Source organism: Rattus norvegicus, chromosome 16 (assembly GCF_021556685.1).
Source record: "Rattus norvegicus strain SHRSP/BbbUtx chromosome 16, alternate assembly SHRSP_T2T, whole genome shotgun sequence".
NCBI lineage: Eukaryota > Metazoa > Chordata > Mammalia > Rodentia > Muridae > Rattus > Rattus norvegicus.
Genome location: NC_141549.1, coordinates 21,116,658 through 21,234,653, shown reverse-complemented (window position 1 = coordinate 21,234,653; position 117,996 = coordinate 21,116,658). Strand labels below are relative to the sequence as shown.

General features: G+C 40.6%; 1 long non-coding RNA gene and 1 pseudogene across 1 annotated transcript; both read left to right on the top strand.

The window, feature by feature from the left end:
* Positions 1-1,770: 1,770 nt before the first annotated feature.
* Positions 1,771-105,133, top strand: LOC148000447 (uncharacterized). Its single transcript, XR_015639721.1, has 4 exons — positions 1,771-2,023; positions 61,464-61,561; positions 103,192-103,343; positions 104,893-105,133. It is a non-coding gene; the product is annotated as an uncharacterized LOC148000447 (long non-coding RNA).
* LOC148000448 (elongin-C pseudogene) lies at positions 17,141-17,509 on the top strand (annotated as a pseudogene).
* Positions 105,134-117,996: the final 12,863 nt, after the last annotated feature.

Sequence of the window (117,996 nt, the reverse complement as noted above, 5' to 3'; positions counted from 1 at the left end):
TTGAGAAAACTCTGTGGCCATTAGAAGGTACTCTTTATTCCTCCAGATCCTACCCCCTATCAACTTGTTAGGCACCAGCTCAGCCTATCCCTCTTTAATGACAGAAGTGTTACTTTAAGTATAGGAACTTAAGATCAGGATGTGTAGAGCACACCATAGCCCATGATGTGCCTGGGTTTCATGGATGCTTTGAGTTAAGGAGTAAACTGGCTGCAATCCAATCTAACATTTGGTCTCATTCGGTTGGTTTTTGGTGTAGATGTTGTCGTCGTTGTTGTTGTCGTTGTTGTTGTTGCTGCTGCTGCTGCTGCTGCTGTTGCTTCTGACATTGTTTGATAGATTGATTGGTTTTTTGGTGTCTGGTTTTTTGAGGTTTTTGTTTGTTTAAGTGATTCCTTGTGTGAGTGATTGGTTGATTTTCAAGAAAGTTTGTCTCTGCCCACCCCCTTTCTCTCTCTCTCTCTCTCTCCCTCTCTCTCTCCCTCTCTCTCTCTCTCTCTCTCTGTCTCTGTGTGTGTGTGTGTGTGTGTGTGTGTTTGAGTGTGTGTAGCTCTGGCTCTCCTGAATCTACCTCTGTAGACTAGGCTGGCCCCAAACTCGTGAAAATCTACATGCCTCTGCTTCCTGAGTGCTGGGATAAATTTCTATGCCCCCACCAACCAGGTCATTTTGCGTATTTAACAAAAATGAAGTCATCTAATATAGAAATATCCCCTTTCTTGGTCATTAAATAATAGCTTCTTTTATCATAAGATACTGTCAATGCCTCTGTCCATCTCTAGAGACTAGTCCATTGTATCAATATGATAAACTCTGTTTACCCATTCATCATGCTGGACCATTTGGGGTTCTCTCTTTTGACTTTTACACTTAGCAGGGCAATTATACATCAATCACAAAAAAATGAGCTTCAGACTTGCCCTCAGGACAATGTGATGGAGAAGATACCTCTACTGTGATTCACTTTTCCCAGATTATATCCACATTTTGTAGAGTTGCTTAAAATCAACCAGCATCCTAGCCTCCAAGGCTCCAGTGCTGCTGTTGAGCAGAGTCAGAGAGGATGGAAGAGTGAATTTTGGGGGCATTCCTGTAAAACTAGGTCTTCCGGATGGAACAAATGCTAGCAGTCATGAGTCCAATACAGGGGCCTTTGCTGAAAACACCCCACACAGAATGGGGCATCCTAATTCCATCAGGTACTGGAAGGAGCTCCTGAAGTTTTAAAGGGTACCAGTTGAAGACTGGTTTTCACTTGAAAAATACACTAAAAAGCTACTGATGTAATAAAGAGTATAGAAACTTGTGGCTTTCACTTAGAACATTTTAATGGGAAACTTTTTTTTAATTAACTTGAGTATTTCTTATATACATTTCGAATGTTATTCCCTTTCCTGGTTTCCAGGAAAACATCCCCCTAATCCCTGCCCCTCCCCTTCTTTATGGGTGTTCCCCTCCCCATCCTCCCCCCATTGCCGCCCTCCCCCCAACAATCTAGTTCACTGGGGGTTCAGTCTTAGCAGGATCCAGGGCTTCCCCTTCCACTGGTGCTCTTACAAGGATATTCTTAATGGGAAACTCTTAATTAAAAGGCAAACAGTTTAGGTCAACACTCATAGGATGAGTCACTAGGACTAGCAGCAGAGTCCTTGACAAGAGGGAGTCCTACTTAGCAATGTCATGATAAACCCTCACAAATCAGAGGCCCACTGCTCTCCTTGGACTGTTTTACTAACAGTGCTGTGCTGGCTTTCTTTTACAACTTTACAGCGTACGCAGACCAGACTCCATAAATTGTCATGTCTGCAAACGTCATCTGCTGTTCGTGACGTCACTTTATCTCTGAAAAAAACTGAGCTTCACTAAGGATCACCTTGGACATGGATACATCTACTGTCATGGTATTGGCCTGCTGCCTGCCCGATGGCAAAGAAGGACAAATGAGTCACCTCCAGGACACTGCAGTCACAGAGACATGGATTCTCCTTGATCAAGGTTCCAATCTCCTGGATTGCATCATCTGGTAAATGCGTGAGAAGTATTTGTTCTTATCACACATAAAATCCTGTTCACCAAAATCAGTGAGTGCACAGTGCACCCTTCAGGTGCAGACCTGACCTATTAGACTGAGAATAAATTTTAACAAACATCCATGCTCAGTGGAATCCAAACATCACATCTGTCTTCCCAAGTGGAGGATATTTATACTCATTAAATTGCAGAAATTACTAAAATACCTAAATACTGAAGGGAAACCCAGGGTGGCTGGTGCCATTGTGCTGTCTTTAGGTGATGCTCCCACAGGTCCTCTGAATGCACGAAAGGGAAAGTACTGACCTCTACCTTCATCCACTCAGCAATTCCTTGTTTGAATCCTATTGACTTCTTAGTATTACTTCTCAGATTCCATGTTGTTTTTTCTTCTCTTTTACTAGTTACTTGGTATTATGTCGGTAAGTCACTCACTACAGTAATCTATCACCCCAATCTCTTAGAATCTCTACGTTTATTTGCTATAGAGATAATGAAGTCTTGAGGGAGAGATGTAAAGGAGTCATCCCATTTAAAATGGAGTTACCACCTTCTCTGTACACTTTCCAGGTTGGGGTCTCTGTGTTAGTGTCTATAGCCTACAAGAAGATGATGCTTTTCTAATGAGGGTTCCAAACACAGATCTATAGCTATGACAGTCATTTCATTGATACGGATAAGAGTACTGAGTTTTCCTCTTGGCTCAGGACATATCTACTCTTAGGGTTTTGGCTGCTTTAGCAGTTTCAGGCCTGGCTTCCATCACATAGAGTGTGTCTGAAATAGAATCAGAAAGAGAATTATTTCCATAATATGTGTTCCACTACTGTACCAGAACATCTTACGAGCCAGTAACTGGTTTACTTTGCAGTATTTGTAGCTTTGGAATAACCACGCTTGCATTTCTGTTCTGAAATCATGCAGACTACTTTACGTATCATGAATGCTACTTGGTAGGTGTGAAGCTTAATAGATAAGGTTTTTCTTGTGTTTATAGAGTAAATATACTTATTTTTATAGGAATCTATTAAGATTTTTACGAATGGTAGAGGCATCATTTTCAGCTAAATGATGATGATCATTGATTTATGCCATGTTTTAAATTTCAGGAGGTATGATTTATGAATGGATGTTTTTATTCTCTGTGCTATAGGAGTAATGTTCAGGAAGTACCATTCTGTACAGTAAAGTCAAATATATTTCCTATTTTCTCATCTCCCACATCTGTGGTATGAAGTCTTATGTTTTGTTCCATGATGCATGTGGCATTGACTTTTGTGCTTGTTCTGTGTAATGGACCAAGTTTCTGTCTTCTCCATGAAGCTGTCTCTATTCATCAGTATAATTTGTTAACGTGCTGTCAATTCCCCATATACCATGGATTTATTTTTAATTTTTATTTTTTAATAAATTAGTTAATTAATATATACTTTCCTTCAATCTCTTCTCCAAATTTTGGCTTCATATTTCCTGCTATAAATATTTTTGTTCCCCCTTCTAAGAAATACTGACACAAACACATTTTGGTTGTCCTTCTTCTTGAGCTTTTTGTGATCTGTGGATTGCACCTTGGCTCATCTGAGCTTCAGGGCTACTATTCACTTATCAGTGAGTGCACACCATCTGTGTTATTTTCTGGGGTCACCTCACTCAAGATGATATTTTCTAGTTCCATCCTTTTGCCTATGAATTTCATGAAGTCATTGCTTTTTAATAGCTGAGTAGTACTGCGTTTGTGTAATTGTACCACATTCTCTGTATCCATTCTTTTGTTGATGGACTTCTGGGTTCTTTCCAGCTTCTAGCTATTAAAAATAAGGCTGCCATGGACTTACTGGAGCATGTTTGTCTGTTATATGTTGGAGCATCTATTGGCTCTATGCCCAGAAATGGGTATACCTGGGTCCTCAGGTAGTACTATGTCCAATTTTCTGAGGAAACCCCCAGCTGATTACCAGAGCAGTTGTACCAGCTCGCTATCCAAGTAACAGTGGAGGAGTGTTCTGCTTTCTCCACATTCTTGTCAGAATCTGTGGTCACCTGAGTTTTGTTCCTAGCCACTCTGAGGGGTGTGAAGTAGAATCTCAGCATTGTTTTGATTTGCATTCCCCTAATGACTAAGATTGTTGAAGAACATTTCTACAGGTACTTTTCAGTTGTTCGATATTCCTCAGCTGAGATTTCTCTGTTTAGTTCTATATCCATTTCTCTAATAGGATTATTTGGCTCTCTGGAGTCTAAGTTCTTGAGTTCTTAGTACATATTGGATATTAGACCTCTATTGAATGTAGGATTGGTAAAGACCTTTTCCCAATCTCTTGGTTGCCGTGTTGTCCTAAAGACAGTATCCTTTGCCTTAGAGAAGCTTTGCAATATTATGAGGTCCCATTTGAAAGTCCTTGAGCAGAAGCCATTGGTGTTTCTTTTCAGGAAAATTTCCGCAGAGTCCCTACGTTCGAGGCTTTTCTCCACAGTTTCCCCTCTGGCTTTGAGTGTTTTCTTTTTATGTGGATGTCCTTGATCCACTTGCCCTTGAGCTTTGCACTAGGGAAGAAGATCAATATGCATTCTTCTGGGTGCGAACTTCCAGTTGATCCAGCAACAATTATTGAAAAAGCTATCTTTTTTCTACTGTATGGTTATATTTCCTTTGTCAAACATCAAGGGACCATAGGAGTATTTGTTCATTTCGGTGTCTTCAATTCTATTACATTGATCTACCTGCTTGTCTCTGTTTTTAATACCATACAGTTTTTAAAACTATTGCTCTGTAATACAGCTTGAGGTCAAGGACGGTGATTCTATCTTTTATTGTTATTATTTCTTTATGTTGAGGATAGTTTTCTCTATCCTTGTTTTTTTTTGTTGTTATTCCAAGTGAATTTCCAAATTCATCTTTCTGACTCTATGAAGGATTGAATTGGAATTTTGATAGATTGTATTGAATCAGTAGATTGCTATCAGCAAGATAGCCATTTTTTATTTATTTACTTTTACACTTCAGATTTCATTCCCCTCCCAATCCACCCCCTGACAGTTCCACATCTAAATATTGCATACCTCCTCCCCCTACCCCTTGTCTCCTCCACAAGGATATCCCCAGCCCAGCAACTCCACCATATGTATAAGCTTCCTGGAGCCTCTAGTCTCTTGAAGGGTAGACATCTGCTTTACCTGAACCCAGACAGGGGTGTTCAATGACTCATGGCTGTCTGTGTACAAAATTATGGACAGATGCTTAATTACGTTTCCCAACCTATGAGCCTTTGAATACTGTTGCAGATTTCATTATTGCTTTACCTCTATGGTGTATTAACTCCAAATCTGTGTCGGTGAGGGCTCAAGCTGCGCTAATGTTGATGACTGTGCTGACCTACATGGCTCCTTTATATTGACCTATTAAATTAATGATGGATTTCTAAATGTCATTAAAGAATCGTGTTGGTATTCTTAGGGGATTGCACAGACTATCTAGATGAATTTTTGTGTTATGGCCACTGTCTTACGTAGGACTTTAGTTGTGTGAACAGACACCATGGCCAATGCAACTCTTAAAAGGAAACCATTTCATTAGGGCTGGTTTACAGCCTCAGAGGTTCAGACCTGTTATCATCACAGCAGGATCACTGCAGCCACCAATCAGACATGGTGAAGGAGGATCTGAGAGCTGTAGATCTTCATCTGGATGGTCCTGCAGAATACGGCCTTCTAGGCAGCTAGGATGAGTGTGTTAAACCCCTTACACACAGTCGCACACCTACTCCAACAGGGCCACTCCTACTCCAACAGGACCACGCTTCTAATAGTGCCACCCCTGAGCCAAGGAAATATAAACCATCACATCCAACTCCACCATATTAATCCTTCTGACCTAGGAGCGTGGGGCCTTTCCATATTACTGTATCTTCTTCTGTTAATTTACATTAAGTTTAGAGTTTTTACTGTACAAGTCATTCAATTCCTTGGTTATATTTAATCTATAATGTCTGTGAGAATCTGTTAGTTTGCTTATTTGCAGAGTGTGCTGGGTATTTGGATTTAGGAAACTAACTTGGTTTTATGCATTGCTTTTCCTCTAATACAATGCTGAATAATTGAATAGCTGCAGGGGAATTTTGGTGGAGGCTTTAGAGTCTTTTGTGTATATCAACCACCCAGGCCTAAATAAAGTGACATTGGCTTCATTCTTTCAAGGGTGTACATCTATCTCATTCACTTGTGCTGTTATTCTAGCTAAGACTTCAATGATTTTATTGAACAGGGGAAGATCAAATATACTTTTCACATTTCTGATTTCTGATTTAGTGTGAATGCTTGGCATAAATATTTTAGAATGATATTTGCTGTGTACCATTCTTATCTTGTCTTTATTATATTGAACTGTATCCTGGGTCTGATGGTTTGTATGTGTGAAGCCGAGGAAGTAGCAGTATTAGAAGTTGTGACCCTGTTGGAATAGGCATGTCACTGTGGGTGTGGGCTTTAAGACCCTGATCTTAGCTGCATGGCTGTCAGTCTTAAACTAACAGCCTTCACGTAAACATGTAGACTACTCAGCTATCAAAAAACAATGACTTTATGAAATTCAAAGGCAAGTGGATGGAACTGGAAAATATCCTGAGTGAGGTAACCCAATCACAGAAAAACACACATGGTATGTATGCACTCATTGATAAGTAGATATTAGCCCAAATGCTCGAATTACCCTAGATGCATAGAACACATGAAATTCAAGAGGGATGACCAAAATGTGAATGCTTCACTCCTTCTTTAAAAGGGGAACAAGAATACCCTTGGGAGGGAATAGGGATGCAAAGTTTAGAACAGAGGCTGAAGGAACACCCATTCAGAGCCTGCCCCACATGTGGCCCATAAATATACAGCCACCAAACTAGATAAGATGGATGAAGCAAAGAAGTGCAGGCTGACAGGAACCAGATATAGATCTTTCCTGAGAGACACAGCCAGAATAAGGCAAAAACATTGGCGAACGCGAACAGCAAACCACTGAACTGAGAACAGGACCCCCGTTGAAGGAATCAGAGAAAGGACTGAAAGAGATTGAAGGGGATGAGACGCCATATGAACAACAATGCCAACCAACCAGAGCTTCCAGGGACTAAGCCACTACCCAAAGACTATACATGGACTGATTCTGGGCTCCAACTGCATAGGTAGCAATGAATAGCCTAGTAAGAGCACCAGTGGAAGGGGAAGCCCTTGGTCCTGAAATGACTGAACCCACAGTGAACGTGATTATTGGGGGGAGGGCAGTAACAGGGGAAGATGGGGAGGGTAACACCCATATAGTAGGGGAAGGGGAGTGGTTGGGGGATTTGGCCCAGAAACCGGCAAAGGGAATAACAGTTGAAATTTAAATAAGAAATACCCAAGTTAATAAAGATGGAGGAAAAAATACTGAATAAAAGAAAGGAATGTAAACCATTGAGGCACGTTGTAAACCTGTCACTAGAATTCATTAATTAAATATTAATTCTATGTGCATATTGTTTAAATATCTGTGTTTCTTTCTTTTTTTTTTTTTGAAATTTCAAAGTAGTTTTTATTTGCATTTCCTTGATGCTAAGGATATTGAATGTTTTTTCTTTCTTTTTTATTTTTTTCTTTTTTTTTTAATTTTTCTTTTTTTTTTTATTAACTTGAGTATTTCTTATATACATTTCAAGTGTTATTCCCTTTCCCGGTTTCCGGACAAACATCACCCTCCCCCATCCCCTTCCTTATGGGTGTTCCCCTCCCAAACCTCCCCCCATTGCCACCCTCCCCGCATAGTCTAGTTCACTGGGGGTTCAGTCTTAGCAGGACCCAGGGCTTCCCCTTCCACTGGTGCTCTTACTAGGATATTCATTGCTACCTATGGGGACAGAGTCCAGGGTCAGTCCATGTATAGTCTTTAGGTAGTGGCTTAGTCCCTGGAAGCTCTGGTTCCTTGACATTGTTGTACTTTTGGGATCTCGAGCACCTTCAAGCTCTTCCAGTTCTTTCTCTGATTCCTTCAACGGGGGACCTATTCTCAGTTCAGTGGTTTGCTGCTGGCATTCGCCTCTGTATTTGCTGTATTCTGGCTGTGTCTCTCAGGAGAGATCTACATCCGGCTCCTGTCAGTCTGCACTTCTTTGCTTCATCCATCTTGTCTAATTGGGTGGCTGTATATGTATGGGCCACCTGTGGGGCAGGCTCTGAATGGGTGTTCCTTCAGTCTCTGTTTTAATCTTTGCCTCTCCCTTCCCTGCCAAGGGTATTCCTTTTCCTCATTTAAAGAAGGAGTGAAGCATTCACATTTTGATCATCCGTCTTGAGTTTCCTTTGTTCTAGGGATCTAGGGTAATTCAAGCATTTGGGCTAATAGCCACTTAACAATGAGTGCATACCATGTATGTCTTTCTGTGAGTGGGTTAGCTCACTCAGGATGATATTTTCCAGTTTCCATTTGCCTACGAATTTCATAAACTCGTTGTTTTTGATAGGTGAGTAATATTCCATTGTGTAGATGTACCACATTTTCTGTATCCATTCCTCTGTTGAAGGGCATCTGGGTTCTTTCCAGTTTCTGGCTATTATAAATAAGGCTGCGATGAACATAGTGGAGCACGTGTCTCTTTTATATGTTGAGGCATCTTTTGGGTATATGCCCAAGAGAGGTATGGCTGGATCCTCAGGCAGTTCAATGTCCAATTTTCTGAGGAACCTCCACACTGATTTCCAGAATGGTTTTACCAGTCTGCAATCCCACCAACAATGGAGGAGTATTCCTCTTTCTCCACATCCTCGCCAGCATCTGATGTCACCTGAGTTTTTGATCTTAGCCAATCGCACTGGTGTGAGGTGAAATCTCAGGGTTGTTTTGATTTGCATTTCCCTTATGACTAAAGATGTTGAACATTTCTTTAGGTGTTTCTCAGCCATTCGGCATTCCTCAGCTGTGAATTCTTTGTTTAGCTCTGAACCCCATTTTTTAATAGGGTTATTTGTTTCCCTGCGGTCTAACTTCTTGAGTTCTTTGTATATTTTGGATATAAGGCCTCTATCTGTTGTAGGATTGGTAAAGATCTTTTCCCAATCTGTTGGTTGCCGTTTTGTCCTAACCACAGTGTCCTTTGCCTTACAGAAGCTTTGCAGTTTTATGAGATCCCATTTGTCGATTCTTGATCTTAGAGCATAAACCATTGGTGTTTTGTTCAGGAAATTTTTTCCAGTGCCCATGTGTTCCAGATGCTTCCCTAGTTTTTCTTCTATTAGTTTGAGTGTGTCTGGTTTGATGTGGAGGTCCTTGATCCACTTGGACTTAAGCTTTGTACAGGGTGATAAGCATGGATCGATCTGCATTCTTCTACATGTTGACCTCCAGTTGAACCAGCACCATTTGCTGAAAATGCTATCTTTTTTCCATTGGATGTTTTTGGCTCCTTTGTCAAAAATCAAGTGACCATAGGTGTGTGGGTTCATTTCTGGGTCTTCAATTCTATTCCATTGCTCTATCTGTCTGTCTCTGTACCAATACCATGCAGTTTTTATCACTATTGCTCTGTAATACTGCTTGAGTTCAGGGATAGTGATTCCCCCTGAAGTCCTCTTATTGTTGAGGATAGCTTTAGCTATCCTGGGTTTTTTGTTATTCCAGATGAATTTGCAAATTGTTCTGTCTAACTCTTTGAAGAATTGGATTGGTATTTTGATGGGGATTGCATTGAATCTGTAGATTGCTTTTGGTAAAATGGCCATTTTTACTATATTAATCCTGCCAATCCATGAGCATGGGAGATCTTTCCATCTTCTGAGGTCTTCTTCAATTTCTTTCCTCAGTGTCTTGAAGTTCTTATTGTACAGATCTTTTACTTGCTTGGTTAAAGTCACACCGAGGTACTTTATATTATTTGGGTCTATTATGAAGGGTGTCGTTTCCCTAATTTCTTTCTCGGCTTGTTTCTCTTTTGTATAGAGGAAGGCAACTGATTTATTTGAGTTAATTTTATACCCAGCCACTTTGCTGAAGTTGTTTATCTGCTTTAGTAGTTCTCTGGTGGAACTTTTGGGATCACTTAAATATACTATCATGTCGTCTGCAAATAGTGATATTTTGACCTCTTCTTTTCCGATCTGTATCCCCTTGATCTCCTTTTGTTGTCTGATTGCTCTGGCTAGAACTTCAAGAACTATATTGAATAAGTAGGGAGAGAGTGGGCAGCCTTGTCTAGTCCCTGATTTTAGTGGGATTGCTTCAAGTTTCTCTCCATTTAGTTTAATGTTAGCAACTGGTTTGCTGTATATGGCTTTTACTATGTTTAGGTATGGGCCTTGAATACCTATTCTTTCCAGGACTTTTATCATGAAGGGGTGTTGAATTTTGTCAAATGCTTTCTCAGCATCTAATGAAATGATCATGTGGTTCTGTTCTTTCAGTTTGTTTATATGGTGGATCACGTTGATGGTTTTCCTTATATTAAACCATCCCTGCATGCCTGGGATGAAGCCTACTTGATCATGGTGGATGATTGTTTTGATGTGCTCTTGAATTCGGTTTGCCAGAATTTTATTGAGTATTTTTGCGTCGATATTCATAAGGGAAATTGGTCTGAAGTTCTCTTTCTTTGTTGGGTCTTTGTGTGGTTTAGGTATAAGAGTAATTGTGGCTTCATAGAAGGAATTCGGTAGGGCTCCATCTGTTTCAATTTTGTGGAATAATTTGGATAATATTGGTATAAGGTCTTCTATGAAGGTTTGATAGAATTCTGCACTAAACCCGTCTGGACCTGGGCTCTTTTTGGTTGGGAAACCTTTAATGACTGCTTCTATTTCCTTAGGAGTTATGGGGTTGTTTAACTGGTTTATCTGTTCCTGATTTAACTTCGATACCTGGTATCTGTCTAGGAAATTGTCCATTTCCTGAAGATTTTCAAATTTTGTTGAATATAGGTTTTTATAGTAAGATCTGATGATTTTTTGAATTTCCTCTGAATCTGTAGTTATGTCTCCCTTTTCATTTCTGATTTTGTTAATTTGGACGCACTCTCTGTGTCCTCTCGTTAGTCTGGCTAAGGGTTTATCTATCTTGTTGATTTTCTCAAAGAACCAACTTTTGGTTCTGTTGATTCTTTCTCTGGTCCTTTTTGTTTCTACTTGGTTGATTTCAGCTCTGAGTTTGATTATTTCCTGCCTTCTACTCCTCCTGGGTGTATTTGCTTCTTTTTGTTCTAGAGCTTTTAGGTGTGCTGTCAAGCTGCTGACATATGCTCTTTCCTGTTTCTTTCTGCAGGCACTCAGCGCTATGAGTTTTCCTCTTAGCACAGCTTTCATTGTGTCCCATAAGTTTGGGTATGTTGTACCTTCATTTTCATTAAATTCTAAAAAGTTTTTAATTTCTTTCTTTATTTCTTCCTTGACCAGGTTATCATTGAGTAGAGCATTGTTCAATTTCCACGTATATGTGGGCATTCTTCCCTTATTGTTATTGAAGACCAGTTTTAGGCCGTGGTGGTCTGATAGCACGCATGGGATTATTTCTATCTTTCTGTACCTGTTGAGGCCCGTTTTTTGACCAATTATATGGTCAATTTTGGAGAAAGTACCATGAGGAGCTGAGAAGAAGGTATATCCTTTTGCTTTAGGATAGAATGTTCTATAAATATCCGTTAAGTCCATTTGGCTGATGACTTCTCTTAGTCTGTCTATATCTCTGTTTAATTTCTGTTTCCATGATCTGTCCATTGATGAGAGTGGGGTGTTGAAATCTCCCACTATTATTGTGTGAGGTGCAATGTGTGTTTTGAGCTTTAGTAAGGTTTCTTTTACATATGTAGGTGCCCTTTTATTTGGGGCATAGATATTTAGGATTGAGACTTCATCTTGGTGGATTTTTCCTTTGATGAATATGAAGTGTCCTTCCTTATCTTTTTTGATGACTTTTAGTTGGAAATTGATTTTATTTGATATTAGAATGGCTACTCCAGCTTACTTCTTCTGACCATTTGCTTGGAAAATTGTTTTCCAGCCTTTCACTCTGAGGTAATGTCTCTCTTTGTCTCTGAGGTGTGTTTCCTGTAGGCAGCAGAATGCAGGGTCCTCGTTGCGTATCCAGTTTGTTAATCTATGTCTTTTTATTGGGGAGTTGAGGCCATTGATATTGAGAGATATTAAGGAATAGTGATTATTGCTTCCCGTTATATTCATATTTGGAAGTGAGGTTATGATTGTGTGCTTTCATTCTCTTTGTTTTGTTGCCAAGATGATTAGTTTCTTGCTTCTAGGGTATAGCTTGCCTCCTTATGTTGGGCTTTACCCTTTATTATCCTTTGTAGTGCTGGATTTGTAGAAAGATATTGTGTAAATTTGGTTTTGTCACGGAATATCTTGGTTTCTCCATCTATGTTAATTGAGAGTTTTGCAGGATACAGTAACCTGGGCTGGCATTTGTGTTCTCTTAGGGTCTGTATGACATCTGTCCAGGATCTTCTGGCCTTCATAGTTTCTGGCGAAAAGTCTGGTGTGATTCTGATAGGTCTGCCTTTATATGTTACTTGACCTTTTTCCCTTACTGCTTTTAATATTCTTTCTTTATTTTGTGCGTTTGGTGTTTTGACAATTATGTGACGGGAGGTGTTTCTTTTCTGGTCCAATCTATTTGGAGTTCTGTAGGCTTCTTGTATGCCTATGGGTATCTCTTTTTTTAGGTTAGGGAAGTTTTCTTCTATGATTTTGTTGAAGATATTTACTGGTCCTTTGAGCTGGGAGTCTTCACTCTCTTCTATACCTATTATCCTTAGGTTTGATCTTCTCATTGAGTCCTGGATTTCCTGTATGTTATGGACCAGTAGCTTTTTCCGCTTTACATTATCTTTGACAGTTGAGTCAATGATTTCTATGGAATCTTCTGCTCCCGAGATTCTCTCTTCCATCTCTTGAATTCTGTTGGTGAAGCTTGTATCTACAGCTCCTTGTCTTTTCTTTTGATTTTCTATGTCCAGGGTTGTTTCCATGTGTTCTTTCTTGATTGCTTCTATTTCCATTTTTAATTCCTTCAACTGTTTGATTGTGTTTTCCTGGAATTCTTTCAGGGATTTTTGCGATTCCTCTCTGTGGGCTTCTACTTGTTCTCTAAGGGAGTTCTTTATGTCTTTCTTGAAGTCCTCCAGCATCATGATCAAATATGATTTTGAAACTAGGTCTTGCTTTTCTGGTGTGTTTGGATATTCCGTGTTTGCTTTGGTGGGAGAATTGGGCTCCGATGATGCCATGTAGTCTTGGTTTCTGTTGCTTGGGTTCCTGTGCTTGCCTCTCGCCATCAGATTATCTCTAGTGTTACTTTGTTCTGCTATTTCTGACAGTGGCTAGACTGTCCTATAACCTGTGTGTCAGGAGTGCTGTAGACCTGTTTTCCTGTTTTCTTTCAGCCAGTTATGGGGACAGAGTGTTCTGTTTTCGGGCGTGTAGTTTTTCCTCTCTACAGGTCCTCAGCTGTTCCTGTGGGCCTGTGTCTTGAGTTCACCAGGCAGGTTTCTTGCAGGGGAAAAATTGGTCCTACCTGTGGTTCCAAGCCTCAAGTTTGCTCGTGGGGTACTGCCTAAGTCCTCTCCGCTGTGGCAGCAACCGGGAAAATCTGTGCCGCTCCTTCCGGGAGCCTCCGTGCACCAGGGTTTCAGATGACGTTTGGTGTTTTCCTCTGGCGCCTGGATGTGCACAGAGTGCAGTCTCTTCTGGTTTACCAGGCGTGTCCGCCTCTCTGAAGGTTCAGCTCTCCCTCCCACGGGATTTGGGTGCAGAGAACTGTTTATCCCTTCTGTTTCCTTCAGGTTCCGGCAGTGTCTCAGGCGCAGGGGTCCTGCCACTCCCGGGCCCTCCCCTACGGGAACCCAGAGGCCTTATACAGTTGCCTCTTGGGCCAGGGATGTGGGCAGGGGTGGGCAGTGTTGGTGGTCTCCTCCGCTCTGCAGCCTCAGGAGTGCCCACCTGATCAGGCGGTGAGGTCTCTCTCCCACGGGGTTTCCTGTGTTTCTTTCAATGGTAAAATGTGATCATATTCACAATGAGGCATTTCCTTTCATTTTACTGACGTTTCTTGTTGCTATTGTCAATATAATTGAAATAAGGTGAGGTTGGACTCTTGAATGGACACACAAGGCAGGGCCTTGTTTTCGCATTACACACTCTTCTGCTTTATCAGGAGCTCTGAAGAATTAGCTACCGTATGCAGAAAAACCGTGGACTAAACCCTTCTGAAAATGTGCTGTCAACAGAAACAAAATCCTGCGCTTCCTTCACTACATGATTTTTATAAAGCTATTAGAATAAATTGATGAAGTTCCTCATCACAAACATCTCCCCATTTGATTTCAAGCAGGCATGGTAACAGGATCGGCTCTGCATGGCAAACCTGAGGTCTGAATGATGTAGGAGGAGGAGCCTGAGGCAGAGATGGATCTTTGCTCTCGGCATGATTTATTGTGTGCTGTCTCCAGGTTTATCATGTCCCTATTTATGATATCAGTGTGTGAGGGTTGTGGATTTTGGAAATTTTTCTGTTTAATCTTAATTGAATACTGTTGGATAATTGAAAGACTGTGTGAATTTTCTCTTGATAACTGACACACTGTTGAAGATTCCTATGCATGATTTACTGGTTGTGTTCATTTCCTTTGTATGCATGACAGGCACTTAGCTTTTCCTATGGATGACTCTCACGCAATGTATGTGATCTGTGGATGACTGACAGACTGTGCGTGTTTCTAATAGATGACTGAGAGGCTGTTGACTTTACTGTGGCTGTTTGAAAGGATATTGAAATTTCTTATAAATGGTTCTAAGGCTATGGGCAATTCCTATGGGTTATTGATAGGATGTAGATTTTTCCCCCAGATGACTACCAAGTTGGGGGTGTGCCATGTAGCTGACAAACAGGCAACTCTTTCCTACACATGACTGACAGGTTGTTGGTTTTTCCTATGAATGCCTTACAGGTTGTGGGTACTTTCTATGGATGATTTCATGTAGCAGTCATTTACCATGGAGGACTGACTGAAAGTCTGTGCATATTTGTTATGCATACTGAACAATGGTAGATACATACTATGTATGGTTGACAGGCTTTGGCTATTTCTTATCAATGATGGACAGGGTGTAGGTATTTCCTATGAATGACAGATAGAGTGTGGGCTTGTCCTTTGGACAAGTGACAAAGTTGGTATATGTTTCCTGGGGCTGAGTGATAGGCTGTGATAGACACTACCTATGAATAATCCACAGGCTTTGAGATATGTTGTGAAAGACTGACAGGCTGTGGGTCTCTCCATTGAATGACTGGCTATGGGAGTTTCTAATGTATGACTGACCGGCTCTGAGAGGTTTGTATATAAGTTAGTCGCCATGTCCTGTGGGTGATTAACAGACTATGGCCATTTGTTATGTCTGATTGACAGACTGTGATAATTTCTTCTGGATGACTGACAGGTTTTGTGAGTTGCTGGTAGATGATTGACAGGGTGAGGGGATTTCCAGTGAATGACTGACAGGACATGGGCAATTCTTATGGATGGTAGCCAGGCTGTGGGCTTTTACTTTGGATGATGTAGGTGTTGGGGACAGATTTTTGATAAGCTGTATGACTTGTGGGTGACTGACATGTTGTGCTTCTTAAGCTAGATGATTGATACATCATAGGCATGACCTACAGATGCAGATCTGCAGACCAATTGTTTCACTGTAAATTTTATAAACAAATGAAAATTGAAATCCCCAGTCACCAATACTTTGACTTTTTCAATCCAAATTTCATTTTTTATGCCCATGATTAAGCTTTCTATATTTGCTACCATTAGGATCACAACATATTGCTTAGGTAATAAATAAAGTATCCATGTTAACCCGGGAGCAAAAATGTAGCAAAGCAGGACCTTGCATTTTGTTTTAAAATGGTCAATGTATCCCTGGACTTACACTAAATTTGGTAAATATAAGTAGAAGGAGATAAACTATGGCATCCAATCTCCTAAATATGAGATTCAAAAAGGTTTCAGCAAAATGAAATGAGAGTTCCAAAAAGCAAGGGTCATTTCATGCTATATTTACATTTATATGATGTAAGGAAGCTTGACTGGGCAGAGAAACATAAAGGTTTAAGAATGGGAAGACCTTGAGTTATATTTTTTTTTCGGAGCTGGGGACCGAACCCAGGACCTTGTGCTTGCTAGGCAAGGGCTCTACCACTGAGCCAAATCCCCAACCTGACCTTGAGATATATTAAAATGTGTATTATACACAATAGACATTTAATTACATGTGAGGAATAAATGGACTGACAGAATGAAAAACTATAGTTGGACAAATCAGAGTTTGAAGAAAATATTCAATAAGCATAAGAATATTTTCAAACTATAATTCATTCTTGGATTATTTATATGAAGCTCTACCTTAACAACTAATAAACACCTTAAAATAACAAAATGATTATGAAGCATGTGGACTTCGGAAAATATGCTGGTGTGCTATCAATTCCCCTTCAAGCAAAAAAATATGAAATATGAATGAGGGCCTAGCCCATCACACTGCTCCCTGATCTCAAATCCCATGGAGAAGAGAGCTAAACACCAAGAAGTATGGAACATCCTGAGACCACAGGACAGACAGACACATCTGTCCACTTTCAACACCACATTCTCATCAATGGACAGATAAGAGAAACAGAAATTAAACAGCGACATAGAGAAACTAACAGAAGTTATATACTAAATGGATTTAACAAATATTTATAGAACATTAAATAATAAAACAAAAGGATTTACATTCTTCTCAGTACCTCATAGTACCTCCTCGAAAATTGACCATATAATTTGTCAAAAAAATAGGCATCAATAGATACAGGAAGATAGAAATAATTCTATTTGTCCTATCAGATCACCATGGACAAAGGCTGGTCTTCAATAAAAACAATAATGGCAGAATGCCCTCAGATACATTGAAGTTTAACAACACACTACTCAATGAAAACTTGGTCAAGGAAGAATTAATGATAGAAATTAAAGATTTCTTAGCACTTCCTTCGGATGCAAGTTACTAGATGACTGCTTCTCGGCCTCGCCAGGAAACTATTTATTTCCTCTGGGATCAAATAGAATTTTATAAGAACATAATGGATGGAGAGGAGAAAACCTATGGTGGCTGTGAAGGCCCTGATGCCATGTATGTGAAATTAATATCTTCTGATGGTCATGAATTTATTGTAAAAAGAGAACATGCATTAACATCAGGAACAATAAAGGCCATGTTGAGTGGTCCAGGTCAGTTTGCGGAGAATGAAACCAATGAGGTCAACTTTAGAGAGATCCCTTCACATGTGCTATCGAAAGTGTGCATGTATTTTACCTACAAGGTCCGCTATACTAACAGCTCCACTGAAATTCCTGAATTCCCAACTGCACCTGAAATTGCACTGGAACTGCTGATGGCCGTGAACTTCTTAGATTGTTAAATAAGATAAATTATAATAAACTGCTAATTTTTTTCAGTATTTAATACCTGTAGTTCAGTTAGTAATTTTTTCACATATAGCATGTTGCCTTTATGAAATTGAACGCTAAAGTTAATTGCTGAGCAGATTTCTTCTGTCATTTGCATAGCAGAGTTGAAATTTGTTTGCTACATCAACAAACAAAGGAAGTTTCACAAGCCAAAAAATAAATAAATAATGCCAGTTTAAAAAAAAGATTTCTTAGAATTTAATGAAAATGAAGATACAACACACCCAAACATTTAGGACACAGTGAGAGCAGTACTAAAAGGAAAACTCATAGCTCTGAGTGCCGCCAAAAGAAACAGGAGAGAGCATACTCAGCAGCTTGCCAGCACATCTAAAAAGTCTAGAGCCAAAAGAAGTAAATACACACAAGAGGAATAGAAGGGAAGAAATAATAAAACTAAGAGCTAAAATCATCCAAGTTTAAAAAAAAAAGAGTACACAAAGAATCAACAAAAGCAGGAGCTGGTTCTTCGACAAAATCAACAAGATAGATAAACCCTTAGCAAGAATACCCAGAGTGTATCCAAATTAACAAAACCAGAAGGGAAAAGGGAGACATAACAAAAAAAATCTGAGGAAATTAAAAATATCAACAAATCCTACTACAAAAGCATATATTCAACAAAACTGGAAAATCTGGAGGAAATAGACAATTTTCTAGACAAATACAAGGTACTAAAGTTAAATCAGAAACAGATAAACATCTAAACAACACCATAATTCCTAAAGAAGTAGAAGCAGTTATTAAGAGTCTCCCAATCAAAGAGAACCCAGGACTCCATGAATTTACTGCAGAATTCTATCAGGCCTTCATAGAAGACCTCATATCAATACTGTCCAGATTAGTTCCCAAAACAGAAATAGGCAGAGCACTACCAAATTCCTTCTTTGAAACGACAGTTACTCTTATAACTAAACCACACAAAAATCCAACAAAGAAAGAGAACTTGAGACCATTTACCCTTATGATTATTGATGTAAAAATACTCAATAAAAATCTTGCAAAGTGAATGCAAGAACACATCAAAATAATCACACATCATGATCAGTTAGGCTTCAGCCCAAGGATGAAAGGATGGTCCAATATACTAAATGATAACCTGGGCAAGGAAGAAATAAAGAAAGAAATTAAAGACTTCTTAGAATTTAATGAAAATGAAGGTACGACATACCCACACGTATGGGACACAATTAAAGCTGTGCTAAGAGGAAAACTCATAGTTCTTAGTGCCTGCAGAAAGAAACAGGAGAGAGCCTATATCAGCAGCTTGACAGCACACCTAAAAGCTCTAGAACAAAAAGAAGCAAATACACCCAGGAGGAGTAGAAGGCAGGAAATAATCAAACTCAGAGCTGAAATCAACCAAGTAGAAGAAAAGAGGACCATAGAAAGAAACAACAGAACCAAAAGTTGGTTCTTTTAGAAAATCAACGGGACAGATAAACCCTTAGCCAGACTAACGAGAGGACACAGAGAGTGTGTCCAAATTAACAAAATCAGAAATGAAAAGGGAGACACAACTACAGATTCAGAGGAAATTAAAAAAATCATCAGATCTTATTATAAAAGCCTATATTCAACAAAACTTGAAAATCGGCAGGAAATGGACAATTTCCTAGACAGATACCAGGTACCGAAGTTAAATCAGGAACAGATAAACCAGTTAAACAACCCCATAACTCCTAAGGAAATAGAAGCAGTCATTAAAGGTCTCCCAACCCACTCCTGAGGCTGCAGAGCGGAAGAGACCACCAACACTGCTCACCCCTGCCCACATCCCTGGCCCAAGAGGAAACTGTATAAGGCCTCTGGGCTCCCGTGGGGGAGGGCCCAGGAGCGGCAGGACCCCTGCCAGAGACACCGCCGGACCCTGAAGGAAACAGACCGGATAAACAGTTCTCTGCACCCAAATCCCGTGGGAGGGAGAACTAAACCTTCAGAGAGGCAGACAAGCCTGGGAAACCAGAAGAGACTGCTCCCTGCACACACATCTCGGACGCCAGAGGAAAAAGCCAAAGACCATCTGTAACCCTGGTGCACTGAAGCTCCCGGAAGGGGCTGCACAGGTCTTCCTGGTTGCTGCCGCTGCAGAGAGCCCCTGGACAGCACCCCACGAGCAAACCTGAGCCTCGGGACCACAGGTAAGACCAAATTTTCTGCTGCAAGAAAGCTGCCTGGTGAACTCAAGACACAGGCCCACAGGAACAGCTGAAGACCTGTAGAGAGGAAAAAGTACACGCCCGAAAGCAGAACACTCTGTCCCCATAACTGACTGAAAGAGAGGAAAACAGGTCTACAGCACTCCTGACACACAGGCTTATAGGACAGTCTAGGCACTGTCAGAAATAGCAGAACAAAGTAACACTAGAGATAATCTGATGGCGAGAGGCAAGCGCAGGAACCCAAGCAACAGAAACCAAGACTACATGCCATCATCGGAGCCCAATTCTCCCACCAAAACAAACATGGAATATCCAAACACACCAGAAAAGCAAGATCTAGTTTCAAAATCATATTTGATCATGATGCTGGAGGACTTCAAGAAAGACCTGAACACACTTAGGGAAGCACAGGAAAACATTAATAAACAAGTAAAAGCCTACAGAGAGGAATCGCAAAAATCCCTGAAAGAATTCCAGGAAAACACAATCAAACAGTTGAAGGAATTAAAAATGGAAATAGAAGCAATCAAGAAAGAACACATGGAAACAACCCTGGATATAGAAAACCAAAAAAGAGACAAGGAGCTGTAGATACAAGCTTCACCAACAGAATACAAGAGATGGAAGAGAGAATCTCAGGAGCAGAAGATTCCATAGAAATCATTGACTCAACTGTCAAAGATAATGTAAAGCGGAAAAAGCTACTGGTCCAAAACATACAGGAAATCCAGGACTCAATGAGAAGATCAAACCTAAGGATAATAGGTATAGAAGAGAGTGAAGACTCCCAGCTCAAAGGACCAGTAAATATCTTCAACAAAATCATAGAAGAAAACTTCCCTAACCTAAAAAAAAGAGATACCCATAGACATACAAGAAGCCTACAGAACTCCAAATAGATTGGACCAGAAAAGAAACACCTCCCGTCACATAATTGTCAAAACACCAAACGCACAAAATAAAGAAAGAATATTAAAAGCAGTAAGGGAAAAAGGTCAAGTAACATATAAAGGGAGACCTATCAGAATCACACCAGACTTCTCGCCAGAAACTATGAAGGCCAGAAGATCCTGGACTGATGTTATACAGACCCTAAGAGAACACAAATGCCAGCCCAGATTACTGTATCCAGCAAAACTCTCAATTAACATTGATGGAGAAAACAAGATATTCCATGACAAAACCAAATTTACACAATATCTTTCTACAAATCCAGCACTACAAAGGATAATAAATGGGAAAGCCCAACATAAGGAGGCAAGCTATACCCTAGAAGAAGCAAGAAACTAATCGTCTTGGCAACAAAACAAAGAGAATGAAAGCACACAAACATAACCTCACATCCAAATATGAATATAACAGGAAGCAATAATCACTATTCCTTAATATCTCTCAATATCAATGGCCTCAACTCCCCAATAAAAAGACATAGATTAACAAACTGCATACGCAACGAGGACCCTGCATTCTGCTGCCTACAGGAAACACACCTCAGAGACAAAGACAGACACTACCTCAGAGTGAAAGGCTGGAAAACAACTTTCCAAGCAAATGGTCAGAAGAAGCAAGCTGGAGTAGCCATTCTAATATCAAATAAAATCAATTTCCAACTAAAAGTCATCAAAAAAGATAAGGAAGGACACTTCATATTCATCAAAGAAAAATCAACCAAGATGAACTCTCAATCCTAAATATCTATGCCCCAAATACAAGGGCACCTACATACGTAAAAGAAACCTGACTAAAGCTCAAAACACACATTGTACCTCACACAATAATAGTGGGAGATTTCAACACCCCACTCTCATCAATGGACAGATCATGGAAACAGAAATTAAACAGTGATGTAGACAGACTAAGAGAAGTCATCAGCCAAATGGACTTAACGGATATTTATAGAACATTCTATCCTAAAGCAAAAGGATATACCTTCTTCTCAGCTCCTCATGGTACTTTCTCCAAAATTGACCATATAATTGGTCAAAAAACGGGCCTCAACAGGTACAGAAAGATAGAAATAATCCCATGCGTGCTATCGGACCACCACGGCCTAAAACTGGTCTTCAATAACAATAAGGGAAGAATGCCCACATATACGTGGAAATTGAACAATGCTCTACTCAATGATAACCTGGTCAAGGAAGAAATAAAGAAAGAAATTAAAAACTTTTTAGAATTTAATGAAAATGAAGATACAACATACTCAAACTTATGGGACACAATGAAAGCTGTGCTAAGAGGAAAACTCATAGCACTGAGTGCCTGCAGAAAGAAACAGGAAAGAGCATATGTCAGCAGCTTGACAGCACACCTAAAAGCTCTAGAACAAAAAGAAGCAAATACACCCAGGAGGAGTAGAAGGCAGGAAATAATCAAACTCAGAGCTGAAATCAACCAAGTAGAAACAAAAAGGACCAGAGAAAGAATCAACAGAACCAAAAGTTGGTTCTTTGAGAAAATCAACAAGATAGATAAACCCTTAGCCAGACTAACGAGAGGACACAGAGAGTGTTTCCAAATTAACAAAATCAGAAATGAAAAGGGAGACATAACTACAGATTCAGAGGAAATTCAAAAAATCATCAGATCTTACTATAAAAACCTATATTCAACAAAATTTGAAAATCTTCAGGAAATGGACAATTTCCTAGACAGATACCAGGTATCGAAGTTAAATCAGGAACAGATAAACCAGTTAAACAACCCCATAACTCCTAAGGAAATAGAAGCAGTCATTAAAGGTCTCCCAACCAAAAAGAGCCCAGGTCCAGACGGGTTTAGTGCAGAATTCTATCAAACCTTCATAGAAGACCTCATACCAATATTATCCAAACTATTCCACAAAATTGAAACAGATGGAGCCCTACCGAATTCCTTCTACGAAGCCACAATTACTCTTATACCTAAACCACACAAAGACACAACAAAGAAAGAGAACTTCAGACCAATTTCCCTTATGAATATCGACGCAAAAATACTCAATAAAATTCTGGCAAACCGAATTCAAGAGCACATCAAAACAATCATCCACCATGATCAAGTAGGCTTCATCCCAGGCATGCAGGGATTGTTTAATATACGGAAAACCATCAACGTGATCCATTATATAAACAAACTGAAAGAAGAGAACCACATGATCATTTCATTAGATGCTGTGAAAGCATTTGACAAAATTCAACACCCCTTCATGATAAAAGTCCTGGAAAGAATAGGAATTCAAGGCCCATACCTAAACATAGTAAAAGCCATATACAGCAAACCAGTTGCTAAAATTAAACTAAATGGAGAGAAACTTGAAGCAATCCCACTACAATCAGGGACTAGACAAGGCTGCCCACTCTCTCCCTACTTATTCAATATAGTTCTTGAAGTTCTAGCCAGAGCAATCAGACAACAAAAGGAGATCAAAGGGATACAGATCGGAAAAGAAGAGGTCAAAATATCACTATTTGCAGATGACATGATAGTATATTTAAGTGATCCCAAAAGTTCCACCAGAGAACTACTAAAGCTGATAAACAACTTCAGCAAAGTGGCTGGGTATAAAATTAACTCAAATAAATCAGTTGCCTTCCTCTATACAAAAGAGAAACAAGCCGAGAGAGAAACTAGGGAAACGACACCCTTCATAATAGACCCAAATAATATAAAGTACCTCGGTGTGACTTTAACCAAGCAAGTAAAAGATCTGTACAATAAGAACTTCAAGACACTGAGGAAAGAAATTGAAGAAGACCTCAGAAGATGGAAAGATCTCCCATGCTCATGGATTGGCAGGATTAATATACTAAAAATGGCCATTTTACCAAAAGCAATCTACAGATTCAATGCAATCCCCATCAAAATACAAATCCATTTCTTCAAAGAGTTAGACAGAACAATTTGCAAATTCATCTGGAATAACAAAAAACCCAGGATAGCTAAAGCTATCCTCAACAATAAAAGGACTTCAGGGAGAATCACTATCCCTGAACTCAAGCAGTATTACAGAGCAATAGTGATAAAAACTGCATGGTATTGGTACAGAGACAGACAGATAGACCAATGGAATAGAATTGAAGACCCAGAAATGAACCCACACACCTATGGTCACTTGATTTTTGACAAAGGAGCCAAAACCATCCAATGGAAAAAAGATAGCATTTTCAGCAAATGGTGCTGGTTCAACTGGATGGCAACATGTAGAAGAATGCAGATCGATCCATGCTTATCACCCTGTACAAAGCTTAAGTCCAAGTGGATCAAGGACCTCCACATCAAACCAGACACACTCAAACTAATAGAAGAAAAATTAGGGAAGCATCTGGAACACATGGGCACTGGAAAAAATTTCCTGAACAAAACACCAATGGCTTATGCTCTAAGATCAAGAATCGGCAAATGGGATCTCATAAAACTGCAAAGCTTCTGTAAGGAAAAGGACACTGTGGTTAGGACAAAACGGCAACCAACAGATTGGGAAAAGATCTTTACCAATCCTACAACAGATAGAGGCCTTATATCCAAAATATACAAAGAACTCAAGAAGTTAGACCGCAGGGAAACAAATAACCCTATTAAAAAATGGGGTTCAGAGCTAAACAAAGAATTCACAGCTGAGGAATGCCGAATGGCTGAGAAACACCTAAAGAAATGTTCAACATCTTTAGTCATAAGGGAAATGCAAATCAAAACAACCCTGAGATTTCACCTCACACCAGTGCGATTGGCTAAGATCAAAAACTCAGGTGACAGCAGATGCTGGCGAGGATGTGGAGAAAGAGGAACACTCCTCCATTGTTGGTGGGATTCCAGACTGTTAAAACCATTCTGGAAATCAGTGTGGAGGTTCCTCAGAAAATTGGACATTGAACTGCCTGAGGATCCAGCTATACCTCTCTTGGGCATATACCCAAAAGATGCCTCAACATATAAAAGAGACACGTGCTCCACTATGTTCATCGCAGCCTTATTTATAATAGCCAGAAAATGGAAATAACCCAGATGCCCTTCAACAGAGGAATGGATACAGAAAATGTGGTACATCTACACAATGGAATATTACTCACCTATCAAAAACAACGAGTTTATGAAATTCGTAGGCAAATGGTTGGAACTGGAAAATATCATCCTGAGTGAGGTAACCCAATCACAGAAAGACATACATGGTATGCACTCATTGATAAGTGGCTATTAGCCCAAATGCTTGAATTACCCTAGATCCCTAGAACAAACGAAACTCAAGACGGATGATCAAAATGTGAATGCTTCACTCCTTCTTTAAATGAGGAAAAAGAATACCCTTGGCAGGGAAGGGAGAGGCAAAGATTAAAACAGAGACTGAAGGAACACCCATTCAGAGCCTGCCCCACATGTGGCCCATACATATACAGCCACCCAATTAGACAAGACGGATGAAGCAAAGAAGTGCAGACCGACAGGAGCCGGATGTAGATCGCTCCTGAGAGACACAGCCAGAATACAGCAAATATAGAGGCGAATGCCAGGAGCAAACCACTGAACTGAGAATAGGTCCCCTATTGAAGGAATCAGAGAAAGAACTGGAAGAGCTTGAAGGGGCTCGAGACCCCAAAAGTACAACAATGCCAAGCAACCAGAGCTTCCAGGGACTAATCCACTACCTAAAGACTATACATGGACTGACCCTGGACTCTGACCCCATAGGTAGCAATGAATATCCTAGTAAGAGCACCAGTGGAAGGGGAAGCCCTGGGTCCTGCTAAGACTGAACCCCCAGTGAACTAGTCTATGGGGGGAGGGCGGCAATGGGGGGAGGGTTGGGAGGGGAACACCCATAAGGAAGGGGAGGGGGAAGGGGGATGCTTGCCCGGAAACCGGGAAAGGGAATAACACTCGAAATGTATATAAGAAATACTCAAGTTAATAAAAAAAAAATCAAAAAAAAAAAAAAAAAAGGTCTCCCAACCAAAAAGGGCCCAGGTCCGGACGGGTTTAGTGCAGAATTCTATCAGACCTTCATAGAAGACCTCATACCAATACTATCCAAACTATTCCAGAAAATTGAAACAGATGGAGCACTACCAAATTCCTTCTATGAAGCCACAATTACTCTTATTCCTAAACCACACAAAGACCGAACAAAGAAAGAGAACTTCAGATCAATTTCCCTTATTAATATAGATGCAAAATTACTCAATAAAATTCTGGCAAACCGAATCCAAGAGCACATCAAAACAATCATCCACCATGATCAGGTAGGCTTCATCCCAGGCATGCAGGGATGGTTTAATATACGGAAAACCATCAACGTGATCCATTATATAAACAAACTGAAAGAACAAAACTACATGATCATTTCATTAGACGCTGAGAAAGCATTTGACAAAATTCAACACCCCTTCATGATAAAAGTCCTGGAAAGAATAGGAATTCAAGGCCCATAACTAAACATAGTAAAAGCCATATACAGCAAACCAGTTGCTAACATTAAATTAAATGGAGAGAAACTTGAAGCAATCCCACTAAAATCAGGGACTAGACAAGGCTGCCCACTCTCTCCCTACTTATTCAACACAGTTCTTGAAGTTCTAGCCAGAGCAATCAGACAACAAAAGGAGGTCAAGGGGATACAGATTGGAATAGAAGAAGTCAAAATATCACTATTTGCAGATGATATGATAGTACATTTAAGTGATCCCAAAAGTTCCACCAGAGAACTACTATAGCTAATAAACAACTTCAGTAAAGTGGCTGGATATAAAATTAACTCAAATAAATCAGTAGCCTTCCTCTACACAAAAGAGAAACAACCAAGAAAGAAATTAGGGAAACGACACCCTTCATAATAGACCCAAATAATATAAAGTACCTCGGCGTGACTTTAACCAAGCAAGTAAAAGATTTGTACAATAAGAACTTCAAGACACTGAAGAAAGTAATTGAAGAAGACCTCAGAAGATGGAAAGATCTCCCATGTTCATGGATTGGCAGGATTAACATAGCAAAAATGGCCATTTTACCAAAAGCGATCCACAGATTCAATGCAATCCCCATCAAAATACCAATCCAATTCTTCAAAGAGTTAGACAGAACAATTTTCAAATTCATCTGGAATAACAAAAAACCCAGGATAGCTAAATTTATCCTCAACAATAAAAGGACTTCAGGGGGAATCACTATCCCTGAACTCAAGCAGTATTACAGAGCAATACTGATAAAAACTGCATGGTATTGGTACACAGACAGACAGATAGACCAAAGGAATAGAATTGAAGACCCAGAAATGAACCCACACACCTATGGGCACTTGATTTTTGACAAAGGAGCCAAAACCATCCATGGAAAAAAGATAGCATTTTCAGCAAATGGTGCTGGTTCAACTGGAGGTAAACATGTAGAAGAATGCAGATCGATCCATGCTTATCACCCTGTACAAAGCTTAAGTCCAAATGGATCAAGGACCTCCACATCAAACCAGATACACTCAAACTAATAGAAAAAAAACTAGGGGAGCATCTGGGACACATGGGCACTGGAAAAAATTTCCAGAACAAAACACCAATGGCTTATGCTCTAAGATCAAGAATCGACAAATGGGATCTCATAAAACTGCAAAGCTTCTGTAAGGCAATGGACACTGTGGTTAGGATAAAACGGCAACCAACAGATTGGGAAAAGATCTTTACCAATCCTACAACAGATAGAGGCCTTATATCCAAAATATACACAGAACTCAAGAAGTTAGACCACAGGAAGACAAATAACCCTATTAAACAATGGGGTTCAGTGCTAAACAAAGACTTCACAGCTGAGGAATGCCGAATAGCTGAGAAACACCTAAAGAAATGTTCAACATCTTTAGTCATAAGGGAAATGCAAATCAAAACAACCCTGAGATTTCACCTCACACCAGTGAGAATGGCTAAGATCAAAGATCAAAAACTCAGGTTACAGCAGATGCTGGAGAGGATGTGGAGAAAGAGGAACACTCCTCCATTGTTGGTGGGGTTGCAGACTGGTACAACCATTCTGGATATCAGTCTGGAGGTTCCTCAGAAAATTGGACATTGAACTGCCTGAGGATCCAGCCATACCTCTCTTGGGCATATACCCATAAGATGCCCCAACATATAAAAAAGACACGTGCTCCACTATGTTCATAGCAGCCTTATTTATAACAGCCAGAAGCTGGAAAGAACCCAGATGCCCTTCAACAGAGGAATGGATACAGAAAATGTGGTACATCTACACAATGGAATATTATTACTCAGCTATCAAAAACAATGACTTTATGAAATTCGTAGGCAAATGGTTGGAACTGGAAAATATCATCCTGAGTGAGGTAACCCAATCACAGAAAAACACACATGGTATGCACTCATTGACAAGTGGCTATTAGCCCAAATGCTTGAATTACCCTAGATGCCTAGAACACATGAAACTCAAGACGGATGATCAAAACGTGAATGCTTCACTCCTTCTTTAAATGTGGAACGAGAATACCCTTGGCAGGGAATAGAGAGGCAAAGATTAAAACAGACACAGAAGGAACACCCATTCAGAGCCTGCCCCACATGTGGCCCATACATATACAGCCACCCAATTAGACAAGATGGATGAAGCAATGAAGGGCAGGCTGACAGGTGCGGGATGTAGATCTCTCCTGAGAGACACAGCCAGAGTACAGCAAATACATAGGCGAATGCCAGCAGCAAACCACTGAACTGAGAATAGGACCCCATTGAAGGAATCAGAGAAAGAACTGGAAGAGCTCGAAGGGGCTCAAGACCCCTTATGAACAACATTGCCAAGCAACCAGAGCTTCCAGGGTCTAAGCTACTACCTAAAGACTATACATGGACTGACCCTGGACTCTGACCTCATAGGAAGCAATGAATATCCTAGTAAGAGCACCAGTGTAAGGGGAAGCCCTGGGTCCTGCTAAGACTGAACCCCCAGTGAACGTGATTGTTGGGAGGAGGGCAGCAATGGGGGAAGGATGGGGAGGGGGAACACCCATAGCGAAGGGGAGGGGGAGGGATTAGGGGGATGTTTGCCCGGAAACCGGGGAAGGAAATAACACTCAAAATGTAAATAAGAAATACTCAAATTAATAAAAAAAAATTGACTTCAACAAGTTTCTAACCCCAGGACCATTTCTAAAATTCAAAGATTGTTTTCTCTACTATAAAGTATATGTGTATTTAATGGTTTTATCTTATAATTATTATATAACTTCTATCCATTATATGATAATGAACTCATCTTTTTCAGTAGCACATACATTTTATACTTTATTATGTAAAAGGTATGGCTCAGGTACAATATTTCATTGCATAAATGTTATATTTTGTAATAAAGAGAAAACAACAACAAAAAAGTCCTGGAAAGATCAGGAAATCAAAACCCATAACTAAACATAGTAAAAACAATATACAGTGAACCAGTAACTAACATCAAACTAAATGGAGAGGAACTTGATGAAATCCCACTAAAATCAGGGACTAGATAAGGCTGCCTGCACTGTAACTACTTATTCAATACAGCCCTGGAATTCCGAGCCAGAGCAGTCAGACAACAAAAGGAGGTCAAGGGATACAAAGTGGGAGGGAAGATGTCACAATATGGCTATTTGCCAACGATAGTATATTTAAGTGACGCCAAAAGGTCCACCAGAGAATTACAAAACCTGATATTAACTTCAGCAAATTTTTGGGTACAAAATGACTCAAAAAAATTAGTAGCCTTCCTCCACTCAAAGGAAAAACAGGCTGAGTAAAATTAGGGAAATGACACCCTTCACAATAGTCGCAATAATATAAAATACCTCAGTGTGACTTTAACGAAATAAGTGAAAGATCTGTATAACAAGAACTTCAAGTCTCTGAAAAGACATTGAAGAAGATATCAGAAGATGGAACGGCCTCACATTCTCATGGATTAGCAGGATTAATATAGTAAAAGTGGCCATTTTGTCAAAAGCAATCTACAAATTCACTGCAATCCCCATCAAAAATCCAACTCAATTCTTCAGACATAGAAAGAGCAATTTACTAATTCATTTGGAATAAAAAAAAACCCAGGATAGCAAAACCTATACTCAATGATAAAAGAACTTCTGGGGAAATCATCATTCCTGACCTCAAGCAGTATTACAGAGCAATAGTGGAAAAAAAGCTGTATGGTTTAGTAACATAGACAGCTAGACAGATCAGTGAAATATAATTGAAGACCCAGACCTGAACCCACCCACCTTTCGTCAATTGATCTTTGACAAAGAGCAAAAACCATCCATTTGTAAAAAGATAGCATTTTCAATAAATGGTGCTCATTCAATAGGTTAGCATGTAAAAGATACAAATCAAACAATTCTTATCTCCCTGTACAAAGCTTAAGTCCAAGTGGATCAAGAACATCAACATTAAAACATATACACTGGAACTAATAGAAGAAAAACTGGAGAATAGACTCACACACATGGGCACTGGGGAAATTTTCCTAAACAAAACAACAATGGCTTATGTGCTAAGGTCAAAAATTGACAAATGGAACCTCATAAAACTGCAAAGCTTCTGTAATGCAATGGATACTTTTCAATAGAACAGAACAGCAACCAACAGATTTGGAAAAGATCTTTACCAATATTACATCTGATGCAGGGCTAATATCGAAAATATACAAAAAAAAAAACCAAAAAACAAAAACAAGAACTTAGAGTCCAGAGAGCCAAATAACCCTATTAAAATTTGGGTTCAGAGCTAAACAAAGAATTCTCAGCTGAGGAATATCAAATGGCTGAGAAGCACCTATAGAAATGTTTAGCATACTTAGTCATCAGGGGTGTACAAATCAAAAAACCCTGAGATTCCACTCACACCAGTAAGAATGGCTACGATAAAAAAACTCAGGTGACAGCAGATGCTGGCCAGGATGTGGATAAAGAGGAAAACTCTTCCATTGTTGGTAGGATTGCAGACTGGTACAACCACTCTGGAAATCAGCCAGGAGGTTCCTGAGAAAATTCCACTACCTGAGGACCCAGCCACACCTCTCCTGGGCATATACCCAATAGATGCCCCAACAAACAACCAGGAAACACGCTCCACTATGTTCATAGCAGCCTTATTTATAATAGCCAGAAGCTGGAAAGAACCCAGATGCCCTTCAACAGGGGAGTGGATTCAGAAAATAAGGTACATCTACACAATGGAGTACTACTCAGCAATCAAAAACAATGACTTCATGAAATTCATAGGCAAATGGAATGAACTAGAAAATATCATCCTGAGTGAAGTAACCCAATCACAGAAAAACACACATGGTATGCACTCATTCATAAGTGGATATTAGCCGAAAACCTCGAATTACTCTAGATGCAATCCACAGACCACATGAAGCTCATGACAAAGGATGAATAAAATACAGATGCTTCCACTCCTTCTGAAATGGGATAACAAAAATATCCATAGGAGGGAAATAGAGGCAAAGTTTAGAGCAGAGCCTGAAGGAACAGCCATTCAGAGCCTGCCCCACATGTGGCCCATACATATACAGCCACCAAAATTACATTTGACTGATGAAGCTAAGAAATGTGTGATGACACGGACCGGATATAGATGTCTCCTGAGAGACACACAGAGCATGTCAAATGCAGAGGTGAACACTAACAGCAAACTACTGAACTTAGAACAGGACTCCCTTTTGGGGAATTAGAGAAAGGATTGAAAGAGCTGAAGGTGCTTGCAACCCGATAAGAACAACAATGTCAGAGATGCCCAGGGACTAAACCACTACCCAAAGAGTATACATGGACCCAGGGCTCCAACTGCTTATGTATCAGAGAATAGACTTGTTGAACACTAGTGGAAGGGGAAACCCTTGGTCCTACCCTGGGTGGACCCACAGTGCAGGGGAATATAGGGGTAGGTTGTAAAGGGTGTGGGTTTGGGGGGAGAATACCCTTATAGGGAAGGGGGAGGGGACGGGGGCATATGGAGTGGAAACTAGGAAAGGGAATAAAGCAGCAGCAGCAGCAGCCTGAGGAGGAGGAGGAGGAGGAGGAGGAAACAGACTGGAGGAGCTGAAGGGGTTTCAACACCACAGGAAGAACAACACTATCAACCAACCAGAATTGCAGAGTCCCCAGAGACTAAAACACCAACCAAAGAGTAGCTTGATACTCATGTATTGCTTTTCTAGGTATCACATTATCTATTTACTGACTAACTGATTTATGGGATTTTGCTGTTCGTGGTTTGTTTTAGATACGGGCACTGTAGAATAGGATAGAAGCCTCCAAAAGGGCTTTTATCTGTCCCTCTTGAGACACTAATCCTGTCTAGCTCCAGATGGCTCCAGAACATTAATTAGCTCAGTAATGCCACTGTGTGCTCACAGAAAGGGATTGATTCAAAATTGCCAACATTATCTCTGGAGCTAGTTAAGTTTGCCACAGTCAAAACAAATCTAAATAAACTTGTATCTAATAAAAGCTATAATATATTTAAAGTTAAAAAAAAAGAATGAAGGCTAGCCTTCATTTTAAAAGTCTTGGAAAGATCAGGAATTCAAGTCCCAAATCTAAACATAGTAAAAACAATATACAGCAAACCAGTAGCCAACATCAAACTAAATGGAGATAAACTTGAAGAAATACCACTAAAATCAGTAGCCTTCCTCTATTCAAAGGATAAACAGGCTCAAAAAGAAATTAGGGAAATAATGCACTTCACAATAGTAACAGATATTAAAAAAATACCTCGGTGTTACTCTAACCAAGCAAGTGAATGATCTCTTTGACAAGACCTTCAAGTTTCTGAAGAAAGAATTTGAAAAAGATCTCATAAGATGGGAAGATCTCCCATGCTCATGGATTGACGGGAATAAAAATGTAAAATGGCCATCTGACCAAAGGGAATTTACAAATTCAATGTAATCCCCATGAAAATTTCAACTCTATTCTTCATAGAGGTAGAAAGAGCAATTTGCAAATTCGTTTGAAATGACAAGAAATCCAGGATAGTGAAAACTATCTTCAACTATAAAAGAATTTCTGGGAGAATCACCATCCCAGGCCTCAAGCTGTATTATATAGCAATAGTGATAAAACCTGTATGGTTTGGTACAGATTCAGACAGGCAGATCAGTGGAATAGAAGTGGAGACCCAGAAATGAGCCCACACACCTTTGGGCCCTTGATGTTTGACAAAGGACCTAAAACCATCCACTGGAAAAAATATAGCATTTTGAACAAATGTTGCTGGATCAACCAGCAGTCAGCATGGACAATGCAAATCAAATGTTTCTTATCACCCCGTACACAGCTAAAATCCAAGCGAATTGAGGATCTCCACATAGAAGAAGATACACTCCAAATAATAAAAGGAAAATTGGGGAAGACCCTGGAACACGTGGGCACTAGGGAAAATTTCCTGAATAGAACACCAATAGCTTATGCTTTAAGATCAAGATTCAACAAATGGGACCTCAAAAAATTGCAAAGATTATGCAAGGAAAAGGACACTGTCATTAGGACAAAATGGAAAACAACAGATTGGGAAAAGATCTTTACCAATCCTATATCTGATAGAAGGGTAATATGTAATATATATAAAGAAATCTAGAAGTTTAGACTGCAGAAAATGAAATAACTCTACTACAAAATGAGGTACAGAGCTAAACAAAGAATTCTAAGCTGAGGAATATCAAATGGCCCTGAAGCTCCTAAAGAACTATTAAACATCCTTAATCATCAGCAAAAATCAAACCAAAAAAATGCTCAGATTTGACCTCACACCACTCAGAATGACTAAGGACAAAATCTAAGGTGAAAACAAATGTTGACGGGGATGTGGAGAAAGAGGAACACTCCTCCACTGTATGTGGGAGAGCAAGCTGGCAAAATAATTCTGGAAATTAGTTTGTAAGTTCCTCAGAAAATTGGACATAGTACTACCTGAGGACTCAGCTATACCCCCTAGTGGGCATATACCCAAAAGGGGCTCCAAAATATAGCAAGGAAACATGCTCCATTTTGTTCATAGAACCCTTATTTGTAAATGCCAGGAGCTGGAAAGAATTCAGATGTCCCTCCATCTACAGAGTACACATTGGCTGACCCATGGCCTCAGGTGCATATGTAGCAGAGGATGGCCTTGTTGGGAACTAATTGGAGGAGAAGCCCTTGGTCTTGCCAAGGCTCTATCCCCCAGTGTAAGAAAATGCTAAAGCAGTGAGGTGGGAAGAGGTGAGTAGATGGGTGGGGGAAAACCCACATAGAAATTGGGAAGGGGCGATGTGATAGGCTGTACAGGGATGGGAAACCAGGAAAGGAGATAACATTTGAAATGGAAATAAAAAAAATCAAACAAACCCCTCCCAAAAAAATGAAGGGTTGTGGTGGCAGGTAAAACTCACTTGGTAAAACATTTGCCCTGAGAAACTGACTGTAGATGTGGATCCCCAAAGGGGAGCCCCAAAGCTTACTTGCCTGCAAGTGTGAGTGTCAATGTGCTCCAAGATAGTAAATCAATCACACCAGGAACGTGGGTGAGTAAAGTTTGTCTCCAGAACAGAGGGACTAGAGGTGGAACCCACAGGGCGGCCTGATGGCCTGAGTTCAGTCCTCAGAAGCCACAATGTGGTAGAACAGAACTGTCAGTTGGCTCTGCCCTCTGACCACTACACACTTAGCTCCACGTGTATGGAAAGTGAGAGGAAGTCAATGGCAATCTCTGACCATCACAAGTATATCAGTGCAAAATCAACAGTACAGAAGGCCCTCACTCACCTTCTGTGAGGGGGCATGGTCACAGTTCCTGTTCAAAATGTCTTTTATCCATTAGCAAACAGGTAATATTGATCTAATATTCATTATTGATATTTTTGTCCCAAAGTTGACAATTTGTCTTATGATTAATTTTCCAGTACTGTCTATTAACATTAATGCTCTATATATTAAGAAAGTCTTCATAGAATCAGGGGTTGTGGAGAGGAATGGGAGAGGCAAAGAAGGGGATAACATTTGAAATGTAAATACATAAAATACACAAACACCTCCTGCAAAGTGGCTGGGTATGAAATTAACTCAAAGAAATCCGTAGCCTTCCTCCATACAAAAAAGAAACAAGCCGAGAAAGAAATTAGGGAAATGACACCCTTCATAATAGTCGGAATTGATATAAAATAACTCGGTGTGACTTTAACCAAGCAAGAGAAAGATCTGTATGATAAGAACTTCAAGCTTCTGAAGAAAGAAATTAAAGATGAGCGATGCTCTACTCAATGATATCCTAGAAAAGGAAGAAATAAAGAAATTAAAGACTTCTTAGAATTTAATGAAAATGAGGGTACAACATACCCAAACTTATGGGACAAAACGAAAGTTGTGCTAAGAGGAAAACTCATAGCTCTGAGTGCCTGCAGAAAGACACAGGAGAGAGCATAGGTCAACAGCTTGACAGCACACCTAAAAGCTCTAGAACAAAAAGGAGCAAATACACCCAGGAGGAGTAGAACGCAGGAAATAATGAAACTCAGAGCTGAAATCAGCCAAGTAGAAACAAAAAGGACTATACAAAGAATCAACAGAGCCAAAAGCTGGTTCTTTGAGAAAATGAACAAGATAGATAAACCCTTAGCCACACTAACAAGAGGACACAGAGAGTGTGTCCAAATTAACAAAATCAGGAATGAAAAGGGAAACATAACAACAGAATCAGAGGAAATTCAAAAAATCGTCAGATCTTACTACAAAATCCTATATTCAACAAAACTTGAAAATCTGCATGTAATAGACAATTTCCTAGACAGATACCAGTTACCAAAGTTAAATCAGGAACAAATAAACCATTGAAACAACCCCATAACTCCTAAAGTAGTAGAAACAGTCATTAAAAGTCTCCCAACCAAAAAGAGCCCAGGTCCAGACGGGTTTAGTGCAGAATTCTATCAGACCTTCATAGAAGACCTCATACCAATACTATCCAAATATTCCAGAAATTTGAAACAGACATAGCGCTACCGAATTCCTTCTGTGAAGACAGAATTACTATTATACCTAAACCACACAAAGACCCAACAAAGAAAGAGAACTTCAGATCAATTTCCCTTACGAATATCGACACAAAGATACTTAATAAAATTCTTGAAAACCAAATCCAAGAGCACATCAAAACAATCATCCATCATGATCAAATCAGCTTCATCACAGAAATGCAGGGATGGTTTAATATACGAAAAACCATCACCGTAATCCACTATATAAACAAATTGAAAGATAAAAACCACATGATCATTTCATTAGATGTTGAGAAAGAATTTGACAAAATTCAACACCCCTTCATGATAAGAGACCTGGAAAGAACAGAAATTCAAGGCCCATATCTAAACATAGTAAAATTCATATATACCAAACCAGTAGCTAATATTAAACTAAACGGAAATAAACATGAAGCAATCCCACTAAAATCAGGGACTAGACAAGGCTGGCCACTCTTTCCCTACTTCTTCAATATAGTTCTTGAAGTTCTACCCAGAGCAATCAGACAAGAAAATAATATCAACAGGATACGGATTGGAAAGGAAGAAGTCAAAATATCACTATTTGCACACGATAAGATTGTATATTTAAGTGATCCCAAAAGTTCCACCAGACAACTACTAAACCTAATAAACACCTTCAGAAAAGTGACTGGGTATAAATTTAACTCGAATAAATCAATAGCCTTCCTCTAACACAAAAGAGATACAAGCCAAGAAAGAAATTAGGGAAAAGATACCCTTCAAAATCGTCCCAAATGATATAAAATAACTTGGTGTGACTTTAACCAAGCAAGTGAAAAACCTGTATGATAAGAACTTCTAGCCTCCGAAGAAAGGAATTGAAGAAGATCTCAGAAGATGGAAAGATCTCCCAGGCTCATGGATTGGCAGGATTAATATAGTAAAAATGGACATTTTACCAAAAGCAATCTACAGATTCAATGCAATCCCCATTAAAATACCAATCCAATTCTTCAGAGAGTTAGACAGAACAATTTGCAAATTCATCTGGAATTACAAAAAACCCAGGATAGCTAAAACTATCCTCAACAATAAAAGGACTTCCAGGGGAATCACTTTTGTGAACTCAAGCAGTATTACAGAGCGATAATGATAAAAACTGTATGGTATTGGTACAGAGACAGACAGATAGACCAGAGGAATAGAATTGAAGACCCAGAAATGAAGCCACACACATATGGTCACTTGATTTTTGACAAAGGAGCCAAAACCATCCAATGGAAAAAAGCATTTTTCAGCTAATGGTACAGGTTCAACTGGACGTCAGCATGTAGAAGAATGCAGATCAATCCATGCTTATCACCCTGTACAAAGCTTAAGTCCAAGTGGATCAAGGACCTCCACATCAAACCAGATACACTCAAACTAATAGAAGAAAAAGTGGGGAAGCATCTTGAACACATGGTCACTGGAGAAGATTTCCTGAACAAAACACCAATGGCTTATGCTCTAAGATCAAGAATGGATAAATGGGACCTCATAAAACTGCAAAAACTCAATAAAACTCTTGCAAACTTAATCTAAGAAAACATCCATCATCATCAAGTAGGCTTCATCCCAGGCATGCAGGGATGGTTTAATATACGGAAAACCATCAATGTAACCCACTATATAAACAAATTCAAAGATAAGAAGCACATGGTCATTTCATTAAATACTGAGAAAGCATTTGACAAAATTCCACACTCCTTCATTATAAAATTCCTGGAAAGATCAGGAATTCAAGGCCCATATCTAAACATAGTAAAAGCAACATACAGCAAACCAGTAGCTAACATCAAACTAAATGGAGAGAAACTTGAAGCCATCCCACTAAAATCAGGGACTACACAAGGCTGCCCACGCTCTCCCTACGTATTCAATATAGTACCGGAAATCCTAGTCAGAGCAATCAGACAGCAAAAGCAAGTCAAAGGGATACAAATTGGAAGGGAAGAAATCAAAATATCACTATTTGCAGATGATATGATAGTGTACTTAAGCGAACACAAAAGATCCACCAGAGAACTCCTTAACCTGATAAACAACTTCAGCAAAGTGCCGGGGTGTAAAATTAACTCAAACAAATCAGTAGCCTTACTCTACCCAAAGGATAAACAGGCTGAGAGAGAAATTAGGGAATGGCTCCCTTAACAATAGTCCCAAATAACATAAAATGCCTTGGTGTGACGTTAACCAAGCAAGTGAGAGATCTGTATGACAAGAATTTCAAATCTCTGAAGAAATTGAAGAAGATCTCAGAAGATGACAAGATCTTCCATGCTCAAGGATTAGCAGGATTAATATGCTAAAGTTGGCCATTTTGCCAAAATCAATCTTCAGGTCAATGCAATCCCCATCAAATTTCCTACTCAATTCTTTATAGAGATAGAGAGAGCAATTTGCAAATTCATTTGGAATAACAAAACCCCAGGATGGCGAAAACTATACTCAACAGTAAAAGAAATTCTGGGGGAATCACCATCCCTGACTTCAAGCAGTATTACAGAGCAATAATCTTCAAAACTTTATGGTATTGGTACAGAGACAGGCAGGTAGATCAGTGCAACAGAATTGACGATCCAGCAATGAACCACACACCTGTAGCCTCTTGATCTTTGACAAAGGAGCTAAAACTGTCCAATGGAAGAAAGATAGCATTTTCAACAGATGGTGCTGGTTCAACTGGAGGTCAGCATATAGAAGAATGGAAATGGATCCATTCTTATCACCCTGTACAAAGCTTAAATCCAAGTGGATCAAGAACCTCCACATCAAACCAGATACACTCGAATTGATAGAAGAAAAATTGGAGAAGAGTCTCAAACACATGGGCACTGGGGAAAATTTCCTGAACAAAACAAAAATGGCTTATGCTCTAAGATCAAGAATCAACAAATGGGACCTCACAAAACTACAAAGCTTTTGTAAAGCAAAAGACAATGTCATTAGGACAAAACAGCAACCAGCAGATTGGGAAAAGATCTTTACCAATCCTACATCTGATAGAGAGCTATTATTAATCCAAAATATACAAAGAACTCAGGAGGTAGACTCCAGAGAGCCAAATCACTCTATCAAAAAATAGGGTACAGAGCTAAAGAAAACATTCTCAGCTGAGGATTATCAAATGGCCAAAAAGCATCTAAAGAAATGTTCAACATCCTTAGTCATCACGTGAATGCAAATCAAACAGCCCTGAGATAAAAAAAAAAACTCAGGTGACAGCAGAAGCTGGTGAGGATGTGGAGAAAGAGGAACACTCCTCCATTGTTGGTGGGATTGCAAACTTCTACAACCTCTCTGGAAATCAGGCTGGAGGTTCCTCAGAAAATTGGACATTACACTACCTCAGGACCCAGCTCTACCACCCTTGGGCACATACCCAAAAGATGCTCAAACATACAACAAAGACACATGCTCCACTATGTTCATAGCAGCCTTATTTATAATAGCCAGGAGCTGGAAAGAACCCAGATGCCCTTCAACAGAAGAAAGGATTCAAAAAAATGTGGTAAATCTACACAATGAAGTATTACTCAGCTATCAAAAACAATGACTTCATGAAATTCATAGGCAAATGGAATGAACTAGAAAATATCATGCTAAGTGAGGTTACTCAATGACAAAAAACACACTTGTTATGCACTCATTGATAAGTGGATATTAGTCAAAAACCCAATTTCCCAAGACACAATCTACAGACCACAGGAAGCTCAAGAAGAAGGATGACCAAAATGCAGATGCTCCTACATTTTCTTAAAATTGGGGAAAATATTCATGTGATGGGATATGGAAGCGAAGTTTAGAGCAGCGACTCAAGAAATGGCTGTTCAGAGCCTGACACACATATGACCCATGTATATACAACCACCAAAACTAGATAAGATTGATGAAGCTAAAAAGGGACCGGATATAGATCTCTCCTGAGAGACAATCCAGAGCATGTCTAATACAGAGGTCAATGCTAGCAGCAAACCACCAAACTGAGAAGAGGACCCTGTTGGGCAGAATTAGAGGAAGTATTGAAAGATTTGAAGGAGCTTGCAACCCCATAAAAACAAGAATGCCAACCAACCAGAGCCTCCAGGGACTAAACCATCACCTAAAGACTATACATGGACTGACCCAGGTCTCCAGCTGCATATGTAGCAGAGAATAGCCTTGTTGGGGCACCAGTGGAAGGGAAAGCCCTTGGTCTTGCCACGGTTGGACCGCCAGTTCAGGGGAATATGGGGGAGGGCAATGAGGGGGATGTATAGGAGGAATACCTGTATAGGGGAAAAGGAGGGGAAGGAATGTGGGCTTATGGACAGGAAACCAGGAAGGGGAATAACCTTTGAAATGTAAGTAAAGAAACATATAATAAAAATTAAAAATAAATAAATTTAAAAATAAGTAAATAAATAAATAAATAAATAAATAAATAAATAAATAAGGCTGCTATGGAACATAGTGGATCATGTGTCCTTGTTAAATGTTGGGGAATCTTTGTAGGTATATGCCCAGGGTTATATATCTGGTTCTGAGGCACGGTGTCCAGTTTTCTGAAGAACCTCCAGCCTGATTTCCGGAGTGATTGAACAAGCCTGCAATGCTACCAGCAATGGAGGGCTGTTCCTCTTTTTCCACATGTTGGCCAGCATATGCTGTCACATGAGTTTTTACTCTTTGCCATTCAGACTGATATGAGGTAGAATCTCATGGTCATTTTGAGTTTCATTTCCCTCATGACTAAGGATTTTGAACACTTCTTTAGATGCTTCTTGGACATTTGAAATTCATCAGTTGAGAATTCTTTACCTCTGTACCCCATTTTTAATAGGGTTATTTTTCTCTCAGGAGTTTAACTTCTGGGAATTCCATGAAGCCACAGTTATGTTGATAACTAAACCACACAAAGACTCAAAAAAGAAAGAGAACTTCAGACCAATTTTTCCTATGAATATCGAGGCAAAAATACTCAATAAATTTCTAACAAACCTATTTCAAGAACGCTTTAAAATAACCATTCATCATGATAAAGCAGAGTTCTGCCCAGAGACGCAGGGATGGTTCAATATATGAATATCAATCAACATAATCTACTATATAAACAAACTAAAAAATACATTATCATTAAAAGCCTTGGGCAAAATACACCACCCCTTAATGTTAAAAGTCTTCAATAATCAGGAATTCACGGCCCAAATCCAAACATAATAAAAGCAAGGAACAGCAAACCAATGGGCAATATCAAACTGACAGAACGTTCACATATTCATGGAAGTTGAACAACTCTATCCTCAATGACAACTTGGTCAAGGAAGAATTAAAGAAATAAAGACTTCTTAGAATTTAATGAATATGAAGATACAACATATCGAAATATAAGGGACACAATGAAAGCAGTGCTAAGAGTAAAACTCATAGCTCTGAGTGCCTGCAAAAGAAACAGGAGAGCGCATACTCAGCTACTTGACAGCACACCTAAAAGCTCTAGAACAAAAGAAACAGATACACCCAAGTGGTGTATTTGTAGAAGGCAGCAAATAATCAAACTCCGGGCTAAAATTAAGCAAGTAGAAACAAAAAAGGATTACATAAAGATTCAACAAAACCTGGAGCTGTTTCTTTGAGAAATCAACAAGATAGATAAACACTTAGACAGACTAACCAGAGATCACAGAGAAGTGTAGCCAAATCAAAAAAAAATCATAAATGAAATGAGAGACATAGCAAAATCTGAGTAAATTAAAAAAATCATTAGATCATCCAACAAAAGCCTATATTCAGCATAACTGGAAAATCTGGAGGAAATGGACAATTTTCTAGACAAATACCATTTACCAATGTTAAATGAGGAACACATAAACCATCTAAACAATCCTGTAACTCCTAAAGAAATAGAAGCAGTGATTAAGAGTCGCCTAACCAAAAAGAGCCCAGGACGAGATGGATTTAGTGCAGAATTCTATCAGAATAGAAGATATCACAGCAATACTATCCCGATTATTCCCCCAAATAGAAACAGATGGAGCACTCCCAAATTCCTTCTATGAAGCTACAATTACTCTTATACAGAAACCACACAAAGACCCCATGAAGAAAGAGAAGTTCAGACCAATTTCTTTTATGAATATTGACACAAAAATACTCAATAAAATTCTTGTAAATGGCAAACAGAATCAAAGAACACATCAAAACCATCATCCATCATGATCAAGTAGGCTTCATCCCAGGCATGCAGGGATGGTTTAATATACAGAAAACCATCAACATAATCCACTATATAAACAAACCGAAAGAACAAAACCACATGATCATTTCATTAGATGCTGAGAAAGCATTTGACAAAATTTCAACACCCCTTCATAATCAAAGTTCTGGAAAGAATAGGAATTGAAGGCCCATACCTGAACATAGTAAAAGCCATATACAGCAAACCAGTTGCTAACATTAAACTAAATAGACAGTAACTTGAAGCAATCCCACGAAAATCCCAGGGACTACACAAGGTTACCCACTCTCTCCCTACTTACTCAATATAGTTCTTGAAGTTCTGGCCAGAGCAATCAGACAACAAAAGGAGATCGAAGAGATAAAGATTGGAAAAGAGGAAGTCAAAATATCACTATTTGCAGATGATATGATAGTATATCTAAGTGAACCCAAAAGTCCCACCAGAGAACTACTAAAACTGATAAACACCTTATGCAAAGTGGCTGGATCTAAAATTACTCAAATAAATCAGTAGCCTTCCTCTACACAAAAGAGAAACAACCGAGAAAGAAATAGGGAAATGACACCCTTCCTAATAGTCCCAAATAATAAAAAATACCTCGGTGTGACTCTAGCCAAGCAAGTGAAAGATCTGTATGATAATAACTTTAAGCCTCTGAAGAAAGAAATTGAAGAAGACCTCAGAAGATGGAAAGATCTCCCATGCTCATGGATTGGCAGGATTAATATAGTAAAAATGGCCATTTTACCAAAAGCGATCTACAGATTCAACGCAATCCCCATCAAAATACCAATCCAATTCTCCAGAGAGTTAGACAGAACAATTTGCAAATTCATCTGGAATAACAAAAAACCCAGGATAGCTAAAACTATCCTTAAAAATGAAATCACTTCCAGGGGAATCACTATCCCTGAACTCAAGCAGTAATACAGAGCAATAGTGATAAAAAAAACTGCATGGTATTGGTACAGAGACAGACAGACAGACAAGTGCAATAGAAGTGAAGACGCAGAAATGAACCCATACACCTATGGTCACTTGATTTTTGACAAAGGAGCCAAAACCATCCAATGGAAAAAAGAGCATTTTCAGCAAATGGTGCTGGTTCAACTGGTGGTCAGCCTGTAGAAGAATGCAGATCAATCCATTCTTATCACCCTGTACAAAGCTTAAGTCCACATGGATCAAGGACCACCACATCAAACCACATACACTGGAAGTTATAGAATAAATAGTGGGGAACTGTGTCAAACATGTAGGGACTGAGAAAAATTTCCTGAAAAAATGCCAATGGCTTATGCTCTAAGATCAAGAATCAAGACATGGGACCTTATAAAACTGCAAAGCTTCTGTAAGGCAATGTACACTGTCATTAGGACAAAACAGCAACCTATAAATTGGGAAAAAATCTTTACCGATACTACATCCGATACAAGGCTAGTATCAAAAATAGATGAACTCAAGAACTTAGGCTCCAGAGAGCCAAATAACACTATTTAAAAATGTGGGGCAGGCTCTGAACGGCCATTCCTTGAGTGTCTGTTGTAAAGACTGCCTCCATATCCCCTCCTATGAATACTTTTTCCCCCCATTTTAAGAAGGATTGCAAGCGTCTGCATTTTGCTCATCCTTCTTCTTGAGCTTCATGGGGTCTGGGGATTGCATCTTGGGTAATTTGAGCTTTTGGGCTAACATACAATTATCACTGAGTGTAGACCATGTGTGTTTTCCTGTGAATGGGTTAACTCACTCAGGTTGATATTTTCTAGTTCTTTCCATTTGCCTCTGAGTTTCATGAAGTCATTGTTTTTGATAGTTGAGTAGTACTCCATTGTGTAGATGTACCACATTTTCTGAATCAATTTCTCTGTTGAAGGCATCTGAATCCTTTCCAGTTTCTGGCTATTATAAATAAGGTTGCTATGAAAATAATGGAGCATGTTTTCTTGTTGCATGTTGGAGCATCATTTGGGTCTACGCCCAGGAGAGGTATAGCTGGGTCCTTAGGTAATGCAATGTCCAATTTTCTGAGGAACCTCCAGACTGATTTCCAAAGTGGTTATACCAGTTTGCAATTCCACCAACAATGGAGGAGTGTTCCTCTTTCTCCACATCCTCACCAGCATCTGCTGTCAACTGAGATTTTTATCCTAGCCTTTCTGACTGGTGTGAGGTGGAATCTCAGGGATTTTTTGATTTGCATTTCCCTGATGTCTAAGAATATTGAACATTTCCTAAGGTGCTTCTCGCCCATTCGATATTCCTCACCTTTTAATTTGTGTGTGAGTGTGTGTGTGTGTGTGTGTGTGTGTGTGTGTGTGTATCCACCAAAACTAGATAAGATTGATGAAGCTAAGAAGAGCATGCTGACAGGAACCAGATATAGGTCTCTACTACAGACACAACCAGAGCATGTCAAATACATAGGTAAACACTAGCACCAACCCACTCAACTGAGAACGGGACTCCCTTGGGGAAATTCCAGAAGGAATTGAAAGATCTGAAGGTTCTTGCCACCCCATAAGAATACCAAGGCCTACCATCCAGAGCTTCCAGGGACTAAACCACTACCCAAACACCATACATGGACTGACCCAGGACTCCAAATGCATATGTTGCAGAGTTGGAATATCATTTCTTAGGCACCAGTGGAAGGGGAAGTCCTTGGTCCTGCCAAGGTTGGACCCCAGAGCGGGGGAATGTCTGGGGGTGTAGAACGGGAGAATGAATGGGAGGGCCTCAGTTATGGTGAAGGAGGAGGGGATAGGAGGCTTATGGATAGGAAAATAGGAAAGGAATGTACATCTGAAATGTAAATGAAGAAATATATCCCATCAAAAAAAAGAGAAGAAGAAGAAGAAGAAGAAGAAGAAGAACAAGAAGAAGAAGAAGAAGAAGAAGAAGAAGAAGAAGAAGAAGAAGAAGAAGAAGAAGAAGAAGAAGAAGAAGAAGAAGAACAATAACAAGAACAAGAACAAGAACAAGAACAAGAAGAACAAGAAGAACAAGAACAAGAAGAACAAGAAGAAGAAGAAGAAGAAGAAGAAGAAGAAGAACAAGAAGAAGAAGAAGAAGAAGAAGAAGAAGAAGAAGAAGAAGAAGAACAAGAACAAGAAGAAGAAGAACAAGAAGAAGAAGAAGAAGAAGAAGAAGAAGAAGAAGAAGAAGAAGAAGAAGAAGAAGAAGAAGAAGAACAAGAACAAGAACAAGAACAAGAACAAGAAGAACAAGAAGAAGAAGAACAAGAAGAAGAAGAACAAGAAGAAGAAGAACAAGAAGAAGAAGAACAAGAAGAAGAACAAGAAGAAGAACAAGAAGAAGAACAAGAAGAAGAACAAGAAGAAGAACAAGAAGAAGAACTAGAAGAAGAACAAGAAGAAGAAGAAGAAGAAGAAGAAGAAGAAGAAGAAGAAGAAGAAGAAGAAGAAGAAGAAGAAGAAGAAGAAGAAGAAGAAGAAGAAGAAAATGGACTGGAGGAGCTGAAGGGGTTTCATCCCCATAAGATTAATTACAACATCAACCATTCAGACCCTCCAGAGCTCCCAAAGACTAAACCAGCAACCAAAGAGAAGCTTGACACCCGTGTGTTGCTTTTCTAGGTATCACACTATTTATTTACTGACTAACTCATTTATGAGATTTTGCTTTCTTTGTTTGTTTTGAATACGGGCACTGTAGGATAGGCTGGAAGCCTCCAACAGGGCTTCTAGCTGACCCTCTTGACACACTAAACCTGTCTAGCTCCACATGGCTCCTGGCACTTAGAGAACCTTAATTAGTCCAGTAATGCCACTGTGTGCTCACAGTTAGTGAATGATTCGAAATTGACAACAATGTCTGTGGAGCCTGTTAAATTACAACAGTCAACACAAATCTAAGTAATCTTCCATCCAATAAAATCTATAATATATGTAAAGTAAAAAGTGAGGGCTAGCCTTCATTTTAAAATTCTTGGATTGATCAGGAATTCAAGGCCCATACCTAAACATAGTAAAAACAATATACAGCAAACTAGTGGCCAATATCAAACTAAATGGAGAAAACCTTGAAGAATTAGCACTAAAGTCCACGGCCTTCCTCTATTCAAAGGATAAACAGGCTCAGAAAGGAATTAGGGAAATGACACCCTTCACAACAGTAACAAATGATATAAAATACCTCGCTGTGACTCTAATCAAACAAGTGAATGATCTCTTTGACAAGAACTTTAAATTTCTAAAGAAAGAACTTGAACAAGATCTCATAAGATGGAAAGATTTCCCATGCTCACATATTGGCAGGATTAAAATTGTAAAAATGGAAATCTGACCAAAAGCAATCTAAGATTCAATGTAATTCCCATGAAAGTTCCAACTCTATTCCTCATTTAGGTAGAAAGAGGAATGTGCAGATTCATTTGGAATAATAAAAAATCCAGGGTAGTGAGAACTGTCCTCAAAAATAAAAGAACTTCTGGGAGACGCACCATCCCAGGCGTCAGGCTGTATTACATATCAATAGTGATAAAAACTGCATGGTTTGGTACACAGACAGGCAGGTTGATCAAGGGAGTAGAATTGGAGACAGAGAAATGAACCCACACAACTTTGGTCACTTGATGTTTGACAAAGACACTGAAATCATCCAGTGGAAAAAAGACAGCATTTCCAGCAAATGCTGTTGAATCAACTGGCAGTCAGCATGTAGAATGCAAATCAAACTTTTCTTGTCACCCTGTACACAGCTAAAGTCCACGTGAATTGAGGATCTCCACATAGAAGCAGATACACTCAAAATAATAAAAGGAAAATTGGGGAAGAGCCTGGACCACATGGGCACTGGGGAAATTTTCCTGAATAGAACACCAATAGCTTAGGCTCCAATTTCAAGTATCAAAAAATGAGACCTCAAAAAATTGCAAAGATTATGCAAGGAAAAGGACACTGTCATTAGGACAAAATGGAAACTAACAAATTAGAAAAAGATCTTTACAACTCCTACATCTGATAGAAGGCTAATATGCAACGTATACAAAGAAATCTATGTTTAGACTCCAGAGAATCAAATAGCTCTATTACAAAATGAGGAGGTGCAAACTTAAATAAAGAATTCTAAACTGAGGAATATCAAATGTCCCAGAAACTCCTAAGGAACTATTGAATATCCTTAATCATCAGGGAAATGTAAATCAAGAAAATGAAGAGATTCCACCTCACACCAGTAGAATGACTAAGAACAAAATCTCAGGTGACAACAGATGTTGGTGAGGATGTGGAGAAAGAGGAACACTCCTCCTTGTAGGTGGGAGAGCAAGCTGGTACAACTCTAGAAATTACTTAGCATGTTCCTCAGAAAATTGGGCATAGTACTACCTGAGGACCCAGCTATACCCCATCCTGGGCATACATCTAAAAGGGGCTCCAACATATAACAAAGACACATGCTCAAATTATGATCATAGCACCCTTTTTGTAATTGCCTGGAACTGGAAAGAACCCAGATGTCCCTCCATGTACAAAGTACACATTGACACACTCATGTCTTCAGGTCATATGTAGCAGAGGATGACATTTTTGGGAACCAATGAGAGGAGAAGCCCTTGGTCTTGCCAAGGCTCCACCTCCCAGTGTAAGGGAATGCTAAGACAGGGAGGTGGGAAGGGGTGAGTGGATGGGTGGGAAAACACCCTAATAGAAGAGGGGGAGGGGCAAGGTGATAGGCGGTTCATGGATGGGAAACTAGGAAAGGGGATAACATTTGAAATGGGAACCAAAAATATCAAATAAAAATCCCCCCACCCCCAGAATAGGGAGGCTAAGTTTAGAATAGACGCAGAAGGAACATCCATTCAGAGCCTGCCCCACATGTGGCCCATACATATACAGCCACCAAACTAGATAAGATGGATGAAGCAAAGAAGTGCAGGCTGACAGGAACCAGATGTAGATCTCTCCTGAGAAACACAGCCAGAATACAGCAAATACATAAGTGGATGCCAGCAGCGAACCACTGAACTGAGAACGGGACCACCGTTGAAGGAATCAGAGAAAGGATTGAAAGAGCTTGAAGGGGCTCAAGACCCCATATGTACAACAATGCCAAGCAACCTGAGCTTCCAGGGACTAAGCCACTACCCAAAGACTGTACATGGACTGACCCTGGGCTCCAACATCATAGGTAGCAATGAATAGCCTAGTAAGGTCATCAGTGGAAGGGGAAGCCATTGGTCCTGCCAAGGCTGGACCCTTAAATAATGGGATTCTTGGGGTGAGTTAATGGGTGGAGAATGGGGAGGGGAACACCCATATAGAAGAGGAGGAGGACGGGTTCGGGGGATGTTGGCCTGGAAACCGGGAAAGGGAATAACAATTGAAATGTAAATAAGATACATCCCATTTAATATTGACCGAGAAAATAAAAGAAAAGGAAAAAATCGCCCCCCCCCAGAAAAATAATGAAGCGCTTTTGCGGTTGGTAAACCTCACTTGGTAAAACATTTGCCCTGAAAACCCGACTGTAGATGTGGGGATAAGGGGAGCCCCAAGGCTTACTTGCCTGCAAGTGTGAATATCAATGTGCTCCAAGATAGTAAATCAATCACACGAGGGACGTGGCTGGGTGAGGTTTGTCTCTAGAACAGAGGGACCAGGGGTGGAACCCACAGGGAGGCCTGATGGCCTGAGTTCAGTCCTCAGAAGCCAGAACAGAACCATCAGTTAGCTCTGTCCTCTGACCACTACACACTTAGCTCCACATGTGTGGGGCACTGGAAAGTGAGAGAAAGACAATGGCAATCTCTAACCTTCACATGTATATCAGTGCAAAATCAACAGAACAGAAGGTCCTCACTCACCTTCTGTGAGGGGGACATGGTCACAGTTCCTGTTCAAAATGTCTTTTATCCATTAGCAAACAGGTAATGTTGATCTAATATTCATTATTGATATTGCCCTAAAGTTGACAATTTGTCTTATGATAAATTTTCGAGTGCTGTCTATTATAATTAATGCTCTATATATTAATAAAGTCTTCATAGAATCAGGGGTTATGGAGGGGGAATGGGGATAACATTTGAAATGTAAATACATAAAATATCCAATAAAAAAGAAAAAAGAACAAAAATAGGAAAAACAAAAAGAAAATCTACATGGGGGCATGGCAGTGACCAGCTCTAGTTTTGGTTTGAATAACACTCAGTTCTGATTGCTAGAACACACAGGGCAGCTCACAACTGTTTATGGCTGCAGCCCCAGGGGAACCAGCACCATGTTCTACCACACATGGTACACAGAAAATACATAGAGGTAAAACGATTGTGTGTGTGTGTGTGTGTGTGTGTGTGTGTGTGTGTGTGTGTTTGCCCGCGTGCATGTGTGTCTGTATCTGTGTGCCTTTTTGTATGTTTACACAACTTAAGTTATACATAAAAATAAAATTAGGTAGTTTCATTAAGGCCTAGGACCTGCTGTCACACAGGGTGGAGGTCTCATATGACTAAGAGCATTCAGCAGGTATAGACTCAGGAGTCCCCAGGCTTGGGCTCTGTCTTCAAATCATGGGTCACCTGGTACCCATCATGAAAAGGATGCTTAGGGATCCTGAAGAGAGACAAGCAGCTAGGGAGAGCAGCAGAACGCCTTGACTTGCTGTTTGGCAAATGGTGCTGCAGAGACTTGTGAGATTGCCTGGGCTCTGTTAATGTTTTGGGGGTTTTACTTTGGTTTGGTGTTTTGAGCCAGGGTTTCTCTGTAGACCAGGCTGCCCACAAAGTGAGATTCTATCTCAGAAGTAGTAAGTTACCTTCCCAGAGACGGTGTCATCTGCTTCAGATGTCTTCTGTGAGCCCTTGTAGAATGGTTGCTGACTGATTTATGTGATGCTACAGAGCTGTTTGTAATGAGGCAGGAAAACAGGGGATGTATGTGAGGGCTGCCTTTGCTCCTTGTGTATCACAGGCCAAATCCTTCCTTCCTAAACTCCAGACTTGCGTGCTGCCCCTTTACCTCTTGAGCAGATGAAGTCCTTGTGGAGATGACCGCACCTCCATCCTGCAGTTGTTGGTTCTGACAGACAGCCCCGAGAGACCACAAAGCCTTTAAGGATCGGGCTTGTTCTGGAAGTCCGCTGATGTGGGGTTCACCCACACTGGACAGCCCAGACAGAGCAAGTCTCACATCCGCCATCTTGGTGAATGCCCACAACAGCTCCAGGAAGCAGAAGTACATGGATGGGGGGAGGAGTCCTCCAGCACTGGTTAGAATGGACAGTCTCAAAACGGCCAGGGAGGTAAACGCCCCAAGCATGTCCAGGATCGAGGCCACTTCTCTTTTCATCACCGAGAAGTCTCTGTGACCTCTGTCTCAGTACTTTTCTCCCTGACAGGATTTATTAATACATGTATGTTATTTTGTGGTTATTTATTTTTCCACTACTGTCAATGCCAGTCACCTTAAAAGGCAATCATTCACCTATTCCAAAAACACTGTGGGTTTATTCTACATTTCTCTCAGCGAACAAAAGCAAAAAGTGCCAAGTATAACAGTTTAATATTTGTCACCAAGTTAAAAAAACAAATGAAAAAAAAACATATATAAATACATATATATATATATACACATATATATTTTTATATATATATGCATGCATGCGCCAAGGGAATACATACGGAGCCAAAAACTAACAGAGGACACAAGGCTCCACCTAGACATCTTGTGTCACACAATTTCACCTCCAGTAACAGGAATGGGTAACAAACTGCTGAGTCATTAACCATAGGGTCCTATAGGAAGCCTCAACTGTCACAGGCTTGTGTCAAGACTATTGGTTGGTCTACACAATCTGATGTTCAGGACTGATTTCTGATGGTAACACTTCTGTCATCACAGTGGGAGAGGTTGAGCCGGGGTCTAGCTAGACTCTTCACCCTACTAACCAGAGTTCATAATACTGGAAGGTACCCTGTCTGCTACTGGAGGGCAAAGTTAATCCTCAATATCTGTCACCTACAAACCCTGCAACCTACAATGACACCTACGTGGAAGCCCAAAAGCATCTTCAAATCTAATTCCAGGTGATCTAGACCCCTCTTATGTCTTCACAGGCCCAGACATGCATGTAGTGCACCGACAGACACATGGGCAAAACTTTCACACATAGGAAATAAGCATAATGTTTCAATAATAATAGGTTCACAGGTATGTAGTAAACTTATGTGCTAAGTTCATTACTTACAAGCATACAATGTAGTAGTGGTTTCTTAGTATTTTATTAAAGTCATGCTCCCATCACCCTATTGTTTTAAAAACATTCTCATCTTTGACAGGAAACCCTGGGCCATTACAAGTTACTCTTTTTTACTCCACAGCCTACCCCCTATCAACTTTTTAGGCACCAGTTCCAACTATCCCTCTTTGATGATAAAAGTATGACCTTCAAATATAGAACCTTAAAACCAGGTTGTGTACAGCTCCAATGCCATTGCAATAGCCCATAATATGAATGGTTTTCTGAGGGGCCCTTTGATTAATGAGGAAACAAGCTGGTACCCAATCTAACTTCTGCTTTACGTTTCTCATTCTGTTAGTGTTTGTTGTTGCTGTTGTTGTTGCTGCTGCTGCTGCTGCAGTTGTTGTGTTTAATTGATTGATTTCTTTTTGTTGTCTTGTTTTTGAGGTGTTTGATTGATTTATTGATTGATTGATTGATTGATTGTGTGAGTGCGTGTATGTCCGTGTGTGTGTGTGTGTGTGTGTGTGTGTGTGTGTGTGTGTAGCATCCCTGGCTGTCCGATACCTAACTCTGTAGACCAGGCTGGTTTTAAACTCATGGAGAACTACATGTCTCAGCCTCTTGAGTGCTGGGATTAAAGGCATATGTCACCACCAACCAGTTCATTCTAGGTATTTAATAGAAATTAATGATCTAATATAAAAATAAAGCTTTTTGGTCATTAAAAATGCTATTTTCACTGAGTTTAGGGATTGTAATGTGTTTTCATGTTTTAGGATTATTATGAATACCTCTTGTCATTGCTAGATACTAGTCCATTGTATTGATATGCCACACTTTGTTTACCTATTCATCACGCTATACTTCTTGGGGTTCCTCCCTTTTGTCATTTATAAGTTCTGTACATATTCAGCTGCTTGAGGATGAACCATTTTATATTTATAGTTCCAACAGTAATATAGAAGGTTGCTATTTCTCAGTTCCTTTACAGTCTCACATGTGCCATACAAGTGCTCCACCACTGACCTACACACTCAGCATATGAATATATATATATATATCATTTTATTATACTATATGTTATATATAAATGAGAAACTTATAGGAGTATTTATAAAATGTATGTGTCAACTACACTCCAGTGCTCTGTGAACTGAGCTATCGAAGTCTCTTCAAAACAACTACAGAAAATACTTGCAAAGTAGGTTTTATACCAGGAAAGCAGGGATGGTTCAGTTACAAACACTCAACAAGTCATCCGCCATATAAACAAACTGAAAGAAAAAATCAGCAATTGATGACAGAGTGGAGACTGAGGGAATAGACAGTTAATTACTAGCCAAACTTGATACCCATCCGTGGGCAAGCACCAATCCTTGACATTTCATAATACTCTATAACAGAGTATTTTATAACAATTATAACAATTACAGACAAGTGTTTAGCATGGCTGTCCTCTGAGAGGCTCCACTGAACAGCTTACTCAGACAGATGCAGACATCCACAGCTAAACACTGGGTAGAACTTAAGGACTCATATACAAGATTCAGAAGAAGGATTGCAGCCCTCAAGGGGAATGAAACTCCATAGGCCGTCCAGCAGAGTTAACTAAACTTGACACTTTGGGCTCTCAGCATCTGAACCACCAGCAAAAGAACATACAGGGGTTGGAGACAGGCCTCCCAGTACATGTGTAGAAGATATGCAGCTCGATATTCATGTGTGGCCTGAGCAACTGGAGCAGGGGCTGGACCAAAAGTTGTTGCTTTTCTGGTTGGTATGTTCTTCTAGCTAGGTATCTAGCTGGAAATCTCTGGAGAAAGGTCTTGAAATCCATTGCCCATGCTGACCTTTTACTGTTGAGATTTTAGACATCTTTATATATTTTGGACAAAAAATTGCTATAAGCCTATACCTTTACATAAACTTCTGGAAATATTTCAAACAGCAGGAAAAACACACTGACTTCTTCTGGACACAAATGAATTAAAAAAAATCAGGAACTTGAGTGTCAGGCCCTGGTGTCTTATACAATTATTTATTGTACTAAAAATTATTTACTTCCCTTAAAATGTTGTGCTTGTCTTCACAGTTCGAGAGCTGCCTTCCATGTGTGAAGCAAACTCGCACTGCCTCTAAAGTACTTGCACATCCTTACGTGTTCCTTAATATTGTCTAAGATTTGATGTACTTAGAAAGTGACAGATATATTAGAAATGCTTCTGCTTTTTAAATGAAAAGAATGTCAATGGGAAGAAATTTGTAGGAAAGCAACCATTGAGATGACACAGCACCTAAGTTCATTTTCCATTCAAGCCTGATGACCTGCAATCTTGGTAGGAGGATCAAACCAATTCTAAGACATTGCAGTCTCACCTCTACATATGGACTTTGTCACTTACACACACACACACACACACACACACACACACACACACACTCAGAGAGAGAGAGGGAGAGAGGGGGAGAGAGAGAGAGAGAGAGAGAGAGAGAGAGAGAGAGAGAGAGAGAGAGAGAGAGAGGGGAGGGGCAGAGATTACTGCCTTGTTCACATGATTTGCTCAACCTGTTTTCTTTTTTTTTTTATTTTTCCGGAGCTGGGGACCGAACCCAGGGCCTTGCGCTTCCTAGGCAAGCGCTCTACCACTGAGCTAAATCCCCAGCCCCTCAACCTGTTTTCTTATACAACTGAGGCCCATCCACCCAGAAGTACCAACATCTAGTATCACCACCTACAATTACAGGGGACATTCTACCTTAACCACAGAAAATGACCCACAGACTTCCTTCAAGACAATGTGATGGAGAAGATACCTCTACTCTGATTTAGTCTTCCCAGATTATATGTAGATTTATGGAAAGTTCATTAAAATCAAGCAGCACAACATCCTCCAAGGCTCAGGTACTGTTGTGGAAGAGGGAGTCAGAAAAGATATAAGGACAAAATGTGGGTAGACGTGCTGTGAAACTAGGTCTTCTGGATGTGACAAAGTAATGACAGTCATGAATATAATAAGGGTGATTTCCTCAAAACGCCCTACACGAGAATGGAGCATCACCATCATCTCAGGTATTTGGAATGGCTCATAAAGTCACCATTAATGGCCACTTGTGGAGGGAGCAGAATAAACGTTTTACAAAAATAAAGAAAGAAAAAAAGGAAAGAAAGGAGGAAGGAAAGGAAAGAACGAAAATTCAGAGAAGCCACATTTCAACTGTCTTCTCTTTGCCAACTAATAACACATGACTTGATAATATGAGAAGTAAGAGTAGGGTTAAAGATTGTTTTCCCTTGAAAATACACTAAAAAGCTACTGATGCAATAAAAATTTTAAAATGCAAGACTTTCACTTTGAACATTTTAATGGGAAACTCTTACAATTAAGAGGCAAGCAGTTTAATTCAAAACACATATGCTAAGTCCCTTGGACAAACAATACAGTCTGTGACACCAAGGTGTTCTATTTAGCAACTTTATGATATATCCTCACAAATCAGAGGGACAGGCAATGTACACTCCCTTCACATATTAAGTGCATGTAGTATATATCGGGAAGAGATTTAACTGAAAGACAGAGTTAGAGGTCAGTGTTTGGTCAAACTATAGGCTCTATGGTGGAGGGTTACAGTGAAGACAGCACAAACCAGAAACCTAGAAGCACTACATACAAACAGCTAAAGGCAAGAAGGCACATGTGTGATGGGAAGCTACAAAGGAGTGGACTGAGAGTCTCTGAGAGATTAAAATGAATACTGAACAGTGGCCTGATTGATAAGGTTGGCTTAGTGCAGGCTGTGGACACTGACAACTAACCCAAAGGAAGGGCTAAGTCCTGAGGAAGCAGTGCATGAGCCTAAGTGGTATCTGATTTTGTGCAAAGGGGGACAGAGCTGCCATCTCAACAATGCAACACATTGACCTCTGTTGAAACCCTGGGCAGATAGTTACATGGTTACACATCTGGGTCCATTGATCTCCTTGGACTGTTTTTCTCACAATGCTCTGCTGCCTTTCCTTTACAACTTTATAACATGTGAAGACCTGACTCCATAAAATACCATTTCTCCAATTGTCATCTGATGTTCATGATGTCACTTATCTCTGAAAAAATTTAATTCAATTGGATATATATATATATAGTCATTCTTGTTACTGGCCTGCTACCTGCCTAATCACGAAAAAGCAGAAGAAATGAGTCATTTTCAGGATAATGTGGTCTCACAGAGACATGGATTCTCCTTGATCGGGGGTCAAGTCTCCTGGATTGTGTCATCTGGTAAGTGCGTGAGAAGTATTTGTTCTTTTCACACATAAAATCCTGTTCACCAAAATCAGTGAGTGCACAGTGCACCCTTCAGGTGCAGACCTGACCTATTAGACTGAGAATAAATTTTAACAAACATCCATGCTCAGTGGAATCCAAACATCACATCTGTCCTCCCAAGTGGAGGATATTTATACTCATTAAATTGCAAGATATTACTAAAATACCTAAATACTGAAGGGAAACCCAGGGTGGCTGGTGCCATTGTGCCGTCCTTAGGTGATGCTCCCACAGGTCCTCTGAATGCACGAAAGGGAAAGTACTGACCTCTACCTTCATCCACTCAGCAATTCCTTGTTTGAATCCTATTGACTTCTTAGTATTACTTCTCAGATTCCATGTTGTTTTTTCTTCTCTTTTACTAGGGACTTGGTATTATGTCTGTAAGTCACTCACTACAGTAATCTATCACCCCAATCTCTTAGAATCTCTACATTTATTTGCTATAGAGATAATGAAGTCTTGAGGGAGAGATGTAAAGAAGTCATCCCATTTAAAATGGAGTTACCACCTTCTCTGTACACTTTCCAGGTTGGGGTCTCTGTGTTAGTGTCTATAGCCTACAAGAAGATGATGCTTTTCTAATGAGGGTTCCAAACACAGATCTATAGCTATGACAGTCATTTCATTGATACGGATAAGAGTACTGAGTTTTCCTCTTGGCTCAGGACATATCTACTCTTAGGATTTTGGCTGCTTTAGCAGTTTCAGGCCTGGCTTCCATCACATAGAGTGTGTCTGAAATAGAATCAGGAAAGAGAATTATTTCCATAATATGTGTTCCACTACTGTACCAGAACATCTTACGAGCCAGTAACTGGTTTACTTTGCAGTATTTGTAGCTTTGGGATAACCATGTTTGCATTTCTGTTCTGAAATCATGCAGACTACTTTACGTATCATGAATGCTACTTGGTAGGTGTGAAGCTTAATAGATAAGGTTTATCTTGGTTTGTATTGTAAATATACTTATTTTTATAAGAATCTATTAAGATTTTTACGAATGGCAGAGGCATCATATTCAGTCAAATGATGATGATCATTGATTTATGCCATGTTTTAATTTTCAGGAGGTATGATTTATGAATGGTTGCTTTTATTCTCTGTGCTATAGGACTAATGTTCAGGAAGTACCATTCTGTACAGTAAAGTCAAACATATTTCCTATTTTCTCATCTGCCACATTTGTTGTGTGAAGTATTATGCAGATCCGTGTGTATGTGATGTATGTGGCATTGACTTCTGTGCTTGGTGTAGAAATGGACTAAGTTTCTGTCTTCTGCATGCAGTTATCTCTATGGATCAGTGTAATTTGATAAAGTGCTGTCAATTCCCCATATACTGTGGATGTTTTCTTTATTTTTATTTTGATTTTTTAAATTTATTTATTTATTTATACTTTTCTTCATACCCTTCTCCAAATTTTGGCTTCATATTTCCTACTATAAATATTTTTGTTCCCCCTTCTAAGAAATACTGACACATAGACATTTTGGTTGTCCTTATTCTTGAGCTTTATGTGATCTGTGGATTGCACCTTGGCTCATCTGAGCTTCAGGGCTACTATTCACTTATCAGTGAGTGCACACCATCTGTGTTATTTTCTGATAGGGTCACCTCACTCAAGATGATATTTTCTAGTTCCATCCTTTTGCCTATGAATTTCATGAAGTCATTGTCTTTTTAATAGCAGAGTAGTACTGCGTTTGTGTAATTGTACCACATTCTCTGTATCCATTCTTTTGTTGATGGACTTCTGGGTTCTTTCCAGATTCTAGCTATTAAAAATAAGGCTTCTATGGACTTACTGGAGCATGTTTGTCTGTTATATGTTGGAGCATCTATTGATTCTATGCCCAGGAATGAGTATACCTGGGTCCTCAGGTAGTAATATGTCCAATTTTCTGAGGAAACTCCCAACTGATTTCCAGAGCAGTTGTACTGGCTTGCTATCCAAGTAACAGTGGAGGAGTGTTCCTCTTTCTCCACATCCTTGCCAGCATCTGTCATCACCTGAGTTTTTGTTCTTAGCCATGCTGAGGAGTGTGAGGAGGAATCTCAGCTTTGTTTTGATTTGCATTCCCCTGATGACTAAGGTTGTTGAACATTTCTATAGGTACTTCACAGCCATTCAATATTCCTCAGCTTAGGACTTTAGTTGTGTGAACAGACACCATGGACAATGCAACTCTTAAAAGGAAACCATTTCATTAGGGCTGGTTTACAGCCTCAGAGGTTCAGACCTGTTATCATCACAGCAGGATCACTGCAGCCACCAATCAGACATGGTGAAGGAGGATCTGAGAGCTGTAGATCTTCATCTGGATGGTCCTACAGAATACTGCCTTCTAGGCAGCTAGGATGAGTGTGTTAAACCCCTTACACACAGTCGCACACCTACTCCAACAGGGCCACACCTACTACAACAGGACCATGCTTCTAATAGTGCCACCCCTGAGCCAAGGAAATATAAACCATCACATCCAACTCCACCATATTAATCCTTCTGACCTAGGAGCGTGGGGCCTTTCCATGTTACTGTATCTTCTTCTGTTAATTTACATTAAGTTTAGAGTTTTTAACTGTACAAGTCATTCAATTCCTTGGTTATATTTAGTCTATAATATCTGTGAGAATCTGTTAGTTTGCTTATTTGCAGAGTGTGCTGGGTATTTGGATTTAGGAAACTAACTTGGTTTTATGCATTGCTTTTCTTCTAATACAATGCTGAACAATTGAATAGCTGCAGGGGAATTTTGGTGGAGGCTTTAGAGTCTTTTGTGTATATCAACCACCCAGGCCTAAATAAAGTGACATTGGCTTCATTCTTTCAAGGGTGTACATCTATCTCATTCACTTGTGCTCTTATTCTAGCTAAGACTTCAATGATTTTATTGAACAGGGGAAGATCAAATATACTTTTCACATTTCTGATTTCTGATTTAGTGTGAATGCTTGGGCATATATATTTTAGAATGATATTTGCTGTGTACCATTCTTATCTTGTCTTTATTATATTGAACTGTATCCTGGGTCTGATGGTTTATATGTGTGAAGCCCAGGGAATAGCAATATTCCAAGTTGTGACCATGTTGGAATGTGTGTCACTGAGGTGTAGGCTTTAGGACCCTGATCCTAGCTGCATGGGAGTCAGTCTTAAACTAACAGCCTTCACATAAAGATGTAGTCTCTCAGCTCCTCCTGCACCATGTCTCCCTGGATGCCACCATACCCCTACCTTGATGATAATCAAGTGAACCTCTGAACACATAAACCAGCCCCAATTAAACGTTGTCCTTCATAAGATTTGTCTTGGTCATGGTGTCTATTCACAGCAGTAATACCCTAACTAGGACACTGGGTATCCCTATTCTCTCAAGGATGTCTTTCAATACTAACGTTGAATAATTTCAAAACCATTTTACCTCTCCTCAGTTGGTCATATAGACTCTGACTTTAATAATGCAATAAATAATATTTAATCCTCTAGATAGACAAGATCTTATCTGCATCTCTAGGATCATGAGAGCTTTATAATGGTGAATTATCATTTTGATGTAGATATGAATAATTTCTTAAAGGGTTATACTGACAATTTTACATCTACAAAGATCCAAAGAATTTTTAATTAGTAAATAAATTAATCAATTCTACACTCTAGATATTATTCCCCTCCTGGCCCATTCCCCAAGAATTCTGGATCCCATAACCCCCCGCCAATTCTACTGGGGATATCCACACCCACAAAACGTCTAAACTTCCTGGGGCCTCCAATCTCTTGAGGATTAGTGGCATCTTCTGTGACAGAAGCCTGACCAAGGGGTCCTCTGCTATATATTACATATACTTTTGTTTTATTTTTAATATTTTTATTCACTTTATATCTCAATCATTGCCCCCTCTGAGACCATCCTAACACCATTCTTCCTTCCATCCCACCTCTCCTCCTCCTCTAAGAGGTTGAACTCCCCAGCCCCGTGAGTATTCCCCCACCTTGCCACATCAAGAAACAGCAGGATTACGTTCATCCACTCCTACTGAGTCTAGAAAAAGTATCAGATTTCACAGACAAGAAAAGGCTTTAAAAAGAGCTCCCACCCCACTTTTAGCACTGGAAATAAAGTGTGAGCTGCACATCTTCAACAAATGTGTGTCAGACAAGGTCTGCTTCATGTACTACATTGTTCAGTCTCTGAGAGGTCCCAAAGGTTCAGTTTAGATGACTCTGTTGGTATTCTGTGTAGTTGATGTTCTGTTCCAGGCCCTCACTCATTCCCCTAAATCTCCCATAAGAGTCTGTAGGCATGATACAATGTTTCACTATGGGTTTCTGAATCTGTTTCAGTCAGCTGCTAGGTAGAACCTGTCAGCGGAGGATTCAGTGATTCCTTTGTCTTCTAGTATAACAAAGTATCATTAATATTGTCAGGAACTTGTACTTGCCTGTGGATGGGTCTAAACTTAGGACCTTTATAGGTTGTCCATTCCCATAGTCTCTGCTCCACATTTCTCTCTGCATTTCTTGTAGGAAGGATAAACTTGGGGTCAAAAGTTTTGTGTCTTCTTGTGGGTTGTTGTCCTTATATTCCCACTGGAGTTCCTGTGTGGCTACAGAAGTGGCATCTTCAGTTTCCATATCCCCACTGCCAGGAGTATCAGCTAATGTCACCACTATTTACCGTGGGAAATGTCCCACTCCAGGTGTCTGGTATATCCTCAAGATGTTCCCACCTTCCGCACCCCCCAACTCTGTCTCTCTCTGCCTCTGTCTGTCTCTCTCTGTCTCTCTGTCTCTGTCTCTCTCTGTCTGTCTCTCTGTCTCTCTGTCTCTCTGTCTCTCTGTCTCTCTGTCTCTCTGTCTCTCTCTCTCTCTCTCTCTCTCTCTCTCTCTCTCTTATTCTCTCTCTCTCTCTCTCCCTCTCTCCAGCTATAGGTTTTCATTTACACTTCTGGTTCTCCAGCCCTCTCTTCTGTCTCTCCTCAAACTTCATACTCAACTCATTCCCTATTCCTCTTCCTATCCCTCTCTTACTCAGTTCTCTCCCTACATATTTCTCCTATGACTATTTTATTCCCCCTCCTAAGTGAGAATCAGGTATTTTATATTGAGCTTTCCTTCATATTCAGTATCTTTCTGTATATACGGTATATTATGATTACACTGTAATTTTGACTAATAAGCACTTATATGTCAGTACATTAAATGCATGTTTTTGGGTGTGGGTTACCTAACTCAGGATGATATTCTCAATTTCCACCTATTTGCTTGCAAAATTCAAGATGTCTTTGTTTTTCATAGCTGAATAGTATTCTACAGTGCAAATGTACCACATTATTTTTTATCCATCCTTGTTTTAGGGGCAATTGAATTGTTTCTAGTTTATGGGTATTATGAACAAAGCTACTATGATCATAGTTGAGCAAGTTTCCCTGTTGTATAGTAGGTAACCGTTTGTGTAAATGCCTAGGAGTGGTATAGCTATGTCTTGAGGTAAAATTATTTTGAGTATTCAGAGAAAATGCCAAATTAATTTTCCAAATTGATTGTACAAATTTCTACTCCAGCAACAATGAAAACATCTTTTCTGTGCTCCACATCCTTACCAGCATGTACTATCACTTGAAATTATGGACTTAGCCTTTCTAACAGTGTATATGAAATCTCAGCATCATTTTGATTCTCATTTCAAAGATGGTTAAGGACTTTGAAGATTTCTTTAAGTGCTTCTTGGCCATTTGAAATTCCTTTGTTGAGAATTCTCTGCTTATCTTTGTACCCCAATTTTAATTGATAAACCCAGGGACCCGAAAGCCTGACCTGGGAGGGCTTAAGAAGTAGTGCTCTCTTGAAGAGCTCCAACTGCCATGGACAAAAACAAAGCAAAATTACACCATAAAATAGGGAAAATCAATGTGGGGCTTAGAGGAATGACTCAATATTGATAAGGGTTGGTTGCATTTTCCAACAACCTATTTCTATTCTCAGAATCATCCAGTGCCTAAGAGCACTTACATCTCTGGGACCTGAACCTCTCTTCTGGACACTATAGGTGCAACATAGGTGGTAAAAACAGACACCCATGGGTAAGTATGTGTTATTTTGATATTTGACCTGTATAGATACTTAGCATGTATTTCTGTGCACCAAATGAATGTAGTGTCTGTAGCATCCAGAATAGAATTCCACATCCCCTTCAAACTGTAGTTACACACAGTTGAAGGCCAAAATGTACAGCTGCATATTAGACTCAGGTCTCCTAGAAGTGCAGTTAGCCACTGCTCTTAACGACTGAGCCATATCTCTAGACCTAAAAATATTCCAAAGGATAAAATACTATAGAATCAATTTTTAAAGTGCACTGAAAATCTCAGAGTTGCAACAGAGTGTAGGGGGATGCAATTGTTGCAACCAAAGTAACAACAAAGAAGTTCTAGACTCATAAACAGTGAATTTAGAAGGAGAGAACTATTTTCTTGATCAGTAAGCATGAAAGAGTAGGAATTAGGTGGACCTCGCTCTCCTACAGGATTAAGAATGGAAAAAGAGTCAGTTTTAGAATTCAGAAGACAAAATTCTCTTCAACATAGAACATGGAATGTTTTGAGGTCACTTACCATCTTCTAAATTTCCACAGACATTTTATTCTTTAAACTGCCCTCAGAAAATATTTATTTCCATTGATTTCCAGTTTTTATAGGAATAGCCCTCTACTCTTTTTCATTTCATTCGTAAGATTTTTTATTTACATATGAAATGATTCCCCTCCAGAAAACCTCAGCCCATCACATCACCCCACACCATGCCTCCATAAGGGCACTCCCCACCCTCCCACCCACTCCCACCTGCTTCCCTGCCCTGGCATTCTCCTTCACTGGGGCATTGTGTCTTCACAGGACCACAGGCTTCCCTTCCCATTGATGCCCAACAAGGTCCATCTTCTGCTCCATATTCTGCTGGAGCCAGGGGTTGCTCCATGTGTATGCTTTACTTGGAGCTTTAGTCCCTGGAAGCTCTGCGGTATCTGGTTGGTTGACATTGTTTTTCTTCCTATGGGGTCCTTTCTCTAACTCCTCCATTGTGGTCCCACTTCTCAGTCCAATGGTTTGTTGAGAACATTGCCTCTAAATTTCTCAGGCTCTGGCAGAGCCTCTCAGATGACACCTATATCAGGCTCCTGTCAGCATGCACCTCTTGGCATCCACAAGAGTGCCTGAGTTTGGTGACTGCAATTGGGATGGATCCCCTTATGTTGCACTCTCTGGATGGCCTTTCCTTCAGTCTCTGCTTCACACTTTGTATTCCCTCCTATGACTATTTTATACTCCCTTTGTGTAGGTGTGTGTGTGTGTGTGTGTGTGTGTGTGTGTGTGTGTGTCTTTCATTCAGGAATGTAAACAATTGAGGCACGCTGTAAACCTCTCACTGGGATTTATTAAATAAATATTAATTCTATGTTCATATTGTGTAAACATTTGTGTTTATATCCTTGGTAAACTGTGATCATATTCACAATGAGGCATTTCCTTTCATTTTTCTGACGTTTCTTGTTGCTATTGTCAATATAATTGAAATAAAGTGAGGTTGGACTCTTGAATGGACACACAAGGCAGGGCCTTGTTTTCACACTTTTCTGCTTTATCAGGAGCTCTGAAGAATTAGCTACCGTATGCAGAAAAACCGTGGACTAAACCCTTCTGAAAATGTGCTGTCAACAGAAACAAAATCCTGCGCTTCCTTCACTACATGATTTTTATAAAGCTATTAGAATACATTGATGAAGTTCATCAACACAAACATCTCCCCATTTGATTTCAAGCAGGCAAGGTAACAGGATCGGCTCTGCATGGCAAACCTGAGGTCTGAATGATGTAGGAGAGGAGCCGGAGGCAGAGATGGATCTTTGCTATCAGCATGATTTATTGTGTGCTGTCTCCCAGGTTTATCACGTCCCTATTTATGTTGTGAGTGTGTGGGGGTTGTGGGTTTTTGAACATTTCTATGTTTAACATTTAATTGAATACTGTTGATATTTACTTTGTATAATTGACAGACTGTGTGAATTTTCTCTTGATAACTGACAGACTATTGGAAATTCCTATGCACAATTGGCTTGCTGTGGTCATTTCCTATGCATGCATGGCATGCACTTAGTTTTTCCTATGGATGACTCTCAAGCAATGTGTGTGTCCTCTAGATGACTAACAGACTGTGTGTGTTTCCAATAGATGACTGAAAGGCTGTTGACTTTCTCTGTGGATTTTCAGAGGATATGGGCATTTTTTAGAAATGGTTCTAAGGCTGTGGGCAATTCCTATGGGTGTTTGATAGGCTGCAGGTTTTTCCCACAGATGGTTGCCAGGTTGGGGGTCTGCCATGTAGGTGACAAACAGGCTGTAACTCCTTCCTACGGATGATTGACATGTTGTAGGTGTTTCCTATGAATGCCTGACAGGTTGTGGGTACTTTCTATGGATGATTTGCAGGTAGCAGTCAGCTAATATGGATGACTGACTGGAAGGCTGTGCATGTTTGCTATGCATATTGAACAATTGTAGATGTGTACTATGTATGGTTGACAGGCGTTGGGTGTTCCTTATGAATGATGGACAGGGTGTGGGTATTTCCTGTGAATGACTGACATAGTGTGGGCTTGTACTTTGGACAAGTGACAAAGTTGGTATGTGTTTCCTACGGTTGAGAGACAGGCTGTTGACTCTACCTATGAATAATTGACAGGCTCTAAGATATGTTATGAAAGACTGACAAGCTGTGGGTCTCTCCATTGAATGAGAGGCTATGGGAGTTTCTAATGAATGACTAACAGGCTCTGAGGGGTTTGTATATAACTTTGTGGGCATGTCCTGTGGGTGATTAATAGACTATGGCCTTTTGTTAGGTCTGATTGACAGACTGTGATAATTTCTTCTGGGTGACTGACAGGTTTTGTGAGTTGCTGATAGATGATTGACAGGATGAGGGGGTTTCCAGTGGATGACTGACAGGACATGGGCAATTCTTATGGATGGTTGCCAGGCTGTGGGCTTTTCCTTTGGATAATTAACAGGCTATGTAGGTTTTAGGGACAGATTTTTGATAACCTGTATGACTTGTGGGTGACTGACATGTTGTGGGTCTTATGCTAGATGACTGACACAACATAGGCATGACCTACAGATGCAGATCTACAGACTATTTGTATCTCCGTAAATTTTAGCAACAAATGAAAAATTGAAACCCCCAGTCACCAATACTTTGACTCTTTTCATTTCCAAATTTCATTTTTTTACACCCACGATTAAGGTTTCCATATTTGCTGCCATTAGGATCACCACATACTGCTTATAGATAAAGTATCCATGATAACACAGGGGCTAAAAGGTAGTAAAGCAGGACCTCAGGCTTTATGGTAAAATGGTCGATGTGTCCCTGGACTTACAACAAATTGGGTAAATATAAATACAAGGAGATAACCTATGGCATCCAATCTCCTATACATGAGAGTCCAAAAGGTTTCAGCAAAAAGAAACGAGGTTTCCAAATAGCAAAGTTCATTTCATGTTATATTTACATTCATATAATGTAAGGAAGCTTGACTGGGCAGAGGAATGTAAAGGTTGAGGAATGGGAAGATCTTGAGATATATTAGAATGTGTATTATACACAATAGATATTTAAGTTACATGTGGGGAATAAATGGACTGACAGAATGAAAAAGTAAAGTTGGACAAGTCAGAGTTTTAAAGAAAATATTCAATAAGCAAAAGAATATTTTCATTATATTATATCAAATATAATTCATCCTTGCATTATTTACATGAATCTCTACCTTAACAACTAATTAACACCCTAAAATAACAAAATGATCAAGAAGCATGTGGACTTCAGAAAATATGCTGGTGTATCATCAATTCTCCTTCAAGCAAAAAAATAGGAAATGAGAATGAGAGTGTAGATCCCTAATCTCAAATCCCGTGGGGAAGAGAGCTGAAAACTGAGAAGTGCAGAACATCCTGAAACCGCAGGACACTTCTGCTCACCTCTGCCCACATCCCTGGTCAGACAGGAAACTGCATAGTTCCTCTGGACACAGTAATATAGGAACTGTTAGCAGCAGGTACCTGCAGTTCTGGTCGGTGCCCAGAACTGAACTGAATGAGTCAAACAGCTCCCTGCTCCCAAATCCTGTGGGGGAGATAGCTGGACCCTCAGAAGTGAGGACACTCCTGAGAAATCAAAGGAGACTACCCTCTGCCCACATTCCCAGCCCAAGAGGGAATGGTCTAGTGTCATCTCTGCCTGCTGGGTGCAGGGACATAGGAGCAGTCGGGGGTGGGGGATCCTTCCAATTCCTACCTGTGCCAAGAGCTCAAAGACAGTCACCAGGAGCACCTCCATACCTGAGAGCAGAGCACCTCTTCCCAGAAATGGCTGAAAGAAAACAGGAAAACAATTCCACCTGAGTGCTGACACAGAGGCCCGTTGAAAGAACAAAAAAACAAGAATAGCAAAAACTATACTCAACAATGAAAGAACTTCCTGGGGAATCACCATCCCTCACCACAAACAGTATTACAGAGCAATAGTCATAAAAACTGTATGGTATTGGTACAGAGACCTGCAGATAGATCAGCGAAATAAAACTGAAAATCCAGAAATTTTTCCACACACCGTTGGTCACTTAATCTTTGAAAAAGGAGCTAAAATCATCCAATGGAAAAAAAGCGTTTTCAACATATGGTTCTAGATCAATGGAGGACAGCATGTAGAAGAATGAAAATAGTTACGTTCTTTTTTATTAATCTTTTATTAGATATGTTTCCTTATTTACATTTTAAAAGTTATTCCCCTTCCCAGTTTCCGGTCCATCTGCCCCCATCCCCTCCAATATCCTCCCCCATATGGGTATTACCCCATACATTCCCCTTACTGCCCCCCCACATACCCCTGCACTGGGAGTCCAACCTTCGGAGGACCAAGGGCTTTGGGTCCATTCTTATCTCCCTATACAAACCTTAAGTACACATGGATCAAGGACCTCCAAATCAAACCACATGCACTGAAAGTAACAGAAGAAAAAGTAGGGAACTGTCTCAAACACGTGAGAACTGGGAAAAATTTCCTGAACAAAACACCAATGGTTTATGCTCTAAGATCAGGAATCAACAAATGGGATCTCATAAAACTACAAAGCTTCTATGAGGCAAAGGACACTGTTGTTAGGACAAAATAGAAATCGACAAATTGGGAAAAGATCTTTACCAATACTACATCTGATACAGGGCTAATATCAAAAATATAGAAAGAACTCAAGAACTTATGTTCCAGAGAGCCAAATAACACTATCAAAAACTGGGGTACAGAGCTAAACAAAAATTCAAAGGTGAGGAATATCGAATGGGTGAGAAGCACCTTAGGAAATGTTCAACATCCTTAGTCATCAGGGCAATGCAAATCAAAACAACCCTACAATTTCACCTCACACTAGTCAGAATGGCTAGGATAAAATCTCAGGTGACAGTAGATGCTGGTGAGGATGTGGAGAAAGAGGAACACTCCTCCATTGTTGGTAGGATTGCAAACTGGTACAACCAATTTGGAAATCAGTCTGGAGGTTCCTCAGAAAATTGAACATTCCACTACCTGAGGACCCAGCTACACCTCTCCTGGGCAAAGACCCAAATGGTGCTCCAACATATAACAAAGACACATGCTCCACTATGTTCATAGCAGACTTATTTATAATAGCCAGAAGCTGGAAAGAACCCAGATGCCCTTCAACAGAGGAATGGATACAGAAAATGTGGTACATCTACACAATGGAGTACTACTCAACTATATGATTTCATGAAATTCAGAGGCAAATGGATGGAACTGGAAAATGTCAACCTGAGTGAGGGAACCCATTCACAGGAAAACACACATGGTCTACACTCAGTGATAATTGTATGTTAGCCCAAAAGCTCAAATTACCCAAGATGCAATCCCCAGACTCCATGAAGTTCAAGAAGGATGACCAAAATTCAGATGCTTGCAATCCTTCTTAAAATGGGGAACAAAAATATTCATAGGAGGGTATATGGAGGCAAACTTTACAGCAGACACTCAAGAAACGGCCATTCAGAGCTTGCCCAAATGTGCCCCATATATATATACAGAAATACAGAGAGAGAGAGAGAGAGAGAGAGAGAGAGAGAGAGAGAGAGAGAGAGAGAGCGAGCCACCAAAACTAGGTGAGACTGATGAAGCTAAGAAGAGCATGATGACAGGAACCGGATATAGGTCTCTCCTGAGAGACACGAGCTGAGCATGTCAAATACATAGGTAAACACTAGCAGCAACCTACTCAACTGAGAATGGGGCACCCTTGGGGAAATTACAGAAGGGACTGAAAGATCTGAAGGTTCTTGAAACCTCATAACAATACCAAGGCCTACCATCCAGAGCTTCCAGGGACTAAATCACTACCCAAAGACTTTACATAGACTGTCCCAGGACTCCAACTGCATATGTTGCAGAGTTGGAATATCATTTTTGGGCACCAGTGGAAGGGGACGTCCTTGGTCCTGCCAAGGATGGACCCCAGAGCGGGGAAATGTCGGGGGCATAGAAAGGGGGAGTGATGGGATGGCCACAGTTATGATGAAGGAGGAGGGGATAGGAGGCTTACGGACAGGAAAATGGGAAAGGAATGTACATTTGAACATAAATAATTTATCCAATTAAAAAGAAGAAAAAGAAAACAGACTGAAGGAGCTGAAGGGGCTTTCAATCCCATAGGAATAACAACAACATCAACCATCCAGACCCTCCAGAGCTCCCAGAGACTAAACCATCAACCACTAAGCCACTACCCAAAGACTATACATGGACTGACCCTGGTCTCCAACTGCATAGGTAGCAATGAATAGCCTAGTGGGGCACCGGTGGAAGGGGAAGCCCTTGGTGCTGCCAAGACCTAATGCCCAGTGAACAGGATTGTTGTGGGGAGGGTTGTAAGGAGAGGAGGATGGAAAGGTGAACACCCATATAGAAGGGGAGGGGAAGGGGTTAGGGGGATGTTTGCTTGGAAACCAGGAAAGGTAATAACAACTGAAATGTAAATAAGAAATACTCAAGTCGAGGAAACAAACGGGATAAACAGTTCTCTGCACCCAAATCCCGTGGGAGGGAGAGCTAAAACTACAGAGAGGCAGACACGCCTGGGAAACCAGAAGAGACTGCACTCTGCACACATCCAGACGCCAGAGGAAAACACCAAACGCCATCTGGAACCCTGGTGCACAGAGGCTCCCGGAAAGAGCGGCATAGATCTCCTCGGTTGCTGCCGCCGCGGAGAGGACTTAGGCAGTACCCCACGAGCACACTTGAGCCTCGGAACCTCAGGTAGGACCAAATTTTCCCCTGCAAGTGACCTGCCTGCTGAACTCAAGACACAGGCCCACAGGAACAGCTGAAGACCTATAGAGAGGAAAAACTACACGCCCGAAAGCAGAAAACTCTGTCCCCATAACTGGCTGAAAGAAAACAGGAAAACCGGTCTACAGCACTCCTGACACACAGGCTTATAGGACAGTCTAGCCACTGTCAGAAATAGCAGAACAAAGTAACACTAGAGATAATATGATGGCGGGAGGCAAGCGCAGGAACCCAAGCAACAGAAACCAAGACTACATGGCATCATCGGAGCCCAATTCTCCCACCAAAATAAACATGGAATATCCAAACACACCAGAAAAGCAAGATCTAGTTTCAAAATCATATTTGATCATGATGCTGGAGGACTTCAAGAAAGACGTGAAGAACTCCCTTAGAGAACAAGTAGAAGCCTACAGAGAAGAATCGCAAAAATGCCTGAAAGAATTCCAGGAAAACACAATCAAACAGTTGAAGGAATTAAAAATGGAAATAGAAGCAATCAAGAAAGAACACATGGAAACAACACTGGATATAGAAAATCAAAAAAAGAGACAAGGAGCTGTAGATAGAAGCCTCACCAACAGAATACAAGAGATGGAAGAGAGAATCTTGGGAGCAGAAGTACCCTAGAAATCATTGACTCAACTGTCAAAGAAAATGTAAAGCGGAAAAAGCTACTGGTCCAAAACATACAGGAAATCCAGGACTCAATGAGAAGATCAAACCTAAGGATAATAGGTATAGAAGAGAGTGAAGGCTCCCAGCTCAAAGGACCACTTAATATCTTCAACAAAATCATAGAAGAAAACTTCCCTAACCTAAAAAAAGAGATACCCATAGGCATACAAGAAGCCTACAGAGCTCCAAATAGATTGGACCAGAAAAGAAACACCTCCTATCACATAATAGTCAAAACACCAAACGTACAAAATAAAGAAAGAATATTAAAAGCAGTAAGGGGAAAAGGTCAAGTAACATATAAAGGCAGACCTATCAGAATCACACCAGACTTTTCGCCAGAAACTATGAAGGCCAGAAGATCCTGGACAGATGTCTTACAGACCCTAAGAGAACACAAGTGCCAGACCAGGTTACTGTATCCTGCAAAACTCTCAATTAACATAGATGGAGAAACCAAGATATTCCATGACAAAACCAAATTTACACAATATCTTTCTACAAATCCAGCACTACAAAGGATAATAAATGGTAAAACCCAACATAAGGAGGCAAGAGATACCCTAGACGAAGCAAGAAACTAATCGTCTTGGCAACAAAACAAAGAGAAGAAAAGCACACAAACATAACCTCATATCCAAATATGAATATAACAGGAAGCAATAATCACTATTCCTTAATATCTCTCAACATCAATGGCCACATCTCCCCAATAAAAAGACATAGATTAACAAACTGGATACTCAACGAGGACCCTGCATTCTGCTGCCTACAGGAAACACACCTCAGAGACAAAGACAGACACTACCTCAGAGTGAAAGGCTGGAAAACAACTTTCCAAGCAAATGGTCAGAAGAAGCAAGCTGGAGTAGCCATTCTAATATCAAAAAAAATCAATTTTCAATTAAAAGTCATCAAAAAAGATAAGGAAGGACACTTCATATTCATCAAAGGAAAAATCCACCAAGATGAAGTCTCAATCCTAAATAACTATGCCCCAAATACAAGGGCACCTACATACGTAAAAGAAACCTTACTAAAGCTCAAAACACACATTGCACCTCACACAATAATAGTGGGAGATTTCAACACCCCACTCTCATCAATGGACAGATCATGGAAACAGAAATTACACAGAGACGTAGACAGACTAAGAGAAGTCATGAGCCAAATGGACTTAACAGATATTTATAGAACATTCTATCCTAAAGCAAAAGGATATACCTTCTTCTCAGCTCCTCATGGTACTTTCTCCAAAATTGACCATATAGTTGGTCAAAAAACGGGCCTCAACAGGTACAGAAAGATAGAAATAATCCCATGCGTGCTATCAGACCACCACGGCCTAAAACTGGTCTTCAATAACAATAAGGGAAGAATGCCCACATATACGTGGAAATTGAACAATGCTCTACTCAATGATAACCTAGTAAAGGAAGAAATAAAGAAAGAAATTAAAAACTTTTTAGAATTTAATGAAAATGAAGATACAACATACCCAAACTTATGGGACACAATGAAAGCTGTGCTAAGAGGAAAACTCATAGCGCTGAGTGCCTGCAGAAAGAAACAGGAAAGAGCATATGTCAGCAGCTTGACAGCACACCTAAAAGCTCTAGAGCAAAAAGAAGCAAATACACCCAGGAGGAGTAGAAGGCAGGAAATAATCAAACTCAGAGCAGAAATCAACCAAGTAGAAACAAAAAGGACCATAGAAAGAATCAACAGAACCAAAAGTTGGTTCTTTGAGAAAATCAACAAGATAGATAAACCCTTAGCCAGACTAACAAGAGGACCCAGAGAGTGTGTCTAAATTAACAAAATCAGAAATGAAAGGGGAGACATAACTACAGATTCAGAGGAAATTCAAAAAATCATCAGATCTTACTATAAAAGCCTATATTCAACAAAACTTGAAAATCTACATGAAATGGAAAAGTTCCTAGGCAAATATCAGGTACCGAAGTTTAATCAGGAACAGATAAACCAGTTAAACAACCCCATAACTCCAAAGGAAATAGAAGCAGTCATTAAAGGTCTCCCAACCAAAAACAGCCCAGGTCCAGATGGGTTTAGTGCAGAATTCTATCAAACCTTCATAGAAGACCTCATACCAATATTATCCAAACTATTCCACAAAATTGAAACAGATGGATCACTCCCGAATTCCTTCTATGAAGCCACAATTACTCTTATACCTAAACCACACAAAGACCCAACAAAGAAAGAGAACTTCAGACCAATTTCCCTTATGAATATCGACGCAAAAATACTCAATAAAATTCTGACAAACCGAATCCAAGAGCACATCAAAACAATCATCCACCATGATCAAGTAGGCTTCATCCCAGGCATGCAGGGATGGTTTAATATACGGAAAACCATCAACGTGATCCATTATATAAACAAACTGAAAGAACAAAAACCATATGATCATTTAATTAGATGCTGAGAAAGCATTTGACAAAATTCAACACCCCTTCATGATAAAAGTCCTGGAAAGAATAGGAATTCAAGGCCCATACCTAAACATAGTAAAAGCCATATACAGCAAACCAGTTGCTAACATTAAACTAAATGGAGAGAAACTTGAAGCAATCCCACTAAAATCAGGGACTAGACAAGGCTGCCCACTCTCTCACTACTTATTAAATATAGTTCTTGAAGTTCTAGTCAGAGCAATCAGACAACAAAAGGAGGTCAAGGGGATACAGATCGGAAAAGAAGAAGTCAAAATATCACTATTTGCAGATGATATGATAGTTTATTTAAGTGATCCCAAAAGTTCCACCAGAGAACTACTAAAGCTGATAAACAACTTCAGTAAAGTGGCTGGGTATAAAATTAACTCAAATAAATGAGTAGCCTTCCTCTACACAAAAGAGAAACAAGCCGAGAAAGAAATTAGGGAAACGACACCCTTCATAATAGACCCAAATAATATAAAGTACCTCGGTGTGACTTTAACAAAGCAAGTAAAAGATCTGTACAATAAGAACATCAAGACACTGAAGAAAGAAACTGAAGAAGACCTCAGAAGATGGAAAGATCTCCCATGCTCATGGATTGCCAGGATTAATATAGTAAAAATGGCCATTTTACCAAAAGCGATCTACAGATTCAATGCAATCCCCATCAAAATACCAATCCAGTTCTTCAAAGAGTTAGACAGAACAATTTGCAAATTCATCTGGAATAACAAAAAACCCAGGATAGCTAAAACTATCCTCAACAATAAAAGGACTTCAGGAGGAATCACTATCCCTGAACTCAAGCACTATTACAGAGCAATAGTAATAAAAACTGCATGGTATTGGTACAGAGACAGACACATAGACCAATGGAACAGAATTGAAGACCCAGAAATGAACCCACACACCTATGGGCACTTGATTTTTGACAAAGGAGCCAAAACCATCCAATGGAAAAAAGATAGCATTTTCAGCAAATGGTGCTGGTTCAACTGGAGGTCAACATGTAGAAGAATGCAGATCGATCCATGCTTATCACCCTGTACAAAGCTTAAGTCCAAGTGGATCAGGACCTCCACATCAAACCTAATACACTCAAACTAATAGAAGAAAAACTAGGGAAGCATCTGGAACACATGGGCACTGGAAAAAATTTCCTGAACAAAACACCAATGGCTTATGCTCTAAGATCAAGAATCGACAAATGGGATCTCATAAAACTGCAAAGCTTCTGTAAGGCAAAGGACACTGTGGTTAGGACAAAACGGCAACCAACAGATTGGGAAAAGATCTTTACCAATCCTACAACAGAAAGAGGCCTTATATACAAAATATACAAAGAACTCAAGAAGTTAGACCACAGGGAGACAAATAACCCTATTAAAAAATGGGGTTCAGAGCTAAACAAAGAATTCACAGCTGAGGAATGCCGAATGGCTGAGAAACACCTAAAGAAATGTTCAACATCTTTAGTCATAAGGGAAATGCAAATCAAAACAACCCTGAGATTTCACCTCACACCAGTGAGAATGGCTAAGATCAAAGATCAAAAACTCAGGTTACAGCAGATGCTGGAGAGGATGTGGAGAAAGAGGAACACTCCTCCATTGTTGGTGGGGTTGCAGACTGGTACAACCATTCTGGAAATCAGTCTGGAGGTTCCTCAGAAAATTGGACATTGAACTGCCTGAGGATCCAGCTATACTTCTCTTGGGCATATACCCAAAAGATGCCCCAACATATAAAAAAGACACGTGCTCCACTATGTTCATCGCAGCCTTATTTATAACAGCCAGAAGCTGGAAATAACTCAGATGCCCTTCAACAGAGGAATGGATACAGAAAATGTGGTAAATCTACACAATGGAATATTACTCAGCTATCAAAAACAACGGCTTTATGAAATTCGTAGGCAAACGGTTGGAACTGGATAATATCATCCTGAGTGAGCTAACCCAAACACAGAAAGACATACATGGTATGCACTCACTGATAAGTGGCTATTAGCCCAAATGCTTGAATTACCCTAGATGCCTAGAACAAATGAAACTCAAGATGGATGATCAAAATGTGAATGCTTCACTCCTTCTCTAAATGGGAACAAGAATACCCTTGGCAGGGAAGAGAGAGGCAAAGATTAAAACAGAGACTGAAGGAACTCCCATTCAGAGCCTGCCCCACATGTGGCCCATACATATACAGCCACCCAATTAGACAAGATGGATGAAGCAAAGAAGTGCAGACCGACAGGAGCCGGATGTAGATCTCTCCTGAAAGACACAGCCAGAATACAGCAAATACAGAGGCGAATGCCAGCAGCAAACCACTGAACTGAGAATAGGACCCCCGTTGAAGGAATCAGAGAAAGAACTGGAAGAGCTTGAAGGGGCTCGAGACCCCATATATACAACAATGCCAAGCAACCAGAGCTTCCAGGGACTAAGCCACTACCTAAAGACTATACATGGACTGACCCTGGACTCTGACCTCATAGGTAGCAATGAATATCCTAGTAAGAGCACCAGTGGAAGGGGAAGCCCTGGGTCCTGCTAAGACTGAACCCCCAGTGAACTAGACTGTTGGGGGGAGGGCGGAAATGGGGGGAGGGTTGGGAGGGGAACACCCATATGGAAGGGGAGGGGGGAGGGAGATGTTTGCCCGGAAACCAAAGAATTATTATTGAGTATTAAATAAATTTAAAAAATAATAATTTGACAGATAAAAAAAAGCCAGAATCCTATGAATTAAAACGTTGACTAATCGAAAAAAAAAAGAAATACTCAAGTTAATAAAGATGAAAAAATTATAAAAAAAATTCCAAAAAAAAGTAAATAAGAAATAACCAATTTAATAAAGATGGAGAAAAGGAACAAAAACACACACGATCATTTCCTTATATGCTGAGAAATTATTTGAAATAATTAATCAACCTTGATGATAAATGTCCTGGAAATGTCAGCAATCAAGGTCCATATCTAAACATAGTAAAACCATGTACAGCAAACCAGTAACTAACACCAAACTAAATGGAAAGGAACTTGAAGCAATCCCACCAAAATCAGGGACTAGATAAGGCTGTCTACTCTCTAACTACTTATTCAATATAGTACTGGAAGTCCTAGCCAGAGCAATCAGACAACAAAAGGAGGTTAAAGGGATACAAATTGGAAGGGAAGAAGTCAAAATATCACTATTTGCAGATGATATGATAGTATATTTAAGTGACCCCAAAAGTTCCACCAGAGAACTACTAAACCTGACAACAACTTTAGCAAAGTGTTGGGTATAAAAATAATTCGAACGAATCAGTAGCCTTCCTCCACTCAAAGGATAAACAGGTTGAGAAAAAAAATTAGGGAAATGACACCCTTCAAAATTGTCCCAAATAATATAAACTAACTTGGTGTGACTTTAATGAAATAAATGAAAAATCTGTATGACAAGAACTTCAAGTCTCTGAAAAGACATTGAAGAAGATACCAGAAGATGGAACGGCCTCCCATTCTCATGGATTGGCCAGATTAATAGAGTAAAAATGGCCATTTTGCCAAAAGCAATCTACAGATTCACTGCAATCCCCATCAAAAATCCAACTTGATTCTTCAGAGATAGAAAGAGCAATTTACTAATTCATTTGGAATAAAAAAAAAAAACCAGGATAGCAAAACCTACACTCAACGATAAAAGAACTTCTGGGGGAATCATCATCCCTGACCTCAAGCAGTATTACAGAGCAATAGTGAAAAAAAGCTGTATTGTATAGTTACAGAGACAGTCAGACAGATCAGTGAGATATAATTGAAGACCCAGATCTGGACCCACACACCTTTGGTCACTTGATCTTTGACAAAGAGCAAAAACCATCCAATGGAAAAAAGATAGCATTTTCAACAAATGGTGCTGGTTCAATAAGTTAGCATGTAGAAGATACAAAAAAAAATTCTTATCTCCCTGTACAAAGCTTAAGTCCAAGTGGATCACGAACATCAACTTCAAACCACATACACTGTAACTAATAGAAGAAAATGTGGGGAAGAGGCTCAATCACATGGACATTGGGGAAAATTTCCTGACAAAACAACAATGGTGTATGCTCTAAGATCAAGAATTGACAAATGGAACCTCATAAAACTGCAAAGCTTCTGCAATACAAACGACACTTCCAATAGGACAGAACAGCAACCAACAGATTTGCAAAAGATCTTTATCAATACTACATCTGATACAGGGCTAACATCCAAAATATACAAAAAAAAAACCCTAATAACTTAGACTCCAGAGAGACAAATAAATCTATTAAACAATAGGGTGCAGATGTAAACAAAGAATTCCCAGCTGAAGAATACTGAATGGCTGAGAATCACCTAAAGAAATGTTCAGCATACTTAGTCATCAGGGAAATGCAAATCAAAAAACACCCTGAGATTTCCACCTCACACTAGTCAGAATGGCTAAGATAAAAAACTCAGATGCTGGCCAGGATTTGGAAGGATTGCAGAATGGTACAACCACTCTGGAAATCAGTCTGGAGGTTCCTGAGAAAATTGGCATTGCATTACCTGAGAACCCAGCTATACCTCTCTTGGGCATATACTCAAAAGATGCCCTAAATATAACAAAGACACGTGCTCCACTATGTTCATAGCAGCCTTATTTATAATAGCTAGAAGCTGGAAAGAATCCAGATGCCCTTCAACAGAGGAATAGATACAGAAAATGTGGTACATCTACACAATGGAATATTACTCAGCAATCAAAAACAATGACTTCATGAAATTTATAGGCAAATGGTTGGAACTGGAAAATATCATCCTGAGTGAGGTAACCCAATCACAGAAAAACACACATGGCATGCACTCATTGATAAGTGGCTATTAGAACAAAACCTTGAATTACTCTAGATGCAATCCACAGTCCACATGAAGCTAAAAAAAAGAAACGATGAATAAAATACAGATGCTTCCATTCCTTCTTAAAATGGGATAACAAAAATATCCATAGGAGGAGGCAAAGTTTAGAGCAGAGACTGAAGGAACAGCCATTCAGAGCCTGGCCCACATGTGGCCCATACATATACAGCCACCAAAACTAGATTAGACTGATGAAGCTAAGAAGTGTGTGATGACAGGAACCGGATATAGATGTCCCATGAGAGACACAACCAGAGCATGTGAAATGCAGAGGTTAACACTAGCAGCAAACTACTGAATTGAGAACAGGACCCCCTTTCAGGAATTAGAGAAAGGACTGAAAGAGCTGAACGTGCTTGCAACCCCATAAGAACAACAATGCCAGAGATTCCAGGGACTAAACCACTACCCAAAGACTATATATGGACCCAGGGCTCCAGCTGTGTATGTAGCAGAGAATACACTTGTTGGTCACCAGTGGAAGGGGAAGCCCTTGGTCCTAACCTGGTTGGACCCCCAGCTCAGGGGAATGTAGGGGCAGGTTGTAAGGGGGTGGATTCGTGGAGGGAGACCCTTACAGGGAAGGGGGAGGGCATTGGGTGTTTATGGACAGGAAACTGGGAAAGGGAATAACATTTGAAATGTTAAATAAAGAAATATATCCAATATAAAAGAAGAAGAAAAATAAGAAAAAGTTAAAGGAGGGGGAGGAGGAGCAGGAGGAGGAGCAGCAGTAGCAGCAGCAGCAGGAGCAACCTAAGCAGAAGCAGAAGATGCAGCCAAAGCAGCACCTGATGCAGCAGGCCAAGCCACAGCCGAAGAAATCGACACCGAAGCTGTCGATGCGGCTGAAGCCGCCGAAGCCAACGAAGTCGATGCTGAAACCACCGAAGCCGAAGCTGACCAAGAAGCCAACGCCGAAGCCAAAGCCGAAGCCGAAGCCGAAGCTGAAGCTAAAGCCGAGGCAGAGGCCGAGGCCGAGGCCGAAGCCGAAGACAAAGCCTAAACTGAAGGCGAGGCCGAGGCTGCCAAAGAAGCTGTCGAAGCTGATGCGGCCTACGCTGATGTGCCGGAAGTCGATGCTGACCAAGCCAGTGCCCACGAAGCCGATGCCGCTGAAGCCGATGGGGCCGAAGCTGCCTAAGTCGCAGCCGAAACTGAAGCTGAAGCCGAAGAAGAAGGGAAAGAAGAAGAGAAAGAAGAAGGCGAAGACAAAGCCAAGAAGAAGGGAAAGAAGCAAAAGAAGCCGAAGCCAAGGAGCCAACAAAGCCTAAGAAGCCGACGAAGCCGACAACTTCTAGGAAGAAGACGAAGACAAAGAAGACTGAGGAGGAGGAGGAGGAAGAGGAGGAGGAGGAGGGGGAGGGGGAGGGGGAGGGGAGGGGGAGGGGGAGGGGGAGGGGGAAGGGGAGGGGGAGGGGGAGGACGAGGATCAAAGGAAGCGGGGGGGGGAGGGGGGAGAGGGGAGGGTGAAAAGGAGAAGGAGGGGTAGGAAGAGACGACAACGATGAAGACAACGAAGACAACGACTAAGAAGAAGGTGAAGGAGAAGACAGAGTATAGAAGGCTAATATGCAATGTGTACAAAGAAACTCAGAAGTTTTGACTGCAGAGAATCAAATAACTCTAGTACAAAATGAGGTGCAGAGCTAAACAAAGAATTCTAAACTGAGGAATATCAAATGGCCCTGAAGTACCTAAGGAACTATTAAACATCCTTAATCATCAGCAAAAATCAAACTAAGAAAATGCTGAGATTTGACCCCACACCAGTCAGAATGGCTAAGAACAAAATCTAAGGTGACAACAAATGTTGACGAGGATGAGGAGAAAGAGGAACACTCCTCCACTGTAGGTGGGATTGCAACTCTGGAAATTAGTTTGTAAGTTCCTCAGAATTCAGACATAGTACTACCTGAGGACCTAGCTATACAGCCTCCTGGGCATATACCCAAAAGGGGCGCCAACATATAACAAGGACACATACTCAGTTACATTCATAGCACCCTTACTTGTAATTGCCAGGGCTGGAAAGAACCCAGATGTCCCGCCATCTACAGAGTACACTGACAGACCCATGTCTTCAGGTGCATATGTAGCAGAGGACGGCCTTGTTGAGCACCAATGGGAGGAGAAGCCCTTGGTCTTGCCAAGGCTCTATCCTCTCCACAATGTAAGGGAATGCTAAGACAGGGAGGTAGGAAGGGGTGAGTATATGGGTGGGGGAAAACCCTCAGGGGGAGGGGCGATGAAATAGGGGTTCATGGATGGCAAACTAGGAAAGGGGATAACATTTGAAATGGAAATGAAAAATATCAAATAAAAATCCCCCCCAAGAAAATAATGAAGGGCTGTGGTAGTTGGTAAAGCTCAATTGGTAAAACTTTTGCCTTGAAAACCCGACTGTAGATGTGGGGATAAGGGGATCCCCAAAGCTACTTGCCTGCAAGTGTGAATATCAGTGCACTCCAAAGTAGTAAATCAATCACACCAGGGATGTGGGTGAGTGAGGTTTGTCTCCAGAACAGAGGGACCAGGGGTGGAACCCACAGGGAGGCCTGATGACCTGAGTTCAAGTCCTCAGAAGCCACAATGTGGCAGAACAGAACTGTTTGTTGGCTCTGTCCTCTGACCAGTACACACTTAGCTCCACATATGTGGGGGACAAGAAACTGAGAGGAAGACAATGGGAATCTCTGACCTTCACATGTATATCAGTGCAAAATCAACAGAACAGAAGGTCCTCACTCCCCTTCTGTGAGGGGAACATGGTCACAGTTCCTGTTCAATATGTCTTTTATCCATTAGCAAACAGGTAATGTTAATCTAATATTCATTATTGATATTGCCCTAAAGTTGACAATTTGTCTTATGATTAATTTTCCAGTGCTGTCTATTAACATTAATGCTCTATATATTAAGAAAGTCTTCATAGAATCAGGGGTTGTGGAGGGGGGATGGGAGAGGCAAGAAAGGGGATAACATTTGAAATGTAAATACATAAAATATCCAAGAAAAAAGAAAAAAGAACAAAAATAACAAAAACAGGAAAAACAAAAAAAAAATCTAGATAGGGGGCTTGGCAGTGACCAGATCTAGTTTTGGTTTGAATAACACTCAGTTCTGATTGCTAAGACACACAGGGCAGCTCACAACTGTCTATAGCTGCAGTCCCAGGGGAACCAGCACCAGGTTCTACCACACATGGTACACAGAAAATACACAGAGGCAAAACAATTGTGTGTGTGTGTGTGTGTGTGTGTGTGTGTGTGTGTGTGTGTGTGTGTTTGCCCACCTGCATGTGTGTGTCTGTATCTGTGTACCTTTTTGTATGTTTACACAACTTAAGTTATACATAAAAACAAAATTAGGTAGTTTCATTAAGGCGTAGGAGCTGCTGTCCGACAGGGTGGAGGTCTCATATGACTAAGAGCATTCAGCAGGTATAGACTCAGGAGTCCCCAGGCTCGGGCTCTGTCTTCAAATCATGGGTCACCTGGTACCCATCATGAAAAGGATGCTTAGGGATCCTGAAGAGAGACAAGCAGCTAGGGAGAGCAGCAGAACGCCTTGACTTGCTGTTTGGCAAATGGTGCTGCAGAGACTTGTGAGATTGCCTGGGCTCTGTTAATGTTTTGGGGTTTTGCTTTGGTTTGGTGTTTTGAGCCAGGGTTTCTCTGTAGACCAGGCTGCCCACAAAGTGAGATTCTATCTCAGAAGTAGTAAGTTACCTTGCCAGAGACGGTGTCATCTGCTTCAGATGTCTTCTGTGAGCCCTTGTAGAAAGGTTGATGACTGATTTATGTGATGCTCCAGAGCTGTTTGTAATGAGGCAGGAAAACAGGGGATGTATGTGAGGGCTGCCTTTGCTCCTTGTGTATCACAGGCCAAATCCTTCCTTCCTAAACTCCAGACTTGCGCGCTGCCCCTTTACCTCTTGAGAAGATGAAGTCCTTGTGGAGATGACCGCAGCTCCATCCTGCAGTTGCTGGTTCTGACAGACAGCCCTGTGAGACCACAAAGCCCTTAAGGATCGGGCTTGTTCTGGAAGTCCGCTAATGTGGGGTCCACCCACACTGGACAGACTAGACGGAGCAAGTCTCACAACCGCCATCTTGGTGAATGCCCGCATCAGCTCCAGGAAGCGGAAGTACATGGATGGGGGGAGGAGTCCTCCAGCACTTGTTAGAATGGACAGTCTCAAATGCCCCAAGCATATCCAGGCAACTTCTCTTTACATTTCCATGTGGACTTTGTGACCTCTGTCTCAATACTTTTCTCCTAGGCATGATTTTTTAATACATGTATGTTATTTTATACTTATCTATTTTCCCACTACTGTCACTACCAGTCAGCTTAAAAGGCAATAATACACATATTCCAAAAACCCTGTAGGTTTCTTCTACACTTCTCTCAGCCAACAAAAGCATGAATGCAAAGTTTAACAGTTTAACATATGTGGCCAAATTTTAAAAAATGAAAATAATTAAATATATGAATATATAAATATATATATGAATATATGAATATATATATATATATATATATATATATATATATATATAAATCTGTGTGTGTGTGTGTGTGTGCGCGCGCACAGAGGGAATACATATGGAGCCAAACTAACAGAGGACACAAGGCTCCACCTAGACATCTTGTGTCACAAAATTTCACCTCCAGTAACAGGAATGGGTAACAAACTGCTGAGTCATTAACCATAGGGTCCTATAGGAAGCCTCAACTGTCACAGGCTTGTGTCAAGACTATTGGTTGGTCTACACAATCTGATGTTCAGGACTGATTTCTGATGGTAACACTTCTGTCATCACAGTGGGAGAGGTTGAGCCGGGGTCTAACTAGACTCTTCACCCTACTAACCAGAGTTCATAATACTGGAAGGTACCCTGTCTGCTACTGGAGGGCAAAGGTAATCCTCAATATCTGTCACCTACAAACCCTGCAACCTACAACGACACCTACATGGAAGCCCAAAACCATCTTCAAATCTAATTCCAGGTGATCTAGACACCTCTTATGTCTTCACAGGCCTGGACATGCACACAGTGCACACACATATACATAGGCAAATCATTCACACATAGGAAATAACCATAATGTTTCAATAATAATAGGTTCACATGTATGTAGTAAACTTATGTGCTAAGTTCATTACTTACAAGCATACAATCTATTAGTGCTTTCTTAGTATTTTATTAAAATTATGCCCCTATCACCCTATTGGTTTTAAAAAAAATTTTATCTTTCACCAAAAAACCTGTGGCCATTACAAGCTACTCTTTATTCCTCCACAGCCTACCCCCTATTAAATTTTTAGGTACCACTTCCAACTATTGATGATAGAAGTATGACCTTCAAATATAGAACCTTAAAACCAGGTTGTGTACAGCACCAGTGCCTTTGCAATAGCCCATAATATAATTGGTTTTCTGAGGGGCCCTTTGATTAATGAGGAAACAGGCTGGAACCCAATCTAACTTCTTCTTCAGGTTTCTCATTCTGCTAGCGTTTGTTGTTGCTGCTACTGTCTTACTGATTGATTGATTTTTTTTGTGTCTGGTTTTTGAAGTATTTGTTGGATTTGATTGAATGAGTGAGTGAGAGAGAGAGGGTGAGTGAGTTATTTCCAGAATGAATGTGCGTGTGTGCATGTGCATGCTTGTGTGTGTGTGTGTGTGTGTGTGTGTGTGTGTGTGTGTGTGTGTGTGTAGCACCATTGGCTGTCCTGAATCTAGCACTGTAGACCAGACTGGCCTTAAACACATGGAGAACTGCATGCCTCTGCTGCCTGAGTGATGCGATTAAAGGCATATGTCACCACCAACCACTTCATTCTAGGTATTTAATAGAAATGAAATCATCTAATATAACATTAACCCCTTTTTGGTCATTAGAATTTCTTCTTTCACAGAGTTTAATGTTTGTCATTTTTATTAATGTTTTAGGATTAGTATCAATAAGTCTTGTCATTGCTAGATACTACTCCATTGTATTGATATGCCACACTTTGTTTACCTATTCATCACACTGTACTTCTTCGGGTTCCTCCCTTTTGTCATTTATAAGTTCTGTGCACATTCAGGTGCTTAAGACTGAACCATTTTATATTTATACTTCAAACAGTAATATAGAAGGTTGCTATTTCTCAGTTCCTTTACAGTCTCACATGTGCTCTTGCACTTTTAGACACTACACAAGTGCTCTACCACTGACCTACACACTCAGCATATAAATATATATGAATATATATTGTTATATTATACTATATGTTACATAAATGATAAACATATAAAATATATTTCTCAACTGCACTCCCCTGCTCTATGAACTGAGCTACCAAACTCTCTACAAAACAACTAGATAGAATACTTGGAAAATAGGCTTTATACCAGGGAAGCAGCAATGTTCAGTTTACAAACACTCATTAAATTTATCTGCCATATAAAGAAACTGATAGAAAAAAATCAGGAATTGGTGACAGAGTAGAGACTGAGGGAATGGCCAGCTAATTACTAGCCAAACTTGATACCCATCCGTGGGCAAGCACCAATCCTTGACATTTCATAATACTCTGTAACAGAGTATTTTATAACAATTGTAACAACTGCAGACAAGTGTTTAACATGGCTGTCCTCTGAGAGGCTCCACTGAACAGCTTACTCAGACTGATGCAGATATCCACAGCTAAACAGTGGGTAGAAGTTAAGGACTCATATACAAGATTCAGAAGAAGGATTGCAGCCCTCAAGGGGAAGGAAACTCCATAGGCCATACAGCAGAGTTAACTAGACTTGACACTTTGGGCTCTCAGTGTCTGAACCATCAGCAAAAGAACACACAGGGGCTGGAGACAGGCCTCCCAGTACATGTGTGGCAGATGTGCAGCTCGATATTCATGTGTGTCCTGAACAACTGGAACAGGGGCTGGACCAAAAGCTGTTGCTTTTCTGGTTGCTATGTTCTTCTAGCTGGGCATCTTCGAATATATAAATGAAGTACTTGGAAATCTCTGGAGAAGTGTCTTGAAATCCATTGTCCACGCTGTCCTTTTACTGTTGAGTTATTAGACATCTTCATATATTCTGGACAAAGATTGCTACATCTATACCTTTACATAAACTTCTGGAAATATTTCAAACAGCAGGAAAAACACACTGGCTTCTTCTGGACACAAATGAATAAAGATATCAGGCCCTGGTGTCTTATACAATTATTGATTGTACTAAAAATTATTTACTTGCCTTAAAATATTGTGCTTGTCTTCACTGTTAGAGAGCTGCCTTCCATGTGTGAAGCAAACTCACACTACCTCTAAAGTACATGCACAGCCTTATGTGTTCCTTAATACTTTCTAATGTTTGATGTATTTAGAAAGGGACAGAAATATTAAAAACACTTATGTTTTTGAATGAAAAGAATGTTAATGAGAAGAAATTCGTAAAAAAGCATCCATTTAAATGATGCAACACATAAGATCATTTTCCATCCAAGCCTGATGAACCTCAATCTTGGTAGGAGGATCAAACCTACTCTAAGACATTGCAGTCTCACCTCTACATATATGCATCATCACTTACATACACACACACACGCACATACACACATGCACACACACACACACACACACACACTCAGAGAGAGAGAGAGAGAGAGAGAGAGAGAGAGAGAAGTGGGAGGGGCAGTGCTTGCTCCCATGGTTTGCTGAACCTGTTTTCTTATACAACTGAGGCCCATCCACCCTGGAGTACCAACATCTAGGACCACCACCTACAATTACAGGGGACATTCTACATTAATCACAAGAAAATGACCCACAGACTTCCTTCAAGACAATGTGATGGAGAAGATACCTCTACTCTGATTCAGTCTTCCCAGATTATATGTAGATTTATGGAAAGTTCATTAAATTCAACCAGCACAACATCCTCCAAGGCTCAGGTACTGTTGTTGAAGAGGGAGTCAGAAATGATATAAGAACAAAATTTGGGGAGACGTGCTGTGAAACTAGGTCTTCTGGATGTGACAAAGTAATGACAGTCATGAATCCAATACAGGTGTTTTCCTGAAAACACCCTACACAAGAATGGAGCATCATGGGGCTGGGGATTTAGCTCAGTGGTAGAGCGCTTGCCTAGCAAGCACAAGGCCCTGGGTTTGGTCCCCTGCTCTGAAAAAAAAAAAAAAAGAATGGGGCATCACCATCATCTCAGGTATTTGGAGTGGTTCATAAAGCCCCCATTAATGGCCACTTCTTGAGGGAGCAGGATAAAAGTTTTACAAAGGAAAGAAAGAAAGAAAGAAAGAAAGAAAGAAAGAAAGAAAGAAAGGGAGAGAGAGAGAGAGAGAGAGAGAGAGAGAGAGAGAGAGAGAGAGAGAGGAAGAAAGTTAGTTCAGAAAAGCCAGGTTTCAACTGTCTTTTCTCTTTGGCAACTAATAACACATGACTTGGTAATATGAGTAGTTTTTCAGAGTAGGGTTAAAGAGAGATTGTAGGGCGCCCTCCTGTGGTGAACAACGGTACTGCGCATGCGCAGGTTTTGCACCTGGAGTCAGTTGGCCGGGACGGTACCATGCTAGTGAGGTGATTCATTCTCTGCCAATCCCTGAAGGACAATTAGCCACAGCCTGTTGTGTATATAAGGCGAGTGCTTTGCCGCTCGAGGTCCCCGTATCAGCAAAGAGGTGGTCCTGCAATAAAGGTTGTTGAGAAGAATCCGACTGTGTTGCGTCTTCCTTGCTGGCCGAGGCAGGCAAGACAAATGGTGGCCTGTGCGGTGACCCGAGGACAATCTCGTGGATTCAGAACTCTTCAAGTTCAGGACGGTGACGTTGGTAAATTCCCGGATAAGGGACCATAAGGTTCTCTGGAGGTAAGCAGAGAAGATGAAAGCCTTGCTATAGAAACCGAAAGGTTTGTAAACTATGGCAATGTTGTTTCCAATGGATCCTTTGTGGGTAGGGCTTGTACCTCTTTTTGTTTCCTTTTTTCTTTGTGTGGGATAGAGAAGCCACAGAGGGCAAGCTTAAGCCCTGACCAAAACCTCTTTGGCGAATGGTCCGTGCCTGCTTAGAGGATAAACGACGTGAGGAAGCCGTTAGAGCCATTAGGACAGGTCAGAGGGTCCTTGCAGAGCAACAAGAAAGTATGTCGGAGGGAGAAAAGTTCTCGAAAGAAAAAAAGAAAAGAAAAGGAGATAAAAGGAACAGAGAGAAGGTAGAGATAAAAAAAAAGAGGATAATCAGAACCAGGAAACAAATAAGATATATTCTTCTTTAAAAGCCTTGACCTTAGAAATGTCAGATGATTCAGAGCTTAGTGAGGATGATGAGGCTGATCTCGAGGAAGAGGCTGCTCAGTGTGAGAGGGAGAGATATGATCCAGACTGGCCACACGCTAGTGCCACATGGCAACAAGGCGGACAATTAGACAAGAAAGCGGTTATACCAACAGCACCTCCGTATAACCCTCAATATAAAAGCATGGTGAAGCCTACAAAAGCTACTTCCTTTTGCCCAGAGGTGTGGAAAGAGATGGGATTAAGTTTTCCAGTGTTTCTGGATGCTAACGGGCATTGATATCATGAACGTGTTGACTTTAAGACTATAAAGAAATTGGCAGAATCGGTCAGAACCTATGGGGTGAGTGCAGCTTTTGTTGTGGCTCAAGTTGAGGCTATTGCTAGGTATTGCCTCACCTCTGGGGATTGGGGGAGTCTGGCTAAAGCCTGCCTCTCCTCAGGTCAATACTTAGATTGGAAATCTTATCTTTTTGAATATGCTAATACTCAGGCCACCATTAATCTAGCCTCAGGAGTAGACCCTCAGAGACATTGGGATGCTGACATTGCTATTGGGTCTAGGGAGATTCACTCTGCACCAGACTGGTTATCCAGAACAAGTCTATAGTCAAATTAATGAAATAGCCATCAAGGCATGGAAAGCACTGCCTAATAGGGGTGCAGTCTTCGGGAACCTTACCAAGGTTCTGCAAGGACCCACAGAGCTGTTTTCAGACTTTGTAGCCTGCATGGTAGAGGCTGCTACCAAGATCTTCGGAGACCCTGATACAGCCATGCCTCTCATTAAGCAGCTAGTGTATGAGCAATGTACAAAAGAATGTAGGACTGCTATAAACCCATACTAACACAAAGGTTTAGAAATTTGGATGAAAGTCTGCAGGGAACTGGGAGGACCATTGACTAATGCTGGCCTAGCGGCAGCTGTGATACAGTTAGGAAAAACTGCCACCACGGATACCTGTTTCAAATGTGGCCATAAAGGGCATTATCGAAGACAGTGTCCTGAAAGGAATAAGGGGAGAATTAGTGATAGACCTAAGCAGCCTGGACTATGTCCACAGTGTAAGAAGGGAAGTCATTGGGCAAATGAGTGTAGATCTGTGAAGGACTTGGATGGCCGACCCCTAGCGACAGGATATGGTGGTGCACGGCCAAAAAACAGACAACGGGGCCCACGTCCCCAGGGCCCTCAAATATATGGGGCTCTGCAGGGCGACAGACAGGGACAGGACAATCAGAGGCCTTGGCCTTTCCTTCGCCACCCAAAGGACCGAGGAGAGCCACTAAAGGCTCCGCAGGACTGGACCTTCACTCCACCACCAGACTTGTACTAACCCCCCAAATGGGAGTACAGCCTGTAGACACAGATTTTAGAGGACCCCTTCCTAAAGATACAGTTGGGCTATTGTTGGGATGCTCCTCCTCTGCCCTGAAGGGTTTACAGATTGTGCCCGGAGTAATTGACCCTGATTATTTAGGCACAGTAAAAGTCCTGGTAGCCTCCCCCTAGGGAATTACTGCAATTTCCCCTGGAGACAGAATCGCTCAAATGCTGCTTCCGCCTAGCTTGCATAAGTGCTTTCCTGCTGAAAATAGAATCAGAGGGGACAGGGGCTTAGGATCTACAGGCTCCCGATTTGCCTTTATCTCATTGGAACTGGGTGATCATCCAATGTTAACATTGACTGTAGAGAGACAATCATTCCTTGGCCTGTTGGACACTGGAGCAGATCATAGTATTATCTCTGCTCATGACTGGCCACCTAGGTAGCCTACGCAAACATCATCTCAGGCCCTACGTGGTCTAGGGTATGAAATGGCTCCTTTTATAAGCTCCAAAGAATTGACATGGAAGGATACAGAAGGGAGATCAGGAAAGATTGCTCCCTATGTTATAGACATTTCCGTGACACTGTGGGGCAGAGATGTTTTGATAAATCTAGACATGAGACTGACTAATGCTTACTCCCTGCAAGTTAAGGATATAATGGCGAAAATGGGCTACATGCCTAGAAAAGGTCTGGGAAAAAATTACAAGGACGAGTTGACCCAGTACTGTCAAAACAAAAACAAAACAGGACGGGTCTGGGTTTTTCCTAGGGGCCATTGAGGGAGGAATACCCATTACGTGGAAAACAGAGGAGCCTGTATGTGTTCCTCAATGGCCTCTATCCTCTGAAAAATAATTGCTGCTGCCGAATTAGTATTTGAACAATTGCAATTAGGACATATTAAACCATCCAGATCACCTTGGAATACACCCATATTTGTTATTAAGAAAAAGTCAGGAAAATGGCGATTATTGCAGGATTTAAGAGCTATCAATTCTCAGATGCAAACAATGGGTCCCATACAGAGAGGTTTGCCATTACTCTCCAGCATCCCTGCCGATTGGCCTATTATTATTATTGATATTAAAGATTGTTTTTTTCCATCCCTCTTGCTCCACAAGATAGCCTGCTATTTGCCTACTGAGTCTAGAAAAGGGCTGCTGATTCCACAGATAGGCAACAGCTTTAAGAACAGCTCCCACTCCATGTTTGGGGCCCATAATGAAGACTGAGCTACATATCTGCAGCATATGTGTGGGGGCCTAGGACTACTTCATGTATGATCTTAGGTAGGTAGTTCAGTCTCTGAGAGGTTCAGTTTACTTGATTCCTGGTATTCCTGTGTAGTTGCTATCCTCTTCTGGCCCTCAGTCATTCTGCCAAGTGTCCCATAAGAGCCTCTGAACACAATATTTGGCTGTAGGTTTCTAAATCTGCTTCAGTCAGTGCTTGGTGGAACCTATCAGAGGAAAGTTTAGCTATTCTTCTGTCTCCAAGCATAACGAATTATCGTTAATGGTGTCAGAGACTTGTACTTGCCTGTGAGATGGGTCTAAAGTTGGGCCTCTTGTTGGATGCCCATTCTCTCAGTCTCTGTTCCATCTTGTCCCTGCCTTTCTTGCAGGAAGGATAAATTTGGGGTCACAAATTTGTGTCCTCTTGTGTGTTGGTGTCCTTATTCTTCTACTGGATTTTCTACCTGACTATAGAAGGCAGCTTCTTCATCTTCCATATCCCCACTGCTATGAGTATCAGGTAATGTCACCACCGTTTGTCCTGAGAACTTTTCCACCCCAGGTGTCTGATACATCCTCAGGAGGACCTCATTCAGCAAACACACACACACAGACACACACACACACACACACACACACACACACACACACACAGGCGCACACACACACACACACAGGCGCACACACAGAGACATATAAACAGATACACACACAAACACACCATGTCTGCTGTAGATTTCCATTTATTCTCTGGGCTCTGTGACCCTGTTTTATGTTTCACCTCATATGTGATACTGAATCCCTTCCCCATTCCTTTTTCTATACTTCTCTTACACAGTGCCCTCCCACCATCTTTCTCCTATTACTCTTTTACTCCCCCTCCTTGTGAAAAGCATGCATTCTCTCTTGAGCCTTCCTTGTTGTTTAGCATCTCTGGGTCTATAGAATGCACTGAGAGTGTTTTGTATTTTATTGCTAATATCCACTTATAAATAAGTACATACACTGCATGTCTTTTTAGGTGTGGTTACCTAATTGAGGATGACATCAATTTCCATCCATTAGTTTTTCATACCTGAATAGTATTCTACTGTGTAGATATAATACATTTTCTTTATCTATTGTTTGTTTGAGGAGCATCTGGGTTATCTCCAGTATCTGGCTATTATGAAGAAAGCTGCTATGAACATAGTTGAGCAAGTGTCTCTGTTGTGTACTAGGTTATCTTTTGGGAATGTACCCTAGGTATTTTTTTTACTAATTATTTATTTTTTATCATTCCATATTTATTCACCTCTTGGTCCTCGACCTCCCAGTGTTCCATATTGCATACCTCCCTCCCCTTGCAATCACCCTCCCTTAACTTCTCCACAAGAACATTCCCATTCCATGCACTCCACCCAACCCGTAAAGTTCCTGGGAATTCTAGTCTTTGAGGATTAGGTGCATCCTTCTCTGACTGAACACAGACCTGGGAGTCCTCTGCTGTATGTGTGTTGGAGGCCTCATCTCAGCTGCTGTATACTACCTGGTTGGTGATCCAGTGTCTAAGCAATCTCAGGGGGGCTAGGTAATTGAGACTGCTGGTCCTCCTCCAGGCTTACCCACCTCCTTCGCTTCCTCCAGCTTTTCTCCAATTCAACCAGAGGAGTCAGCAGCTTCTGTTCACTGGTTGGGTGCACATAACTGCATCTGACTCTTTCAGCTGCTTGTTGGGTCTTTTGAGGAGCAACCATGATACATCCCTTTTTGTGAAAGCTCCATAGCTTCAGTAATGGTTTCAGGTCTTGGCGCCTCCCCTTGAGCTGGATCTCACTTTGGGCCTTTTGCTTGACCTCCTTTTCCTCAGCTCCTCTCCATTTCCATTCCTGCATTTCCTTCAGACAGGAAGAAATATGGGTCAGAGCTTTGGCTGTGGGATAGCTACTCCATCCCTCACTTGATTCCCTGTCTTCCTGGGGAAAAGACAGGTGGACTCAAAAAGTTCAGTCTTTTCACAGTAGGGCCTTTCATCTAGGGTACCCCATTTGAGACCAGAGAGTCGTTCACTTCCCAGGTCTCTGGTATATTCTAGAGGGTCTTCTCAACCTCCGTCCTCCCAAGTTCATCTGTTTCAATGTTTTCTGCTGTACCTCAGGGCTTCAGATCATGATACCAGATCATGACCCTCCCAACCTCATTCCCTCCCAGTACCTCCCTCCCTCCCCCTTGTGATTGCTTTCTGTTCCCTCCCAAGTGGAACTGAGGCTTCCTCACTTGAGCCCTTAGTTTGTTGACCTTTTTGAGTCCTGTGGACTCTATGGGTATTCTGTACTTTTTTATTTTGGCTAATATCCACTTATTAGTGAGGACATATTGTGCATGTCCTTTTGGGTATGAGTTACTTCACTCAGGATGACATTTTCTAGTTCCATCCACGTGCCCGAAAAATGCAGAATGTCCTCATTTTTAATAGCTGGTTAGTATTCCATTGTGTAAATGAACCACATTTTCTTTATCTATTCTTCTCTCTTGGAACATCTGCGTTGTTTCCAGGTTTCAGCCATCACAAGTGAAGCAATTATGCACATAGTGGAATATGTGTCCCTGTGGCAGGCTGGAGAATCTTGGGTATATTCCCAAGAGTAGTATTTCTGCATCTTTAGGTATGTCTATTTCCAATTTACTGAGCAACCTCCAAATTGATTTCCAGAGTGGTTGTACCAGTGTGCAATCCCACCAGGAATGGAGGAGAGTTCCTCTTTCACCACATCCTCACAAACATCTGTTGTTAATTGAGGTTTAGATCTTAGATATACTGAGTGGTGTAAGGTGGAATCTCAGGGTCACTTTGATTTGCATTTCTCTGATCAATAATGAATTTGAACATTATTTAGGTGTTTCTCAGCCATTCGAGGTGGAACAAATTTTCCTTTTAGCACTGCTTTCATTGTGTGCCATAGGTTTGGGTATGATGTGTTCATATTTTCATTAAATTCCAGAAAGTGGTGGTTTTTTCATCCCAGACCAAATGATCATTAAGTAGAGAGTTGTTCAGTTTCCACATGTATGTGGGTTTTCTCTTGCCTTTGCTCTTATTAAAGACCAGCCTCAGGCTATTGTGGCCTGAAAGGGTGCATGGGATTATTTCAATCTTCTTGTATTGGTTAAGAACAGTTTTGTATCCAATTATATGTTCCATTTTGGAGAAGATACCATGAGGTACTGAAAAGAAGGTGTATTCTTTCTTTAGGGTGAAATGTTTTGGATATATCTGTTAAATACTTTTGGTTCATAACCTCTATTAGTTTCACTGTGTCTCTGCTTAGTTTCTCTACCAAAGACCTCTCCATTGATGAGACAGGGGTGTTGAAGTCTACCATGATTATTGTGTGGGTTTCAATGTGTCTTTTGAGCTTTACTAAAGGTTTGTTTTTTGTTTTGTTTTGTTTTGTTTTGTTTTGTTTTGCTTTCTTTTTGTAAACCCAGCAGGTTAACATTTATTTGAAACTGCTATGAGTGTTTTACATTTTCTTAGTAGTTCAACATAGTGAAGACAATGTGGAAAACAGAATACATGGTTTTGTTTGTTTGTTTGTTTGTTTGTTTGTTTGTTTTCATCTTTATTAAAATGGGTATTTTTTTATTTATATTTCAAATGTTATTCCCTTTCCCGGTTTCCATGCCAACATCACCATAACCCCTCCCCTTCCCATTCTATATGGATGTTCCCCTCCCAACCCTCCCCCAACTATACCCTTCTTAGGCATATACCCAAAAGATGCTCCCACATATAACAATGACACATGCTGCACTATGTTCATAGCAGCCTTATATATAATAGCCAGAAGCTGGAAAGAACCCAGATGCCCTTCAACAGAGGAATGGATACAGAAAATGTGGTACATCTACACAATGGAATATTACTCAGCTATCAAAAACAATGACTTTATGAAATTCGTAGGCAAATGGATGGAATTGGAAAATATCATCCTGAGTGAGGTAACCCAATCACAGAAAAACACACATGGTATGCACTCATTGAAAAGTGGCTATTAGCCCTACAGTTTGAATTGCCCTAGATGCACAGAACACATGAAACTCAAGAGGGGTGACCAAAATGCGAATGCTTCACTCCTTCTTTAAAAGGGGAACAAGAATACCCTTGGCAGGGAATAGAGAGGCAAAGTTTAAAACAGAGGCAGAAGGAACACCCATTCAGAGCCTGCCCCACATGTGGCCCATACACATACAGCCAACCATTTAGATAAGATGGATGAAGGAAAGAAGTGCAGGCCGACAGGAACAGGATGTAGATCTTTCCTGAGAGACACAGCCAGAATACAGCAAATACATAGGCGAATGCCAGCAGCAAACCACTGAACTGAGAACAGGACCTCCGGTGAAGGAATCAGAGAAAGGACTGGAAGAGCTTGAAGGGGCTCGAGACCCCATATGAGCAATAATGCCAACTAATCAGAGCTTCCAGAGAGTAAGCCACTACCCAAAGACTATACATGGACTGACCCTGGGCTCCAACCTCATAGGTAGCAATGAATATCCTAGTTAGATCACCAGTGGAAGGGGAATCCCTTGGTCCTGTCAAGACTGAACCCCCAGTGAACGTGATTCTTGGGGAGAGGGTAGTAATGGGGGGAGGATGGGGAGGGGAACTCCCATATAGAAGAGGAGGGGGACAGGTTATGGGTCCAGAAACCGGAAAGGGAATAACAATCAAAATGTAAATAAGAAATACTCAAGTTAGTAAAGATAAAAAGTAAAAATCAAAATTGAACAGTGGAAAAAAAACAATAACTTTATGAAAATCATAGGCAAATGGATGGAACTGGAAAATATCATCCTGAGTAAGGTTTTTATTTTTAATGGGAATGCCCTTGCATTCAGGTCATTGATATTCAGAATTCTTAATTTTCTCTTGGGGGATTTTCCCTTTAATGAAATATGAGTGTCTTTGTTCATCATACTTATAACTTTCAGTTGAAAGTCTATTTTATTGTATTTTAGGATGGCAACTCCAGGTTGTTTTTTGAGCCCATTCCCTCGGTAGAACTGTTGCCATCCTTTTATTCTGAAATAGTGTCTGTCTACGTTAATGAGGTGTGCTTCTTATATGCAACAAAATGCTTGATATTGTTTGTGTAGCCCATCACACAGTTTATGTCGTTTTATAGATGAGTTGAGTTCATTAATATTGAGAGACATTAAAACCAGATGACTGTTGGTTCCTGTTATATTTGCTATTGTAAGTATTTTTTATGTGTTTGGGATTTTCTCCTTTAGGCTTTGCTGTGAGATGTTTAATATGTTGTCTTTTCTTTGTTATAGGTATCTTCCTTATATTAAACTTTTCCTTACAGGATTCTCTGTTGTCCTGGATTAGTAGATAGATACTGTTTGAATTTAGTTTTCTCCTGGAATATTCTAGTTTCTCCACCTATTGATTAAGAGTTTTGCTGGGTACAGTAGCCTGGGCTGGCATTTGTGTTCTCTTAGAGTCTGCATGACCTCTGACCAGGCTCTTCAGGCTTTCATAGTCTCTGTTGAGAAGTCTGGTGTAATTCTGACGGGTCTGCCTTTTTATGTTATGTGGCCCTTTTCCCTTGCAGCTTTTAATATTCTTTCTCTGTTCTTTGCATTTAGTGTGTTGAGGATTATGTGACAAGAAGAATTTATGTGAAGAGAGGGAGGTAAGACCGGTCGAATAAGTGTCGTCCCATCGCCTTGGGGAAGGTACTGTCTAAGGAGGCTTGTTTCATAGGAGAGATCAAGCACTCACTCAGGGAGAGAGGATTAAGAGTGAAGAAAAAGGATTTCATCAAGTTATTTTTTTTTTACTTAACTTGAGTATTTCTTGTATAAATTTCCAGTGTTATTCCCTTTCCCGGTTTCCGGGCAAACATCCCCCTCCCACTCCCCTTCTTTATGGGCAATCCCCTCCCCATCCTCCCCACCTTGTCGCCCTCCCCCCAACAATCTAGTTCACTGGGGGTTCAGTCTTAGCAGGACCTAGGGCTTCCCCTTCCACTGGTGCTCTTACTAGGATATTTATTGCTACCTATGAGGTCAGAGTCCAGGGTCAGTCCATGTATAGTCTTTAGGTAGTGGCTTAGTCCCTGGAAGCTCTGGTTGCTTGGCATTGTTGTACATATGGGGTCTCGAGCCCCTTCAAGCTCTTCCAGTTCTTTCTCTGATTCCTTCTACGGGGGTCCTATTCTCAATTCAGTGGTTTGCTGCTGGCATGCTCCTCTGTGTATGCTGTATTCTAGCTGTGTCTCTCACGAGAGATCTACATCCGGCTCCTGTCGGCCTGCACTTCTTTACTTCATCCATCTTGTCTAACTAGATGGCTGTATATGTGTGGGCCACATGTGAGGCAGGCTCTGAATGGGTGTTCCTTTTGCCTCTGTTTTAAACTTTGCCTCTCTATTCCCTGCCAAGGATATTCTTGTTCCCCTTTTAAAGAAGGAGTGAAGCATTCACATTTTGATCATCCGTCTTGAGTTTCATTTGTTCTAGGCATCTAGGGTAATTCAAGCATTTGGGCTAATAGCCACTTATCAATGAGTGCATACCATGTGTGTTTTTCTGTGATTGGGTTACCTCACTCAGGATGATATTTTCCAGTTCCAACCATTTGCCTACGAATTTCATAAAGTCATTGTTTTTGATAGGTGAGTAATATTCCATTGTGTAGATGTACCACATTTTCTGTATCCATTCCTCTGTTGAAGGGCATCTGGGTTCTTTCCAGCTTCTGGCTATTATACATAAGGTTACGATGAACATAGTGGAGCACATGTCTTTTTTATATGTTGGGGCATCTTTTGGGTATATGCCCAAGAGAGGTATAGCTGGATCCTCAGGCAGTACAATATCCAATTTTCTGAGGAACCTCCAAACTGATTTCCAGAATGGTTGTACCAGTCTGCAATCCCACCAACAATGGAGGAGTGTTCCCCCTCCACATCCTCGCCAGCATTTCCTGTCACCTGAATTTTTGATATTAGCCATTCTGACTAGTGTGAGGTGAAATCTCAGGGTTGTTTTGATTTGCATTTCCCTTATGACTAAAGATGTTGAACATTTCTTTAGGTGTTTCTCAGCCATTCGGCATTCCTCAGCTGTGAATTCTTTGTTTAGCTCTGAACCCCATTTTTAATAGGGTTATTTGTCTCCCTGCGGTCTAACTTCTTGAGTTCTTTGTCTATTTTGTATATAAGGCCTCTATCTGTTGTAGGATTGGTAAAGATCTTTTCCCAATCTCTTGGTTGCCATTTTGTCCTAACCACAGTGTCCTTTGCCTTACAGAAGCTTTGCAGTTTTATGAGATCCCATTTGTCGATTCTTGATCTTAGAGCATAAGCCATTGGTGTTTTCTTCAGGAAATTTTTTCCAGTGCCCATGTGTTCCAGATGCTTCCCTAGTTTTTCTTCTGTTAGTTTGAGTGTATCTGGCTTGAAGTGGAGGTCCTTGATCCACTTGGACTTAAGCTTTGTACATGGTGATAAGCATGGATCGATCTGCATTCTTCTACATGTTGACCTCCGGGTTGAACCAGCACCATTTGCTGAAAATGCTATCTTTTTTCCATTGGATGGTTTTGGCTCCTTTGTCAAAAATCAAGTGCCCATAGGTGTGTGGGTTCATTTCTGGGTCTTCAATTCTGTTCCATTGGTCTCTCTGTCTGTCTCTGTACCAATACCATGCAGTTTTTATTACTATTGCTCTGTAATACTGCTTGAGTTCAGGGATAGTGATTCCCCCTGATGTCCTTTTATTGTTGAGGATAGTTTTAGCTATCCTGGGTTTTTTGTTATTCCAGATGAATTTGTAAATTGTTCTGTCTAACTCTTTGAAGAATTGGATTGGTATTTTGATGGGGATTGCATTGAATCTGTAGATCGCTTTTGGTAAAATGGCCATTTTCACTATATTAATCCTGCCAATCCATGAGCATGGGAGATCTTTCCATCTTCTGAGGTCTTCTTCAATTTCTTTCTTCAGAGTCTTGAAGTTCTTATTGTACAAATCTTTTCCTTGCTTGGTTAAAGTCACACCGAGGTACTTTATATTATTTGGGTCTATTATGAAGGGTGTCATTTCCCTAATTTCTTTCTCAGCTTTTTCTCTTTTGTGTAGAGGAAGGCTACTGATTTATTTGAGTTAATTTTATACCCAGCCACTTTGCTGAAGTTGTTTATCACCTTTAGTAGTTCTCTGGTGGAACTTTTGGGATCACTTAAATATACTATCATATCATCTGCAAATAGTGATATTTTGACTTCTTCTTTACGATCTGTATCCCCTTGATTTCCTTTTGTTGTCTGATTGCTCTGGCTAGAACTTCAAGAACTATTTTGAATAAGTAGGGAGAGAGTGGGCAGCCTTGTCTAGTCCCTGATTTTAGTGGGATTGCTTCAAATTTCTCTCCATTTAATTTAATGTTAACAACTGGTTTGCTGTATATGGCTTTTACTATTTTTAGGTATAGGCCTTGAATTCCTATTCTTTCCCAGACTTTTATCCTGAAGGGGTGTTGAATTTTGTCAAATGCTTTCTCAGCATCTAATGAAATGATCATGTTGTTTTGTTCTCTCAGTTTGTTTATATAATGGATCACATTGATGGTTTTCCGTATATTAAACCATCCCTGCATGCCTGGGATGAAGCCTACTTGATGATGGTGGATTATTGTTTTGATGTGCTCTTGGATTCTGTTTGCCAGAATTTTATTGAGTATTTTTGTGTCTATATTCATAAGGGAAATTGGTCTGAAGTTCTCTTTATTTGTTGGGTCTTTGTGTGGTTTAGGTGTAAGAGTAATTGGGGCTTCAAAGAAGGAATTTGGTAGTGCTCCATCTCTTTCAATTTTGTGGAATAGTTTGGATAATATTGGTACGAGGTCTTCTATGAAGGTCTGATAGAATTCTGGACTAAACCCATCAGGACCTGGGCTCTTTTTGGTTGGGAGACCTTTAATGACTGCTTCTATTTCCTTAGGAGTTATGGGGTTATTTAACTGCTTTATCTGTTCCTGATTTAACTTTGGTACCTGGTATATGTCTAGGAAATTGTCCATTTCCTGCAGATTTTCAAGTTTTGTTGAATATAGGCTTTTGTAGTAAGATCTGATGATTTTTTGAATTTCCTCTGAATCTGTAGTTATGTCTCCCTTTTCATTTCTGATTTTGTTAATTTGGAAACACTATCTGTGTCCTCTCATTAGTCTGGCTAAGGGTTTATCTATCTTGTTGGTTTACTCAAAGAACCAACTTTTGGTTCTGTTGATTCTTTCTATGGTCCTTTTTATTTCTACCTGGCTGATTTCAGCTCTCAGTTTGATTATTTCCTGGCTTCTACTCCTCCTGGGTGTGTTTGCTTCTTTTTGTTCTAGAGCTTTTAGGTGTGCTGTCAAGCTGCTGACATATACTCTTTCCTGTTTCTTTCTGCAGGCACTCAGCGTTATGAGTTTTCCTCTTAGCACAGCTTTCATTGTGTCCCATAAGTTTGGGTATGTTGTACCTTCATTTTCAGTAAATTCTCAGAAGTCTTTAATTTCTTTCTTTATTTCTTCCTTTACCAGGTTATCATTGAGTAGAGCATTGTTCAATTTCCACGTATATGTGGGCATTCTTCCCTTATTGTTATTGAAGACCAGTTTTAGGCCGTGGTGGTCCGATAGCACGCATGGGATTATTTCTAACTTTCTGTACCTGTTGAGGCCCGTTTTTTGACCAATTGTATGGTCAATTTTGGAGAAAGTACCAGGAGGAGCTGAGAAGAAGGTATATCCTTTTGCTTTAGGGTAGAATGTTCTATAAATATCTGTTAAGTCCATTTGGCTCATGACTTCTCTTAGTCTGTCTACGTCTCTGTTTAATTTCTGTTTCCATGATCTGTCCATTGATGACAGTGGGGTGTCCTACTATTATTGTGTGAGGTGCAATGTGTGTTTTGAGCTTTAGTAAGGTTTCTTTTACGTATGTAGGTGCCCTTGTATTTGGGGCATAGATATTTAGGATTGAGAGTTCATCTTGGTGGATTTTTCCTTTGATGAATATGAAGTGTCCTTCCTTTTCTTTTTTGATGAATTTTAGTTGAAAATTGATTTTATTTGATATTAGAATGGCTACTCCAGCTTGCTTCTTCTGACCATTTGCTTAGAAAGTTGTTTTCCAGCCTTTCACTCTGAGGTAGTGTCTGTCTTTGTCTCTGAGGTGTGTTTCCTGTAGGCAGCAGAATGCAGGGTCCTCATTGCATATCCAGTTTATTAATCTATGTCTTTTTATTGGGGAGTTGAGGCCATTGATGTTGAGAGATATTAAGGAATAGTGATTATTGCTTCCTGTTATATTCATATTTGGATGTGAGGTTATGTTTGTGTGCTTTTCTTCTCTTTGTTTTGTTGCCAAGACGATTAGTTTCTTGCTTCTTCTAGGGTATAGCTTGCCTCCTTATGTTGGGCTTTACCATTTATTATCCTTTGTAGTGCTGGATTTGTAGAAAGATATTGTGTAAATTTGGTTTTGTCATGGATTATCTTGGTTTCTCCATCTATGTTAATTGAGAGTTTTGCAGGATACAGTAACCTGAGCTGGCATTTGTGTTCTCTTAGGGTCTGTATGACATCTGTCCAGGATCTTCTGGCTTTCATAGTTTCTGGCGGAAGGTCTGGTGTAATTCTGATAGGTCTGCCTTTATATGTTACTTGACCTTTTTCCCTTACTGCTTTTAATATTCTTTCTTTATTTTGTGCGTTTGGTGTTTTGACTATTATGTGACGGGAGGTGTTTCGTTTCTGGTCCAATCTATTTGGAGTTCTGTAGGCTTCTTGTGTGCCTATAGGTATCGCTTTCTTTAGGTTAGGGAAGTTTTCGTCTATGATTTTGTTGAAGATATTTACTGGTCCTTTGAGCTGGCAGTCTTCACTCTCTGCTACACCTATTATCCTTAGGTGTGATCTTCTCATTGAGTCCTGGATTTCCTGTATGTTTTGTGACCAGTAGCTTTTTCCACTTTACATTATCTTTGACAGTTGAGTCAATGATTTCTATGGAATCTTCTGCTCCTGAGATTCTCTCTTCCATTCTTGTATTCTGTTGGTGAAGCTCGTATCTACAGCTCCTTGTCTCTTCTTTTGGTTTTCTATATCCAGGGTTGTTTCCATGTGTTCTTTCTTGATTGCTTCTATTTCCATTTTTAATTCCTTCAACTGTTTGTGTTTTCCTGGAATTCTTTCAGGGATTTTTGTGACTCCTCTCTATGGGCTTCTACTTGTTTATTTATGATTTCCTAGAATTCTTTCAGGGATTTTTGTGACTCCTCTCTATGGGCTTCTACTTGTTTATTTATGATTTCCTGGAAGTCTTTCAGGGATTTTTGCGATTCCTATCTGTAGGCTTCTACTTGTTCTCTAAGGGAGTTCTTCACGTCTTTCTTGAAGTCCTCCAGCATCCTGATCAAATATGATTTTGAAACTAGATCTTGCTTTTCTGGTGTGTTTGGATATTCCATGTTTATTTTGGTGGGAGAATTGGGCTCCGATGTTGCCATGTAGTCTTGGTTTCTGTTGCTTGGGTTCCTGCGCTTGCCTCTCGCCATCAGATTATCTCTAGTGTTACTTTGTTCTGCTATTTCTGACAGTGGCTGGACTGTCCTATAAGCCTGTGTGTCAGGAGTGCTGTAGACCTCTTTTCCTGTTTTCTTTCAGCCAGTTATGGGGACAGAGTGTTCTGCTTTCAGGCGTGTAGTTTTTCCTATCTACAGGCCTTCAACTGTTCCTGTGGGCCTGTGTCTGGAGTTCACCAGGCAGGTCACTTGCAGCAGAAAAGTTGGTCTTACCTGTGGTCCCGAGGCTCAAGTTTGCTCGTGGGGTGCTGCCTACGAGCTCTCCGCGGTGGCAGCAACCAGGAAGATCTGCGCCGCCATTTCCGGGAGCCTCAGTGCACCAGGGCTCAGATGGCCTTTGGTGTTTTCCTCTGGCGTCAGAGATGTGTGCAGAGTGCAGTCTCTTCTGATTTCCCAGGCGTGTCTGCCTCTCTGAAGGTTTAGCTCTCCCTCCCACGGGATTTGGGTGCAGAGAACTGTTTATCCTGTCTGTCCTAAATTCTTTTGTTTTATTGATGAAAAATGTCCCTGGTTAATTTTAAGCAGTGTGGGGCTGAGGGTGACAAGTGTGCAGGCCTGCTAACAAGCAAGCTGCAGGCTGTGCGTGGGCAACAGCACAGCTCAGGCCAAGTCAGCATAAGAAGAGTTTCAAGGTGAGGAAGCCAGCGCAGAAACAGGGATATATTGGGGTAAGATGGGCTAGAAAAGGCCTCGATGATTTGGACTAGCTTGAGTAAAACTTGTAATAAAAAAGGGACAAGGTAATGGTAAATTGTTTTTATGTATGCGTTCTTTTAGAGTTATGTTTTAGTCTTTGGACCTGATTAGAGATAGTTTACACCCTAGACATGAGAGAGAATGGGTTTGGGAAAAAGAGTCCTCCCAGACTCTCCATGGATGCTTTGGAGAAAGAGAAAAACTTACAGAGCTCTCCTAGTAACAGAAGAAATGCAGGAGATGTCCTGCCTCTCTGCTGGCTCCTATTGGAGAAATGCTTCTTTCTGGTTCTGGGTTCCATAGGTAGGATATCTGAGTCCCTTCGGTGGGACACCATCTAGTTTTTCCCCTGTATGTCTATTGTCTGGTGCACCAAGCTGTCCATGTCTGTCAGTTTATGTCTGTGGTTTTTGTTTCTTGTTGTTTAAATGTTTTATGTTTCATGTTCAAAAGAAAAAATGGTAAAAACTTTATCTGCCAGTCATTCACACCTTGATTTGGTTTTAACTCGTTTCAAAAAAGGGAACAAATGAATAAAAAACAGTTTCAATGGGCCTTTGGAGCCCTGTACCTGTAGCTAGGAGCCTAGGTCAGCTGGAGAAGCTGCCTGGGGGCAGAGCGTCTACAGGAGCTGATCTTAAAGGCGCCAACAGCCCCTCAGCTTCTATGGTATGGGAGCTGATGGCTGTTTCTCTTAGAAAAATCCCTGACTTATTATTAGACTTAGCAGGTGACAAGGTGCTTCTCTTAAAATCACAGCTAGAAAAGTAAAAATGGTGCTTGGTCTAAATATTAAAGACATGTGTAGCCACTTCAATCTTGTTTCTGACTGGTTTTAAATGTATAAATATGCTCTACATGCCTTGGTCATAGATTATTGACTTTTAGGTTATTGGAGATGGTTATAAAATTATAACGTTGGTAACAGAAAGTTGACATAAAACTGGTAATTTGGATACAGTCATTCTAGACAACATGTGGCATGAGCCAACCTAGGGAAACAGGTCTAAATTGAGATAATATTTTTATGGAACTCTTATCCTAGAAACCAGGCTTCTAAAAGAATTTAGGGCAATGTCTCTTTGTTGAGGTATTGGAGACCACACCATCGTGCGTTCATATGTAGGAATTGGCAATCAAACTTTGTAGCATGAAGGATAGACTCTGTGTCTTGGAGACTAGATCGTTTGTTGGAGGTTGAGTTTTGCTTTCCAAAGTTGTGGTTTGCCCTGAAGTTACCTGTATTTTGATGCTAATTCTACTGCCCCAAGGGAAGCTTCCTAGTCTTACTCAGAACTCAGATAACTTCCAAAGTTGTGGTTGTGCTCTGGTGTTACAAGGAGAACTTAAGGATTGTGATTTAGGATTGCCAGTGTTACATTGACTAACTCAAACTTATTTATAATTTAAAAAAATGGCTAATACCCTTATTATGTAATTTCATCACTTCTTCAATGTAAGAAGTTAAAACTTTAAATCTTTCAGTGTATCTGGAAATTTTTACTACAAACCTTTGCTCTCAAAATGAGCTTTAACATTTGGGGAATAGCTGTTACACTACTCAAGAACATTTAAGAACTCAAACTGGATTGCCTAGACTCCTTAACAAGGGAGGACAATGATACCAGGCAGATTATAGGCCTTACATAGGAACAATTATTCAAAAAATATTATTCTTTATTATCCAAAAGAATAATGCTAGAGACAGTAATTTGATATACAAGTCTATTTATAAATACAAGTGCTCAGTGTCCTCAATTTAAACCTAGAGGACTTGTCTTAATAAATAGTATATTAACAATGTCTTAATAAATAAACAGGGGGAATTATATCCCTGTATGCTATGCAATTATTTAAAAATACTCCTTTTATATTAATTATAAATTTGGATGCCAAGGAACACTCTGAGTTTATGGCACCCTACAACTAGGCATACTTCTGCCTAGGTGAAATAGAAAGATCCACATATTGGCATGAACATGTCCAGGTATTTTTATGTGGAAGAGGCAATCTTTGTGTTTTTTTCTACAGGATGCTACAGAAGTGTGCCAGCTGCCTGCGTGTCTGGTGAGACATGCTGATCCTGGGAGCATGAAGATTCAGCTCTCCTGGTTCGGGACCGTGGAGTCATTCCTGTGCCCTTGAAAGAAGATGGAGACTTTTTAGGATTTACCCTCACCGAGGTATCTGGGGTGGAAAGTTATATTTTGGGAGAACATATGCTCCATCCTCACCAGCTGTTAGAAATATACAACCATACCTTGGTTGTTAATAAACATCATGAGTACCTGCTCGCCCCAAACCATACTTATCTGGCATGTTCATCAGGGCTGACTACCTATGTAATAATATCTGAGTTCCTGCAGCAGCACGATTATTGTGTATGAGTACAATTACTCCCCAGAATCAGCATACATGAGCCAGAGACTTTTCTTAAATCCTAGGAAAAGGGCTTTCCCCACAAAGTAAAAAGAGAACCAGTAACTGCCATCACTCTCGCGGTTCTCCTAGGACTAGGGGCTGCGGGTGCAGGCACTGGCATCACTTCCCTAGTTACCTCCCATCAATACTATAACCAGCTTAGTGAAGCCATAGATAAGGATATTGCTGAATTAAGAGATGGATTAGCTAACTTAAAAGATTCAGTTGCCTCGTTGTCTGAAGTAGTCTTACAAAATAGACGAGGCCTAGACTTAATCTTCCTACAACAAGGAGGACTTTGTGCAGCCTTAAAATAGGAATGCTGTGCTTATGTAGATAAGACTGGACTTGTAGAAGACAGTCTAAAAAAGGTGAGAGTTAGCCTAGAAAAACGAAGGAGAGAGAGAGCAACAAGAGTCTTGCTACAAAAACTGGTTTTCTACATCCCCATGGCTCTCTACCCTGTTGCCCTCAATTTTGGGACCCCTTGTGGGCCTACTTTTGTAGATTTCCTTTCGTCCTTGGGCCTTTCAGCGACTTATATGCTTTATTAAATCACAAATAGATTCTGCTTTGCCTAGAAATTCTGATTCAGTACCTTATCATTGCTTGGAGACCAGAATAGCTGAGGAGAACCAGAGAGACAATGAACAAGATGAGGTGCCTACAACATATCAGGAGAGGCTCGATTTCCACAATCTCTTATATTAATGTCATCTGGCCCCTACTCTTTCGCCCCTGGGCTCAAATAAGAGGAATGAGTAGATGAACCAATGTAGCCATCATCAACGACGGGCAACTTCCTCTGACCCTTGACCAATCTAAGACATGGAGCCTTGAGGGCAACAAGGTGATCCTATGACAGATAAGGCTGGGGTTCGAGAGGTAGATCCTAAGACAGAGGTGGCTACACCCTGTTTAAACGTATGGGTTGGTCAAATGCTCCTCGGCCCAGTTTCTCCCCCAATAAACACACACGTATAGCCCAGTACGGTGTGTTACAGCATAAGTTCATTCCTAGCCATTGGGGTGCAGTCCTAACTGCAAGAGTGGCTCGCCATGGCCGAGCTGGGCACACTGTGAGGCATGTCTAATCTCTCTTAGGCCACTACTTCCAGCTAATGGTCTTTTATAAAGAAAAATGGGGGAAATGTAGGGAGCCGTATTGGATTTGGGCCTGGCCACTTTTTGACTCCATGGCGCAAAGTGGCTAGGTGACTCTGGGCTGTTTGGCCACAGATATTCACTCCTAAGATGACTGCCATGAAGTCTTGAGATTGTTGGACAAAAGTCTCTCCCATGAATTTACAGCACAGGAAGATAACATTCAAGGGATGCCTCAGCTTGAGCAGATACCAGTTATCTCCTGAGTCAACACCCGGTGTCTCCACCGCATGACCTCATCGTCTACCGCCTGACCTCTTTGCCTCCTGCTATCACTGACTATATCCTCATCCCTCCATCCTTTGTGTTTCACAAAGGACACTCCCCCTACCTGAAAGCCTTAAAAGCTGGAACGTTCACCCCAATAAATGAGACCTTGACAATAGAATCTTGCTTGGTCTCCTTCTCCTCTCGCCCCCCATAGGCCTATGAGTAAGCATACATATAAGACTACAACCAGCTGAGTCATTTGTTGATGTTGTTGCTGTTGTTATTGTTGTTATTGATTGTGTGTATATAATTTCAGGTGTGATCACAATGCACTAAATTGCCAATTAGGGGGTTTATTCTTCCAGTAGGCTGATTCTCTGACTTGCAAATGAATGAAAGGACAGTAGGGGAATAACCCTTCTAATGACCTAGCAGCTTTGGAGAGGAAATATTAAAAAAAAAAAAAAAAAAAAAAAACCTTGGGATGGAAAACACATGAGCAGCTGAGAACACTGTAGATTTTTTGAGAGCATCCAGGTTTCATTTCCAGCAACATAAGAGTAGCTCACATCTACCTCTAATTCCAGTTTTAGAGGTTCAGAAAAAAGCTGTTCACCTCCCTAGTCAGGCAAAAATTTACCAGGCAGGAATGGGGAAAAGTCACATAAACAGGAAAAAAAAACCCATATACATGAAATACAAGTGAAATTCTATTTTGGTGCCCATAATCATTTTCAGTAACGAACATTGCCAAGAACGGTAGCACAAATGTTAATGCAAGCACTTAGAGGCTAAGACAGTCTGATTTCCATGAGTTACAGTGCATTTTAATCTACTTAGTCACTCACATTATCAGACTAACCTCACGAATACCCCCGATTTTTTTAAAGTAAATGTAATTTTCATTTGATTCACTGGTTGACAGTAGATGTCACAAGAACTTTGACTTTGATTTACTTCTTATACTATAATCATAATACATATTGAATCTTTAACAAATTCTCATATACATTTAATCTCAGTGCCTGTGAATTATCATTGCTAGCTTTCCAATCTTCTATAAAAGAGAGAGCTAATGAATAAATTAATATTGCTAACTCTGTTAAGGAGTAGATGAGAATGTTCCTTATGTGGTTGTTCATGGCAGTCTACACTCGTCATCTTCGGATCTCTTCTACCCTCAAGGTCATGGTATTCATGCTACCTGCTCTAGAGCTACAGTTAAAACACACCCCTTCCTGGTTTCCTGTACCTGGATGGAGAGACATCAGTATTCTGATCTTCCACAGAACACTTTCATACAGTTACCCTTCTACTGCTGTGATAAAACATAACATGGCCAAGGCAGGTTTTAAAAGAAAGCAGTAAATTGGGCTTACAAATCCACAGTTAGAGATGGTGCTGGCACAATAAACACAGGGCAGCAGGAAGCACTGAGAGCTTACATCTGGAACCTCAGGTTGAAAGTAGAAAATACACTGTGCATGGCTATAGGAATCCACATCCAAGACTATTAACATGATGCCCCTCCTTTAAAAGGCCACACCTCTCATCTCTCGCAAAGAGTTAAGGCAGCTGGTTAACAATTATTCAAACAGAAAAGAGTATGGGAGCCATTTTCATTTAACCAGCACAGTTTTCTGAAATTCTTAGTTAGTGCCAACTTAAATGGCACTGATATGTTTTCAACATACAGTGCCATAAAATATTAACTGCATTCTCTATGACCATTATATTTTTGTTCTATTGTATGCAATTACCTTCTATTTAACCTAAGGAAAATAGTTTAAGCATCCTATCTATAGCCACCCTGCACTTCTGAAACTACTTTAGAAGTTTTACAACAGGCTCAAGTTTTTCCTTGCTTCATTTCCATATATGCTTTTTAATCATAATCAATAATGTCTCCAGTCCCATTTATATAAAGTTGTTACCTGCTCCTAGTTCATTATCTTTACCTAAAACTGTATGTCATCAACTTAATATATCTTCTCATCTCTTTGTGGGTGACTGACTTTCTGTCTCCATGGCCTAACAAGTCCCTTCTAACAGTTGCCACATTCACAGGCAAAGCACAAGGAAAGGAAGGAAAAGCACAAGAAAGCAGTAAGGAAATATACTTTAGTCACTCAAAGACTTAGCCTTGTATGCCAGGATTCACTATGCAAACTATGTTTCAAAAGGGGATGTTGGAGATGTCCCATGAATTAATGTCCTGGTTATCTTTACTCTGTAAACCAAACAGAGAAAAGAGTTTCATCCTCATTCCCATTGAGCTGATTAAGTAACCTGACCCAACGTGAAATACATGGGAAAACAGTCATTTGTATCAAAGTTCTAAATGACAGCTCATCATATACAAGGCTACAAATGCTGAAAAAGAGTCTAATCACATCTCATTCATAGTCAAATCCAAAAAATATTAAACACATACTTGCTTTCCTCTTTCCTGCTTTCTTCACTCATTGACAAGTCATGGCTCAGCCTATTGTCCAGACATATCCAGAGTGGGCTTGGTATTTCATATCAATGAACTGTCACACAGTTTAACACCCATATGCAAACAGGACAACCTGGTCAACTGTCAGACATTTTCCAAGTATATTTGCTTGTGTCAAGTTGACAGTTGAAATTGCACAACTTTTAACTTGAATAACACCCTTCACAAGCTTGCCTGTCCATCCCTATTAACCAAGGAGTCCTGTTTTTCCTAACAAAAAACACTTCTAAATTCTTAAATCCCATGGATTAAATAGGGTTCTAGAGTCCCAGAACTTATGAGTAATCTCTATATAGTAAGAGACTTTGTTGATGACTTATAGTCTGTACTCCAAGTCCCAACAATGGTCAGAAGCAGCTGTGAATAAAAGTCCAAAGATCTAGCTTTGGCTCAGTCCCACAAGGCAGTAGAGAGAAAAAGAGAGATTCTTCCTTCTTCCATTGTCCTTATGTAGGTCTCCAGCAGAAGGTGTGTCCCAGATTAAAGGTGTGTACCACCATGCCTAGATCTGGGACTTGCTTTGCTCCAGGTGACCTTGAACTCAGAGATCTCCTTGCCTTGGTCTCCTGGGATTCATAGCCACTGTGCCTCAAGATCTCATATCCCAAGATCCATGTCAGAAAACTTGTATCTCCCATCTTCAAGATCAGGATCAGAGGTGAACCCTCCAATGCTGTATTGTAATTTACTCAAGATATATTCAAGTTGACAACCTGGAATAGCCATGATACCCATAGTCTTTAAAAATACCAACATTTAAAAAAAAACTGAAACCCTAAGTTCCCTGTGTAGATTCCTTGAAATTAACAACAACAAATGATTAGTATCCCAATATTTCAAAGTGGAAAAAAGAGAGTAGTGTAATCAATCCTACTTAAAGAGAGCAAAACCGAATAGCTTCTGTTACCACAATGTGCAAATTCGATGAAACATAATGATACTCTGGACTCAAAAAGACGTGGGAAACTCCGTGTTTCAAGCTTGGCCTGTAATACTCACAGCCTCCCTCACATGCCAAATCCATTCCATACCTGCTCTTCTCCTATGTTCTAGAGTATATCATATCTTCAGGTGTCCACTGCAAATAGTGTCCTCTCCAGGGCTCTCTAATGAGACTTCACATATGCCTGAAGGACATTGGCTCTCTTTCATATTCTCAAATATTAGTACCACACAGATGATAATTACTCTTCCTTACTTAACTCATGAAATGGCCTCGTTTCTTTAGATCACACAGTTGCATGAGCTTTTGAGGTAAAACAGAAGATGTCAATTATGGACTGATACACCAAGTTATTTTTCAGTGACACTGTCCTGTGATAGAAGACCAAGAGACCAAAAGATCAGGCAGATAGTGTTGTTTGGTATTACAACGTCTTATACAAGCTATGTCTTATGCCAAGAGTGATGACTCATAAGTAGAATATTTATTTTTAATAAAGGAATGGGATGAGGTAAGCAGAAATTACCATACAATGCGATGCAGACACCAGGAAGCTAATAAAGCAAGATTGCACAAAGCAACAAAGGATACTTCTGGATCATTATAGACAGAGTACCCAACAGCCTTGGGGCTGGTGACTATAACCTAGTATGAGAAGAAACAATAGGTTCTTCTGATCCTAAGCCAATGATCCACAAAATTGTTGGCCTTGTTCTACAGGCACTGCCAAGCATGCTCCTTGTTATAGAGAAGGAACTTAGTATTTCGCATATAATATACATAAGAGCCTCAGAAAAGGGATGCAAAGACATGCACACACAAATGTTAATGGAACTAACATGTATGTTGATGAAACAACTTTTCTTCTCCATACATTGTAGCCTCAGGGAAAAGCCTGGGAGGACCCCAGACCTCAAGACAAATCTGTAGTGCTGCTCTCTTTCATACTTCCTCCACAGCACCAACAGATTTAGCACACATGAATTGAGTGAAAATACTACAGAAGCCCAGGACAGATAGATGTGTCTGCCCCTTTCCAAACTGTAGAGCCTACACGTTTCCCTGAATATCTGCCATCACCAGGGACACAGGGATGATCCCTATCCCAGTACACATGCCAGCTGGGATCACCACAGAGCCCAGCACAGGAGACTACTCACCTCTCTGATCAAGTCCCGTCTTCTTTCTGATCTACACTTCCAACCAGAGCAGATTAGACTGTCTGACCTGCTACCACACCCTACATCCTGAGCACCTCCCAGGAGATCTGCCACAAGCTTTTCAGGAGGTCTCCCTTAACCAGGGACACAGGTGAATGGCTCCAATGAGAGACAAACAATCCAGTTAACATTACAGTTAATGAGGTAATAAGAGAAAAAGCACAAGAATATAAGCAAGAGAAGCCAAGGTAATATGGCACCATGAGAAAACAGTTCTGCTACAACAGCAGGCCCTGGATACCCTAACACACCTGGAAACTAGATTCTGACCTGACATTCCAACTCATAAAGATGAAAGAAGCCTTTAAAAAGGATATAAATAATTCCCTTAAAGAAATACAGGAAAACACAGGCAAACATGTAGAATCCATTAGAGAGAAAACAAGTCAATTCCTTAAAGATATACAGGAAAACATGACCAAGCAGGTAAAGGAATTGAACAAAAATGTTCAAGACACAAAAAATTGAAACAGAAAAAGGAAATCACAAATGGAGGCAACAACCTTGAAGATGGCACCCTAGGAAACAGTTCAGGAACTACATCACCAGCAGAAGACAAGGGAGGGAAGAGAGAATCACAAGTATAGTATATGAAGATATTACCACATTCGTCAGAAAATACAATATACAAAATGTCCTCATCCAAAACATCCAGAAAATGTGGGATACAATGAGAAGAACAAACCTAAGAATAATAGGAATAGAAGAGGGCAAAGAGTCCCAGGTCAGAGAGCCAGAGAATGTCTTCAACAACATTTAAGAAGAAACTTTCCTAATCCGAAGGAGGAGATGGCCAAAAACATACAAGAAGCCTACAGAACACCAAAAACTTTGGACTAGGAAATAAAATCCTCTTGTCACACAAAAATCAGAACACAAAATGCACAGAACTAAGAAAGAATATTAGAAGCTGTAAGGAGAAAAGGTCAAGTAACATATGAAGGTAGAACTGTGAGAATTACACCACACTCCTCAAAAGAGACACTAAACCGTGAAAATCCAGGACACATGTCATGCAGTCCATAGGAGACCAGAAGTGCCAGCCCAGGCTCCAATACCCAGCACAAATCTCAATCATCATATATGTAGAAACAAAGATATTTCATGATCAAACCAAATTTAAACAGTATTTTTCTAATATAAAGCACTACAAAGGACACTAGACCCAATACTCCTACACAAGGTATGTAAATACACCCAAGAAAACAAGAAATTAATCAACTCACAATAAACCTAACATAAGACACACACACACACACACACACACACACACACACACACACACACTACCATGTCCAACCAAAAAACAATAACAATCTTTGATCTTTAATATTTATAAAAATCGGGATCCCGGCCCGCAGCAGCTCTCTGCTCCCAGACCCGGTGAGAGAGAGACCCAACCGCCTGGTCAGGTGGGCACTCCTGAGGCTGCAGAGCGGAAGAGACCACCAACTCTGCTCACCCCTGCCCACATCCCTGGCCCAAGAGGAAACTGTATAAGGCCTCTGGGCTCCCGTGGGGAAGGGCCCAGGAGGGGCAGGACCCCTGTGCCTGAGACACCGCCGGAACCTGAAAGAAACAGACCGGATAAACAGTTCTCTGCACCCAAATCCCGTGGGAGGGAGAGCTAAACCTTCAGAGAGGCAGACAAGCCTGGGAAACCAGAAGTGACTGCTCCCTGCACACACATCTCGGACACCAGAGGAAAAAGCCAAAGACCATCTGGAACCCTGGTGCACTGAAGCTCCCGGAAGGGGCGGCACAGGTCTTCCTGGTTGCTGCCGCTGCAGAGATCCCGTGGGGAGCACCCCACGAGCGAACCTGAGCCTCGGGACCACAGGTAAGACCAAATTTTCTGCTGCAAGAAAGCTGCCTGGTGAGCTTGGGACACAGGAAAGCAGAATTTCTCTAGGACCGGGCACGTTCTGTGTTTACCGGAAGTCCCACACCCGCGGATCCCGGCCCGCAGCAGCTCTCTGCTCCCAGACCCGGTGAGAGAGAGACCCAACCACCTGGTCAGGTGGGCACTCCTGAGGCTGCAGAGCGGAAGAGACCACCAACTCTGCTCACCCCTGCCCACATCCCTGGCCCAAGAGGAAACTGTATAAGGCCTCTGGGCTCCCGTGGGGGAGGGCCCAGGAGGGGCAGGACCCCTGTGCCTGAGACACCGCCGGAACCTGAAAGAAACAGACCGGATAAACAGTTCTCTGCACCCAAATCCCGTGGGAGGGAGAGCTAAACCTTCAGAGAGGCAGACAAGCCTGGGAAACCAGAAGTGACTGCTCCCTGCACACACATCTCGGACGCCAGAGGAAAAAGCCAAAGACCATCTGGAACCCTGGTGCACTGAAGTTCCCGGAAGGGGCGGCACAGGTCTTCCTGGTTGCTGCCGCTGCAGAGAGCCCGTGGGCAGCACCCCACGAGCGAACCTGAGCCTCGGGACCACAGGTAAGACCAAATTTTCTGCTGCAAGAAAGCTGCCTGGTGAACTCAAGACACAGGCCCACAGGAACAGCTGAAGACCTGTAGAGAGGAAAAACTACACGCCAGAAAGCAGAACACTCTGTCCCCATAACAGACTGAAAGAGAGGAAAACAGGTCTACAGCACTCCTGTCACGCAGGCTTATAGGACAGTCTAGCCACTGTCAGAAATAGCAGAACAAAGTAACACTAGAGATAATCTGATGGCGAGAGGCAAGCGCAGGAACCCAAGCAACAGAAACCTAGACTACATGCCATCATCGGAGCCCAATTCTCCCACCAAAACAAACATGGAATATCCAAACACACCAGAAAAGCAAGATCTAGTTACAAAATCATATTTGATCATGATGCTGGAGGACTTCAAGAAAGACATGAACACACTTAGGGAAGCACAGGAAAACATTAATAAACAAGTAAAAGCCTACAGAGAGGAATCGCAAAAATCCCTGAAAGAATTCCAGGAAAACACAATCAAACAGTTGAAGGAATTAAAAATGGAAATAGAAGCAATCAAGAAAGAACACATGGAAACAACCCTGGATATAGAAAACCAAAAGAAGAGACAAGGAGCTGTAGATACAAGCCTCACCAACAGAATTCAAGAGATGGAAGAGAGAATCTCAGGAGCAGAAGATTCCATAGAAATCATTGACTCAACTGTCAAAGATAATGTAAAGCAGAAAAAGCTACTGGTCCAAAACATACAGGAAATCCAGGACTCAATGAGAAGATCAAACCTAAGGATAATAGGTATAGAAGAGAGTGAGGACTCCCAGCTCAAAGGACCAGTAAATATCTTCAACAAAATCATAGAAGAAAACTTCCCTAACCTAAAAAAAGAGATACCCATAGACATACAAGAAGCCTACAGAACTCCAAATAGATTGGACCAGAAAAGAAACACCTCCCGTCACATAATTGTCAAAACACCAAACGCACAAAATAAAGAAAGAATATTAAAAGCAGTAAGGGAAAAAGGTCAAGTAACATATAAAGGGAGACCTATCAGAATCACACCAGACTTCTCGCCAGAAACTATGAAGGCCAGAAGATCCTGGACTGATGTCATACAGACCCTAAGAGAACACAAATGCCAGCCCAGGTTACTGTATCCAGCAAAACTCTCAATTAACATTGATGGAGAAACCAAGATATTCCATGACAAAACCAAATTTACACAATATCTTTCTACAAATCCAGCACTACAAAGGATAATAAATGGAAAAGGCCAACATAAGGAGGCAAGCTATACCCTAGAAGAAGCAAGAAACTAATCGTCTTGGCAACAAAACAAAGAGAATGAAAGCACACAAACATAACCTCACATCCAAATATGAATATAAAGGGAAGCAATAATCACTATTCCTTAATATCTCTCAATATCAATGGCCTCAACTCCCCAATAAAAAGACATAGATTAACAAACTGGATACGCAATGAGGACCCTGCATTCTGCTGCCTACAGGAAACACACCTCAGAGACAAAGACAGACACTACCTCAGAGTGAAAGGCTGGAAAACAACTTTCCAAGCAAATGGTCAGAAGAAGCAAGCTGGAGTAGCCATTCTAATATCAAATAAAATCAATTTCCAACTAAAAGTCATCAAAAAAGATAAGGAAGGACACTTCATATTCATCAAAGGAAAAATCCACCAAGATGAACTCTCAATCCTAAATATCTATGCCCCAAATACAAGGGCACCTACATACGTAAAAGAAACCTTACTAAAGCTCAAAACACACATTGCACCTCACACAATAATAGTGGGAGACTTCAACACCCCACTCTCATCAATGGACAGATCATGGAAACAGAAATTAAACAGTGATGTCGACAGACTAAGAGAAGTCATGAGCCAAATGGACTTAACGGATATTTATAGAACATTCTATCCTAAAGCAAAAGGATATACCTTCTTCTCAGCTCCTCATGGTACTTTCTCCAAAATTGACCATATAATTGGTCAAAAAACGGGCCTCAACAGGTACGGAAAGATAGAGATAATCCCATGCATGCTATCGGACCACCACGGCCTAAAACTGGTCTTCAATAACAATAAGGGAAGAATGCCCACATATACGTGGAAATTGAACAATGCTCTACTCAATGATAACCTGGTCAAGGAAGAAATAAAGAAAGAAATTAAAAACTTTTTAGAATTTAATGAAAATGAAGATACAACATACCCAAACTTATGGGACACAATGAAAGCTGTGCTAAGAGGAAAACTCATAGCGCTGAGTGCCTGCAGAAAGAAACAGGAAAGAGCATATGTCAGCAGCTTGACAGCACACCTAAAAGCTCTAGAACAAAAAGAAGCAAATACACCCAGGAGGAGTAGAAGGCAGGAAATAATCAAACTCAGAGCTGAAATCAACCAAGTAGAAACAAAAAGGACCATAGAAAGAATCAACAGAACCAAAGTTGGTTCTTTGAGAAAATCAACAAGATAGATAAACCCTTAGCCAGACTAACGAGAGGACACAGAGAGTGCGTCCAAATTAACAAAATTAGAAATGAAAAGGGAGACATAAGTACAGATTCAGAGGAAATTCAAAAAATCATCAGATCTTACTATAAAAACCTATATTCAACAAAATTTGAAAATCTTCAGGAAATGGACAATTTCCTAGAGAGATACCAGGTATCGAAGTTAAATCAGGAACAGATAAACCAGTTAAACAACCCCATAACTCCTAAGGAAATAGAAGCAGTCATTAAAGGTCTTCCAACCAAAAAGAGCCCAGGTCCAGACGGGTTTAGTGCAGAATTCTATCAAACCTTCATAGAAGACCTCATACCAATATTATCCAAACTATTCCACAAAATTGAAACAGATGGAGCACTACCGAATTCCTTCTACGAAGCCACAATTACTCTTATACCTAAACCACACAAAGACACAACAAAGAAAGAGAACTTCAGACCAATTTCCCTTATGAATATCGACGCAAAAATACTCAATAAAATTCTGGCAAACCGAATTCAAGAGCACATCAAAACAATCATCCACCATGATCAAGTAGGCTTCATCCCAGGCATGCAGGGATGGTTTAATATACGGAAAACCATCAACGTGATCCATCATATAAACAAACTGAAAGAACAAAACCACATGATCATTTCATTAGATGCTGAGAAAGCATTTGACAAAATTCAACACCCCTTCATGATAAAAGTCCTGGAAAGAATAGGAATTCAAGGCCCATACCTAAACATAGTAAAAGCCATATACAGCAAACCAGTTGCTAACAATAAACTAAATGGAGAGAAACTTGAAGCAATCCCACTAAAATCAGGGACTAGACAAGGCTGCCCACTCTCTCCCTACTTATTCAATATAGTTCTTGAAGTTCTAGCCAGAGCAATCAGACAACAAAAGGAGATCAAGGGGATACAGATCGTAAAGAAGAAGTCAAAATATCACTATTTGCAGATGACATGATAGTATATTTAAGTGATCCCAAAAGTTCCACCAGAGAACTACAAAAGCTGATAAACAACTTCAGCACAGTGGCTGGGTATAAAATTAACTCAAATAAATCAGTTGCCTTCCTCTATACAAAAGAGAAACAAGCCGAGAAAGAAATTAGGGAAACGACACCCTTCATAATAGACCCAAACAATATAAAGTACCTCGGTGTGACTTTAACCAAGCAAGGAAAAGATCTGTACAATAAGAACTTCAAGACACTGAGGAAAGAAATTGAAGAAGACCTCAGAAGATGGAAAGATCTCCCATGCTCATGGATTGGCAGGATTAATATAGGAAAAATGGCCATTTTACCAAAAGCAATCTACAGATTCAATGCAATCCCCATCAAAATACCAATCCAATTCTTCAAAGAGTTAGACAGAACAATTTGCAAATTCATCTGGAATAACAAAAAACCCAGGATAGCTAAAGCTATCCTCAACAATAAGAGGACTTCAGGGGGAATCACTATCCCTGAACTCAAGCAGTATTACAGAGCAATAGTGATAAAAACTGCATGGTATTGGTACAGAGACAGACAGATAGACCAATGGAATAGAATTGAAGACCCAGAAATGAACCCACACACCTATGGTCACTTGATTTTTGACAAAGGAGCCAAAACCATCCAATGGAAAAAAGATAGCATTTTCAGCAAATGGTGCTGGTTCAACTGGAGGTCAACATGTAGAAGAATGCAGATCGATCCATGCTTATCACCCTGTACAAAGCTTAAGTCCAAGTGGATCAAGGACCTCCACATCAAACCAGACACACTCAAACTAATAGAAGAAAAACTAGGGAAGCATCTGGAACACATGGGCACTGGAAAAAATTTCCTGAACAAAACACCAATGGCTTATGCTCTAAGATCAAGAATCGACAAATGGGATCTCATAAAACTGCAAAGCTTCTGTAAGGCAAAGGACACGGTGGTTAGGACAAAACGGCAACCAACAGATTGGGAAAAGATCTTTACCAATCCTACAACAGATAGAGGCCTTATATCCAAAATATACAAAGAACTCAAGAAGTTTGACCGCAGGGAAACAAATAACCCTATTAAAAATGGGGTTCAGAGCTAAACAAAGAATTCACAGCTGAGGAATGCCGAATGGCTGAGAAACACCTAAAGAAATGTTCCACATCTTTAGTCATAAGGGAAATGCAAATCAAAACAACCCTGAGATTTCACCTCACACCAGTGAGAATGGCTAAGATCAAAAACTCAGGTGACAGCAGATGCTGGCGAGGATGTGGAGAAAGAGGAACACTCCTCCATTGTTGGTGGGATTGCAGACTGGTAAAACCATTCTGGAAATCAGTTTGGAGGTTCCTCAGAAAATTGGACATTGAACTGCCTGAGGATCCAGCTATACCTCTCTTGGGCATATACCCAAAAGATGCCTCAACATATAAAAGAGACACGTGCTCCACTATGTTCATCGCAGCCTTATTTATAATAGCCAGAAAATGGAAAGAACCGAGATGCCCTTCAACAGAGGAATGGATACAGAAAATGTGGTACATCTACACAATGGAATATTACTCAGCTATCAAAAACAACGAGTCTATGAAATTCGTAGGCAAATGGTTGGAACTGGAAAATATCATCCTGAGTGAGCTAACCCAATCACAGAAAGACATACATGGTATGCACTCATTGATAAGTGGCTATTAGCCCAAATGCTTGAATTACCCTAGATCCGTAGAACAAACGAAACTCAAGACGGATGATCAAAATATGAATGCTTCACTCCTTCTTTAAATGAGGAAAAAGAATACCCGTGGCTGGGAAGGGAGAGGCAAAGATTAAAACAGAGACTGAAGGAACACCCATTCAGAGCCTGCCCCACAGGTGGCCCATACATATACAGCCACCCAATTGGACAAGATGGATGAAGCAAAGAAGTGCAGACCGACAGGAGCCGGATGTAGATCGCTCCTGAGAGACACAGCCAGAATACAGCAAATACAGAGGCGAATGCCAGCAGCAAACCACTGAACTGAGAATAGGTCCCCCGTTGAAGGAATCAGAGAAAGAACTGGAAGAGCTTGAAGGGGCTCGAGACCCCAAAAATACAACAATGTCAAGCAACCAGAGCTTCCAGGGACTAAGCCACTACCTAAAGACTATATATGGACTGACCCTGGACTCTGACCCCATAGGTAGCAATGAATATCCTAGTAAGAGCACCAGTGGAAGGGGAAGCCCTGGGTCCTGCTAAGACTGAACCCCCAGTGAACTAGACTATGGGGGGAGGGCGGCAATGGGGGGAGGGTTGGGAGGGGAACACCCATAAGGAAGGGGAGGGGGGAGGGGGATTTTGCCCGGAAACCGGGAAAGGGAATAACACTTGAAATGTATATAAGAAATACTCAAGTTAATAAAAAAAATATTTATAAAAATCAGTGG